Here is a 144,179-nt window from a genome sequence, read left to right as displayed (position 1 = left end):
CTCAGCGTCACAAATCTCACGCAAATCTTACTCAGCATCACAAATCTCACGCAAATCTTACTCAGCGTCACAAATCTCACACAAATCTTACTCAGCGTGACAAATCTCACACAAATCTTACTCAGCGTCACAAATCTCACACAAATCTTACTCACCGTCACAAATCTCACACAAATCTTACTCAACGTCACAAATCTCACACAAATCATAATCAGCATCACAAATCTCACACAAATCTTACTCAGCGTCACAAATCTACACAAATCTTACTCCGCGTCACAAATCTCACACAAATCTTTCTCAGCGTCACAAATCTCACACAAATCTTATTCAGCGTCACAAATCTCACACAAATCTTACTCAGCGTCACAAATCTCACACAAATCTTACTCAGCGTCACAAATCTCACACAAATCTTACTCAGTGTCACAAATCTCACACAAATCTTACTCAGCGTCACAAATCTCACACAAATCTTACTCAGCGTCACAAATCTCACACAAATCTTACTCAGCATCACAAATCTCACACAAATCTTACTCAGCGTCACAAATCTCACACAAATCTTACTCAGCGTCACAAATCTCACACAAATCTTACTCAGCGTCACAAATCTCACACAAATCTTACTCAGCGTCACAAATCTCACACAAATCTTACTCAGCGTCACAAATCTCACACACATCTTACTCAGCGTCACAAATCTCACACAAATCTTACTCAACGTCACAAATCTCACACAAATCTTACTCAGCGTCACAAATCTCACACAAATCATACTCAGCGTCACAAATCTACACAAATCTTACTCAGCGTCACAAATCTCACACAAATCTTACTCAGCGTCACAAATCTACACAAATCTTACTCAGCGTCACAAATCTCACACAAATCTTTCTCAGCGTCACAAATCTCACACAAATCTTACTCAGCGTCACAAATCTCACGCAAATCTTACTCAGCGTCACAAATCTCACGCAAATCTTACTCAGCGTCACAAATCTCACGCAAATCTTACTCAGCGTCACAAATCTCACACAAATCTTACTCAGCGTCACAAATCTCACACAAATCTTACTCAGTGTCACAAATCTCACACAAATCTTACTCAGCGTCACAAATCTCACACAAATCTTACTCAGCGTCACAAATCTCACACAAATCTTACTCAGCATCACAAATCTCACACAAATCTTACTCAGCGTCACAAATCTCACACAAATCTTACTCAGCGTCACAAATCTCACACAAATCTTACTCAGCGTCACAAATCTCACACAAATCTTACTCAGCGTCACAAATCTCACGCAAATCTTACTCAGCGTCACAAATCTCACACAAATCTTACTCAGCGTGACAAATCTCACACAAATCTTACTCAGCGTCACAAATCCCACGCAAATCTTACTCAGCGTCACAAATCTCACGCAAATCTTACTCAGCGTCACAAATCTCACGCAAATCTTACTCAGCGTCACAAATCTCACACAAATCTTACTCAGCATCACAAATCTCACACATATCTTACTCAGCGTCACAAATCTCACACAAATCTTACTCAACGTCACAAATCTCACACAAATCTTACTCAGCGTCACAAATCTCACACAAATCATACTCAGCGTCACAAATCTACACAAATCTTACTCAGCGTCACAAATCTCACACAAATCTTACTCAGCGTCACAAATCTACACAAATCTTACTCAGCGTCACAAATCTCACACAAATCTTTCTCAGCGTCACAAATCTCACACAAATCTTACTCAGCGTCACAAATCTCACGCAAATCTTACTCAGCGTCACAAATCTCACGCAAATCTTACTCAGCGTCACAAATCTCACGCAAATCTTACTCAGCGTCACAAATCTCACACAAATCTTACTCAGCGTCACAAATCTCACACAAATCATACTCAGAATCACCAATCTACACAAATCTTACTCAGCGTCACAAATCTCACACAAATCTTTCTCAGCGTCACAAATCTCACACAAATCTTACTCAGCGTCACAAATCTCACGCAAATCTTACTCAGCGTCACAAATCTCACGCAAATCTTACTCAGCGTCACAAATCTCACGCAAATCTTACTCAGCGTCACAAATCTCACACAAATCTTACTCAGCGTCACAAATCTCACACAAATCATACTCAGCGTCACAAATCTACACAAATCTTACTCAGCGTCACAAATCTCACACAAATCTTACTCAGCGTCACAAATCTCACACAAATCATACTCAGCGTCACAAATCTACACAAATCTTACTCAGCGTCACAAATCTCACACAAATCTTTCTCAGCGTCACAAATCTCACACAAATCTTACTCAGCGTCACAAATCTCACGCAAATCTTACTCAGCGTCACAAATCTCACGCAAATCTTACTCAGCATCACAAATCTCACACAAATCTTACGCAGCGTCACAAATCTCACGCAAATCTTACTCAGCGTCACAAATCTCACACAAATCTTACTCAGCATCACAAATAAACACAAATCTTACTCAGCGTCACAAATCTCACACAAATTTTTCTCAGCGTCACAAATCTCACACAAATCTTACTCAGCATCACAAATCTCACACAAATCTTACTCAGCATCACAAATCTCACACAAATCTTACTCAGCATCACAAATCTCACACAAATCTTACTCAGCATCACAAATCTCACACAAATCTTACTCAGCGTCACAAATCCCACGCAAATCTTACTCAGCGTCACAAATCTCACGCAAATCTTACTCAGCGTCACAAATCTCACGCAAATCTTACTCAGTGTCACAAATCTCACACAAATCTTACTCAGCGTGACAAATCTCACACAAATCTTACTCAGCATCACAAATCTCACACAAATCTTACTCAGCGTCACAAATCTCACACAAATCTTACTCAACGTCACAAATCTCACACAAATCATACTCAGCATCACAAATCTCACACAAATCTTACTCAGCGTCACAAATCTACACAAATCTTACTCCGCGTCACAAATCTCACACAAATCTTTCTCAGCGTCACAAATCTCACACAAATCTTATTCAGCGTCACAAATCTCACACAAATCTTACTCAGCGTCACAAATCTCACACAAATCTTACTCAGCGTCACAAATCTCACACAAATCTTACTCAGTGTCACAAATCTCACACAAATCTTACTCAGCGTCACAAATCTCACACAAATCTTACTCAGCATCACAAATCTCACACAAATCTTACTCAGCATCACAAATCTCACACAAATCTTACTCAGCGTCACAAATCTCACACAAATCTTACTCAGCGTCACAAATCTCACACAAATCTTACTCAGCGTCACAAATCTCACACACATCTTACTCAGCGTCACAAATCTCACACAAATCTTACTCAACGTCACAAATCTCACACAAATCTTACTCAGCGTCACAAATCTCACACAAATCATACTCAGCGTCACAAATCTACACAAATCTTACTCAGCGTCACAAATCTCACACAAATCTTACTCAGCGTCACAAATCTACACAAATCTTACTCAGCGTCACAAATCTCACACAAATCTTACTCAGCGTCACAAATCTCACACAAATCTTACTCAGCGTCACAAATCTCACGCAAATCTTACTCAGCGTCACAAATCTCACGCAAATCTTACTCAGCGTCACAAATCTCACGCAAATCTTACTCAGCGTCACAAATCTCACACAAATCTTACTCAGCGTCACAAATCTCACACAAATCTTACTCAGTGTCACAAATCTCACACAAATCTTACTCAGCGTCACAAATCTCACACAAATCTTACTCAGCGTCACAAATCTCACACAAATCTTACTCAGCATCACAAATCTCACACAAATCTTACTCAGCGTCACAAATCTCACACAAATCTTACTCAGCGTCACAAATCTCACACAAATCTTACTCAGCGTCACAAATCTCACACAAATCTTACTCAGCATCACAAATCTCACGCAAATCTTACTCAGCGTCACAAATCTCACACAAATCTTACTCAGCGTGACAAATCTCACACAAATCTTACTCAGCGTCACAAATCCCACGCAAATCTTACTCAGAGTCACAAATCTCACGCAAATCTTACTCAGCGTCACAAATCTCACGCAAATCTTACTCAGCGTCACAAATCTCACACAAATCTTACTCAGCGTCACAAATCTCACACATATCTTACTCAGCGTCACAAATCTCACACAAATCTTACTCAACGTCACAAATCTCACACAAATCATACTCAGCGTCACAAATCTACACAAATCTTACTCAGCGTCACAAATCTCACACAAATCTTACTCAGCGTCACAAATCTACACAAATCTTACTCAGCGTCACAAATCTCACACAAATCTTTCTCAGCGTCACAAATCTCACACAAATCTTACTCAGCGTCACAAATCTCACGCAAATCTTACTCAGCATCACAAATCTCACGCAAATCTTACTCAGCGTCACAAATCTCACGCAAATCTTACTCAGCGTCACAAATCTCACACAAATCTTACTCAGCGTCACAAATCTCACACAAATCATACTCAGCATCACCAATCTACACAAATCTTACTCAGCGTCACAATCTCACACAAATCTTTCTCAGCGTCACAAATCTCACACAAATCTTACTCAGCGTCACAAATCTCACGCAAATCTTACTCAGCGTCACCAATCTCACACAAATCTTACTCAGCGTCACAAATCTCACACAAATCATACTCAGAATCACCAATCTACACAAATCTTACTCAGCGTCACAAATCTCACACAAATCTTTCTCAGCGTCACAAATCTCACACAAATCTTACTCAGCGTCACAAATCTCACGCAAATCTTACTCAGCGTCACAAATCTCACGCAAATCTTACTCAGCGTCACAAATCTCACGCAAATCTTACTCAGCGTCACAAATCTCACACAAATCTTACTCAGCGTCACAAATCTCACACAAATCATACTCAGCGTCACAAATCTACACAAATCTTACTCAGCGTCACAAATCTCACACAAATCTTACTCAGCGTCACAAATCTCACACAAATCATACTCAGCGTCACAAATCTACACAAATCTTACTCAGCGTCACAAATCTCACACAAATCTTTCTCAGCGTCACAAATCTCACACAAATCTTACTCAGCGTCACAAATCTCACGCAAATCTTACTCAGCGTCACAAATCTCACGCAAATCTTACTCAGCGTCACAAATCTCACGCAAATCTTACTCAGCATCACAAATCTCACACAAATCTTACGCAGCGTCACAAATCTCACGCAAATCTTACTCAGCGTCACAAATCTCACACAAATCTTACTCAGCATCACAAATAAACACAAATCTTACTCAGCGTCACAAATCTCACACAAATTTTTCTCAGCGTCACAAATCTCACACAAATCTTACTCAGCATCACAAATCTCACACAAATCTTACTCAGCATCACAAATCTCACACAAATCTTACTCAGCATCACAAATCTCACACAAATCTTACTCAGCATCACAAATCTCACACAAATCTTACTCAGCGTCACAAATCCCACGCAAATCTTACTCAGCGTCACAAATCTCACGCAAATCTTACTCAGCGTCACAAATCTCACGCAAATCTTACTCAGCGTCACAAATCTCACACAAATCTTACTCAGCGTGACAAATCTCACACAAATCTTACTCAGCATCACAAATCTCACACAAATCTTACTCAGCGTCACAAATCTCACACAAATCTTACTCAACGTCACAAATCTCACACAAATCATACTCAGCATCACAAATCTCACACAAATCTTACTCAGCGTCACAAATCTACACAAATCTTACTCCGCGTCACAAATCTCACACAAATCTTTCTCAGCGTCACAAATCTCACACAAATCTTATTCAGCGTCACAAATCTCACACAAATCTTACTCAGCGTCACAAATCTCACACAAATCTTACTCAGCGTCACAAATCTCACACAAATCTTACTCAGTGCCACAAATCTCACACAAATCTTACTCAGCGTCACAAATCTCACACAAATCTTACTCAGCATCACAAATCTCACACAAATCTTACTCAGCATCACAAATCTCACACAAATCTTACTCAGCGTCACAAATCTCACACAAATCTTACTCAGCGTCACAAATCTCACACAAATCTTACTCAGCGTCACAAATCTCACACAAATCTTACTCAGCGTCACAAATCTCACACAAATCTTACTCAGCGTCACAAATCTCACACACATCTTACTCAGCGTCACAAATCTCACACAAATCTTACTCAACGTCACAAATCTCACACAAATCTTACTCAGCGTCACAAATCTCACACAAATCATACTCAGCGTCACAAATCTACACAAATCTTACTCAGCGTCACAAATCTCACACAAATCTTACTCAGCGTCACAAATCTACACAAATCTTACTCAGCGTCACAAATCTCACACAAATCTTACTCAGCGTCACAAATCTCACACAAATCTTACTCAGCGTCACAAATCTCACGCAAATCTTACTCAGCGTCACAAATCTCACGCAAATCTTACTCAGCGTCACAAATCTCACGCAAATCTTACTCAGCGTCACAAATCTCACACAAATCTTACTCAGCGTCACAAATCTCACACAAATCTTACTCAGTGTCACAAATCTCACACAAATCTTACTCAGCGTCACAAATCTCACACAAATCTTACTCAGCGTCACAAATCTCACACAAATCTTACTCAGCATCACAAATCTCACACAAATCTTACTCAGCGTCACAAATCTCACACAAATCTTACTCAGCGTCACAAATCTCACACAAATCTTACTCAGCGTCACAAATCTCACACAAATCTTACTCAGCATCACAAATCTCACGCAAATCTTACTCAGCGTCACAAATCTCACACAAATCTTACTCAGCGTGACAAATCTCACACAAATCTTACTCAGCGTCACAAATCCCACGCAAATCTTACTCAGCGTCACAAATCTCACGCAAATCTTACTCAGCGTCACAAATCTCACGCAAATCTTACTCAGCGTCACAAATCTCACACAAATCTTACTCAGCGTCACAAATCTCACACATATCTTACTCAGCGTCACAAATCTCACACAAATCTTACTCAACGTCACAAATCTCACACAAATCTTACTCAGCGTCACAAATCTCACACAAATCATACTCAGCGTCACAAATCTACACAAATCTTACTCAGCGTCACAAATCTCACACAAATCTTACTCAGCGTCACAAATCTACACAAATCTTACTCAGCGTCACAAATCTCACACAAATCTTTCTCAGCGTCACAAATCTCACACAAATCTTACTCAGCGTCACAAATCTCACGCAAATCTTACTCAGCATCACAAATCTCACGCAAATCTTACTCAGCGTCACAAATCTCACGCAAATCTTACTCAGCGTCACAAATCTCACACAAATCTTACTCAGCGTCACAAATCTCACACAAATCATACTCAGCATCACCAATCTACACAAATCTTACTCAGCGTCACAATCTCACACAAATCTTTCTCAGCGTCACAAATCTCACACAAATCTTACTCAGCGTCACAAATCTCACGCAAATCTTACTCAGCGTCACAAATCTCACGCAAATCTTACTCAGCGTCACAAATCTCACGCAAATCTTACTCAGCGTCACAAATCTCACACAAATCTTACTCAGCGTCACAAATCTCACACAAATCATACTCAGCGTCACAAATCTACACAAATCTTACTCAGCGTCACAAATCTCACACAAATCTTACTCAGCGTCACAAATCTACACAAATCTTACTCAGCGTCACAAATCTCACACAAATCTTTCTCAGCGTCACAAATCTCACACAAATCTTACTCAGAGTCACAAATCTCACGCAAATCTTACTCAGCGTCACAAATCTCACGCAAATCTTACTCAGCGTCACAAATCTCACGCAAATCTTACTCAGCATCACAAATCTCACACAAATCTTACGCAGCGTCACAAATCTCACGCAAATCTTACTCAGCGTCACAAATCTCACACAAATCTTACTCAGCGTGACAAATCTCACACAAATCTTACTCAGCGTCACAAATCTTACGCAAATCTTACTCAGCGTCACAAATCTCACGCAAATCTTACTCAGCGTCACAAATCTCACGCAAATCTTACTCAGCGTCACAAATCTCACACAAATCTTACTCAGCGTCACAAATCTCACACAAATCTTACTCAGCGTCACAAATCTCACACATATCTTACTCAGCGTCACAAATCTCACACAAATCTTACTCAACGTCACAAATCTCACACAAATCTTACTCAGCGTCACAAATCTCACACAAATCATACTCAGCGTCACAAATCTACACAAATCTTACTCAGCGTCACAAATCTCACACAAATCTTACTCAGCGTCACAAATCTACACAAATCTTACTCAGCGTCACAAATCTCACACAAATCTTTCTCAGCGTCACAAATCTCACACAAATCTTACTCAGCGTCACAAATCTCACGCAAATCTTACTCAGCATCACAAATCTCACGCAAATCTTACTCAGCGTCACAAATCTCACGCAAATCTTACTCAGCGTCACAAATCTCACACAAATCTTACTCAGCGTCACAAATCTCACACAAATCATACTCAGCATCACCAATCTACACAAATCTTACTCAGCGTCACAATCTCACACAAATCTTTCTCAGCGTCACAAATCTCACACAAATCTTACTCAGCGTCACAAATCTCACGCAAATCTTACTCAGCGTCACAAATCTCACACAAATCTTACTCAGCGTCACAAATCTCACACAAATCATACTCAGAATCACCAATCTACACAAATCTTACTCAGCGTCACAAATCTCACACAAATCTTTCTCAGCGTCACAAATCTCACACAAATCTTACTCAGCGTCACAAATCTCACGCAAATCTTACTCAGCGTCACAAATCTCACGCAAATCTTACTCAGCGTCACAAATCTCACGCAAATCTTACTCAGCGTCACAAATCTCACACAAATCTTACTCAGCGTCACAAATCTCACACAAATCATACTCAGCGTCACAAATCTACACAAATCTTACTCAGCGTCACAAATCTCACACAAATCTTACTCAGCGTCACAAATCTCACACAAATCATACTCAGCGTCACAAATCTACACAAATCTTACTCAGCGTCACAAATCTCACACAAATCTTTCTCAGCGTCACAAATCTCACACAAATCTTACTCAGCGTCACAAATCTCACGCAAATCTTACTCAGCGTCACAAATCTCACGCAAATCTTACTCAGCGTCACAAATCTCACGCAAATCTTACTCAGCATCACAAATCTCACACAAATCTTACGCAGCGTCACAAATCTCATGCAAATCTTACTCAGCGTCACAAATCTCACACAAATCTTACTCAGCATCACAAATCTCACACAAATCTTACTCAGCATCACAAATCTCACACAAATCTTACTCAGCATCACAAATCTCACACAAATCTTACTCAGCATCACAAATCTCACACAAATCTTACTCAGCATCACAAATCTCACACAAATCTTACTCAGCGTCACAAATCCCACGCAAATCTTACTCAGCGTCACAAATCTCACGCAAATCTTACTCAGCGTCACAAATCTCACGCAAATCTTACTCAGCGTCACAAATCTCACACAAATCTTACTCAGCGTGACAAATCTCACACAAATCTTACTCAGCATCACAAATCTCACACAAATCTTACTCAGCGTCACAAATCTCACACAAATCTTACTCAACGTCACAAATCTCACACAAATCATACTCAGCATCACAAATCTCACACAAATCTTACTCAGCGTCACAAATCTACACAAATCTTACTCCGCGTCACAAATCTCACACAAATCTTTCTCAGCGTCACAAATCTCACACAAATCTTATTCAGCGTCACAAATCTCACACAAATCTTACTCAGCGTCACAAATCTCACACAAATCTTACTCAGCGTCACAAATCTCACACAAATCTTACTCAGTGTCACAAATCTCACACAAATCTTACTCAGCGTCACAAATCTCACACAAATCTTACTCAGCATCACAAATCTCACACAAATCTTACTCAGCATCACAAATCTCACACAAATCTTACTCAGCGTCACAAATCTCACACAAATCTTACTCAGCGTCACAAATCTCACACAAATCTTACTCAGCGTCACAAATCTCACACAAATCTTACTCAGCGTCACAAATCTCACACAAATCTTACTCAGCGTCACAAATCTCACACACATCTTACTCAGCGTCACAAATCTCACACAAATCTTACTCAACGTCACAAATCTCACACAAATCTTACTCAGCGTCACAAATCTCACACAAATCATACTCAGCGTCACAAATCTACACAAATCTTACTCAGCGTCACAAATCTCACACAAATCTTACTCAGCGTCACAAATCTACACAAATCTTACTCAGCGTCACAAATCTCACACAAATCTTACTCAGCGTCACAAATCTCACACAAATCTTACTCAGCGTCACAAATCTCACGCAAATCTTACTCAGCGTCACAAATCTCACGCAAATCTTACTCAGCGTCACAAATCTCACGCAAATCTTACTCAGCGTCACAAATCTCACACAAATCTTACTCAGCGTCACAAATCTCACACAAATCTTACTCAGTGTCACAAATCTCACACAAATCTTACTCAGCGTCACAAATCTCACACAAATCTTACTCAGCGTCACAAATCTCACACAAATCTTACTCAGCATCACAAATCTCACACAAATCTTACTCAGCGTCACAAATCTCACACAAATCTTACTCAGCGTCACAAATCTCACACAAATCTTACTCAGCGTCACAAATCTCACACAAATCTTACTCAGCATCACAAATCTCACGCAAATCTTACTCAGCGTCACAAATCTCACACAAATCTTACTCAGCGTGACAAATCTCACACAAATCTTACTCAGCGTCACAAATCCCACGCAAATCTTACTCAGCGTCACAAATCTCACGCAAATCTTACTCAGCGTCACAAATCTCACGCAAATCTTACTCAGCGTCACAAATCTCACACAAATCTTACTCAGCGTCACAAATCTCACACATATCTTACTCAGCGTCACAAATCTCACACAAATCTTACTCAACGTCACAAATCTCACACAAATCTTACTCAGCGTCACAAATCTCACACAAATCATACTCAGCGTCACAAATCTACACAAATCTTACTCAGCGTCACAAATCTCACACAAATCTTACTCAGCGTCACAAATCTACACAAATCTTACTCAGCGTCACAAATCTCACACAAATCTTTCTCAGCGTCACAAATCTCACACAAATCTTACTCAGCGTCACAAATCTCACGCAAATCTTACTCAGCATCACAAATCTCACGCAAATCTTACTCAGCGTCACAAATCTCACGCAAATCTTACTCAGCGTCACAAATCTCACACAAATCTTACTCAGCGTCACAAATCTCACACAAATCATACTCAGCATCACCAATCTACACAAATCTTACTCAGCGTCACAATCTCACACAAATCTTTCTCAGCGTCACAAATCTCACACAAATCTTACTCAGCGTCACAAATCTCACGCAAATCTTACTCAGCGTCACAAATCTCACGCAAATCTTACTCAGCGTCACAAATCTCACGCAAATCTTACTCAGCGTCACAAATCTCACACAAATCTTACTCAGCGTCACAAATCTCACACAAATCATACTCAGCGTCACAAATCTACACAAATCTTACTCAGCGTCACAAATCTCACACAAATCTTACTCAGCGTCACAAATCTACACAAATCTTACTCAGCCTCACAAATCTCACACAAATCTTTCTCAGCGTCACAAATCTCACACAAATCTTACTCAGCGTCACAAATCTCACGCAAATCTTACTCAGCGTCACAAATCTCACGCAAATCTTACTCAGCGTCACAAATCTCACGCAAATCTTACTCAGCATCACAAATCTCACACAAATCTTACGCAGCGTCACAAATCTCACGCAAATCTTACTCAGCGTCACAAATCTCACACAAATCTTACTCAGCATCACAAATCTACACAAATCTTACTCAGCGTCACAAATCTCACACAAATTTTTCTCAGCGTCACAAATCTCACACAAATCTTACTCAGCATCACAAATCTCACACAAATCTTACTCAGCATCACAAATCTCACACAAATCTTACTCAGCATCACAAATCTCACACAAATCTTACTCAGCATCACAAATCTCACACAAATCTTACTCAGCGTCACAAATCTCACACAAATCTTACTCAGCGTCACAAATCTCACACAAATCTTACTCAGCGTCACAAATCTCACACAAATCTTACTCAACGTCACAAATCTCACACAAATCTTACTCAGCGTCACAAATCTCACACAAATCATACTCAGCGTCACAAATCTCACACAAATCTTACTCAGCGTCACAAATCTACACAAATCTTACTCAGCGTCACAAATCTCACACAAATCTTTCTCAGCATCACAAATCTCACACAAATCTTACTCAGCATCACAAATCTCACACAAATCTTACTCAGCGTCACAAATCTCACACAAATCTTACTCAGCGTCACAAATCTCACACAAATCTTACTCAGCGTCACAAATCTCACACAAATCTTACTCAGCGTCATAAATCTCACACAAATCTTACTCAGCGTCACAAATCTCACACAAATCTTACTCAGCATCACAAATCTCACACAAATCTTACTCAGCATCACAAATCTCACACAAATCTTACTCAGCGTCACAAATCTCACACAAATCTTACTCAGCGTCACAAATCTCACACAAATCTTACTCAGCGTCACAAATCTCACACAAATCTTACTCAACGTCACAAATCTCACACAAATCTTACTCAGCGTCACAAATCTCACACAAATCATACTCAGCGTCACAAATCTCACACAAATCTTACTCAGCGTCACAAATCTACACAAATCTTACTCAGCGTCACAAATCTCACACAAATCTTTCTCAGCATCACAAATCTCACACAAATCTTACTCAGCATCACAAATCTCACACAAATCTTACTCAGCGTCACAAATCTCACACAAATCTTACTCAGCGTCACAAATCTCACACAAATCTTACTCAGCGTCACAAATCTCACACAAATCTTACTCAGCGTCACAAATCTCACACAAATCTTACTCAGCGTCACAAATCTCACACAAATCTTACTCAGCGTCACAAATCTCACACACATCTTACTCAGCGTCACAAATCTCACACAAATCTTACTCAACGTCACAAATCTCACACAAATCTTACTCAGCGTCACAAATCTCACACAAATCATACTCAGCGTCACAAATCTACACAAATCTTACTCAGCGTCACAAATCTCACACAAATCTTACTCAGCGTCACAAATCTACACAAATCTTACTCAGCATCACAAATCTCACACAAATCTTACTCAGCGTCACAAATCTCACACAAATCTTACTCAGCGTCACAAATCTCACGCAAATCTTACTCAGCGTCACAAATCTCACGCAAATCTTACTCAGCGTCACAAATCTCACGCAAATCTTACTCAGCGTCACAAATCTCACACAAATCTTACTCAGCGTCACAAATCTCACACAAATCTTACTCAGTGTCACAAATCTCACACAAATCTTACTCAGCGTCACAAATCTCACACAAATCTTACTCAGCGTCACAAATCTCACACAAATCTTACTCAGCATCACAAATCTCACACAAATCTTACTCAGCGTCACAAATCTCACACAAATCTTACTCAGCGTCACAAATCTCACACAAATCTTACTCAGCGTCACAAATCTCACACAAATCTTACTCAGCGTCACAAATCTCACGCAAATCTTACTCAGCGTCACAAATCTCACACAAATCTTACTCAGCGTGACAAATCTCACACAAATCTTACTCAGCGTCACAAATCCCACGCAAATCTTACTCAGCGTCACAAATCTCACGCAAATCTTACTCAGCGTCACAAATCTCACGCAAATCTTACTCAGCGTCACAAATCTCACACAAATCTTACTCAGCGTCACAAATCTCACACATATCTTACTCAGCGTCACAAATCTCACACAAATCTTACTCAACGTCACAAATCTCACACAAATCTTACTCAGCGTCACAAATCTCACACAAATCATACTCAGCGTCACAAATCTACACAAATCTTACTCAGCGTCACAAATCTCACACAAATCTTACTCAGCGTCACAAATCTACACAAATCTTACTCAGCGTCACAAATCTCACACAAATCTTTCTCAGCGTCACAAATCTCACACAAATCTTACTCAGCGTCACAAATCTCACGCAAATCTTACTCAGCGTCACAAATCTCACACACATCTTACTCAGCGTCACAAATCTCACGCAAATCTTACTCAGCGTCACAAATCTCACGCAAATCTTACTCAGCGTCACAAATCTCACACAAATCTTACTCAGCGTCACAAATCTCACACAAATCATACTCAGCATCACCAATCTACACAAATCTTACTCAACGTCACAAATCTCACACAAATCTTTCTCAGCGTCACAAATCTCACACAAATCTTACTCAGCGTCACAAATCTCACGCAAATCTTACTCAGCGTCACAAATCTCATGCAAATCTTACTCAGCGTCACAAATCTCACGCAAATCTTACTCAGCGTCACAAATCTCACGCAAATCTTACTCAGCGTCACAAATCTCACACAAATCATACTCAGCGTCACAAATCTACACAAATCTTACTCAGCGTCACAAATCTCACACAAATCTTACTCAGCGTCACAAATCTACACAAATCTTACTCAGCGTCACAAATCTCACACAAATCTTTCTCAGCGTCACAAATCTCACACAAATCTTACTCAGCGTCACAAATCTCACGCAAATCTTACTCAGCGTCACAAATCTCACGCAAATCTTACTCAGCGTCACAAATCTCACGCAAATCTTACTCAGCATCACAAATCTCACACAAATCTTACGCAGCGTCACAAATCTCACGCAAATCTTACTCAGCGTCACAAATCTCACACAAATCTTACTCAGCATCACAAATCTCACGCAAATCTTACTCAGCGTCACAAATCTCACGCAAATCTTACTCAGCGTCACAAATCTCACACAAATCTTACTCAGCGTCACAAATCTCACACATATCTTACTCAGCGTCACAAATCTCACACAAATCTTACTCAACGTCACAAATCTCACACAAATCTTACTCAGCGTCACAAATCTCACACAAATCATACTCAGCGTCACAAATCTACACAAATCTTACTCAGCGTCACAAATCTCACACAAATCTTACTCAGCGTCACAAATCTACACAAATCTTACTCAGCGTCACAAATCTCACACAAATCTTTCTCAGCGTCACAAATCTCACACAAATCTTACTCAGCGTCACAAATCTCACGCAAATCTTACTCAGCGTCACAAATCTCACACACATCTTACTCAGCGTCACAAATCTCACGCAAATCTTACTCAGCGTCACAAATCTCACGCAAATCTTACTCAGCGTCACAAATCTCACACAAATCTTACTCAGCGTCACAAATCTCACACAAATCATACTCAGCATCACCAATCTACACAAATCTTACTCAACGTCACAAATCTCACACAAATCTTTCTCAGCGTCACAAATCTCACACAAATCTTACTCAGCGTCACAAATCTCACGCAAATCTTACTCAGCGTCACAAATCTCATGCAAATCTTACTCAGCGTCACAAATCTCACGCAAATCTTACTCAGCGTCACAAATCTCACGCAAATCTTACTCAGCGTCACAAATCTCACACAAATCATACTCAGCGTCACAAATCTACACAAATCTTACTCAGCGTCACAAATCTCACACAAATCTTACTCAGCGTCACAAATCTACACAAATCTTACTCAGCGTCACAAATCTCACACAAATCTTTCTCAGCGTCACAAATCTCACACAAATCTTACTCAGCGTCACAAATCTCACGCAAATCTTACTCAGCGTCACAAATCTCACGCAAATCTTACTCAGCATCACAAATCTCACGCAAATCTTACTCAGCATCACAAATCTCACACAAATCTTACGCAGCGTCACAAATCTCACGCAAATCTTACTCAGCGTCACAAATCTCACACAAATCTTACTCAGCATCACAAATCTACACAAATCTTACTCAGCGTCACAAATCTCACACAAATTTTTCTCAGCGTCACAAATCTCACACAAATCTTACTCAGCATCACAAATCTCACACAAATCTTACTCAGCATCACAAATCTCACACAAATCTTACTCAGCATCACAAATCTCACACAAATCTTACTCAGCATCACAAATCTCACACAAATCTTACTCAGCGTCACAAATCTCACACAAATCTTACTCAGCGTCACAAATCTCACACAAATCTTACTCAGCGTCACAAATCTCACACAAATCTTACTCAACGTCACAAATCTCACACAAATCTTACTCAGCGTCACAAATCTCACACAAATCATACTCAGCGTCACAAATCTCACACAAAGCTTACTCAGCGTCACAAATCTACACAAATCTTACTCAGCGTCACAAATCTCACACAAATCTTTCTCAGCATCACAAATCTCACACAAATCTTACTCAGCATCACAAATCTCACACAAATCTTACTCAGCGTCACAAATCTCACACAAATCTTACTCAGCGTCACAAATCTCACACAAATCTTACTCAGCGCCATAAATCTCACACAAATCTTACTCAGCGTCACAAATCTCACACAAATCTTACTCAGCATCACAAATCTCACACAAATCTTACTCAGCATCACAAATCTCACACAAATCTTACTCAGCATCACAAATCTCACACAAATCTTACTCAGCATCACAAATCTCACACAAATCTTACTCAGCGTCACAAATCTCACACAAATCTTACTCAGCGTCACAAATCTCACACAAATCTTACTCAGCGTCACAAATCTCACACAAATCTTACTCAACGTCACAAATATCACACAAATCTTACTCAGCGTCACAAATCTCACACAAATCATACTCAGCGTCACAAATCTCACACAAATCTTACTCAGCGTCACAAATCTACACAAATCTTACTCAGCGTCACAAATCTCACACAAATCTTTCTCAGCATCACAAATCTCACACAAATCTTACTCAGCATCACAAATCTCACACAAATCTTACTCAGCGTCACAAATCTCACACAAATCTTACTCAGCGTCACAAATCTCACACAAATCTTACTCAGCATCACAAATCTCACACAAATCTTACTCAGCATCACAAATCTCACGCAAATCTTACTCAGCGTCACAAATCTCACGCAAATCTTACTCAGCGTCACAAATCTCACACAAATCTTACTCAGCATCACAAATCTCACACAAATCTTACTCAGCGTCACAAATCTCACGCAAATCTTTCTCAGCGTCACAAATCTCACACAAATCTTACTCAGCGTCACAAATCTCACACAAATCTTACTCAGCGTCACAAATCTCACACAAATCTTACTCAGCGTCACAAATCTCACACAAATCTTACTCAGCGTCACAAATCTCACACAAATCTTACTCAGCGTCACAAATCTCACACACATCTTACTCAGCGTCACAAATCTCACACAAATCTTACTCAGCGTCACAAATCTCACACAAATCTTACTCAGCGTCACAAATCTCACACAAATCTTACTCAGCGTCACAAATCTCACACAAATCTTACTCAGCGTCACAAATCTCACACAAATCTTACTCAGCATCACAAATCTCACACAAATCTTACTCAGCGTCATAAATCTCACACAAATCTTACTCAGCGTCACAAATCTCACGCAAATCTTACTCAGCGTCACAAATCTCACACAAATCTTACTCAGCGTCACAAATCTCACACAAATCTTACTCAGCGTCACAAATTTCACACAAATCTTACTCAGCGTCACAAATTTCACACAAATCTTACTCAGCGTCACAAATCTCACACAAATCTTACTCAGCGTCATAAATCTCACACAAATCTTACTCAGCGTCACAAATCTCACACAAATCTTACCCCCCCCCCCCCCCGTCCCACGCGTCGCACTGCTATCGAAACTTCCCCGAAACTCAGCAACTCGAGTTTGTTAAAGGAAGTTAAATAACTTTGTTTGTTTATCGTTGTTGTTGTTGTTGTTTGTTGCACAGGGGACGGAGTTGTCGTGAACTTCGAAACGATGAATCCCATTAAGGTCTCGACAAGTGAGTACGGAGCAACAGAGCCGAGTGCACCTCACTGGATCACAAAGCCGCGTTGCTTCGACACGTTTTCAGCTGTGAAACTCGATTCGAGGCCTTCGTGACTGCAGGAACTGCTCTTTGGGTACTTTCGGTAAAGTGACGTCGAGCGAAATTAAATTAAATCATGATTGAGTACGACGTTTCGATCGCAACACGGGCAACCATCATCAGGTAGAAATGAATGAGGAAAGAAACGTAGCAAAAACTTGGAAATATAATGCGATACAACACAGAGAGTCGGCCAACACAACAGTCAACACCCCACCTGGTTGATTAACGTCCTTCCAAAGATTGCTAAATTTGAGAGACAAAACATAGACACGGAGACAGACAGACAGGCAGAGAGAGACACAGACAGAGGCACACAGAGAGACACACAACATAGACACACAGAGAGAGACACAAGCAGAGAGAGACTCACACAGAGACACACAGAGAGAGACACACAACATAGAAACACAGAGAGAGACACAACATAGACACACAGAGAGAGACACAAGCAGAGAGAGACTCGCACAGAGACACACAGAGAGAGACACAAGCAGAGAGAGACTCACACAGAGACGCACAGAGAGAGACACACAACATAGACACACAGAGAGACACACAACATAGACACGGAGACAGACACACAGACAAGCAGAGAGAGAGACTCACACGGAGACACACAGAGAGAGACACACAACATAGACACACAGAGAAACACACAAGCAGAGAGAGACTCACACAGAGACACACAGAAAGAGACACACAACATAGAAACACAGAGAGAGACACACAACATTGACACACAGGGAGACACACAAGCAGAGAGAGACAACACAGAGACACACAGAGAGAAACTCACACAGACACACAGAGAGAGAGAGACTCACACAGAGACACACAGAGAGAGACACACAACATAGACACACAGGGAGACACACAAGCAGAGAGAGACTCACACAGAGACACACAGAGAGAGACACACAACATAGAAACACAGAGAGAGACACACAACATAGACACACAGGGAGACACACAAGCAGAGAGAGACAACACAGAGACACACAGAGAGAGACTCACACAGAGACACACAAGCAGAGAGAGACTCACACAGAGACACACAGAGAGAGACACACAACATAGACACACAGGGAGACACACAAGCAGAGAAAGACTCACACAGAGACACACAGAGAGACACACAACATAGACACGGAGACAGACAGACAGACAAGCAGAGAGAGACTCACACGGAGACACACAGAGAGAGACACACAACATAGACACACAGGGAGACACACAAGCAGAGAGAGACAACACAGAGAGACACACACAAGCAGAGAGAGACTCACACAGAGACACACAGAGAGAGACACACAACATAGACACACAGAGAGACACACAAGCAGAGAGAGACTCACACAGAGGCACACAGAGAGAGACACACAACATAGAAACACAGAGAGAGACACAAGCAGAGAGAGACAACACAGAGACACACAGAGAGAGACACACAACATGGACACACAGGGAGACACACAAGCAGAGAGAGACGCACACAGAGACACACAGAGAGAGACACACAACAAGGACACACAGACACACAAGCAGAGAGATACAACATAGAGACACACAGAGAGAGACTCACACAGAGACACACAGAGAGAGAGACAAACATAGACACACAGACAGACACACAAGCAGAGAGAGACTCACACAGAGACACACAGAGAGAGACACAAAGAGAGAGAGACAGAGAGACTCACACAGAGACACAGAGAGAGAGACTCACACATAGACACACAGAGAGAGACTCACACAGAGACACACAGAGAGACACACACATAGACACGGAGACAGACAGACACACAAGCAGAGAGAGACAACACAGAGACACAGAGAGAGACTCAACAACCCCATCCACTCACCCACTCACATACCCACCCACCCACTCACAAACCCACTCACATACTCCACCCACCCACTCCACTCACTAACATACCCACCCACTCAGATACCCACCCACCCACTCATATACCCACCCACCCACCCACTCACATACCCACCCACCCACTCACATACCCACCCACTCACAAACCCACTCACATACTCCACCCACTCACAAACCCACTCACATACTCCACCCACCCACTCCACTCACTAACATACCCACCCACTCACATACCCACCTACCCACTCACAAACCCACTCACATACTCCACCCACCCACCCCACTCACTAACATACCCACCCACCCACTCACATACCCACCCACCCACTCATATACCCACCCACCCACTCACATACCCACCCACCCACTCACATACCCACCCACCCACTCACATACCCACCCACCCACTCACAAACCCACTCACATACTCCACCCACTCACAAACCCACTCACATACTCCACCCAACCACCCCATCCACTCACCCACCCACCCCATCCACTCACCCACCCCCCACCCACCCACCCACCCTACCCACCACGCCCACCCACCCACTCACAAACCCACTCACATACTCCACCCACCCACTCCACTCACTAACATACCCACCCACCCACTCACATACCCACCCACCCACTCATATACCCACCCACCCACCCACTCACATACCCACCCACCCACTCACATACCCACCCACCCACTCACATACCCACCCACCCACTCACAAACCCACTCACATACTCCACCCACTCACAAACCCACTCACATACTCCACCCAACCACCCCATTCCACTCACCCACCCACCCCATCCACTCACCCACCCCCCACCCACCCACCCACCCTACCCACCACGCCCACCCACCCACTCACCGCACCCCCTCCTGTCGATGCGATCTCCGCCACCCTCCCGCAAGGCTGCGGCATCGCCAACGCGTCCGTCCTGAGCGCCTGGCCCTGGCAGGTGACCATCACGAGGCTTGGGGACGACCTGCAGTGCCTCGGCTCCCTGCTGTCCAACTCCTGGGTGGTGACAGCGGCGAGCTGCCTGCTGGAGAGGTCAGCCCCGGGGCCTTCGTCAAGGCAGTCCCCAGAATTGTCACCTAGAGGCCACCTCGAGTTCGGGATTTCGCGAGTTTTCCCACCGTATTGTCGAGTTACTAAATACGTTCACATTAATCCCTCGCTAAGTGTCACACTTCTGAGTTATCGAGTTACTAAATGCGTTCATTAATCCCTGGCTAAGTGTCCCACTCCTGAGTTATCGAGTTACTAAATGTGTTCATTAATCCCTCGCTAAGCATCCCACTTCTGAGATATCGAGTTACTAAATACGTTCATTAATCCCTGGCTAAGTGTCACACTCCTGAGTTATCGAGTTACTAAATGTGTTCATTAATCCCTCGCTAAGTGTCTCACTTCTGAGATATCGAGTTACTAAATACGTTCATTAATCCCTGGCTAAGTGTCACACTCCTGAGTTATCGAGTTACTAAATGTGTTCATTAATCCCTCGCTAAGTGTCTCACTTCTGAGTTATCGAGTTACTAAATGTGTTCATTAATCCCTCGCTAAGTGTCACACTTCTGAGTTATCGAGTTACTAAATGTGTTCATTAATCCCTCGTTAAGTGTCACACTCCTGAGTTATCGAGTTACTAAATGTGTTCATTAATCCCTCGCTAAGTGTCACACTCCTGAGTTATCGAGTTACTAAATGTGTTCATTAATCCTTCGCTAATTGTCCCACTCCTGAGTTATCGAGTTACTAAATGTGTTCATTAATCCCTGGCTAATTGTCCCGCTCCTGAGTTATCGAGTTACTAAATGTGTTCATTAATCCCTCGCTAAGTGTCACACTCCTGAGTTATCGAGTTACTAAATGTGTTCATTAATCCCACGCTAAGTGTCACACTCCTGAGTTATCGAGTTACTAAATGTGTTCATTAATCCCTCGCTAAGTGTCACACTCCTGAGTTATCGAGTTACTAAATGTGTTCATTAATCTCTCGCTAAGTGTCACACTCCTGAGTTATCGAGTTACTAAATGTGTTCATTAATCCCTCGCTAATTGTCCCACTCCTGAGATATCGAGTTACTAAATGTGTTCATTAATCCCTCGCTAAGTGTCACACTCCTGAGTTATCGAGTTACTAAATGTGTTCATTGATCCCTCGCTACGTGTCACACTCTTGAGTTATAGAGTTACTAAATGTGTTCATTAATCCCTCGCTAAGTGTCACACTCCTGAGTTATCGAGTTACTAAATGTGTTCATTAATCCCTCGCTAAGTGTCACACTCCTGAGTTATCGAGTTACTAAATGTGCTCATTAATCCCTCGCTAAGTGTCTCACTTCTGAGTTATCGAGTTACTAAATGTGTTCATTAATCCCTCGCTAAGTGTCACACTCCTGAGTTATCGAGTTACTAAATGTGTTAATTAATCCCTAGCTAAGTGTCCCGCTCCTGAGTTATCGAGTTACTAAATGTGTTCATTAATCCCTCGCTACGTGTCCCCTTCTGAGTTGTGGAGTTACTAAATGTGTCCATTAATCCCTCGCTAAGTGTCACACTCCTGAGTTATCGAGTTACTAAATGTGTTCATTAATCCCTCGCTAAGTGTCACACTCTTGAGTTATCGAGTTACTAAATGTGTTCATTAATCCCTGGCTACGTGTCCCACTCCTGAGTTATCGAGTTACTAAATGTGTTCATTAATCCCTGGCTAAGTGTCCCACTTCTGAGATATCGAGTTACTAAATGTGTTCATTAATCCCTGGCTAAGTGTCACACTCCTGAGTTATCGAGTTACTAAATGTGTTCATTAATCCCTGGCTAAGTGTCACACTCCTGAGTTATCGAGTTACTAAATGTGTTCATTAATCCCTGGCTAAGTGTCCCACTTCTGAGATATCGAGTTACTAAATGTGTTCATTAATCCCTGGCTAAGTGTCACACTCCTGAGTTATCGAGTTACTAAATGTGTTCATTAATCTCTCGCTAAGTGTCACACTCCTGAGTTATCGAGTTACTAAATGTGTTCATTAATCCCTCGCTAATTGTCCCACTCCTGAGATATCGAGTTACTAAATGTTTTCATTAATCCCTCGCTAAGTGTCACACTCCTGAGTTATCGAGTTACTAAATGTGTTCATTGATCCCTGGCTGTGTCCGACTTCAGAATTCTCGAGTTACAAAATGTGTTCATTAATCCCTCATTATACAATAACTATATTTGCGAGTTTCCCATATTTGCGAGTTACTGAATTGGCACAATAATTCCCTACTCGCGAGCGTGCATGCCAGACCACCAACCAACTTTCACACTCGTGTACGTGTGTTTTTGCATGTGTGTAAGCGCGTGTATGTGTGTATGTACGTGTGTGTCTCCTCGCGGTGCCGGATGGGCAACTCTGTCGTGGACAATGCTGTGGGGGGAGGGCCAATTCCGATTGGCTCCTCCCCTCATGGCGTCTGTTTCCACCACAGTGGCTAAACGGGGGCTCTGGACGGGTGCGAGGGGCTGGTAACCCCTCCACTTTCAATTAATTACCACTAAACCACGAGTTAAACTGAAATATGTAACTAGTAAGCTTGTGCCGGAGGCTCCAGGTGGACAGGCGTCTATGACGTCTCCTGGCCAAACCCCAATTGGCGGAGCCAGGAGATTGAATCTCTAGCCTCGGGGCTCCTCCAGAAACAACAAAAAGCCACTACGGTTGGCCACGTGGAATGTTCGAACACTCACTGCGGAGGAGAGGCTGCCACTCCTCTGTCGGGAGCTGGACCAGTACCGCCTGGATCTCTGTGGCATTCAGGAGGTCCGGTGGGCCGGTTCTGGCTCCTGCCACCATGAGGGGTGGACAGTCCTCTACTCGGGGCAGCAGATTGCCAAACAACAGGGTGTGGCTCTTCTTTTGAACAAAAGAATGAAGGGGGCGTGGGAGCGTGGCGGTGAGGTGTGAGAAGCTGTAAGCCCCAGGCTACTTTAGGCTCGCCTTCCCATCAACCGGAGGCGAGGAGTGGTGGCCGTGGTTACTTATGCCCCCACCGAAGACGAACATCCGTGGAGGGATGCAAGCAAAGCTGATGAGTCAGATGCCTTCTATGACCTCCTGTCACAGGTGCTGGCTAAAGTGGCACCTCGAGATAGAGTCATCATGTTGGGTGACTTCAATGCCCGAGTTGGTCATGATGCTGGCACCTGGTCTGCAGTGATTGGAGGGCATGGGCCATATCAGCTCAATAACAACGGTAGGAGGCTGCTAGATTTTTGTGCAGCCCATGGGCTTGTAATTACCAACATGCTGTTCCGGCATCAGCGCATCCACACAACATCATGGATGCATGCCAGGTCCAAGCAAGAACATCTGCTGGACTACATAGTGACGGACCAGCGGATGCGAGCCCAAGTCCTTGACACCAGGACCTACCGTGGAGCTAATCTGCCCTCTGACCATCGACTAGTCATCTGTAAGATGCGCCTGCCATTCTTCCACTCCGGTGGTGAGTGTACACCCAGGACCCCATTCTAACCTAAAGTGGCCTGGTCTCAGTTATCTGATGAAAGTTGCAAGCGAGAATTTCATCATCGCTTGCGGCTGGGATTGGCATCATCCCCCACTCCTCCTGATGTCGAGGGTTAATGGGCGAGGTTTAGGACTGTGACTAATGCAGCTGAAATGGCTGCTTTGGGTATGCGGTCCAGACTTCCCCTGAGACCCTGGCTGACAGAGGTGTTCAGGATGGTTGAGAAAAAGTGACAGGCCCATTGTCATCGGCTACAGAATCCCACGTCAGAGAATGAGGAGGCTTACCGCTGCCTTCGCTCGGAGGTTCGGAGAGCCGTGAGGTGCTGCAAGGATGGGTGGTGGTCGCAGGTTGCTGAGGAGATGGAGTCTACCTCAGTGGCCCGCGATCACAAATCTCTATTTAACTCCATCATAAAAGTAACCTGCAGCGCCACACCTATTACCATCATTAGGGGAAAAAACGGTGATCCAATCTCCGACCCCCAGAAACAGGTTTGCAGATTTGCTGAGCATTTCTGTGAGGTCCTGGGGGAGGGAGAATCCCTTAGACAGGAAAACATCGTGGCACAAAGTGAGGATGACCCTGCTGAGGCTGTGGTGCCTCAAATATTGGAAGAAGTCACCCCCTGTGAGTGGCTGGCTGAAGTACCATCTGTTGAGGAAGTACTGAAGGCGATCTAGAGTCTGAGACCAGGAAAGGCAGCGGGCAGAGATGATCTCCCAAGCGAAATGCTGAGGGAGGGTGGCGTTTGTGCACAGACTGCACTATATGACATCATAACAACAGTCTGGACCACTGGACAGGTTCCGCAGGATTGGAAGGATGCCCTGGTGGTCCCCCTCTTTAAGAAGGGGGACCGCACAGACTGTAACAACAACAGGGGCATCTCACTCCTCAGTGTGCCGGGAAAGGTCCTGGCGAGGATTATTCAACATCGCCTTGCCAGCCACACTGAGGAGAGGCTTGCGGAGCCCCAATGCGGTTTCAGGAAAGGGCGGTCCTGCACAGATGCCATATTTTCTGTCTGTCTGCTACAGCAGAGATGTAGGGAATTCCAACAAGACCTACATCTCTGCTTTATTGACCTGGTCAAGGCCTATGATACCATCAGTAGGCCTGAGCTCTGGGTTGTTCTTCGTGCTTTTGGAGTCCCTGACCCTCTGCTCACGATCATTAAGGACCTTCATGATGGTGAGTGGGCCCGGGTAAAACTACGTGGCCGAGAGTCAGAGCCATTCCCTGTACACCTTGGGGTGCGACAGGGATGTCCTCTGGCTACCACATTATTTAACATCTAATTTGGCCACGTAGTTCGTGAAGCCTTCAATAGCTGTACCCGGGGAATCTACATTTGGTACAGATATAATGGGAGGCTGATCGATGCCCGGGTGCGGTCAAGGGATGGCTCCCTATTGCTCAACCACGTTATGTATGCCGATGATTTGGTAATAGCTGCTCATTCAGAGGAAGAGTTGGATACGCTGCTGCTGAGACTGAAGCGTGCCACTAAGAGATGGGGCCTACCATCAGCCCCACCAAAACTAAGCACCTGCCTGGGCATTTTGTACCATCGGACACTCCACCCCCACAACTCCCAATCGGTGATGGGGCAGTTGTGGAGAAAGTGGAGAGTTTCCCATACCTGGGCAGTGTGCTTATGACTGGCTCCAGTTTAACAGCAGAGGTCTCACTCCGAATCAGTCGAGCGGCAATATCTTTTCATCGGTTGCGTAACGCTGTGTGGAAGCTACCTGGTCTGTCGCTCCGCACTAAGCTTCGGGTCTTCTCGGCCACGGTCATTCCCTCCCTTCTCTACGCTTGCGAAACGTGGACCCCCCTAATGGAACATCTTCGCCGGTTAGAAACATTTAGGCTGGCCTGCCTACGATCCATCCTGGGTTTAACCAGACTGGATTGTGTGAGGAGCTCACAAATCCTTGGAAGATCTGGGCAGGGTCCCATCGGTGAGCTCCTCCGGCAGGGAAGGCTGCGATGGCTGGGTCATGTAGCCCGCATGCCCAGCCACCGCATGCCGAAACAGCTTTTGTTTGGCCGGATTGAGGAGGCTAAGCGGGCGCGGCACGGGCTAGAGAAGAGATGGAGTGATGTGGTACAAGAGGACGTGGAGCTGAGTGGACTTGCCGATGACTGGTACCAGCGGTGTCGAGATCGGCCTCTGTGGAGGAGGCTCGTGAAGGACGCTACTGGGCAGTTGGAGGCAGTCGCCCTCCAACAACAACGGAGGGCGGAGGAGCGACGCTCACAACAACGAGCGGAGCGCCGGGTGGCTAAAGCACAGGAGGTTGGCACAGTAGGGGGCACAGGTGGTGCATCAGCCAGTCATCTCAGTCAGTCGACCCGTGGCACCTGGGTCTGCCCAGTGACCTCCTGCCAGCGGGCGTTCGACACTTCACGTGGCCTCACGGTGCACATAGCCTGGCACAAGCGTCGTGGTGACGTCACCGCCACTTAGTGGCGAATGGCGGTTGTTGTTGTATGTGTGTGTGTATGTAGGCGCGTATGTGTGTATGTGTAAGTGTGTACGTGTGTGTATGTGTGTATGTGTGTATGTGTGTGTATGTATGTTTGTGTATGTGTGTGTGTACGTGTGTGTTTGTATGTGTGTGTGTGTATCTGTACGTGTGTATGTGTATATGTGTGTATGTATGTATATGTGTGTGTATGTGTGTGTATGTGTGTGTGTATATACGTGTGTGTGTATGTGTGCGTATGTGTGTATGTGTTTGTGTAAGTGTATGTGTGTTTGTGTGTATGTGTGAGTATGTGTGTGTGTGTATTCGTGTGTATGTGTGTGTATGTGTGCATGTGTGTGTGTGTATGTCTGTATGTGTGTATGTGTGTGTATGTGTGTGTGTGTCTGTACGTGTGTACGTGTGTGTATGTGTGTGTGTGTATGTGTGTACGTACGTGTGTATGTGTGTGTTTGTGTGTGTGTGTACGTGTGTATGTGTGTATGTGTGTGTATGTGTGTATATGTGTATATATGTGTGTATGTATGTATGTGTACGTGTGTGTGTGTGTGTGTACGTGTACGTGCGTGTGTGCGTGTACGCGCGTGCACGTCCGCTCAGCCCCAACAACTACACCTGGATCTGCGCCACGGTCTCGGGCGAGCGTCTGGCGGCGACGTCCGTGGCGGTCCACCCCAAGTTCTCCGCGGTGACCGGCGGCGGCCACGACGTCGCTATGCTGCGGCTGGGCCAGCCGGCCACGTTGGGGCCGGCGGCAGCCCAGGCGGTGTGCCTGCCCAGGCGACACGAGCAGAGCCCCACGCTGGGACGCAGCTGCCAGGCGCTGGGCTTGAGGCGCAGCGACGGTGGGTAGTGTATAGTGTATAGCTAGTAGGTTAGTGTACGTCATGTAGTGTATAGCTAGTACGTTAGTGTACGTCATGTAGTGTGTAGCTAGTAGGTTAGTGTACGTCATGTAGTGTGTAGTGTATAGCTAGTACGTTAGTGTACGTCATGTAGTGTATAGTGTGTAGCTAGTAGGTTAGTGTACGTCATGCGGTGTATAGTGTATAGCTCGTACGTTAGTGTACGTCATGTAGTGTATAGTGTACAGCTAGTAGGTTAGTGTACGTCATGTAGTGTGTAGTGTATAGCTAGTAGGTTAGTGTACGTCATGTAGTGTGTAGTGTATAGCTAGTAGGTTAGTGTACGTCATGTAGTGTGTAGTGTACAGCTAGTAGGTTAGTGTACGTCATGTAGTGTGTAGTGTATAGCTAGTACGTTAGTGTACGTCATGTAGTGTATAGCTAGTAGGTTAGTGTACGTCATGTAGTGTATAGTGTATAGCTAGTAGGTTAGTGTACGTCATGTAGTGTATAGTGTATAGCTCGTACGTTAGTGTACGTCATGTAGTGTATAGTGTACAGCTAGTAGGTTAGTGTACGTCATGTAGTGTGTAGTGTATAGCTAGTAGGTTAGTGTACGTCATGTAGTGTGTAGTGTATAGCTAGTAGGTTAGTGTACGTCATGTAGTGTGTAGTGTACAGCTAGTAGGTTAGTGTACGTCATGTAGTGTGTAGTGTATAGCTAGTACGTTAGTGTACGTCATGTAGTGTATAGCTAGTACGTTAGTGTACGTCATGTAGTGTATAGTGTATAGCTAGTAGGTTAGTGTACGTCATGTAGTGTATAGTGTATAGCTCGTACGTTAGTGTACGTCATGTAGTGTATAGTGTACAGCTAGTAGGTTAGTGTACGTCATGTAGTGTGTAGTGTATAGCTAGTAGGTTAGTGTACGTCATGTAGTGTGTAGTGTATAGCTAGTAGGTTAGTGTACGTCATGTAGTGTGCAGTGTACAGCTAGTAGGTTAGTGTACGTCATGTAGTGTGTAGTGTATAGCTAGTACGTTAGAGTACGTCATGTAGTGTATAGCTAGTACGTTAGTGTACGTCATGTAGTGTATAGTGTATAACTAGTAGGTTAGTGTACGTCATGTAGTGTATAGTGTATAGCTAGTACGTTAGTGTACGTCATGTAGTGTATAGCTAGTACGTTAGTGTACGTCATGTAGTGTATAGTGTATAGCTAGTAGGTTAGTGTACGTCATGTAGTGTGTAGTGTATAGCTAGTACGTTAGTGTACGTCATGTAGTGTACAGCTAGTACGTTAGTGTACGTCATGTAGTGTATAGTGTATAGCTAGTAGGTTAGTGTACGTCATGTAGTGTGTAGTGTATAGCTAGTACGTTAGTGTACGTCATGTAGTGTATAGTGTACAGCTAGTAGGTTAGTGTACGTCATGTAGTGTGTAGTGTATAGCTAGTAGGTTAGTGTACGTCATGTAGTGTGTAGTGTATAGCTAGTAGGTTAGTGTACGTCATGTAGTGTGTAGTGTATAGCTAGTACGTTAGTGTACGTCATGTAGTGTGTAGTGTACAGCTAGTAGGTTAGTGTACGTCATGTAGTGTGTAGTGTATAGCTAGTACGTTAGTGTACGTCATGTAGTGTATAGCTAGTACGTTAGTGTACGTCATGTAGTGTATAGTGTATAACTAGTAGGTTAGTGTACGTCATGTAGTGTATAGTGTATAGCTAGTACGTTAGTGTACGTCATGTAGTGTATAGCTAGTACGTTAGTGTACGTCATGTAGTGTATAGTGTATAGCTAGTAGGTTAGTGTACGTCATGTAGTGTGTAGTGTATAGCTAGTACGTTAGTGTACGTCATGTAGTGTACAGCTAGTACGTTAGTGTACGTCATGTAGTGTATAGTGTATAGCTAGTAGGTTAGTGTACGTCATGTAGTGTGTAGTGTATAGCTAGTACGTTAGTGTACGTCATGTAGTGTATAGTGTACAGCTAGTACGTTAGTGTACGTCATGTAGTGTGTAGTGTATAGCTAGTACGTTAGTGTACGTCACGTAGTGTACAGCTAGTACGTTAGTGTACGTCATGTAGTGTGTAGTGTATAGCTAGTAGGTTAGTGTACGTCATGTAGTGTATAGTGTACAGCTAGTACGTTAGTGTACGTCATGTAGTGTACAGCTAGTACGTTAGTGTACGTCATGCAGTGTGTAGTGTATAGCTAGTACGTTAGTGTACGTCATGTAGTGTGTAGTGTATAGCTAGTAGGTTAGTGTACGTCATGTAGTGTATAGTGTACAGCTAGTACGTTAGTGTACGTCATGTAGTGTATAGTGTATAGCTAGTACGTTAGTGTACGTCATGTAGTGTATAGTGTATACCTAGTACGTTAGTGTACGTCATGTAGTGTGTAGTGTATAGCTAGTACGTTAGTGTACGTCATGTAGTGTACAGCTAGTAGGTTAGTGTACGTTATGTAGTGTATAGTGTACAGCTAGTACGTTAGTGTACGTCATGTAGTGTACAGCTAGTACGTTAGTGTACGTCATGTAGTGTATAGTGTATAGCTAGTACGTTAGTGTACGTCATGTAGTGTGTAGTGTATAGCTAGTACGTTAGTGTACGTCATGTAGTGTGTAGTGTATAGCTCGTACGTTAGTGTACGTCATGTAATGTACAGCTAGTACGTTAATGTACGTCATGGAGTGTATAGCTAGTAGGTTAGTGTACGTCATGTAGTGTGTAGTGTATAGCTAGTACGTTAGTGTACGTCATGTAGTGTATAGTGTACAGCTAGTAGGTTAGTGTACGTCATGTAGTGTATAGTGTACAGTTAGTAGGTTAGTGTACGTCATGTAGTGTGTAGTGTATAGCTAGTACGTTAGTGTACATTATGTAGTGTATAGTGTATAGCTAGTACGTTAGTGTAGGTCATGTAGTGTATAGCTAGTACGTTAGTGTACGTCATGTAGTGTATAGTGTACAGCTAGTACGTTAGTGTACCTCATGTAGTGTATAGTGTATAGCTAGTACGTTAGTGTACGTCATGTAGTGTGTAGTGTATAGCTAGTACGTTAGTGTACGTCATGTAGTGTATAGCTAGTACGTTAGTGTACGTCATGTAGTGTATAGTGTACAGCTAGTACGTTAGTGTACGTCATGTAGTGTATAGTGTATAGCTAGTACGTTAGTGTACGTCATGTAGTGTGTAGTGTATAGCTCGTACGTTAGTGTACGTCATGTAGTGTATAGCGTATAGCTCGTACGTTAGTGTACGTCATGCAGTGTATAGTGTATAGCTAGTACGTTAGTGTACGTCATGTAGTGTATAGCTAGTACGTTAGTGTACGTCATGTAGTGTGTAGTGTATAGCTAGTAGGGTAGTGTACGTCATGTAGTGTATAGTGTATAGCTAGTAGGTTAGTGTACGTCATGTAGTGTATAGTGTATAGCTAGTACGTTAGTGTACGTCATGTAGTGTATAGTGTACAGCTAGTACGTTAGTGTACGTCATGTAGTGTGTAGTGTATAGTGTACGTTAGTGTACGTCATGTAGTTTATAGCTAGTACGTTAGTGTACGTCATGTAGTGTGTAGTGTATAGCTAGTACGTTAGTGTACGTCATGTAGTGTATAGTGTATAGCTAGTACGTTAGTGTACGTCATGTAGTGTATAGTGTATAGCTAGTACGTTAGTGTACGTCATGTAGTGTGTAGTGTATAGCTAGTACGTTAGTGTACGTCATGTAGTGTACAGCTAGTACGTTAGTGTACGTCATGTAGTGTATAGTGTATAGCTAGTAGGTTAGTGTACGTCATGTAGTGTGTAGTGTATAGCTAGTACGTTAGTGTACGTCATGTAGTGTATAGTGTACAGCTAGTACGTTAGTGTACGTCATGTAGTGTGTAGTGTATAGCTAGTACGTTAGTGTACGTCACGTAGTGTACAGCTAGTACGTTAGTGTACGTCATGTAGTGTGTAGTGTATAGCTAGTAGGTTAGTGTACGTCATGTAGTGTATAGTGTACAGCTAGTACGTTAGTGTACGTCATGTAGTGTACAGCTAGTACGTTAGTGTACGTCATGCAGTGTGTAGTGTATAGCTAGTACGTTAGTGTACGTCATGTAGTGTGTAGTGTATAGCTAGTAGGTTAGTGTACGTCATGTAGTGTATAGTGTACAGCTAGTACGTTAGTGTACGTCATGTAGTGTATAGTGTATAGCTAGTACGTTAGTGTACGTCATGTAGTGTATAGTGTATACCTAGTACGTTAGTGTACGTCATGTAGTGTGTAGTGTATAGCTAGTACGTTAGTGTACGTCATGTAGTGTACAGCTAGTAGGTTAGTGTACGTTATGTAGTGTATAGTGTACAGCTAGTACGTTAGTGTACGTCATGTAGTGTACAGCTAGTACGTTAGTGTACGTCATGTAGTGTATAGTGTATAGCTAGTACGTTAGTGTACGTCATGTAGTGTGTAGTGTATAGCTAGTACGTTAGTGTACGTCATGTAGTGTGTAGTGTATAGCTCGTACGTTAGTGTACGTCATGTAATGTACAGCTAGTACGTTAATGTACGTCATGGAGTGTATAGCTAGTAGGTTAGTGTACGTCATGTAGTGTGTAGTGTATAGCTAGTACGTTAGTGTACGTCATGTAGTGTATAGTGTACAGCTAGTAGGTTAGTGTACGTCATGTAGTGTATAGTGTACAGTTAGTAGGTTAGTGTACGTCATGTAGTGTGTAGTGTATAGCTAGTACGTTAGTGTACATTATGTAGTGTATAGTGTATAGCTAGTACGTTAGTGTAGGTCATGTAGTGTATAGCTAGTACGTTAGTGTACGTCATGTAGTGTATAGTGTACAGCTAGTACGTTAGTGTACCTCATGTAGTGTATAGTGTATAGCTAGTACGTTAGTGTACGTCATGTAGTGTGTAGTGTATAGCTAGTACGTTAGTGTACGTCATGTAGTGTATAGCTAGTACGTTAGTGTACGTCATGTAGTGTATAGTGTACAGCTAGTACGTTAGTGTACGTCATGTAGTGTATAGTGTATAGCTAGTACGTTAGTGTACGTCATGTAGTGTGTAGTGTATAGCTCGTACGTTAGTGTACGTCATGTAGTGTATAGCGTATAGCTCGTACGTTAGTGTACGTCATGCAGTGTATAGTGTATAGCTAGTACGTTAGTGTACGTCATGTAGTGTATAGCTAGTACGTTAGTGTACGTCATGTAGTGTGTAGTGTATAGCTAGTAGGGTAGTGTACGTCATGTAGTGTATAGTGTATAGCTAGTAGGTTAGTGTACGTCATGTAGTGTATAGTGTATAGCTAGTACGTTAGTGTACGTCATGTAGTGTATAGTGTACAGCTAGTACGTTAGTGTACGTCATGTAGTGTGTAGTGTATAGTGTACGTTAGTGTACGTCATGTAGTTTATAGCTAGTACGTTAGTGTACGTCATGTAGTGTGTAGTGTATAGCTAGTACGTTAGTGTACGTCATGTAGTGTATAGTGTATAGCTAGTACGTTAGTGTACGTCATGTAGTGTATAGTGTATAGCTAGTACGTTAGTGTACGTCATGTAGTGTGTAGTGTATAGCTAGTAGGTTAGTGTACGTCATGTAGTGTATAGCTAGTACGTTAGTGTACGTCATGTAGTGTGTAGTGTATAGCTAGTACGTTAGTGTACGTCATGTAGTGTACAGCTAGTACGTTAGTGTACGTCATGTAGTGTGTAGTGTATAGCTAGTACGTTAGTGTACGTCAGGTAGTGTGTAGTGTATAGCTAGTACGTTAGTGTACGTCATGTAGTGTACAGCTAGTAGGTTAGTGTACGTTATGTAGTGTATAGTGTATAGCTAGTACGTTAGTGTACGTCATGTAGTGTACAGCTAGTACGTTAGTGTACGTCATGTAGTGTACAGCTAGTACGTTAGTGTACGTCATGTAGTGTATAGCTAGTACGTTAGTGTACGTCATGTAGTGTGTAGTGTATAGCTAGTACGTTAGTGTACGTCATGTAGTGTACAGCTAGTACGTTAGTGTACGTCATGTAGTGTATAGCTAGTACGTTAGTGTACGTCATGTAGTGTATAGTGTATAGCTAGTACGTTAGTGTACGTCATGTAGTGTGTAGTGTATAGCTAGTACGTTAGTGTACATCATGTAGTGTATAGTGTATAGCTAGTACGTTAGTGTACGTCATGTAGTGTATAGTGTATAGCTAGTACGTTAGTGTACGTCATGTAGTGTATAGTGTATAGCTAGTACGTTAGTGTACGTCATGTAGTGTGTAGTGTATAGCTAGTACGTTAGGGTACGTCATGTAGTGTATAGTGTATAGCTAGTACGTTAGTGTACGTCATGTAGTGTATATTGTATAGCTAGTACGTTAGTGTACGTCATGTAGTGTATAGTGTACAGCTAGTACGTTAGTGTACGTCATGTAGTGTATAGTGTATATCTAATGTACTGGAATACGTCATTTAGTGTACGTGCGTGACATTATCGGCGATCACATTAGCAACGATGCCGATGATGTCACGGCCAGTGCGCCTGTGACATCATCATCTACACCTGTGACATCATCGTCGTGTCTCCCCCCCCCCCCCTAAACGCCTCAGGCTCTGTGTCGGCCCCCGCCGCTGAGGGCAACGTGCGCGTGGTGAACGAGTCGCTGTGCAGGCAGTCGTGGGGCAACTTCACCCGCGGGATGATGATGTGTGCAGCCAAGCGTCAGGGTTGGGCCAGTAGCTGTCAGGTGACCCCAACACTACACTATACACGACACTACTATACACGACACTATACACTACACTATACACTACACTATACACTACACTGTACACTACACCACACACTACAATATACACTATACTATACACTACATTATACACTACACGATACACTACACTATACACTACACTATACACTACACTATACATTTACTACACACTACCCTATACACTACACTACACACTACAATATACACTACACCACACACTACACTATACACTACACTATACACTACACTACACTATACACTACACTATACACTACACTATACACTACACTATACACTACACGATAAACTACACTATACACTACACGATACACTACACTACTATACACTACACGATACACTACACGATACACTACACTATACACTACACTATACACTACACTACACACTACACTACACACTACACTATACACTACACTATACACTACAATATACACTACATTATACACTACACTAAACACTACACTATACACGACACTACTATACACTACACTATACACTACACTACACTACACACTAGACACTACACTATACACTACACTATACACTACACTATACACTACACTATACACTACACTATACACTACACTATACACTACACACTACAAAATACACTACACTATACACTACACGATACACGACACTATACATACATACAACAACAACCGCCATTCGCCACTAAGTGGCGGTGACGTCACCACGATGCTTGTGCCAGGCTATGTGCACCCTGAGGCCACGTGAAGTGTCGAACGCCCGCTGGCAGGAGGTCACTGGGCAGACCCAGGTGCCACGGGTCGACTGACTGAGGTGACTGGCTGATGCACCACCTGTGCTCCCTACTGTGCCAACCTGCTGTGCTTTAGCCACGCGACACTCCGCTCGTTGTTGTGAGCGTCGCTCCTCCGCCCTCCGTTGTTGTTGGAGGGCGACTGCCTCCAACTGCCCAGTAGCAGCGTCCTTCACGAGCCTCCTCCACAGAGGCCGATCTTGACACCGCTGGTACCGGTCATCGGCAAGTCCACTCAGCTCCAAGTCCTCCTGTACCACATCACTCCATCTCTTCTCTAGCCCGTGCCGCGCCCATTTAGCCCCCTCGATCCGGCCGAACAAAAGCTGTTTCGGCATGCGGTGGCTGGGCATGTGGGCTACATGACCCAGCCAACGCAGCCGTGCCTGCCGGAGGAGCTCACCGATGGGACCTTGCCCAGATCTTTCAAAGATTTGTGAGCTCTTCACACAATCCAGCCTGGTTAAACCCAGGATGGATCGTAGGCAGGCCAGCCTAAATGTTTCTAACCGGCAAAGATGTTCCATTAGGGGGGTCCACGTTTCGCAAGCGTAGAGAAAGGAGGGAATGACCGTGGCTGAGAAGACCTGAAGCTTCGTGTGGAGCGACAGACCAGGCAGCTTCCACACAGCGTTACGCAACTGCAAAAATATATTGTCGCTCGACTGATTCGGAGTGAGACCTCCGCTGCCAATTCGGAGCCGGTCATGAGCACACTGCCCAGTTATGGTAAACTCTCCACTCGCTCCACAACTGCCCCATCACCGATTGGGAGTTGTGGGGGCGGAGTGTCCGATCGTACAAAATACTCAGGCGGGTGCTTAGTTTTGGTGGGGCTGATGGTAAGGCCCCACCTCTTAGTGGCACGCTCCAGTTTCAGCAGAAGTGTCTCCAACTCCTCCTCTGAATGAGCAGCAATTACCAAATCATCGGCATACATAACGTGGTTGAGCAATATGGAGCCATCCCTTGACCGCACCCGGGCATCAATCAGCCTTCCATTATATCTGTACCAAATGGAAATTCCCCCGGTACAGCTATTAAAGGCTTCACGAACTACGTGCTCAAAATAGATGTTAAATAATGTGGGAGCCAGAGGACATCCCTGTCGCACCCCAAGGTGTACAGGAAATGGCTCTGTCTCCCGGCCACGTAGTATTAACCAGGGCCGCTCACCATCATGAAGGTCCTTAATGATCGTGAGCAGAGGGTCAGGGACTGTGAAAGCACAAAGAACAACCCAGAGCCCAGGCCTACTGATGGTATCATAGGCCTTGCCCAGGTTAATAAAGCAGGGATGTAGGTCTTACTGGAATTCCCTACACCTCTGCTGTAGCAGACGGACAGAAAATATGGCATCTGTGCAAGACCGCCTTTACCTGAAACCGCATTGGGGCTCTGCAAGCCTCTCCTCAGCGTGCCTAGCAAGGCGATGTTGAATAATCCTCGCCAGTATCTTTCCTGGCACACTGAGGAGTGAGATGCCCCTTAGTTGTTACAGTCTGTAAAGTCCCCCTTCTTAAAGAAGTGGACCACTAGGGCATCTTTTCAATCCTGCGGAACCCGTCCAGTGGTCCAGACTGTTGTTATGATGTCATGCAGGGCAGTCTGTGCACAAACGCAACCCTCCCTCAGCATTTCCCTTGCGAGATCATCTCTGCCCAGTGCCTTTCCTAGTCTCAGACTCTGGATCGCCTTCAGTACTTCCTCAAGTGATGGCACCTCAACCAGCCACTCACAGGGGGTGACTTCTTCCAATATTTGAGGCACCGCAGCCTCAGCAGGGTCATCCCCACTTTGTGCAATGATGTTTTCCTGGCTGAGGGATTTCCCCTCTCCCAGGACCTCACAGAAATGCTCAGCAAATCTGCCAACCTGTTCCTGGAGGTCAGAGATTGGATCTCCTTTTTTCCCCTAATGATGGTAATAGGTGTGGCACTGCAGGTTACTTTTCTGATGGAGTTAAATAGGGATTTGTGATCACGGGCCACTGAGGCAGACTCCATCTCCTCAGCAACCCGCGACCACCATCCATCCTTGCAGCGCCTCAAGGCTCTCCGAACCTCCGAGTGAAGGCTGCGGTAAGACTCCTCATTCTCTGACGTGGGATGCTGTAGACGATGAGAGTGGGCCTGTCGGTTTTTCTCAGCCAGCCTGAACAGCTCCTCTGTCAGCCAGGGTCTTCGGAGAGATCTGGACCGCGTACCCAAAGCAGCCATTGCAGCTGCATGAGTCACAGTCCTAAACCTTGCCCATTTACCCTCGCCATCAGGAGGAGTGTGGGACGATGCCAACCCCTGCCACAAGCGATGATGAAATTCTCGCTTCCAACTTTCATCAGCTAACTGAGACCAGGCCACCTTAGGTTAGAATGGGGTCCTGGGTGTATACCCACCACTGGAGTGGAAGAATGGCAGGCGCATCTTACAGATCACAAGTCGATGGTCAGAGGGCAGATAAGCTCTACGGTAGGTCCTGGTGTCAAGGACATGGGCCTGCATCAGTTGATCTGTCACTATGTAGTCCAGCAGATGTTCTTGCTTGGACCCGGCATGCATCCATGATGTTGTGTGGATGCGCCGATGCCGGAACAGCATGTTGGTAATTACAAGCCCATGGGCTGTACACAAATCTAGCAGCCTCCTACCGTTGTTATTGAGCTGATCTGGCCCATGCCTTCCAATCACTCCAGACCAGGTTCCAGCAACATGACCACCTCAAGCATTGAAGTCACCCAACAAGATGACTCTATCCTGAGGGGCCACTTTAGCCAGCACCTGTGACAGGAGGTCATAGAAGGCATCTGACTCATCGGCCTTGCCTGCATCCCTCCACTGATGTTCGTCTTCGGTGGGGGCATAAGTAACCACGACCACCACTCCTCGCCTCTGATTTATCGGAAAGCGAGCCCAAAGTAGTCTGGGGCTTACAGGTTCTCACGCCTCACCGCCACGCCCCCAAGCCCCCTTCATTATTTTGTTCAGAAGAAGAGCCACACCCTGTTGTTTGGCAGTCTCCTGCCCCGTGTATAGGACTGTCCACACCTCACATGTACACACGCACATATACAGACACACACAAACATACAGACACACACACAAACGGACAATGGGTGTCTCAACCTGGATTCACGAAACATCATCAAAGTCAATCCACCGTCCGCCTTTCTGCCTTTCTCAGCTGGGCCAGGGCGGTGGCGTCTTTTGCCTGGGCACGGACAGGAGGTGGTACCTGACAGGCATCGACAGCCGCCGTGCCGACTGTGCAAACGCCACCCAGCCGGCCGCCTACGGGCGCGTGTGGAAATCCCTCGCCTGGATCGAGGGGAACCTCCCTTACTGACGACGGCGAAGCGCCTCTGGCTCTGCTCCCATCCAGATAGCCAGATAGCCGGATAGCCAGCCAGCCAGATATCCAGATAGCAAGTTAACCAGATAGCCAACTAGCCAGATAGCTAGCCAGCCAGATAGCCAGATAGCCAGCTCGACAGATAACCGGCTAGCCGGCCAGCCAGATATCCAGATAGCAAGTTAACCAGATAGCCAACTAGCCAGATAGCTAGCAAGCCAGATAGCCAGATAGCCATCCAGCCAGATATCCAGATATCAAGTTAACCAGATAGCCAACTAGCCAGATAGCTAGCCAGCCAGATAGCTAGAAAGCCAGCTAGCCAGATAATCAGCTAGCCAGCCAGCCAGATATGCAGATAGCAAGTTAACCAGATAGCTAACTATCCAAATAGCTAGCCAGCCAGATAGCCGGATAGCCAGCCAGCCAGATATCCATATAGCAAGTTGACCAGATAGCTAACTAGCCAGATAGCTAGCCAGCCAGATAGCCGGATAGCCAGCCAGCCAGATATCCAGATAGCAAGTTAACCAGATAGCCAACTAGCCAGACAGCTAGCCAGCCAGATAGCCACATAGCCAGATAGCCAGCTCGCCAGCCAGCCAGATAGCTAGCTAGCCAGAGAGCTAGCCAGCCAGATAGCCAGCTAGCCAGATAACCAGCTAGCCAGCCAGACAGCTATCCAGATAGCAAGTTAACCAGATAACCAACTAGCCAAATAGCTAGCCAGCCAGATAGCCAGATAGCCAGCCAGCAAGACAGCCACATAACCAGTTAGCCAGCCAGCCAGATAACCACATAGCCAGTTAGCCAGCCAGTCAGATAGCCACATAGCCAGCTAGCTAGCCAGCTAACCAGCTAGCCAGGCAGACAGATAGCTAGCTAGACAGATAGCCAGCTAGATAGACAGCTAGCTAGATACCAAGCCAGCTAGACACCCAGCCAGCTAGATAGCCAGCCAGCTAGATAGCCAGCCAGCTAGATATCCAGCCAGCTAGCTGGTCAGATAGCCAGCCAGCTAGCCAGCTAGATAGCCAGCTAGCCAGCTAGATAGCCAGCCAGCTAGATAGCCAGCTAGCCAGCGAGATAGCCAGCCAGCTAGATAGCCAGCTATCCAGCTAGATAGCCAGCCAGCTAGATAGCCAGCTAGCCAGCTAGATAGCCAGCCAGCTAGATAGCCAGCTAGCCAGCTAGATAGCCAGCCAGCTAGATAGCCAGCCAGCTAGATAACCAGCTAGCTAGATAGCCAGCCAGCTAGATATCTAGCTAGCCAGCTAGATAGCCAGCTAGCCAGCTAAATAGCCAGCCAGCTAGATAGCCAGCTAGCCAGCCAGCTAGTCAGATAGCCAGCTAGATAGCCAGCTAGATAGCCAGCTATCCAGCTAGATAGCCAGCCAGCTAGATGGCAAGCTAGCCAGCTAGATAGCCAGCCAGCTAGATAGCCAGCTAGCCAGCTAGATAGCCAGCCAGCTAGATAGCCAGCTAGCCAACTAGATAGCCAGCCAGCTAGATAGCCAGCCAGCTAGATAGCCAGCAAGCCAGCTAGATAGCCAGCCAGCTAGATAGCCAGCCAGCTAGATAGCCAGCCAGCTAGATAGCCAGCCAGCTAGATAGCCAGCCAGCTAGATAGCCAGCCAGCTAGACAGCCAGCTAGCCAGCTAAATAACCATCCAGCTAGATAGCCATCTAGCCAGCTAGATAGCCAGCCAGCTAGATAGCCAGCTAGCCAGCCAGCTAGTCAGATAGCCAGCTAGATAGCCAGCTAGCCAGCTAGATAGTGAGATCGCTACAGGCCTACAGCTACCGCTATCGCTGTCGCTCTTGGGAGGAGAGAATGAAGTTACCATTTTACTATATTTTTTAAATAATATATTTACATATATATCATGTCAATATATTTTATGAATCTTCTTCTTTGCCTTTTAAGGGAAACGTATTGTGGCTCGAGTTAAACCTCCAATTTCCTTTCGATTTTTATATGCTTAGTTCTTTCGGTAAAGTCACGTTGAAGGGAAACAATAAAATAATAAAATATATATAAAACAATAAAAAAATTCTCACGACGTTTCGACCATCTTGGCTTTTGTGGCACGGACGATCGGTGACACTCACTGACGTCACGCACGAGCGGTGACACTCACTGACGTCACAGACGAGCTGTGACACTCAACGACGTCACGCACGAGCGGTGACACCCACTGACGTCACGCACGAGCGATGACACTCACCGACGTCACGCGCGAGCGGTGACACTCACTGACGTCACGCACGAGCGGTGACACTCACTGACGTCACGCACGAGCGGTGACACTCACCGACGTCACGCACGAGCGGTGACACCCACGGACGTCACTCGCGAGCGGTGACACTGACGTCACGCGCGAGCGGTGACACCGACGTCACGGACGAGCTGTGACACTCACTGACGTCACGGACGAGCGGTGACACTCACGGACGTCACTCAGTGTGGGGTGTTTTTTTCGCAGTGTAAATTTTGTGGTGATGCATACACAGACAAAGCTCCCCCAGGTAGCCTCTAGCAGGGCTGTCGGGGCAAGTGCTGCTAGTGGCGAGTAGCACCACCTATGATGCACACACAGACAAAGCTCCCCTAGGTAGCCTCTAATAGGGCTGAAGGGACAAGTTCTTTAGTGAGTAGCAGCACCTATGAAGGTTGGCAACTATGGCTACACATGAGGGGGTGGGTGGCCAGCACCACGCCTGGCCGCCTTTGTCTCCCTAGTGGCGATGTTTTACACACCGCACCAGGTATTCGTTTGAGGCCGAGTCGACCTAGGGGAGACCCAGGACCGGTGCAGATAATCGTCTCCGGTTTTGGCCGGGAGAAAGAATCGAACCCGGGTCAATGGGTTCGTAGCCCAGCGTAGCGATAACCACTACACCCACCACTCCCTACACACACACACACGTGCAGTTATACACACGTACACAATACACAGGTACACACACACACGTACACAATACACAGGTACACACACAAACACACGTACACAATACACAGGTACACACACACACACGTACACAATACATAGGTACACACACACACACGTACAAAATACACAGGTACACACACACACGTACACAATACACAGGTACACACACGTACACAATACACAGGTACACACACACACGTACACAATACACAGGTACACACACACACGTACACAATACACAGGCACACACACACACGTACACAATACACAGGTACACACACACACGTACACAGTACACAGGCACACACACACACGTACACAATACACAGGTACACACACACACGTACACAATACACAGGTACACACACACACACGTACACAATACACAGGTACACACACACACGTACACAACACACAGGTACACACACACGTACACAATACACAAGTACACACACACAGTACACAATACACAGGTACACACACACACGTACACAATACACAGGTACACACACACGTACACAATACACAGGTACACACACAGTACACAATACACAGGTACATACTACACAGGTACACAATACACAGGCACACACCACACAGGTACACACACACATGTACACAATACACACACAGTACACAATACACAGGCACACACACACAGTACACAATACACAGGTATACACATACACAGTACACAATACACACACAGTACACAATACACAGGTCCACACACAGTACACAATACACAGGTACACACACACACGTACAAAATACACAGGTACACACACGTACACAATACACAGGCACACACACACGTACACAATACACAGGTACACACACACACACGTACACAATACACAGGCACACACACACGTACACAATACACAGATACACACACACGTACACAATACACAGGTACACACACACACGTACACAATACACAGGTACACACACACACGTACACAACACACAGGTACACACACACGTACACAATACACAGGTACACACACAGTACACAATACACAGGTACACACACACACGTACACAAAACACAGGTACACACACACGTACACAATACACAGGTACACACACAGTACACAATACACAGGTACATACTACACAGGTACACAATACACAGGTACACACTACACAGGTACACACACACACACATGTACACAATACACACACACAGTACACAATACACAGGCTCACACACACAGTACACAATACACAGGTATACAAATACACAGTACACAATACACACACACAGTACACAATACACAGGTCCACACACAGTACACAATACACAGGTACACACACACACGTACACAATACACAGGTACACACACACGTACACAATACACAGGTACACACACACAATACACAGGTACACACACACGTACACAGGTACACACACACACGTACACAATACACAGGTACACACACAGTACACAATACACAGGTACACACACCTATACAGGTACACACACACACGTACACAATACACAGGTACACACACAGTACACAATACACAGGTACACACACACATGTACACAATACACACACACAATACACAGGCACACACACACACACACACCTGGTAATGTAGTCTTTATTGCCTTAAAAGGTTTAGTGCGACTGCTATATAACGGCTTTATTGAAATCATCATGAATCAGGATATGTTACTTATTACACCCATTACACACACACACACACGTACACAATACATAGGTACACACACACGTACACAATACACAGGTACACACACACACGTACACAATACACAGGTACACACACACGAAGTGCCTTACCGCTAACCACTACACTACCACTCCTTACACAGACACACGCACAGTTATACACACGTACACAATACACAGGTACACACACACACACACGTACACAATACACAGGTACACAAACCAAAACCACACACGTGGTAATGGTGTCTTTATTGCCTTAAAAGGTTTAGTGCGACTGCTATATAACTTCTTTATCGAAATCATCATGAATCAGGATACGTTACTTATTACACCCATTACACACACACAATACACAGGTACACATACACACGCACACAATACACACGCACACGTACACAATACACAGGCACACACACACAGTACACTATACACAGGTACACACACGTACACAATACACAGGTACACACACACACGTACACAATACACAGGTACACACACACATGTACACAATACACAGGTACACACACACACATGTACACAATACACAGGTACACACACACACGTACACAATACACAGGTACACACACATACATGTACACAATACACAGGTACACACACACGTACACAATACACAGGTACACACACACACACGTACACAATACACAGGTACACACACACGTACACAATACATAGGTACACACTACACAGGTACACAATACACAGGTACACACTACACAGGTACACACACACACAGTACACAATACACAGGTACACACACACAGTACACAATACACAAGTACACACACAGTACACAATACACAAGTACACACACAGTACACAATACACAGGTACACACACACAGTACACAATACACAGGTACACACACAATACACAGGTACACACACCATTCACAGGTACACACACAATACACAGGTACACATACACAATACACAGGTACACACACACACGTACACAATACACAGGTAAACACACGTACCCAATACACAGGTACACACACACGTACACAATACACAGGCACACATACACACACGTACACAATACACAGGTACACACACACGTACACAATACACTGGTACACACACAGTACACAATACACAGGTACACACACAGTACACAATACACAGGTACACACTACACAGGTACACAATACACAGGTACACACTACACAGGTACACACACACACACGTACACAATACACACACACACAGTACACAATACACAGGCATACACACACAGTACACAATACACAGGTACACACACACGTACACAATACACAGGTACACACACACACGTACACAATACACACACACAGTACACAATACACAGGTACACACACACGTGGTAATGGTGTCTTTATTGCCTTAAAAGGTTTAGTGCGACTGCTATATAACGTTTTTATTGAAATCATCATGAATCAGGATACGTTACTTATTACACCCATTACACACACACACGTACACAATACACAGGTACACACACACGTACACAATACACAGGTACACACACACAGTACACAATACACAGGCACACACACACAGGTACACAATACACAGGCACACACACACTTACACAATACACAGGTACACACAAACACAAAACACAGGCACACACACAAACACGTACACAATACACAGGTACACACACACGTACTCAATACACAGGTACACACACACACGTACACAATACACAGGTACACACACGTACACAATACACAGGTACACACACACACGTACAAAATACACAGTTACACACGTACACAATACACAGGTACACACACACACGTACACAATGCACAGGTACACACACAGTACACAATACACAGGTACACACACACGTACACAATACACAGGTACACACACACGTACACAATACACAGGTACACACACACACGCACACAATACACACACACAGTACACAATACATAGGTACACACACACACGGTACACAATACACAGGTACACACACACAGTACACAATGCACAGGCACACACACACACAATACACAGGTACACACACACGTGGTAATTTAATCTTTATTGCCTTAAAAGGTTTAGTGCGACTGCTATATAACGTTTTTATTGAAATCATCATGAATCAGGATACGTTACTTATTACACCCATTACACACACACACGTACACAACACACAGGTACACACACACACGTACACAATACACGGGCACACACACGTACACAATACACAGGTACACACACACGAAGTGCCTTACCGCTAACCACTACACTACCACTCCTTACACAGACACACGCACAGTTATACACACGTACACAATACACAGGTACACACAAACACACGTACACAATACACAGGTACACAAACCATTACCACACACGTGGTAATGGTGTCTTTATTGCCTTAATAGGTTTAGTGCGACTGCTATATAACTTCTTTATCGAAATCATCATGAATCAGGATACGTTACTTATTACACCCATTACACACACAATACACAGGCACACATACACGCACACAATACACACGCACACGTACACAATACACAGGCACACACACACAGTACACTATACACAGGTACACACACAGTACACAATACACAGGTACACACACGTACACAATACACAGGTACACACACATGTACACAATACACAGGTACGCACACACATGTACACAATACACAGGTACACACACACGTACACAATACACAGGTACACACACACGTACACAATACACAGGCACACACACGTACACAATACACAGGTACACACACACGCACACAATACACACACGTACACACACAGTACACTATACACAGGTACACACACACAGTACACAATACACAGGTACACACACACGTGGTAATGGTGTCTTTATTGCCTTCAAAGGTTTAGTGCGACTGCTATATAACGTCTTTATTGAAATCATCATGAATCAGGATACGTTACTTATTACATCCATTACACACACACACACGTACACAAACAAAGATAACAAAGATCCCCCATATAGCCTTAACAGACTGTAGGGGCAAGTGCTGTTAGCGAGCACCTATGAAGGCCGGAACGGTACACGAGGGGGTGGGTGGCCAGCACCACGCCCGACCGCCTTTGTCTCCCTAGTGGCGATGTTTACACACCGCACCAGGTACTCATTTGAGGCTGAGTAGACCTAGGGGAGGCCCGGGACCGGTTCAGATAATCGTCACTGGTGTTGGCCGTGAGCGGGAATCGAACCCCGGTCGCCAGGTTCATAGCGCAGCGCGCTAACCGCTACACTACCGCTCCCCACAACGTACACAATACACAGGTACACACACACACAGTACACAATACACAGGTACACACACACGTACACAATACACAGGTACACACACACGTACACAATACACAGGTACACACACACGTACACAATACACAGGTACACACGCACACACGTACACAATACACAGGTACACACACACACATGTACACAATACACAGGCACACACACACACATGGTAATGTAGTCTTTATTGCCTTCAAAGGTTTAGTGCGACTGCTATATAACGTCTTTATTGAAATCATCATAAATCAGGATACGTTACTTATTGCACCCATTGCACACACACACGTACACTATACACAGGTACACACACACACGAAGTGCCTTGCCACAAATGAACCGCAATTCCCTTGCCCATCTCGGTCAAGGTGCATGAACCATCGTCACGCCAACTCCTCCGGTCATCCTTGCAGCAGCAGCAGCGGCAGCGGCTTTCGGATTGCCATCGGACAAAGACGGCGGTCACCGCTTCATCGCTACGGAACCTTCCAGACGCGCTCCCGCGCCCGTCTGGAACGCTCTCCCTCCCGATATCAGGAAGCCACCGGGAGATGCGCACGCTTCGAAATCATCATCATCATCATCACCAGTTTAACACGTAGGCTTTCGCGACCAATATTTTTCATAATAAAGGTTGTTTTTGGGTTAGATCGCGTTTATTTATAAATGTGTCGTAACCCTCCACCACCCGACGCGGCCAATCAGCAAATGTGCATTCACTCTTCAACACACCGGTGGGCTAAAGTAGTGAACTATTTTGTCTTTTGTCAACGTGACACTTTTTTGTTTTGCTGATTGGCCGTGTCGGGTGGTGGAGGGTTACGACACATTTATAAATAAACGCGATCTAACCCAACAAAAACCTTGATTATGAATCATCATCATCATCATCACCATCCGGATTTGACAAGCCCGTTGCTTCACGGACCTGCTCGCTGTCGCGTTCCGTTCCGTTGTATTCATCTCGCCCCACCGGCGTAACCTCCCGATTGGAGCGCGCCGTTGGCTACGTACGGCGCCGACGGCGTTCAACGAGAGCCGTACGTCCCGAACGCCTCTCCCTTCGCGCCTTTCAAAATCGTCGCCTGCACCGACGAACGGATCCCTTCGAACGGACACAGCGGGGTGGGGGGGGAGGAGCGGTTGCGGTCTGTCGTGCTTTCCAATCCACCGCCCCCCTCCCCGCCCCACTCCCTTGCACCTCCGATGAAGTCTACGTCAAGGTGCGAAAGAGGAAGAGTCAACTTCTTTGGTTTCTTTCGGTAAAGTCACCGCCACGTAGAATGAGAATGAAATAATAAATTGATTAAAATAAAATAACGCGATAAAATATTCTCGCGACGTTTCGGGCCACAACGACACGAGCGGCCTTCATCAGGTGAAGGGACGAGACTGTCTGGAGGACAGCGCTGGAGTGAAAAAGCCACGCTCAGATCGCGACCTTTAATCTGTGTGAGAAGAAACAAAGCGCCTTGACAAAGGAATTAGCATATAATTTAGCATTGAAATGGCTAAGTTAAAGCATACACATCTGCAGAGGCACCTAGTACAAATCAAACAGGAGAATTTAGCATTGAAATGGCTGAGTGATTAGCTTGTGACTGGTTATAGAAATGGCTATGTTAAAGTTAAACCATACACATCTGCAGAGGCACCCCTTGACAAAGGAATTAGCATAGAATTTAGCATTGAAATAGCTGAGTGATTAGCTTGTGACTGGTCACAGAAATGGCTATGTTAAAGTTAAAGCATACACATCCACAGAGGCACCCCTTGACAAAGGAATTAGCATAGAATTTAGCATTGAAATAGCTGAGTGATTAGCTTGTAAATGGTCACAGAAATAGCTTATTCATTCACAGAGGCACCTAGTACAAATCAAACAGGAGAATTTAGCATTGAAATAACTAGGCGAATTTAGCATTGAAATAACTGAGTGATTAGCTTGTGACTGGTCACAGAAATGGCTATGTTGAAGTCAAGGCCTACACATCTGAGCTATTCACAGTAACTGGGTATACACTACAATATATATTTGTGGTGATGCACACACAGACAAAGCTCCCCCAGGTGCCTCTAGCAGAGCTGTAGGGGCAAGTGCTGCTAGTGGCGAGTAGCACCACCTATGATGCACACACAGACAAAGCTCCCCTAGGTAGCCTCTAATAGTGCTGAAGGGACAAGTTATTTAGTGAGTAGCAGCACCTATGAAGGCTGGCAACTGTGGCTACACATGAGGGGGTGGGTGGCCAGCACCACGCCCGGCCGCCTTAGTCTCCCTAGTGGCGATGTTTTACACACCACACCAGGTATTCGTTTGAGGCCGAGTCGACTTAGGGGAGACCCAGGACCGGTGAAGATAATCGTCTCCGGTTTTGGCCCGGAGAAAGAATCGAACCCGGGTCAACGGGTTCGTAGCCCAGCGTAGCGATAACCACTACACCCACCACTCCCTACACAGACACACACACAGTTATACACACATACACAATACACAGGTACACACACAAACACACGTACACAATACACAAGTAGACACACAAACACACGTACACAATACACAGGTACACACACACACGTACACAATACACAGGTACATACACACACATGTACACAATACACAGGCACACACACACACACGTACACAATACACAGGTACACACACACACACGTACACAATACACAGGCACACACACACACGTACACAATACACAGGTACACACACAGTACACAATACACAGGTACACACACACACGTACACAATACACAGGTACACACACACACACGTACACAATACACAGGTACACACACAGTACACAATACACAGGTACATACTACACAGGTACACAATACACTGGTACACACTACACAGGTACACACACACACACATGTACACAATACACACACACAGTACACAATACACAGGCACACACACACAGTACACAATACACAGGCACACACACAGTACACAATACACACACAGTACACAATACACAGGTACACACACAGTACACAATACACAGGTACACACACACACACGTACACAATACACAATACACAGGTACACACACACACACACGTACACAGGTACACACACACGTACACAATACACAGGTACACACACAGTACACAATACACAGGTACACACACACAGTACACAATACACAGGCACACACACACACACGTACACAATACACAGGTACACACACACGTACACAATACACAGGTACACACAGTACACAATACACAGGTACATACTACACAGGTACACAATACACTGGTACACACTACACAGGTACACACACACACACATGTACACAATACACACACACCGTACACAATACACAGGCACACACACACAGTACACAGTACACAGGTACACACACAGTACACAATACACACACAGTACACAATACACAGGTACACACACACACGTACACAATACACAATACACTGGTACACACACACGTACACAGGTACACACACACACGGACACAATACACAGGTACACACACACAATACACAGGTACACACACACAGTACACAATACACAGGCACACACACACAGTACACAATACACAGGTACACACACAGTACACAATACACACACAGTACACAATACACAGGTACACACACAGTACACAATACACAGGTACACACACACACACGTACACAATACACAATACACAGGTACACACACACACACGTACACAGGTACACACACACGTACACAATACACAGGTACACACACAGTACACAATACACAGGTACACACACACAGTACACAATACACAGGCACACACACACACGTACACAATACACAGGTACACACACACGTACACAATACACAGGTACACACAGTACACAATACACAGGTACATACTACACAGGTACACAATACACTGGTACACACTACACAGGTACACACACACACACATGTACACAATACACACACACCGTACACAATACACAGGCACACACACACAGTACACAGTACACAGGTACACACACAGTACACAATACACACACAGTACACAATCCACAGGTACACACACACACGTACACAATACACAATACACTGGTACACACACACGTACACAGGTACACACACACACGGACACAATACACAGGTACACACACACAATACACAGGTACACACACACAGTACACAATACACAGGCACACACACACATGTACACAATACACAGGTACACACACACACATGTACACAATACACAGGTACACACTACACAGGTACACACACACGCACACAATACACAGGTACACACACACACGTACACAATACACAGGTACACACACACACGTACACAATACACAGGTACACACACACACGTACACAATGCACAGGTACACACACACGTACACAATACACAGGTACACACACACACACGCACGTACACAATACACAGGTACACACACACACGTACACAATATACAGGTACACACACGTACACAATACACAGGTACACACACACGTACACAATACACATGTACACACACGTACACAATACACAGGTACACACACACACATACACGTACACAATACACAGGTACACACACACGAAGTGCCTTGCCGCTAACCACTACACTACCGCTCCCTACACAGACACACACACGTACAGTTATGCACACGTACACAATACACAGGTACACACACACAGTACACAATACACAGGTACACACACACGTACACAATACACAGGTACACACACATGTACACAATACACAGGTACACACACACATGTACACAATACACAGGTACACACACACGTACACAATACACAGGTACACACACGTACACAATACACAAGTACACACACACGCACACAATACACACACGTACACAATACACAGGCACACACACAGTACAGTATACACAGGTACACACACACAGTACACAATACACAGGTACACACACAGTACACAATACACAGGTACACACACACAGTACACAATACACAGGCACACACACACACACGTACACAATACACAGGTACACACACGTACACAATACACAGGTACACACAGTACACAATACACAGGTACATACTACACAGGTACACAATACACTGGTACACACTACACAGGTACACACACACACATGTACACAATACACACACACCGTACACAATACACAGGCACACACACACAGTACACAGTACACAGGTACACACACAGTACACAATACACACACAGTACACAATACACAGGTACACACACACACGTACACAATACACAATACACTGGTACACACACACGTACACAGGTACACACACACACGGACACAATACACAGGTACACACACACAATACACAGGTACACACACACAGTACACAATACACAGGCACACACACACAGTACACAATACACAGGTACACACACAGTACACAATACACACACAGTACACAATACACAGGTACACACACAGTACACAATACACAGGTACACACACACACACGTACACAATACACAATACACAGGTACACACACACACACGTACACAGGTACACACACACGTACACAATACACAGGTACACACACAGTACACAATACACAGGTACACACACACAGTACACAATACACAGGCACACACACACACGTACACAATACACAGGTACACACACACGTACACAATACACAGGTACACACAGTACACAATACACAGGTACATACTACACAGGTACACAATACACTGGTACACACTACACAGGTACACACACACACACACATGTACACAATACACACACACCGTACACAATACACAGGCACACACACACAGTACACAGTACACAGGTACACACACAGTACACAATACACACACAGTACACAATCCACAGGTACACACACACACGTACACAATACACAATACACTGGTACACACACACGTACACAGGTACACACACACACGGACACAATACACAGGTACACACACACAATACACAGGTACACACACACAGTACACAATACACAGGCACACACACACATGTACACAATACACAGGTACACACACACACATGTACACAATACACAGGTACACACTACACAGGTACACACACACGCACACAATACACAGGTACACACACACACGTACACAATACACAGGTACACACACACGTACACAATACACAGGTACACACACACACGTACACAATGCACAGGTACACACACACGTACACAATACACAGGTACACACACACACACGCACGTACACAATACACAGGTACACACACACACGTACACAATATACAGGTACACACACGTACACAATACACAGGTACACACACACGTACACAATACACATGTACACACACGTACACAATACACAGGTACACACACACACATACACGTACACAATACACAGGTACACACACACGAAGTGCCTTGCCGCTAACCACTACACTACCGCTCCCTACACAGACACACACACGTACAGTTATGCACACGTACACAATACACAGGTACACACACACAGTACACAATACACAGGTACACACACACGTACACAATACACAGGTACACACACATGTACACAATACACAGGTACACACACACATGTACACAATACACAGGTACACACACACGTACACAATACACAGGTACACACACGTACACAATACACAAGTACACACACGCACACAATACACACACGTACACAATACACAGGCACACACACAGTACACTATACACAGGTACACACACACAGTACACAATACACAGGTACACACACACAGTACACAATACACAGGTACACACACACAGTACACAATACACAGGTACACACACACACACGTACACAATACACAGGTACACACACACGTACACAATACACAGGCGCACACACACACGTGGTAATGGTGTCTTTATTGCCTTCAAAGGTTTAGTGCGACTGCTATATAACGTCTTTATTGAAATCATCATGAATCAGGATACGTTACTTATTTCATCCATTACACACACACACACGTACACACGTACACAAACAAAGATAACAAAGATCCCCCATATAGCCTTAACAGACTGTAGGGGCAAGTGCTGTTAGCGAGCACCTATGAAGGCCGGAACGGTACACGAGGGGGTGGGTGGCCAGCACCACGCCCGACCGCCTTTGTCTCCCTAGTGGCGATGTTTACACACCGCACCAGGTACTCATTTGAGGCTGAGTAGACCTAGGGGAGGCCCGGGACCGGTTCAGATAATCGTCACTGGTGTTGGCCGTGAGCGGGAATCGAACCCGGGTCGCCAGGTTCATAGCGCAGCGCGCTAACCGCTACACTACCGCTCCCCACAACGTACACAATACACAGGTACACACACACACAGTACACAATACACAGGTACACACACACGTACACAATACACAGGTACACACACACGTACACAATACACAGGTACACACACACGTACACAATACACAGGTACACACGCACACACGTACACAATACACAGGTACACACACACACATGTACACAATACACAGGCACACACACACACATGGTAATGTAGTCTTTATTGCCTTCAAAGGTTTAGTGCGACTGCTATATAACGTCTTTATTGAAATCATCATAAATCAGGATACGTTACTTATTGCACCCATTACACACACACACACGTACACAATACACAGGTACACACACACACGAAGTGCCTTGCCACAAATGAACCGCAATTCCCTCGCCCATCTCGGTCAAGGAGCATGAACCATCGTCACGCCAACTCCTCCGGTCATCCTTGCAGCAGCAGCAGCGGCAGCGGCTTTCGGATTGCCATCGGACAAAGACGGCGGTCACCGCTTCATCGCTACGGAACCTTCCAGACGCGCTCCCGCGCCCGTCTGGAACGCTCTCCCTCCCGATATCAGGAAGCCACCGGGAGATGCGCACGCTTCGAAATCATCATCATCATCACCAGTTTAACACGTAGGCTTTCGCGACCAATATTATTCATAATAAAGGTTTTTGGGTTAGATCGCGTTTATTTATAAATGTTTCATAACCCTCCACCACTGGATTCACTCTTCAACACACCGGTGGGCTAAAGTAGTGAACTATTTTGTCTTTTGTCAACGTGACACTTTTTTGTTTTGCTGATTGGCCGTGTCGGGTGGTGGAGGGTTACGACACATTTACAAATCAACGCGAACTAACCCAACAAAAACCTTGATTATGAATCATCATCATCATCATCACCATCCGGATTTGACAAGCCCGTTGCTTCACGGACCTGCTCGCTGTCGCGTTCCGTTCCGTTGTATTCATCTCGCCCCACCGGCGTAACCTCCCGATTGGAGCGCGCCGTTGGCTACGTACGGCGCCGACGGCGTTCAACGTGAGCCGTACGTCCCGAACGCCTCTCCCTTCGCGCCTTTCAAAATCGTCGCCTGCACCGACGAACGGATCCCTTCGAACGGACACAGCGGGGGCGAGCGGTTGTGGTCTGTCGTGCTTTCCAACCCACCGCCCCCCTCCCCGCCCCACTCCCTTGCACCTCCGATGAAGTCTACGTCAAGGTGCGAAAGAAGAAGAATCAACTTCTTTGGTTTCTTTCGGTAAAGTCACCGCCACGTAGAATGAGAATGAAATAATAAATTGATAAAATAAAATAACGCGATAAAATATTCTCGCGACGTTTCGGGCCACAACGACACGAGCGGCCTTCATCAGGTGAAGGGACGAGACTGTCTGGAGGACAGCGCTGGAGTGAAAAAGCCAAGCTCAGATCGCGACCTTTAATCTGTGTGAGAAGAAACAAAGCGCCTTGACAAAGGAATTAGCATATAATTTAGCATTGAAATGGCTGAGTGATTAGCTTGTGACTGTTCACAGAAATGGCTATGTTAAAGTTAAAGCATACACATCCGCAGAGGCACCCCTTGACAAAGGAATTAGCATAGAATTTAGCATTGAAATAGCTAAGTTAAAGCATACACATCTGCAGAGGCACCTAGTACAAATCAAACAGGAGAATTTAGCATTGAAATAACTGAGTGATTAGCTTGTGACTGGTCACAGAAATAGCTATGTTAAAGTCAAAGCATACACATCCACAGAGGCACCCCTTGACAAAGGAATTAGCATAGAATTTAGCATTGAAATAGCTGAGTGATTGGCTTGTAACTGGTCACAGAAATAGCTTATTCATTCACAGAGGCACCTAGTACAAATCAAACAGGAGAATTTAGCATTGAAATAACTAGGCGAATTTAGCATTGAAATAACTGAGTGATTAGCTTGTGACTGGTCACAGAAATGGCTATGTTGAAGTCAAGGCCTACACATCTGAGCTATTCACAGTAACTGTGTATACACTACAATATAATGAATACTACATAGTGAACCAATAAAAAACTAAAATATAAATGACCTCAATGTTATCAATAAACTCTATATAAATTCTCCAATCAGCTAAGCTAAGGGACGAGACTGTGTGGAGGACAGCGCTGTCACCTGATGAAGGCCGCTTGTGTCGTTGTGGCCCGAAACGTCGTGAGAATTTTATTGGCGTCATTTTGTTTTATCAATTTATTATTTTGTTCTCATTCTACGTGGCGGTGACTTTACCGAAAGAACCAAAGAAGACGAATCCTCGCGGTCACGAAAGCTTTGAATCGAAGAAGATCAACGTACACACACACACACACACGCGCGTGCGTGCAGAGTACTACAACGCAGTGACGTGCGGTGAGGTCAGTGGCTGGCGAGTGTCAGAGCCAGATTCACACGCTGGCCTAACGGATGGGGGCGTGGCCACACGGATGGGGGGGGGCGTGGCCTCACGGATGGAGGGGGGCGTGGCCTAGCTGAAGGGCGGCGGGGAGGGGGGGGCGTGTTAGGCACGTCCCGCCTCAGGTGAGGCAGACGTGATGGCTGCCTCCCCCCGGTGCTTTTCCATCGCAGTTTCACGACGAGGCCAGCGAGCCTGAACATCTTCGTACGCATTCGTGTATCACGTAAGTCTCCTGGGGTGTGGAAGGCGAGGGCATGGGACCAAGGCGCCCACAAACGTTACATTGGTCCGGTTACTGGAGGGGTTGCGCAATCAGAGGTGAGGCTGTGCTCGCCGCTGCCTCACCTCTCGTCTCTTCCTGCATTTGCGGCGGGGCTCGGCGAATTTGGCGATTTTGACTCTGAAAAAAATGATTGGAATCGTACGGAAATCACATTCATAACGCAGATCAGTGGGGAAAAAATAAAAAAATCTCAATATTTATTTTATTGTTTATTATTATTATTATTTTTTTGTGTTACTTTCGTGACCGCTAATTTCACCGGAGCATGTGGCAGGTGAGGCCCTGCCTCTCCCCCTGCCTTCCCCTGACCGCACGTCCCTGCTACACCGTACGTTAATTAGGCACCCGTAAGTTAGCCCCTCCCCCCATGTTGAAATTTTCACCGTGAGCGGTTCGAATGCCCCTCCCCTCCCCCACCGGCTCCCCGAAGTCGGCCCGTCGCGCCGTTGTGTCGTCCGTGCCGGGTCACGTGACAACTTCCGGTCTCGCCCCATTGGCTCTGGTCACGGTGACGTCACGCACGCCCCACCCACCTCCCCCCTCTCCACGGAAGGGGTCTGCCACTCCCCCACTCCCCTCCACCCCAAAAGAAATGGTGGAGTGTCACCTGCGCGTGTGTCGTGATGTCTCACGCTCTAAACTATAAACTAAACTATTTGTTTTTGGTTATTTTGTCAAGGTGGTAAGGTCCCACTGAACAATGCTGTGCAGCTCTTCTTCAGAGGCGACCAGGCCATCAACAAATGCTTCGCGGCTCAACGAATCGGCCGATATCATCATCATGACGCGAAGATTTATAAAGCCCCGCTGAGCCATGCTGTGTAGCGCTCTTTTGGGGCATTCATAGCCTGATGAAGACCGCTATGTGTTGCGATCGAAACGTTGCGAGCGTGTGTTTCGCTTAATTTATTTTCAATTCGTTTTAAAATTTGCATTTTATTTTTACTATTTTATTTGAGTGTGTGTTTTTTTTTACATTTTATTATTTAAAATGTATTTATTATTTTAATTGAAATTTTGTATTTTTTTAGTTTATTATATCGACGTTACGTTACCGAAAGAACCAAGAATATAAAATTCCCGCAGTCGCGGAAGTTTCACGTCAAAGTTTGCATTCATAGCCGAAGCCAGGTTACTCTAAAGAGTCGCGTTTCTCAAATGTGGAAAAACCTCAGGGGTGGGGGGTGGACACGGGAGAGAGAATAAAAATCCACGCGACCAACCACGGGGAGAGAGAGAGAGAGGCAAACGCAGGGTGCTTAAAAACAATGTTTTTTTAACACTTCTGAGAATTTGCAACAAGTCGCGTAGGTGAAAAATAAAACAACCAAAAATCACGACGTTTCGGCCACAACACAAGCGGCCTTCATCAGGTGAAGGGATTAGGCTGTCTCGAGGACAGCGCTGACCTCCAGACAGCCTGATCCCTTCACCTGATGAAGGCCGCTTGTGTTGTGGCCGAAACGTCGTGATTTTTGGTTGTTTTATTTTTTCACCGACGCGACTTTACCGAATAGAACCAAAGAGTGTGGATCCTTGCAGTCACGAAAGCTTCAAATCTAGAATTTGCAACAACACCGCAAGGGTTCTGGAGACCACCTGGAGCAGACTCCGGGCGTTGGTTGACAACGATGACGAGCAATTGGGAGACTAAATTTTGATTTAAAGCTTTCGTGACTGCAGGGATTCATATTCTTGGTTCTTTCGGTAAAGTCACCACCGCGTTAGAAGGGAAACAATGAAGTTATAAAAATATAAAACAATAAAATGATCACCACGTTTCGACTGCAACACCAAGCAGTCATCATCAGGTGTGAAAACCACAGCAAGAACAATTTGGTTTTCACACCTGATGATGATTGCTTTGTGTTGCAGTCGAAACGTCGTGACAATTTTATCGTTTAATATTTTTATTATTTTATTGCTTCCCTTCTACGTGACTTTACCGAAAGAACCAAGAATAATTGGGAGATTCTTTGACCTTTTGAAGCTATTAACATTCCATTTGTGATCATGTTACGGTGTTATTGTTACCCGCTCTTTTTCAATTAAAAAACGATAGTCTCATATAAGTGTTAAAAACTTTTTATTTTAAGCACCCTGTATACAGCAGCAGTAGTAAGGATCAGGATCGAACCCACGACCTCCTGTATATGCGAGGCGTTTGCTATAGCCAGGTCGCTATCTGAAATATCACAGCTATTATAGCAGCTCAATAGTGGGCCTTACACGTGGTGGAATTAAAAAAAAAAATAGTTTACAGTTCATCCGATTGAGGGGGCAAACGCCGTACCGCACTTAAAATCGACTTCGTTCGTGCAAATTCGTGCAAAGTTCACCTGCAGATCACGCACGCCATCTCGCTCACAAAAACAGAGATCTCCCATGTAGCTTTGGCAGACTGTAGGGGCGAGTGCTGTTAGCGAGTAAGCACCACCTACGAAAGGCCGGCCACGGCACACGAGGGGGTGGGTGACCAGCACCACGCCCGGCCGCCTTTGTCTCCCTAGTGGCCATGTTTACTGCACTACACCAGGGACTCGTTTTTGAACCCGAGTCGACCTAGGGGAGGAGGCCCAGGACCGGTTCAGGTAATCGTCACCGGCGTTGGCCGTGAGCGGGAATCGAACTCGGGTCGCCGGCTTTGTAGCGGTAACCACGACACTATCACTCCCCACAGTGACCACCACGGTGGTGTTTAGTCAGCTAGGGTGACCTCTCAGTGGTCAGTAGAGTGACCACCACAGTGGTGTTTAGTCAGCTAGGGTGACTACTCAGTGGTCAGTAGAGTGACCTCCACGGTTGGTGTTTAGCCAGCTAGGGTGACCTCTCAGTGGTCAGTAGAGTGACCACCACGGTGGTGTTTAGCCAGCTAGGGTGACTACTCAGTGGTCAGTAGAGTGACCTCCATGGTGGTGTTTAGCCAGCTAGGGTGACTACTCAGTGGTCAGTAGAGTGACCACCAAGGTGGTGTTTAGTCAGCTAGGGTGACCTCTCAGTGGTCAGTAGAGTGACCACCACGGCCGTGTTTAGTCAGCTAGGGTGACTACTCAGTGGTCAGTAGAGTGACCATCACGGTGGTGTTTAGCCAGCTAGGGTGTCTTCTCAGTGGTCAGTAGAGTGACAACTACAGCCGTATTTAGCCAGCTAGGGTGACTTCTCAGTGGTCAGTAGAGTGACCACCACGGTGGTGTTTAACCAGCTAGGGTGACTTCTCAGTGGTCAGTAGAGTGACCACCACGGTTGGTGTTTAGCCAGCTAGGGTGACTTCTCAGTGGTCAGTAGAGTGACCACCACGGTGGTGTTTAGCCAGCTAGGGTGACTACTCAGTGGTCAATAGAGTGACCGTCACGGTGGTGTTTCGCCAGCTAGGGTGACTACTCAGTGGTCAGTAGAGTGACCGCCACGGTGGTGTTTAGCCAGCTAGGGTGTCTTCTCAGTGGTCAGTAGAGTGACCACCACGGTGGTGTTTAGTCAGCTAGGGTGACTTCTCAGTGGTCAGTAGAGTGACAACTACAGCCGTATTTAGCCAGCTAGGGTGTCTTCTCAGTGGTCAGTAGAGTGACCACCACGGTGGTGTTTAGCCAGCTAGGGTGACTACTCAGTGGTCAGTAGAGTGACCTCCACGGTTGGTGTTTAGCCAGCTAGGGGGACTTCTCAGTGGTCAGTAGAGTGACCACCACGGTGGTGTTTAGCCAGCTAGGGTGACTACTCAGTGGTCAGTAGAGTGACCACCACGGTGGTGTTTAGCCAGCTAGGGTGTCTTCTCAGTGGTCAGTGGAGTGACTACCACGGCCGTGTTTAGTCAGCTAGGGTGACCTCTCAGTGGTCAGTAGAGTGACCACCACGGTGGTGTTTAGCCAGCTAGGGTGACTACTCAGTGGTCAGTAGAGTGACCACCACGGTGGAGTTTAGTCAGCGAGGGTGACTACTCAGTGGTCAGTAGAGTGACCACCACGGTGGTGTTTAGCCAGCTAGGGTGACTACTCAGTGGTCAGTAGAGTGACCGTCACGGTGGTGTTTAGCCAGCTAGGGTGACTACTCAGTGGTCAGTAGAGTGACCGACACGGTGGTGTTTAGCCAGCTAGGGTGACTTCTCAGTGGTCAGTAGAGTGACCACCACGGTGGTGTTTAACCAGCTAGGGTGACTACTCCGTGGTCAGTAGAGTGACCGTCACGGTGGTGTTTAGCCAGCTAGGGTGACTTATCAGTGGTCAGTAGAGTGACCGTCACGGTGGTGTTTAGTCAGCTAGGGTGACTTTTCAGTGGTCAGTAGAGTGACAACTACAGCCGTGTTTAGCCAGCTAGGGTGACTTCTCAGTGGTCAGTAGAGTGACCACCACGGTGGTGTTTAGTCAGCTAGGGTGACTTCTCAGTGGTCAGTAGAGTGACAACTACAGCCGTGTTTAGCCAGCTAGGGTGACTACTCAGTGGTCAGTAGAGTGACCACCACGGTGGTGTTTAGTCAGCTAGGGTGACTTCTCAGTGGTCAGTAGAGTGACAACCACGGCCGTGTTTAGTCAGCTAGGGTGACTTCTCAGTGGTCAGTAGAGTGGTCAGTAGAGTGGTCAGTAGGGTGACTTCTCAGTGGTCAGTAGAGTGACCACCACGGTGGTGTTTAACCAGCTAGGGTGGCCTCTCAGTGGTCAGTAGAGTGACCGTCACGGTGGTGTTTAGCCAGCTAGGGTGACTACTCAGTGGTCAGTAGAGTGACCACCACAGTGGTGTTTAGTCAGCTAGGGTGACTTCTCAGTGGTCAGTAGAGTGACCACCACGGTGGTGTTTAGTCAGCTAGGGTGACTTCTCAGTGGTCAGTAGAGTGACCACCATGGTGGTGTTTAGCCAGCTAGGGTGACCTCTCAGTGGTCAGTAGAGTGACCACCACAGTGGTGTTTAGTCAGCTAGGGTGACCTCTCAGTGGTCAGTAGAGTGACCACCACGGTGGTGTTTAGCCAGCTAGGGTGACTTCTCAGTGGTCAGTAGAGTGACCACCACGGCCGTGTTTAGTCAGCTAGGGTGACCTCTCAGTGGTCAGTAGAGTGACCACCACGGTTGGTGTTTAGCCAGCTAGGGTGACTTCTCAGTGGTCAGTAGAGTGACCACCACGGTTGGTGTTTAGCCAGCTAGGGTGACTTCTCAGTGGTCGGTAGAGTGACCACCACGGTGGTGTTTAGTCAGCTAGCGGTGACTTCTCAGTGGTCAGTAGAATGACCTCCATGGTGGTGTTTAGCCAGCTAGGGGGACTTCTCAGTGGTCAGTAGAGTGACCTCATGGTGGTGTTTAGTCAGCTAGGGTGACTACTCAGTGGTCAGTAGAGTGACCTCCATGGTGGTGTTTAGTCAGCTAGGGTGACCTCTCAGTGGTCAGTAGAGTGACCACCACGGTGGTGTTTAGTCAGCTAGGGTGACTTCTCAGTGGTCAGTAGAGTGATTACCACGGTTGGTGTTTAGCCAGCTAGGGTGACTTCTCAGTGGTCAGTAGAGTGACCACCACGGTGGAGTTTAGTCAGCTAGGGTGACTTCTCAGTGGTCAGTAGAGTGACCGTCACGGTGGTGTTTAGCCAGCTAGGGTGACTTCTCAGTGGTCAGTAGAGTGACCACCACGGTGGTGTTTAGTCAGCTAGGGTGTCTTCTCAGTGGTCAGTAGAGTGACCGTCACGGCCGTGTTTAGTCAGCTAGGGTGACTACTCAGTGGTCAGTAGAGTGACCACCACGGTTGGTGTTTAGTCAGCTAGGGTGTCTTCTCAGTGGTCAGTAGAGTGACCTCCATGGTGGTGTTTAGCCAGCTAGGGGGACTTCTCAGTGGTCAGTAGAGTGACCACCACGGTGGTGTTTAGTCAGCTAGGGTGACTACTCAGTGGTCAGTAGAGTGACCACCACGGTGGTGTTTAGCCAGCTAGGGGGACTTCTCAGTGGTCAGTAGAGTGACCACCACGGCCGTGTTTAGTCAGCTAGGGTGACTACTCAGTGGTCAGTAGAGTGACCACCACGGCCGTGTTTAGCCAGCTAGGGGGACTTCTCAGTGGTCAGTAGAGTGGTCAGTAGAGTGGTGTTTAGTCAGCTAGGGTGACTACTCAGTGGTCAGTAGAGTGACCACCACGGTGGTGTTTAGCCAGCTAGGGTGACTACTCAGTGGTCAGTAGAGTGACCGTCACGGTGGTGTTTAGCCAGCTAGGGTGACTTCTCAGTGGTCAGTAGAGTGACCACCACGGTGGTGTTTAGCCAGCTAGGGTGACTTCTCAGTGGTCAGTAGAGTGACCACCACAGTGGTGTTTAGCCAGCTAGGGTGACCTCTCAGTGGTCAGTAGAGTGACCACCACGGTGGTGTTTAGCCAGCTAGGGTGACTTCTCAGTGGTCAGTAGAGTGACCACCACAGTGGTGTTTAGCCAGCTAGGGGGACTTCTCAGTGGTCAGTAGAGTGACCGTCACGGTGGTGTTTAGTCAGCTAGGGTGGCCTCTCAGTGGTCAGTAGAGTGACCACCACGGTGGTGTTTAGTCAGCTAGGGTGACTTCTCAGTGGTCAGTAGAGTGACAACTACAGCCGTGTTTAGCCAGCTAGGGTGACTTCTCAGTGGTCAGTAGAGTGACCACTACCACTGGTCAAGTATTCACCACATTGCATTTATAAAGGGGCACGGGGTGACCAGTGAGTTCTGAATTGGTCTGTTATAAGGCAGGGCAGCACTGCTAAGGGGTTGAGAGGCATGTGAACGCGAATCAGATGCGTGTCTAATCATTTCCTGAACAGGTTTAATTACGAAGAGACGGAACATTTAAAAACGCACACATTTTTAAAAAGTGTCAAAGGTTAGAGGGTGGTGGTGGTGGGTTGGGTCAGTCTGACGTCAGAATTCGGGGGGGAGTCTTAGCGAACGACCTCAGGGATTGGACGGATTCACGCAGCCATGCGATTGGCCGCCTACGTATCAATAATCTCTCACATCCGATTGGTCGATTGACTGCCCCCTCCACTGGCTGTGTTTGAGGTCAAGGTCACGTTGAGGTTTTAAATTTTTGTTGGTTAAAAAGAAAATCGTTGATGGACATTCCACATTCCTATGGCAACGGCTCAGGACGGATGCCAAAAAAGATCATTTGCACAAACAGGAGGTGGTGCCAATTCGTTTGTTTGTTGTTGTCGTCATCGACCGCTGGTAGGAGGACGAGGATGACGAGGATGACGAGGATGATGGGCCAAGTCAACTCTCTACGGCAGGAGTTGGAACCGCTTGTAGATAAAACCTCCACCCCCCCCCCCCCCCCCCCCCCCACGTACAGGTGAGTCTTTCACGTACAGGTGAGTCAACCTGTGCGAGGAAACGTCTCCTACCAGGAGAGAGTCCTCCATCACCCACCTCACCTATCACCCCCCCCCCCTACCCACCCACCACCCCCCACCCCCCACCTCTACAGGTGAGCGCCGGCTGCCCAGGTGAGCAGCGATGCGAGGATGAGCAGGGAGGTGGTGAGGCCGGGCAACGGAGGGTGTTGGCCGGGCGCTGCAGCTGTGGGCGATGCTGTGGCCGGCGAGAGGGTGGTGGCGTTGGTGGTGGCGTTGGTGGAGGCGGTGGTGGAGGCGGTGGTGGTGGCGTTGGTGGAGGCGGTGGTGGTGGCGTTGGCGGTCCCCGTGTAGTAGACGGCACGGCTGCCCAGGTTCTGGACGGGGCGGAAGTTGTTGACCAGCGGCTCCTTCCCCTCGGCGTCGTAGTACAAGAGGGTGCGGAACAGATCCAGCTGTGGGGCGGTGCGGGCAGGTGAGAAGTTCGGGCAGCGGTTTACCACACAACAACAACAACCGCCATTCGCCACTAAGTGGCGGTGACGTCACCACAACGCTTGTGCCAGGCTAGGTGCACCTTCAGGCCACGTCAAGTGTCGAACACCCGCTGGCAGGAAGTCAAGGGTCAAGGGGCAGACCCAAGTGCCACGGGTCGACTGACTGAGATGACCGAGATGGCTGGCTGATGCACCACCTGTGCCCCCTACTGTGCCGACCTGCTGTGCTTTAGCCACCCGGCGCTCCGCTCGTTGTTGTGAGCGTCGCTCCTCCGCCCTCCGTTGTTGTTGGAGGGCGACTGCCTCCAACTGCCCAGTAGCGTCCTTCACGAGCCTCCTCCACAGAGGCCGATCTTGACACCGCTGGTACCGGTCATTGGCAAGTCCACTCAGCTCCACGTCCTCCTGTACCACATCACTCCATCTCTTCTCTAGCCTGTGCCGCGCGAGTTTAGCCCCCTCAATCCGGCCGAACAAAAGCTGTTTGGGCATGCGGTGGCTGGGCATGCGGGCTACATGACCCAGCCATCGCAGCCTTGTCCGCCGGAGGAGCTCACCGATGGGACCTTGCCCAGATCTTTCAAGGGATTTGTGAGCTCCTCACACAATCCAGTCTGGTTAAACCTAGGATGGATCGTAGGCAGGCCAGCCTAAATGTTTCTAACCGGCGACGATGTTCCATTAGGGGGGGGTCCACGTTTCGCAAGCGTAGAGAAGGGAGGGAACGACCGTGGCCGAGAAGACCCGAAGCTTAGTGTGGAGCGACAGACCAGGTAGCTTCCACACAGCGTTACGCAACCGATGAAAAGATATTGGCGCTCGACTGATTCGGAGTGGGACCTCTGCTGTTAAACTGGAGCCGGTCCAGGACCACATACACACACACTAACACACACACTAACACACACACTAACACACACACTAACACACACTAACACACACACTAACACACACTAACACACAAACACTAACACACACACACTAACACACACACACTAACACACACACACACACTAACACACACACACACTAACACACACACTAACACACACACTAACACACACACTAACACACACACTAACACACACTCCACACCTGTGCCTGCCCCAGAAAGAGTGGCGCCTGGAAGACGCTCCAGATCACCGACTCGTCGCAAGTGGGCGTCGTGAGGGAGCCGCTGTATCGGTAGAAGGGCCCGGCAATCGACGATTCGAGCGCTCCGGGGACAAACGACTGCAGGCTCGGGGCCATCACGCTGCTGTTCGTGCCTAGGTCGGGGGGGGGGGGGTGGAGCAATCAGATCGGGGCAAAATTCGTGTGAATGAATAATAGCGAGTGATCAATAATCATTTTTCGTGATGATTAATAATACGCGTGTTGTTGATCAATAATGATGAATGACTATTAATAATTACTGAATAATGATTTATATTGTTGATGAATAATACGTATTGTGAGTACATATTCATAAACAATTACTATGAATACTTAATAAATAATCAATATTAACTGAAATTGTTGATAACTAATAATTATTAATAAATACACACACAGTACACACACACAGTACGCACACACAGTACACACGCACACAGTACACACACACAGTACACACACACACACAGTACACACTACACACACACAGTACACACACACACAGTACACACACACAGTACACACACAGGTAGACACACACAACAACAACAACAACCGCCATTCGCCACTAAGTGGCGGTGACGTCACCACGACGCTTGTGCCAGGCCATGTGCACCCTGAGGCCACGTGAAGTGTCGAACGCCCGCTGGCAGGAGGTCACGGGGCAGACCCAGGTGCCACGGGTCGACTGACTGAGATGACTGGCCGATGCACCACCTGTGCCCCCTACTATGCCAACTGGCTGCATTTTATCTGCCTGCGCTCCGCTCGTTGTTGTGAGCTTCGCTCCTCAGCCCTCCGCTGTTGTTGTTGGAGGGGGACTGTCCCCCAACTGCCCAGTAGCCGCAGGGTGCACCTAGCCTGGCACTGCCCAGTAGCCTCAGGCTGCACCTAGCCTGGCACTTCCCAGTAACAGCGTCCTTCACGAACCTCCTCCTCCACAGAGGCCGACTCAGCTCCACGTCCTCTTGTACCACATCACTCCGTCTCTTCTCTAGCCCGTGCCACTCAATCACTCACCCACTCACCCACTCACTCACCCACTCACCCATCAGCTCCATCTCCTCTCTCGCCAATGCCGCGCCCGTTTAGCTCCCCACTGTCCGACCGGACAAAAGCTTTTTAGGCATGAGGTGGGTCGGCATGCGGGCTACGTGACCCAGCCAACTTGCCAAACGATGTCTACTGTTACCAGATGAAGCCCCACTGATTTGCTGCGTAGCTCGTTGTTCAGTAAGCGTGACCTGGACATCAACAAATGACAGCCACAGAGACCCGTAGACCCACAGGGACCCATACTCAGAGACACATACTCAGAGAACTATACTCAGAGACACATACTCATAGAGAACCATACACAGAGACCCATACTCAGAGACACATACTCAGAGACCCATACTCAGAGACACATACTCATAGAGAACCATACACAGAGTCATATACTCAGAGACCCATACTCATAGACCCATACTCATAGACTCATACTCAGAGACCCATACTCAGAGACGCATACTCATAGACACCCATACTCAGAGACACATACTCATAGAGACCCATACTCATAGACCCATACTCAGAGACACATACTCAGAGACCCCTACTCAGAGAACCATACACAGAGACACATACTCATAGAGACCCATACTCATAGACCCATACTCAGAGACACATACTCATAGACCCATAGTCAGAGACACATACTCATAGACCCATACTCAGAGACCCATACTCAGAGACACATACTCAGATACACATACTCAGAGACCCCTACTCAGAGAACCATACACAGAGACACATACTCATAGAGACCCATACTCATAGACCCATACTCAGAGACACATACTCAGAGACCCCTACTCAGAGAACCATACACAGAGACACATACTCATAGAGACCCATACTCATAGATCCATACTCAGAGACACATACTCATAGACCCATAGTCAGAGACACATACTCATAGACCCATACTCAGAGACCCATACTCAGAGACACATACTCATAGACCCATACTCAGAGACCCATACTCAGAGACACATACTCATAGAGAACCATACACAGAGACATACTCATAGAGAACCATACTCAGAGACACATACTCATAGACCCCTACTCAGAGACACATATTCAGAGACACATACTCATAGAGACCCATACTCATAGACCCATACTCAGAGACACATACTCAGAGACCCCTACTCAGAGAACCATACACAGAGACACATACTCATAGAGACCCATACTCATAGACCCATAGTCAGAGACACATACTCATAGACCCATACTCAGAGACCCATACTCAGAGACACATACTCATAGACCCATACTCATAGACACATACTCAGAGACACATACTCATAGAGAACCATACACAGAGACATACTCATAGAGACCCATACTCATAGACCCATACTTAGAGACACATACTCAGAGACACATACTCATAGACCCATATTCAGAGACACATACTCATAGAGAACCATACACAGAGACATACTCATAGACCCATACTCAGAGACACATACTCAGAGACACATACTCATAGAGACACATACTCATAGACCCATACTCATAGACCCATACTCAGAGACCCATACTCAGAGACCTACATAGACCCACAGAGACTCATACTCATAGAGACCCATACATACCCATAGAGACTCACAGATACCATAGAGACCCACAGAGTGTCTGTGTGTGTGTCTGTGTGTCTGTGTGTGTGTCTGTGTGTCTGTGTGTCTGTGTTTTGTGTATGTGGGGAGCGGTAGTGTAATGGTTAGCGCTGTGCTGCGCTACGAACCTGGCCAACACCGGTGATGATTATCTGAACCGGTCCCGGGCATCCCCTAGGTCGACTCAGCCTCAAATTAGTAGCTGGTGTAGCGGTGTGCAGTGAACATCGCTAGCACTGGGGAGACAAAGGCGTGGTGCTGGCCACCCACCCCCTCTTGTGCCGTGCCGGCCTTCAAAGGTTCTGCTCGCTAACAGCACTTCCCCCTACAGTCTTTCACAGACTACACGGGGGACCTGTGCCTTTGTCTTTGTGTGTCAGTATATCAACGGACGAACGTCAGGATCCCTCGCGTGAACAACCCCGCACCGTCAGCTCCTGCGGCTGAGACGGAGGTCTCGAGGAGTGAAATTCTTCCTGCGCTGCTCTCGTAGCAAGGAGGAAGGAGGAAGTGGAAAGACCACAACACAAGAGCTTTAAACCGCACACACACAAAACACAATTAGATAATACAACACACACACATATATACATACATACAATAATTGGTTTTGTTTCAGAAGAAGATCGATGACAATTCGAATTTAGAGGGGAAGGAACAATGCCTCTGCCAGCGGTGGTGGTGGTGGTGGTGGCGGTGTTGGCGCTGCAAATTGGTGAGTTTAAGGGTCCGACCTCTTGGAACGATCGGATGAGTCTCTGTGTGGGTCTGTGTGGGTCTCTGTGGGTCTGTGTGGGTCTGTGTGGGTTTCTGTGGGTCTCTGTGGGTTTCTGTAGGTTTCTGTGGGTCTCTGTGTGGGTCTCTGTGGGTTTTTGTGGGTCTGTGTGGGTATCTGTGGCTGTCTGTGGGTCTGTGTGGGTCTCTGTGGGTCTGTGTGGGTCTCTGTGGGTCTCTGTGGGTCTGTGTGGGTCTCTGTGGGTTTTATGTGGGTCTGTGTGGTTGTCTGTGTGTCTCTGTGGGTCTCTGTGGTTATATGAGTCACTATGGGTCTCTGTGGTTCAATTATTCTCTGTTGGTCTCTGTGGGTCTCTGTGGTGATATGAGTCTCTATGGGTCTCTGTGGTTCAATTATTCACTATGGGTCTCTGTGAGACTCTCTTGGTCTGAGTCTCTGTGGGTTCTTTGGGTCTATGAGTCGCTGTGGTTCTCTGTGGTTAAATGATTCTCTGTGGGTCTCTGTGGTTCTATGAGGCTCTAAGGGTTGCTGTGGTTCAATTATTCTCTGTGGGTCTCTGTGGGTCTTTGTGGGTCTATGAGTCTCTGTTGGTTCTGTGGGTATATGAGTCTCTGTGAGTCTCTATGGTTCAATGTTTCTCTATGGGTCTCTGTGGGTCTATGATCTGTGTCTCTATGGGAATCTATTGGTCTATGAGTCTGTGTCTCTATGGGAATCTGTGTGTGTATAGTGTATAGCGTAGTTTGTGTAGTGTATAGTGTAGTGTATAGCAGAGTAGTGTAGCGGTTTGTGCTACGCTGCGCTATGAACCTGGCGACCCGGGTTCGATTCCCGCTCACGACCAACGCCAGTGACAATTATCTGAACCGGTCCAGGGCCTCCCCTAGGTCGACTCAGCCTCAAATCAGTACCTTGTGCGGTGTGCACTAAACATCGCCACTGCAGAGACAAAGTCGACCGGGCGTGGTGCTGGTCACCCACCCCCTCGTGTGCTGTGCCGGCCTTCATAGGTGCTCACTAACAGCACTTGCCCCTACAGTGTGTTACAGGCTACACGGGGGAGCTTTGCAGTGTATAGTGGAGTGTGTAGTGGAGTGTAGTGTGTAGTGGAGTGTGTAGTGGAGTGTGTAGTGGAGTGTGTAGTGGAGTGTGTAGTGGAGTGTGTAGTGGAGTGTAGTGTAGTGTGTAGTGGACTGTAGTGTGTAGTGGAGTGTAGTGTATAGTGGAGTGGAGTGTATAGTGGAGTGTGTAGTGGAGTGTAGTGTGTAGTGGAGTGTGTAGTGGAGTGTAGTGTGTAGTGGAGTGTGTAGTGGAGTGTGTAGTGGAGTGTAGTATGTAGTGGAGTGTAGTGTAGTGTGTAGTGGAGTGTAGTGTGTAGTGGAGTGTAGTGTGTAGTGGAGTGTAGTGTATAGTGGAGTGTGTAGTGGAGTATATAGTGGAGTCGTGACCACCACGTCGTGACCACCACGTGACCACCACGTGACCACCACGTGGTGGTCACGGCGTGGTCACGTGGTGGTCACACCTTGGTGGTAACGGCGTGGTCACGTGGTGGTCACGTGGTGGTTGCGACGTGGTAGTCACCACGTGGTGGTCACGACGTGGTGGTCACGTGGTGGTCACGATGTGACCACCACGTGCGCCCGTGGAATGCGCTCTTTCAGCATTGGACGCGATTTTGTCACGGGGTTGCTCTGCCTTGCTGCTGCTGTAGCCGGCGCAGGCTTGACCTGTGGGACGAGTCTGTTCACTTGGTTTGTGTTTGTTTAAAGGCGGTGAGATGTTAACTACCTCCCCTGGTGTGCAAGGACGTTGTGGGTTCGATCCCGACCTTGACGATGCCTGCCGCTGTAAATTTGGAGTCTGCGTGTCTCTCTCTGTCCCTTGCAGTGATATGTTAACTACCTCGACTGGTATACAGGAGGTCGTGGGTTCGATTACCCTGAGATATGTTAACTACCTCGCCTGGTCTACAGGAGGTCGTGGGTTTGATTAGCCTGAGAGATGTTAACTACCTCGCCTGATATACAGCAGGCTTCAGGGGTCCGATCCCGACCCTGAAGATGCCTACCGCTGTATGTTTGGAGTCTGTTTCTCATTCTTTCATCATCATCACGGTGGCTAGGAGATGTTTACTACCTCGTCTGGTCTACAGGAGGTCGTGGGTTTGATTAGATTGAGAGATGTTAACTACCTCGCCTGGCATACAGGAGGTCGTGGGTTTGATTAGCCTGAGAGATGTTAACTACCTCGCCTGGTCTAAAGGAGGTCGTGGGTTCGATCCCGACCCTCTCGATGCCTGCCGCTGTATGTTTGGAGCCTGCGTCTGTCTTTCTCTCTCTCCCTGTGGTGAGGCCACTCCGAGTTGAGTCTGGCACGGGGGCACGGGTGGCTGTGGCTTGTTGCTGTAGCCGGAGCAGGCTTCCCCGTGTTAAGATATTCAAATTCCCGATAGGTGTGATACCTTTTGCAAAGAGTGAAGTCTGCATTAACCACGCACACTTTAAGCGCTCATTTGCGCTCAAAGTGTTTTTTCACTTTAAGCGTGTTTTATTTTTCTAATCACCGCTTGTTTCCGTGTAAAGCGAGGAATTATTTTCTGTTTTTATCGGTCGCCCTCTTGGCGTTATTCTCAACCGCAAATGATAGCGGCCTCAGCGAAGCGGCCACCGTGGTGATGCTTTCGCTTTATGCGACAAACGCTCACAACGCCTGCGTCGAGAAATAAAAACCGGGCCAAAAGCGAACGACGCTTTAAGTTTGTCGCTTCAAGAGGTTTTTTTCTTCCCCTCCTCCTTAACGACCACCACGAAGGGTGATTTTTATTGTCGATCACATGGCCTTATTCTCAAAAGTTGACCTCTCGTATGCACTGATGTTGTCATCACCGCTTGCAGGGAACGGAGCCGGGAGCAGTGTGGGACGTCAGCACTTCGGCGCATTTATGCCGAACTACAGGCGGATGGTCGACGCGCTTGTGGTGGACTTCGTCAGCTACAACAGCAGCGCTCAGGTCACCGTCTCGGTCCCCGCGGTGAACTTCTCGCAGACCGTCCTCCTGCCTCCCTTCTCCGTCGGCAATGTATCCATCCCGGTAACGGCAGAGATCAAAGAGAACGGCATCGTCACCAACAAGGTCGTGTCCGTTCGTTCTGACAGTGACATCTCAGTGTGGGGCATGTCCAAACGACTTGCAACAACCGATGGATTCATGATGATCCCTGGGCAGGAACTGGGAATAGAATATTACATAGTCGCTCCTGTGTCTGGTGTCATAACCCGGAACGAATTTGCAATAATCAGTCCCTACAACAACGTGACGGTGCAGATTATTTTGAGCGGAAATGTTACATTCAACGGTGTGACGTACTCCAACGATCTGAACATAACTCTACAAGAGAACGAGGTCGTGCAGTTCCAAGGATCCTCTCTGACTGGGACCAGGGTACTTTCGAGTCAACCTGTGGCCGTGTTCAGTGGAGATCGGTGCATCGCAGTCCACACAGCCTGCAATTTTGTGACAGAGCAGCTCTTGCCAGTATCGCAGTGGGGCTCCTCTTACCTGGTCTTCCCTGTGTCCATCAAGTCAACAGACGACAGCGTCATCATCACCTCGCCTACGAGCGCGAGCGTCAGTGTCAATGTCAGTGTCGGTGGGAATTTCACAACCTACACGTTGACCAATTATGGACACATCAGCGTATCTGTATATGCAAACCAGACTTTGTCTATAAACTCATCTGTGAACGTAGGGGTCATGTACATTTGCCAGGGTGGGTCTACAACTCTAGGGTATTCCATGGACCCATTCCAGATGAGCATCATACCGACCAGCAAGTTCTCTAACAAGTACCTATTTGCGACTCAATCAGATTTTATAAACATTTTAATCGTGATCGCCAAGGATGCGGACAAATGTGGGATCGTCATCAACAACGGGACACTGTGCGATAAGATCCAGTGGGTCCGGACAAACGACCTCCAGTTCGTGGCCGGGGAGCTGAAACTGGGACTTGGGAATCAGCAGTTCCTGGTGGAACATGCGACTCAGACGTTCGGGCTCTACCTCTATGGGGTGGTATCCTACGACTCATTTGGCTACGTCCTCAGCTACGGCAACCTAAGAGGTAACTAAACGCTGAGAAATTTGTAACGAGATCAGCCAGACTCGTAGCATCGCAAATCTAACTTCTACTACTACTACGATTATTATTATTCCACTAACATAGACGTCGCCGTTACAACCCCCACCACCACCCTCGCGAATGCCCCTCCTCAATTGTGACCTCGCCCACATTTGATTGGCTTCCTGTTACCGTGGTGCGATGAAGTCAAAACGTTCTTGCCATTACAGCCCCTCCCCCCCCCCTGGTGGATGGGCTCATTTTGTGCACAACTGAAGTTCTCCCTAATATAAGTTCTTTTCTTCTTTGGTTCTTTCGGTAAAGTCACGTAGAATGAGAATAAATTAATAAATTGATAAAATAAAATAACACAATATTCTCACGACGTTTCGGCCACAACACAAGCGGCCTTCATCAGGTGAAGGGACGAGACTGTCTGGTAGGACAGCGCTGGAGTGAAAGAGCCACGTTCAGATCACGACCTTTAAACTGTGTGAGAGGAAACAAAGCGCCTTGACAAAGGAATTAGCATATAATTTAGCATCTCATTCTACGTGACTTTACCGAAAGAACCAAAGAAGATGAATCATTGCAGTCACGAAAGCTTTAAATCGATAAGTTATTTTGGTTAGAACGCGTAAATATATAAACGTGTCATTAAAACCCACCACTACCCGATACAGCCAACTGGTAGGGGCTGTCACGGAAACAGAACGTGGCCAATTCGTCACCAGTACAGCACACCGGTGTGTTGGTGAGCCAAGCCACAACATTTACAATACGCCATCTAACAAAAAAACAACTCTATTATGGATGATTTTGGTCGCGAAAACCCACGTGTTAAAGCGACTGATGTTGTGTGAGGGGCAGAGGAGGCGCCTGCTGTGACTCGTCCACTTGGCTTGAGTATTTAATTGAGAAACTGGAATGCGCTGATGGCGGCTTCTCACATTTTGGCCTCGCACGGAGACCCAAAGATGTACAGATACCCACAGACTCCCACAGAGACTCCCACAGAGACTCACAAGGAGACCCCAGAGACGTGCAGATACTCACGGACTCCCAACCATACCCCCAAAGACCCAGAGACCGATACAAACATATAGACCGATGATGAAACTAAACTGAAATTGCATTTTTTGCTAAACGCGTTTTCGGTTGCATCGCGTAACTAGAAATGTGCCTTCTAACGCGTCACCACGCGACAGCTGTCGCCTGATGAAGCTGGTTGTAATTATTGGCGAAACATCGAACTCCGATTGTAAACATTGTGGATTTGCTCTCCGACATAGCGGTTAGTGGTGTACTCATATACTACATGCTACACTACACTATACACTACACACTACACTATACACTACACTATACACTACACTATACACTACACTACACACTACACTATACACTGCACTATACACTGCACTATACACTGCACTATACACGACACTATATACTGCACTATACACTACACTATACAGTACACTATACACTACACTATACAGTACACTATACAGTACACTATACACTAGTGCTGTATTAGTAACGAATTGGCACGTTCTGTTTATGTGACACTAAAAAACTTTACTGATTGGCTGTGTCGGACGGTGGCGGGTTTAACAACACACTTATGGATTTACTCTCCAACACACCGGTGTGCTGTACCATTTTACTTCACTATACACTACACTAGACACTGCACTATACACTGCACTATACACCATACTACATACCACACTAGTGCTGTATTAGTAACGAATTAGCCACTTTCTGTTTAGTGACACTAATCTCGGTACTAAAAAAACAACACCCTGGATGATATTCTTAGTTTTTTCGGTAAAGTCACGTTGAAGAGAAACAACAAAATAACAAAATATATATAAAACAATAAAAAATTCTCACGACGTTTCGACCATAACTCAAACGGTCATCATCAGGTGTGTCGGTTTGCATAAATTTATTTTGAAAACGGCATATTTATTTATTTATATATATTTAAAAAAACGTTTGCGTCACGCGCAACGATTGGCAGTTTGCCCAGGACTAGTCCATCTGTTTTTTGAAAAGAGGAGGGGGGAGACGAAATTTGTTTTTATGTATGTTGTCTGAAAGCCACTGTAAGCGTGAACAATCAATCAAGAACTGAAAGCGTTACCGACGCGTCAAACCTAACGCGGTTTATTCCCCCCCCACCCCCCACCCCCGTCCGCTCCTGCCTCCCCTTCTTCCTCCGAACCCGCATCGAGCACGAGGCATCTCAACTCCCCACCCCACCCCCGCGCTATCTTCAATGGATCGGTCTCAACACTCCCGCATCCTCTCCCCTCCCCCCAAGCGGCGTCGTCCCTCTCACCACCCCACTTCCACACCGCCCGCTCAACGCGCACCGTCTCACCACCCCGCCCCCCCCGCCGCCCTCGCTTCCTCGTTCCCCGCACGCTCGAACCTTCCGAGGGGTCTCACACTTTTCGCGCTTCAACTTCCGCCGCCCCGGGTGGGGTGGAGAGGATTTCTGTACGCGAGCCCGGCCCCCCCCTTTAGCGGGGGCCGGGCTCGCGACGCCAACGCCCGACCGCGTGGCGCCGGTGAAGTTCCGCCGCCGCTTGCCGCTCTCTGTCCGCGTCGGACGCGCGATTTGGTCGCTGGTGAAACTGGCACCGGGGTGGCTCTGCCTCGCTGATTCTGCTGCCGTAGCCGGTGCAGGCTTGACCCGTGGATAGGGCGTTTGTGTAACACCAAGTCCTCTACCGATGGGACCTTTTCGTTTGTGCCGGTATCAAAGCGACACAAAGATAAGTTTGGGTTTTCATAATTTTTTTTCTGGCATTAGCAAAACACGAGGTGCGCTAAGATTTTTTTAACGCCAAATAGGTGATACATTTTGCAAGGAGTGAAGTCTGCATTAACTACGCACGTACTCTTTGGTTCTATTCGGTAAAGTCACCACGTAGGTAAAAATAAAATAACAAAAAATCACGACGTTTCGGCCACAATACAAGTGGCCTTCATCAGGTGAAGGGACTGGACTGTCCAGAGGACAGCGTTGGAGTGAAGACAGCCATGCCCAGGTCGCGTCCTTTAAGCTGTGTGGGAGGAAAAAAAAACGCCTTGACAAAGGAATTTGCATAACAATGATGTACTGGACCGGCACGGTGGGGGGGGGGGAGGTTACATAATGTTGGTGTGAAAGGAAAATAAGCTGCTGTGAAAGTTTGGAATACACACTACTTGAGAAATAAAACCCCGCTAAAAGCGGACGACGCTTAAAGTTTGTCGCTTCAAGAGGATGTTTTTTTCCCCTCCTGCTTAACGACCACCATGAAGGTGATTTTTTTAAATGTCGATCTCGTGGCCTTGTTCTCAAAAGTTGAACTCTCTCGCTTTGCCCTGATGTTGTCGTCACCGCTCGCAGGGAACGGAGCCGGGAGCAGTGTGGGACGTCAGTTCTTCGGCGCATTTATGCAGAACTACGTGGAGGTAGTCGACGCGCTTGTGGTGGACTTCGCCAGCTACGACAGCAGCACTCAGGTCACCATCTCGGTCCCTGCGGTGAACTTCTCGCAGGCCGTCCTCCTGCCTCCCTTCTCCGTCGGCAATGTATCCATCCCGGTAACGGCAGAGATCGCAGAGAACGGCATCGTCACCAACAAGGTCGTGTCCGTTCGTTCCGACAGTGACATCTCAGTGTGGGGCATGTCCAAACGATCTGCAACAACCGATGGGTTCATGATGATCCCTGAGCAAGAGCTGGGAACAGAATATTACGTAGTCGCTCCTGTGTCTGGTTCATCAACGAACGAATTCGCGATAGTCAGTCCCTACAACAACGTGACGGTGCAGATTATTTTGAGCGGAAATGTTATTTTCAACGGTGTGACGTACTCCAACAATCTGAACATCACTCTACAAGAGGACCAAGTCGTGCAGTTCCAAGGATCCGCTCTAACTGGGACCAGGGTACTTTCGAGTCAACCTGTGGCCGTGTTCAGTGGAGATCGGTGCATCGCAGTCCACACAGCCTGCAATTTTGTGACAGAGCAGCTCTTGCCAGTACGACAGTGGGGCTCCTCTTACCTGGTCTTCCCTGTGTCCATCAAGTCAACAAATGACAGCGTCATCATCACCTCGCCTTCAAGCGCGAGCATCAGAGTCAATGTCAGTGTCGATGGGAATTTCACAACCTACACGTTGACCAATTATGGTCGCATCAGCGTTCCTATATATGCAAACCAGACTTTGTCTATAAACTCATCTGTGAACGTAGGGGTCATGTACATTTGCCAGGGTGGGTCTACAACTCTAGGGTATTCCATGGATCCGTTCCAGATGAACATCATACCGACCAGCAAGTTCTCTAACATGTACCTGTTTGCGACTCAACCAGATTTTATAAACATTTTAATCGTGATCGTCAAGGATGCGGACAAATGTGGGATCGTCATCAACAACAAGACACTGTGCGATAAGATCCAGTGGGTCCGGACAAGCGACCTCCAGTTCGTGGCCGGGGAGCTGAACCTGGGACTTGGGAATCAGCAGTTCCGTGTGGAACACGCGACTCAGACGTTTGGGCTCTACCTCTACGGGGTGGCATCCTATGACTCATTTGGCTACGTCCTTGGCTACGGCAACCTAAGAGGTAACTAAATGCTGAGCATTTGAAACACGATCAGCCAGACTTGTAGCAAATCTAACTTCTACGATTATTATTCCACTAACAAACACGACGCCGTTACAACCCCCACCACCACCCTCGCGAACGCCGCTCCCCAATTGTGACCTCGCCCACATTTGATTGGCTTCCTGTTACCGTGGTGTGAAGACGTCACGATGCCTGTGCCATTACAGCTCCTCCCCCCCTGGTGGATGGGCTGAGTCTGTGCACAACTCAAGTTGTGGGCTGGGCAGAGGCGGCGTCCGCTGTGACTCATCCACTTGGATTGAGTATTTAATTGACAGCGGCTTCTCCCGTTATGGCCTCGCATGGAGACCCAGAGATGTACAGATACCCATGGACGTCCACAGTGACCCATAGACTCCCACAGATACCCACAGACTCCTACAGAGACCCATAGACTTACAAAGAGACCAAGAGATGTACAGATACCCATGGACGTGAACAGTGACCCTCAGACTCCCACAGATACCCACAGACTCCTACGGAGATCCATAGACTTACAAAGAGACCAAGAGATGTACAGATACCCATGGACGTCCACAGTGACCCACAGACTCCCACAGATACCCACAGACTCCTACAGAGACCAATAGACTTACAAAGAGACCAAGAGATGTACAGATACCCATGGACTTCCACTGAGACGCACAAACTCGTACAGATACCCACATACTAATACAGGGACCCATGGACCTACAAAGAGACCCAGAGATATACAGATACCCATGGACTTCCACAGAGATGCACAGACTCCCACAGATACCCACAGACTCCTACAGAGACCCATAGACTTACAAAGAGACCAAGAGATGTACAGATACCCATGGACGTCCACAGTGACCCACAGACTCCCACAGATACCCACAGACTCTCACAGAGACCCATGGACCTACCAAGAGACCCAGAGATATACAGATACCAATGGACTTCCACTGAGACCCACAGACTCGTACAGATACCCACAGACTAATACAGGGACCCATGGACCTACCAAGAGACCCAGAGATATACAGATACCCATGGACTTCCACAGAGACCCACAGACTCCCACAGATACCCAACAGACTCCTACAGAGACCCATAGACTTCCAAAGAGACCAAGAGATGTACAGACACCCATGGACGTCCACTGAGATGCACAGACTCGTACAGATACCCACAGACTAATACAGAGGCCCATGGACCTACAAAGAGCCCCAGAGATATACAGATACCCATGGACTTCCACTTAGACCCACACACTCGTACAGATACCCACAGACTAATACAGGGACCCATGGACCTACCAAGAGACCCAGAGATATACAGATACCCATGGACGTCCACAGTGACCCACAGACTTCCACAGAGACCCACAGACTTCTCTTCTTCCTCCACGCGTTTGTCCCACTCCACGTGGGGGCGTTCCTCCGCTCTCCTTGCCGACCTCCACGCCGCCCTGTTCCTGCGCTATCTCTTTCCGCTCCTTGGTTCACCACCACCACCACCACATCACACCCACCACATCACACCCACCACATCACACCCACCACATCACACCACCACATCACACCACCACATCACACCACCACATCACACCACCACATCACACCACTACATCACACCCACCACATCGCACCCACCACATCACACCACTACATCACACCCACCACATCACACCCACCACATCACATCCACCACATCACACCACTACATCCCACCACATCACACCACCACTACATCACACCACCACTACATCACACCACCACTACATCACACCACCACATCACACCACCACATTGCACTCACCACATCACACCACCACATCACACCACTACATCACACCACCACATCACACCCACCACATCACACCACCACATCACACCCACCACATCACAACCACCACATCACACCACCACATCACACCCACCACATCACACCCACCACAACACACCCACCACATCGCACCCACCACCGCATCGCACTCACATCACACCACTACATCACACCACCGCATCGCACTCACCACATCGCACTCACCACATCACACCATACCACATCACACCACTACATCACACCACCACATCACACCACCACCACATCGCACTCACCACATCACACCACCACATCACAGCCACCACATCACACCCACCACATCACACCACCACATCACACCACCACCACATCGCACTCACCACATCACACCACTACATCACACCATACCACATCACACCACTACATCACACCACCACATCACACCCACCACATCACACCACCACATCACACCACCACATCGCACTCACCACATCGCACTCACCACATCACACCATACCACATCACACCACCACCACATCACACTGTAGACGCAGCTTTCCTGAACCAAAAAAATAAGCTACGCCTTAACTTGTGGGAGCAAAAAAGCCTGACGCGTGTTTGAGGTGTCTTAAGTCAAACTGTTTCCTTATTGCTTAGTTGCACAAAAACGAGCGTTTTCTAAAGTTAAATCATCGCCTGTTCACGTACTGTGCAACCTCGTCGCACGGACAAAAGACTGCATCCACTCGCTCACCACGGCCCTTCTTGTAGCTCCCCGTTTATACTGTACAAACCGGAAGTGACGTCATGGGTTCAACCAACGGAGCGTCTAACCGCAGGGGGGTTTCTACACAGATGGGATATTCCAAATGAAATATAACCAGTCCGTCAACAAATGTGTGACGGATGTACATCAAATGTATACACAGAAATAATACGCTCACTTTCTGTCTTTTGACTCTTACACGCACCACCAAATCGCATCCACCACATCACACCACTACATCACACCCACCACATCACACCACTACATCACACCACCACGTCACACCACTACATCACACCACTACATCACACCACCACATCACACCACATCACACCACCACATCACACCATCACACCACCACATCACACCCACCACATCACACCACTACATCACACCACTACATCACACCACCACATCACACCCACTACATCACACCACTACATCACACCACTACATCACACCACTACATCACACCCACCACATCGCACCCACCACATCACACCCACCACATCACACCACTACATCACACCCACCACATCACACCACTACATCGCCCCCCCCCCCTCCCGCACCTCTTCTTCTGCCTTTCTTCCTCGCGATCCCCTTTCCATCAACTCGCATCGCTCGCCAGCCTCCAACCCACGCCATGTCCCTGTCGCCTCTCCCGCACGACCGAACCACACACAGAGCCCGTCGCTCTCTCCCTCTGTAGTGTAGTTTATAGTGTAGTGTAAAGTGTAGGGTGGTGTATAGTAGTGTAGTGTAAAGTGTAGGGTGGTGTATAGTAGTGTGGTGTATAGTAGAGTGGTGTAGTGTATAGTAGTGGGATGTATAGTGTAGTGTAAAGTGTAGGGTGGTGTATAGTAGTGTAGTGCATAGTGTAGTGTATAGTGTAGTGTATAGTGTAGTGTATAGTAGTGTGATGTATAGTGTAGTGTATAGTAGTGTAGTGTATAGTGTAGTGTATAGTAGTGTGGTGTATAGTAGTGTAGTGTATAGTGTAGTGTATAGTGTAGTGTATAGTAGTGTAGTGTATAGTAGTGTAGTGTATAGTGTAGTGTATAGTGTAGTGTATAGTGTAGTGTATAGTAGTGTAGTGTATAGTGTAGTGTATAGTGTATAGTGTAGTGTATAGTAGTGTGGTGTATAGTGTAGTGTATAGTGTAGTGTATAGTAGTGTAGTGTATAGTAGTGTAGTGTATAGTAGTGTAGTGTATAGTAGTGTATAGTGTAGTGTATAGTGTAGTGTATAGTAGTGTAGTGTATAGTAGTCCATTGTATAGTGTAGTGTATAGTAGTGTAGTGTATAGTAGTGTAGTGTATAGTGTAGTGTATAGTGTAGTGTATAGTAGTGTAGTGTATAGTGTAGTGTATAGTAGTCTAGCAAACAGTAGTGTAGTGTATAGTAGTGTAGCATATAGTAGTGTGGTGTATAGTAGTGTAGTGTATAGTAGTGTAGTGTATTGTAGTGTAGTGTATAGTGTAGTGTATAGTAGTGTCATGTATAGTGTAGTGTAGTGTATAGTAGTGTAGTGTATAGTAGTGTAGCGTATAGTAGTGTGGTGTATAGTAGTGTAGTGTATAGTGTAGTGTATAGTAGTGTAGTGTATAGTAGTGTAGTGTATAGTGTAGTGTATAGTAGTGTAGCGTATAGTAGTGTGGTGTATAGTAGTGTAGTGTATAGTGTAGTGTATAGTAGTGTAGTGTATAGTAGTGTGGTGTATAGAAGTGTAGTGTATAGTGTAGTGTATAGTAGTGTAGTGTATAGTAGTGTGTTGTATAGTAGTGTAGTATATAGTGTAGTGTATAGTAGTGTAGTGTATAGTAGTGTATAGTAGTGTAGTGTATAGTAGTGTGGTGTATAGTAGTCTAGCAAATAGTAGTGTAGTGTATAGTAGTGTAGCAAATAGTAGTGTAGTATATAGTAGTGTCGTGTATAGTGTAGTGTATAGTGTAGTGTATAGTGTAGTGGAAAGTAGTGAAGTGTATAGTGTAGTGTATAGTAGTGTATTGTATAGTAGTGATGTGTATAGTGTAGTGTATAGTGTTGTGTATAGTGTAGTGTATAGCAGTGATGTGTATAGTGTAGTGTATAATAGTGTGGTGTATAGTAGTCTAGCAAATAGTAGTGTAGTGCACAGTAGTCTAGCAAATAGTAGTATAGTGTATAGTAGTGTCGTGTATAGTGTAGTGTATAGTGTAGTGTATAGTGTAGTGTATAGTGTAGTGGAAAGTAGTGAAGTGTATAGTGTAGTATATAGCAGTGATGTGTATAGTGTAGTGTATAGTAGTGTCGTGTATAGTGTAGTGTATAGTGTAGTGTATAGCAGTGATGTGTATAGTGTAGTGTATAGTCGTCTAGTGTATTGTCGTGTAGTGTATAGTGCAGCGTATATTAGTGACATGTATATTGTAGCGCGGTGTATAGTAGTGTATACTATAGTAGTAATGTGTATAGTGTAGTGTATAGTAGTGTATAGTAGTGTAGTGTATAGTGTATAGTGTAGTGTACAGTGTAGTGTATAGTGTAGCGTATATTACTGACGTGTACATTGTAGCGCGGTGTATAGCAGTGTATAGTGTGTAGCATCAACACATCTCTTGGTGACTCCGTGGTCCTCCGCCCCGCTTCCCCCCCTTTGACGATTCGTCCGGTGAAAGTAACTAAAGAGTGGCCCGCGATGCCCTAGGCGGAGTCTGTCGCATCAACCCATCCGGCGCGAGCGGCACCGTCCGATTCGCCGATTTGCTCGCGAGGCCCAACGTCGGTGACTGCCTCTGGACCATAACCGGCGGGCCGGGTACGGCCGTGATCCTTCGCTTCCAGACGTTCAGGTAAGCGGCGGTTGTGGGGGGAAGGGAGGGAAGGGAAGGGAGGGGATGTATAGGTGCACTCACTCTGGCCCACAGGTTCGCAACCACGCGTCACGAAACGCTTCGGGCTGTTAAGAGTCCGCTCCGCCGATGAGCACGGATGTCCCTCGTACACGACGGCGGTGGAGGTTCAACACAACGTGCACGTGTGCTCATGCTAGAGGGGGCGTAAGTACGAACGTCGGGTTCACCACCTAGTAGGCTTTCCTCGCCAATGTCATCGATTTTCTTGGTTCTTTCGGTAAAGTCACCACCACGTTAGATAGGGAAACAATAAAATATTGAAAATATAAAACAATAGAATTGTTATTCTTGGTTCTTTCGGTAAAGTCACCACGTATAGAAGGGAAACAATAAAATAATAAACATATTAAACAATAAAATTATTATTATTGGTTCTTTCGGTAAAGTCACCACATATAGAAGGGAAACAATAAAATAATACAAATATTAAACACAAAAATTATTATTGTTGGTTCTTTCGGTAAAGTGGAGGTAAAATAATAAAAATATTAAACAATAAAATTATTTTGATTTAAAGCTTTCGTGACTGCAGTAATTCATATTCTTAGTTTTTTCGGTAAAGTCACGTTGAAGAGAAACAACAAAATAATAAAATATATATAAAACAATAAAAAATTCTCACGACGTTTCGACCATAACTCAAACGGTTATGTTGTTTCTCTTCAACGTGACTTTACAGAAAAAACTAAGAATATAAATAAATTTATTATTATTGGTTCTTTCGGTAAAGTCACCACACGTAGAAGGGAAACAATAAAATAATAAAAATATGAAACAATACAATTATTATTCTTGGTTCTTTGGGTAAAGTCACCACCACGTTAGATAGGGAAACAATAAAATAACAAAAATATGAAACAATAAAATTAATATTCTTGGTTCTTTCGGTAAAGTCACCACCACGTTAGATAGGGAAACAATAAAATAATGAAAATATAAAACAATAAAATTATTATTCTTGGTTCTTTCGGTAAAGTCACCACCACGTTAGATAGGGAAACAATAAAATAATAAAAATATAAAACAATAAAATTATTATTCTTGGTTCTTTCGGTAAAGTCACCACGTAGAAGGGAAACAATAAAATAATAATATAAAACAATAAAATTATTATTCTTGGTTCTTTCGGTAAAGTCACCACGTTAGATAGGGAAACAATAAAATAATAAAAATATTAAACAATACAATTATTATTCTTGGTTCTTTCGGTAAAGTCACCACGTATAGAAAGGAAACAATAAAATAATAAAAATATAAAACAATAAAATTATTATTCTTGGTTCTTTCGGTAAAGTCACCACATATAGAAGGGAAACAATAAAATAATAAAAATCTGAAACAATAAAATTATTATTCTTGGTTCTTTGGGTAAAGTCACCACGTTAGATAGGAAAACAATAAAATAATAAAAATATAAAACAATAAAATTATTATACTTGTTTCTTTCGGTAAAGTCACCACGTTAGATAGGGAAACAATAAAATAAAAAAATATAAAACAATAAAATTATTATTCTTGGTTCTTTCGGTAAAGTCACCACGTTAGATAGGAAAACAATAAAATAATAAAAATATAAAACAATAAAATTATTATTCTTAGTTCTTTCGGTAAAGTCACCACGTATAGAAGGGAAACAATAAAATAATACAAATATGAAACAATAAAATTATTATACTTGGTTCTTTCGGTAAAGTCACCACGTAGAAGGGAAACAATAAAATATTAAAAATATAAACAATAAAATTATTATTCTTGGTTCTGTCGGTAAAGTCAACACGTATAGAAGGGAAACAATAAAATAATAAAAATATGAAACAATAAAATTATTATACTTGGTTCTTTCGGTAAAGTCACCACGTAGAAGGGAAACAATAAAATATAAAAAATATAAAACAATAAAATTATTATTCTTGGTTCTTTCGGTAAAGTCACCACATATAGAAGGGAAACAATAAAATAATACAAATATTAAACAATAAAATTATTATTCTTGGTTCTTTCGGTAAAGTGGAGGTAAAATAATAAAAATATTAAACAATAAAATTATTATTATTGGTTCTTTCGGTAAAGTCACCACATATAGAAGGGAAACAATAAAATAATAAAAATATGAAACAATAAAATTATTATTCTTGGTTCTTTGGGTAAAGTCACCACGTTAGATAGGAACACAATAAAATAATAAAAATATAAAACAATAAAATTATTATACTTGTTTCTTTCGGTAAAGTCACCACGTTAGATAGGGAAACAATAAAATAAAAAAAATATAAAACAATAAAATTATTATTCTTGGTTCTTTCGGTAAAGTCACCACGTTAGATAGGAAAACAATAAAATAATAAAAATATAAAACAATAAAATTATTATTCTTAGTTCTTTCGGTAAAGTCACCACGTATAGAAGGGAAACAATAAAATAATAAAAATATGAAACAATAAAATTATTATACTTGGTTCTTTCGGTAAAGTCACCACGTAGAAGGGAAACAATAAAATATAAAAAATATAAAACAATAAAATTATTTTTTTATTTAAAGCTTTCGTGACTGCAGTAATTCATATTCTTAGTTTTTTCGGTAAAGTCACGTTGAAGAGAAACAACAAAATAACAAAATATATATAAAACAATAAAAAATTCTCACGACGTTTCGACCATAACTCAAACGGTCATCATCAGGTGTGTCGGTTTGCATAAATTTATTTTGAAAACGGCATATTTATTTATATATATAAAAATAACGTTTGCGTCACGCGCAACGATGGCAGTTTGCCAGGACTAGTCCATCTATTTTTTTTTTTGAAAAGAGGAGGGGGGAGACGAAATTTGTTTTTATGTATGCTGTCTGAAAGGCACTGTAAGCGTGAACAATCAATCAAGAACTGAAATGATTTATCAAATCTTTCCAATGATTGCTAAGATAGAATCCATCTTCTCGGTTGAAATTGTCTCTGTGTTTGTATATGTGGATAGCCTCATGAACGAATCTCTCATGGAAGCCAGATGGCTTACAAAGAACCTCCGTCTTGGAAAAGTCAATGGCATGTGAGCCTACTGAATTAGAACAATGATCTGCTACGGCCGAGGTGTTGGTCCTACCGTGTTTAAGGTCTGCTTTATGTTCACGAATGCGGTCCGAGATATGGCGTTTGGTTTCTCCAATGTAACTACTACCACAGAGGCAACTTAGTTTGTAGACACCAGGGTATTGTATTCTGGGTATAGGGTATTCTGGTTCCGTCTGTAAAAGATGTGATTCCAGGACAATGCCACCGTCGGGGGCGTGTCACAGCAGCAGCTGTCCGCTGTCCGCTGTCCGCTGTCCGCTGTCCACTCTCCGCTGTCCGCTGTCCACTCTCCGCTGTCCACTCTCCGCTGTCCGCTGTCCGCTGTCCGCTGTCCGCGCGAAGTCTGCAGGCGGGTGCCGAGGTCGTCTATGTCTACGACGGGCCATCCGTGGACTCGCCGCTCCTGGGGAAGTACGCCGGCGACGGAGTCCCAGCTCCCATCATCTCGTCCTCCAACGCCTTGTCCGTGAGGGCCACGTACGACACGCGGGGAATCGCCGGCAACTTCAGCGCGTTTTACAGGGGTGAGTTTAATCTGTCTGTCTGTCTGTTTGTCTGTCTGTTTGTTCGTCTGTCTGTCTGTCTGTTTGTTTGTCTGTCTGTCTGTCTGTTTGTTTGTTTGTCTGTTTGTCTGTTTGTTTGTCTGTCTGTTTGTTTGTCTGTCTGTCTGTCTGTTTGTTTGTTTGTCTGTCTGTCTGTCTGTTTGTTTGTCTGTCTGTCTGTTTGTTTGTTTGTCTGTTTGTCTGTTTGTTTGTCTGTCTGTTTGTTTGTCTGTCTGTCTGTTTGTTTGTTTGTCTGTCTGTCTGTCTGTGTGTCTGTCTGTCTGTGTGTCTGTCTGTCTGTCTGTCTGTTTGTTTGTCTGTCTGTGTGTCTGCCTGTCTGTCTGTGTGTCTGTTTGTCTGTCTGTCTGTCTGTGTGTCTGTGTGTCTGTCTGTCTGTCTGTTTGTCTGTATGTCTGTCTGTCTGTCTGTGTGTCTGTCTGTCTGTCTGTCTTGCTGCGATGACGCTGCGAGGCCCCTCGCTTGACTCGTTGAGCGCTCCCACGTGGCGGCGAGACTCCGGCGGGACTCACGAGAGGGCCGAGGCTTCCGTTCCGCGTCGCTGCGCCAGGGGGTGGGGTGGGGGGAGAGGCTCGGCCACCTTCCGATGTTAGTTGATGTTTTGGGCTCTCTGATTTTACATTAACCGGTTTCATTTCTCGCCCTAACACGGCCGCTGAGCTCACCGAGCTCGAGGTTTTGTTTTTTTTTGCTTTGAGGTCCTCCATTAACGTGCCGATCTCTCACAGGAACACACCAATATGTCACATTAACATGCCAATATGTCACATTAACATGCCAATCGTTCACATTAACATGCCAATCTCTCACATTAACACGCCAATATCTGACATTAACGTGCCAATATCTCACATTAACATTCCAATCTCTCACATTAACATGCCAATATCTTACATTAACATGCCAATATCTCACATTAACACACCAATATCTCACATTAACGTGTCAATATCTCACATTAACGTGCCATTATCTCACATTAACATGCCAATATCTCACATTAACACGCCAATATCTCACATTAACACACCAATATCTCACATTAACGTGCCAATATCTCACATTAACATGCCAATATCTCACATTAACGTGCCAATATCTCACATTAACGTGCCAATATCTCACATTAACGTGCCAATATCTCACATTAACATGCCAATATCTCACATTAACGTGCCAATCTCTCACAGGAACACGGCCACCTCAGGGCGCCCGCCTTGGACCCAGCTCAACGATCTCACGTCAACTTGCTGACTCTTACCGGGCAGCCCTTTCAGTTTCAGTTTATTTTGGCATAGCCCTGTGAGCCATTCGGCTCTTGAATCGGAGTGCAACCCCACAACAAACAACAAAGAAAAACAAAAACACGAACATTAAAAACATCTTAAAGTGACTTTGGGTTGACTGTGCAAAACAGAAAATCCATGGGGGGGAAAAAAAAACAGCAAAAATATTCCTGAAAAAAGCACCGTGTACACCACCAATGCCGTGTGAAAAAAATCCCAGTGGGAATGCAAGTCAAACAACAACAACAACAACTTTCGATTTGAAGATTTCGTGACTGCAAGGATTCATCTTCTTTGGTTCCTTCGGTAAAGTCACCACGTAGAATGAGAATAAAATAATAAATTGATAAAATAAAATAACACAGTAAAATGCTCACGACGATTCGGGCCACAACACAAGCGGCCTTCATCAGGTGAAGGGACGAGGGACGAGACTGTCTAGAGGACGCTCCAGCGCTGTCCTCCAGACAGTCTCATCCCTTCACCTGATTAAGGCCGCTTGTGTTGTGGCCGAAACGTCGTGAGAATTTAATTGCGTCATTTTATTTTATCAATTTATTATTTTATTCTCATTCTACGTGGTGGTGACTTTACCGAAAGAACCAAAGAAGATGAATCCTTGCAGTCACGAATGCCTGAAATCGAAATCATCATCAGGTTATTGTTTCCCTTCTACGTGACTTTACCGAAAGAACAAAAGAAGATGAATCCTATAGTGACGAAAGCTTGAAATCGAAATCATCATCAGGTTATTGTTTCCCTTCTACGTGACTTTACCGAAAGAACCAAAGAAGATGAATCCTTGCAGTCACGAATGCCTGAAATCGAAATCATCATCAGGTTATTGTTTCCCTTCTACGTGACTTTACCGAAAGAACCAAAGAAGATGAATCCTATAGTGACAAAAGCTTGAAATCGAAATCATCATCAGGTTATTGTTTCCCTTCTACGTGACTTTACCGAAAGAACCAAAGAAGATGAATCCTTGCAGTCACGAAAGCTTTAAATCGAACGTTTGCGTTGCGATCGAGACGTCATCGTTTTTTATTTTTTTATTTTTTGTTATCTTTTCCATTCGCACCTTTCTCCATGGTTCTTTCGGTAAAAGCCACGTGGGGTATAAAACAAAATAATCAAATCGCGATTTTTCCCACCTGATGACGGACTTCTTGTGCTTGCGCCCGAAACGCCGTGATCTATTTTATTTTTTTTCTATACCTGCGCGATGACTTTGCCGAAAGACCCAAAGAAAACGGCATCTATACATTCACGCGATCTAAGCCCACCCCACCCCAACCCCCCCCCCACCCCCACTCCCCACAAATGAAACCAGCTATGGCTGTGGGACCGGGCCTGTTTTCATTAATTATTTCGGTTAAACAAAAAAAACATACATCTATTTATATCGGCAAAACATTGTTATTGATATTAAAGATGGGGAAAAGGGGCCATATACAACACCCCCCCCCCCACCCCCCACAAATAACACCTGCATCACGGAAGTATGAATGCGACGTAACCCTCCACCACCTCCACCACCGCCAGTGGGGTCACCGTGCAGGGAGACGCTCGTCGGCGGCCAGGGGTCGCTGTCGTCGTCCAACTTCTCCGCGGCTGGCGAGAGGAGCGCCCTGTGCCGGTGGACCGTCCAGGTGGACCCCAGATACGAGGTCAAGCTGAGGTTCCAGCAATTCAAGTGAGCTCTCGATTGGGGAGGGGCGGTGTGGACCCCACAGATACCAGGTCAAGCTGAGGTTCCAGCAATTCAAGTGAGCTCTCGATTTGGGAGGGGCGCGGTGGACCCCATAGATACCAGGTCAAGCTGAGGTTCCAGCAATTCAAGTGAGCTCTCGATTGGGTAGGGGCGCGGTGGACCCCACAGATACCAGGTCAAGCTGAGGTTCCAGCAATTCAAGTGAGCTCTCGATTGGGGAGGGGCCGTGTGGACCCCACAGATACCAGGTCAAGCTGAGGTTCCAGCAATTCAAGTGAGCTCTCGACTGGGGAGGGGCGCGGTGGACCCCACAGATACCAGGTCAAGCTGAGGTTCCAGCAATTCAAGTGAGCTCTCGATTTGGGAGGGGCGCGGTGGACCCCATAGATACCAGGTCAAGCTGAGGTTCCAGCAATTCAAGTGAGCTCTCGATTGGGTAGGGGCGCGGTGGACCCCACAGATACCAGGTCAAGCTGAGGTTCCAGCAATTCAAGTGAGCTCTCGATTGGGGAGGGGCCGGGTGGACCCCACAGATACCAGGTCAAGCTGAGGTTCCAGCAATTCAAGTGAGCTCTCGATTGGGGAGGGGCCGTGTGGACCCCACAGATACCAGGTCAAGCTGAGGTTCCAGCAATTCAAGTGAGCTCTCGATTGGGGAGGGGCCGGGTGGACCCCACAGATACCAGGTCAAGCTGAGGTTCCAGCAATTCAAGTGAGCTCTCGATTGGGTAGGGGCACGGTGGACCCCACAGATACCAGGTCAAGCTGAGGTTCCAGCAATTCAAGTGAGCTCTCGATTTGGGAGGGGCGCAGTGGACCCCATAGATACCAGGTCAAGCTGAGGTTCCAGCAATTCAAGTGAGCTCTCGATTGGGGAGGGGCGGGGTGGACCCCACAGATACCAGGTCAAGCTGAGGTTCCTGCAATTCAAGTGAGCTCTCTATTGGGGAGGGGCCGTGTGGACCCCCCAGATACCAGGTCAAGCTGAGGTTCCAGCAATTCAAGTGAGCTCTCGATTGGGTAGGGGCACGGTGGACCCCACAGATACCAGGTCAAGCTGAGGTTCCAGCAATTCAAGTGAGCTCTCGATTGGGGAGGGGCGGGGTGGACCCCACAGATACCAGGTCAAGCTGAGGTTCCAGCAATTCAAGTGAGCTCTCGATTGGGGAGGGGCGGTGTGGACCCCACAGATACCAGGTCAAGCTGAGGTTCCAGCAATTCAAGTGAGCTCTCGATTGGGGAGGGGCGCGGTGGACCCCACAGACACCAGGTCAAGCTGAGGTTCCAGCAATTCAAGTGAGCTCTCGATTGGGGAGGGGCGCGGTGGACCCCACAGACACCAGGTCAAGCTGAGGTTCCAGCAATTCAAGTGAGCTCTCGATTGGAGAGGGGCCGTGTGGACCCCACAGATACCAGGTCAAGCTGAGGTTCCAGCACTTCAAGTGAGCTCTCGATTGGGGAGGGGCGCGGTGGACCCCACAGATACCAGGTCAAGCTGAGGTTCCAGCAATTCAAGTGAGCTCTCGATTGGGTAGGGGCACGGTGGACCCCACAGATACCAGGTCAAGCTGAGGTTCCAGCAATTCAAGTGAGCTCTCTATTGGGGAAGGGCGGTGTGGACCCCACAGATACCAGGTCAAGGCTGAGGTTCCAGCAATTCAAGTGAGCTCTCGATTGGGGAGGGAAGGTGTGGACCCCCCAGAAACCAGGTCAAGCTGAGGTTCCAGCACTTCAAGTGAGCTCTCGATTGGGGAGGGGCGGTGTGGACCCCACAGATACCAGGTCAAGCTGAGGTTCCCGCAATTCAAGTGAGCTCTCGATTTGGTGAACGGCACATGTGGGTCGCGGTTAGAAGTTCGGCACGCCCTGCGCAGCTGTACGCGACTACGCTGCACTATAGGGCTGCACGCGGCTATACGCGACAGTACGTGCGTGTGTACGTGTGTGTGTGTGTACCTGTGTGCGTGTGTACGTGTGTGTGTGTGTGTACCTGTGTGCGTGTGTATGTGTGTGTGTATATACCTGTGTGCGTGTGTATGTGTGTGTGTGTATACCTGTGTGCGTGTGTACGTGTGTGTGTACACGTGTGTGCGTGTGTACGTGTGTGTGTGTACACCTCTGTGCGTGTGTACCTGTGTGCGTGTGTACGTGTGTGTGTGTGCTATATACTATACTATACACGGCATTGCTATACACTACACTACACACGACTATGCACTTCTATACGTGCAACACTACACACCACACATACTCGTGCATGCTACACTACACACTACACGTACTCGTACATGCTACACCACACATACTCGTACATGCTACACTACACACTACACATACTCGTACATGCTACACTACACATACTCGTACATGCTACACTACACACTACACATACTCGTACATGCTACACTACACACTACACATACTCGTACATGCTACACTACACACTACACATACTCGTACATGCTACACTACACATACTCGTACATGCTACACTACACACCACACATACTCGTACATGCTACACTACACACTACCCATGCTCATACATGCTACACCACACATACTCGTACATGCTACACCACACATACTCGTACATGCTACACTACACATACTCGTACATGCGACACTACACATACTCGTACATGCTACACTACACACTACACATACTCGTACATGCTACACCACACACACTCGTACATGCTACACTACACACCACACGTGCTCGTACATGCTACACTACACACTACACGTGCTCGTACATGCTACACTACACATACTCGTACATGTTACACTACACACTACACACACTCGTACATGCTACACTACACACTACACGTGCCCGTACATGCTACACCACACATACTCGTACATGCTACACTACACACCACACATATTCGTACATGCTACACTACACACACTCGTACATGCTACACCACGCACCACACGTGCTCTTACATGCTACGCCACACAACCCTCGCTCTCCCACCGCCGCAGCTTGTCTTCCGACCCCGACTGCGTGGACGAGTCGCTGACCGTCTACGACGACAACGGCGACTCGCTGGGCGTGTTCTGCGGCGGCGGCGTCGTGAGACCGCCCGGCCTGCGCTCGTCCGCCAACAGACTCCACCTCGTGCTCGACTCTCTGTGGGGGCTTCAAGGTGAGGCCACGGGGGGAGGGGAGGGGAGGGGGAAGGGGGGTGGGTGGTGTCCGCCATGTTCCCCTTCTCCTCTGCGAGGGAGCGGGAGTTGAGGGGTGGGACGGACAGATTCAACTAAATTGACGACAATAACAACAACAACGATCACAACAACAACACTAATGACGTTAGGGAGGTTGTGTCGTCTGTCCTCAGGAGGAGTGAGGCGACCTCCACAACAGCCAAGCACCAGGGCTGTGCGAAAGTTTATTCGCGTCCTTCGGGAGGGCAGTGGCACGTCTGTGATAACGATCAGACACGCGTCACCCTCATCACCCTCCATGTCTTAGGCAGCGTCACAAATCTCACACAAATCTTACTCAGCGTCACAAATCTCACGCAAATCTTACTCAGCGTCACAAATCTCACACAAATCTTACTCAGCATCACAATTATCACGCAAATCTTAATCAGCGTCACAAATCTCACACAAATCTTACTCAGCGTCACAAACCTCACACATATCTTACTCAGCGTCACAAATCTCACACAAATCTTACTCAGCGTCACAAATCTCACGCAAATCTTACTCAGCGTCACAAATCTCACACAAATCTTACTCAGCGTCACAAATCTCACACAAATCTTACTCAGCGTCACAAGTCTCACACAAATCTTACTCAGCGTCACAAATCTCACACAAATCTTACTCAGCGTCACAAATCTCACACAAATCTTACTCAGCATCCCAAATCTCACACAAATCTTACTCAGCATCACAATTATCACGCAAATCTTAATCAGCGTCACAAATCTCACACAAATCTTACTCAGTGTCACAAATCTCACACAAATCTTTCTCAGCGTGACAAATCTCACACAAATCTTTCTCAGCATCACAAATCTCACACAAATCTTACTCAGCGTCACAAATCTCAAACAAATCTTACTCAGCGTCACAAATCTCACACAAATCTTACTCAGCGTCACAAATCTCACACAAATCTTATTCAGCGTCATAAATCTCACGCAAATCTTACTCAGCGTCACAAATCTCACGCAAATCTTACTCAGCGTCACAAATCTCACGCAAATCTTACTCAGCGTCACAAATCTCACACAAATCTTACTCAGCATCACAAATCTCACACAAATCTTACTCAGCATCATAAATCTCACACAAATCTTACTCAGCGTCACAAATCTCACACAAATCTTATTCAGCGTGACAAATCTGACACAAATCTTACTCAGCATGACAAATCTCACACAAATCTTTCTCAGCGTCACAAATCTCACACAAATCTTACTCAGCGTCACAAATCTCACACAAATCTTACTCAGCGTCACAAATCTCACACAAATCTTATTCAGCGTCACAAATCTCACACAAATCTTACTCAGCGTCACAAATCTCACACAAATCTTACTCAGCATCACAAATCTCACACAAATCTTACTCAGCGTCACAAATCTCACACAAATCTTACTCAGCGTCACAAATCTCACACAAATCTTACTCAGCGTCACAAATCTCACACAAATCTTACTCAGCGTCACAAATCTACACAAATCTTACTGAGCGTCACAAATCTCACACAAATCTTTCTCAGCGTCACAAATCTCACACAAATCTTACTCAGCATCACAAATCTCACACAAATCTTACTCAGCATCACAAATCTCACACACATCTTACTCAGCATCACAAATCTCACACAAATCTTACTCAGCGTCACAAATCTCACACAAATCTTACTCAGCGTCACAAATCTCACACAAATCTTACTCAGCGTCACAAATCTCACACAAATCTTACTGAGCATCACAAATCTCACACAAATCTTACTCAGCGTCACAAATCTCACACAAATCTTACTCAGCGTCACAAATCTCACACAAATCTTACTGAGCATCACAAATCTCACACAAATCTTACTCAGCGTCACAAATCTCACACAAATCTTACTCAGCGTCACAAATCTCACACAAATCTTACTCAGTGTCATAAATCTCACACAAATCTTACTCAGCGTCACAAATCTCACACAAATCTTACTCAGCGTCACAAATCTCACACAAATCTTACTCAGCGTCACAAATCTCACACAAATCTTACTCAGCGTCACAAATCTCACGCAAATCTTACTCAGCCTCACAAATCTCACACAAATCTTACTCAGCGTCACAAATCTCACGCAAATCTTACTCAGCGTCACAAATCTCACACAAATCTTACTCAGCATCACAAATCTCACACAAATCTTACTCAGCGTCACAAATCTCACACAAATCTTACTCAGCGTCACTAATCTCACACAAATCTTACTCAGCGTCACAAATCTCACACAAATCTTACTCAGCGTCACAAATCTCACACACATCTTACTCAGTGTCACAAATCTCACGCAAATCTTACTCAGCGTCACAAATCTTACTCAGCGTCACAAATCTCACACAAATCTTACTCAGCGTCACAAATCTCACACAAATCTTACTCAGCGTCATAAATCTCACACAAATCTTACTCAGCATCACAAATCTCACACAAATCTTACTCAGCATCACAAATCTCACACAAATCTTACTCAGCATCACAAATCTCACAAAAATCTTACTCAGCGTCACAAATCTCACACAAATCTTACTCAGCATCACAAATCTCACACAAATCTTACTCAGCGTCACAAATGTCACGCAAATCTTACTCAGCGTCACAAATCTCACACAAATCTTACTCAGCGTCACAAATCTCACACAAATCTTACTCAGCGTCACAAATCTCACACAAATCTTACTCAGCGTCACAAATCTACACAAATCTTACTCAGCGTCACAAATCTCACACAAATCTTACTCAGCATCACAAATCTCACACAAATCTTACTCAGCATCACAAATCTCACACAAATCTTACTCAGCATCACAAATCTCACACAAATCTTACTCAGCGTCACAAATCTCACGCAAATCTTACTCAGCATCACAAATCTCACACAAATCTTACTCAGCGTCACAAATCTCACGCAAATCTTACTCAGCGTCACAAATCTCACACAAATCTTACTCAGCGTCACAAATCTCACACAAATCTTACTCAGCGTCACAAATCTCACACAAATCTTACTCAGCGTCACAAATCTCACACACATCTTACTCAGCGTCACAAATCTCACACAAATCTTACTCAGCATCACAAATCTCACACAAATCTTACTCAGCGTCACAAATCTCACGCAAATCTTACTCAGCGTCACAAATGTCACGCAAATCTTACTCAGCGTCACAAATCTCACGCAAATCTTACTCAGCGTCACAAATCTCACACAAATCTTACTCAGCGTCACAAATCTCACACAAATCTTACTCAGCGTCACAAATCTCACACAAATCTTACTCAGCGTCACAAATCTCACACAAATCTTACTCAGCGTCACAAATCTCACACAAATCTTACTCAGCGTCACAAATCTACACAAATCTTACTCAGCGTCACAAATCTCACACAAATCTTACTCAGCATCACAAATCTCACACAAATCTTACTCAGCATCACAAATCTCACACAAATCTTACTCAGCGTCACAAATCTCACGCAAATCTTACTCAGCATCACAAATCTCACACAAATCTTACTCAGCGTCACAAATCTCACGCAAATCTTACTCAGCGTCACAAATCTCACACAAATCTTACTCAGCGTCACAAATCTCACACAAATCTTACTCAGCGTCACAAATCTCACACAAATCTTACTCAGCGTCACAAATCTCACACACATCTTACTCAGCGTCACAAATCTCACACAAATCTTACTCAGCGTCACAAATCTTACTCAGCGTCACAAATCTCACACAAATCTTACTCAGCGTCACAAATCTCACACAAATCTTACTCAGCGTCATAAATCTCACACAAATCTTACTCAGCGTCACAAATCTCACACAAATCTTACTCAGCGTCACAAATCTCACACAAATCTTACTCAGCATCACAAATCTCACACAAATCTTACTCAGCGTCACAAATCTCACACAAATCTTACTCAGCGTCACAAATCTCACACAAATCTTACTCAGCGTCACAAATCTCAGGCAAATCTTACTCAGCGTCACAAATATCACGCAAATCTTACTCAGCGTCACAAATCTCACGCAAATCTTACTCAGCGTCACAAATCTCACACAAATCTTACTCAGCGTCACAAATCTCACAAAAATCTTACTCAGCGTCACAAATATCACGCAAATCTTACTCAGCGTCACAAATCTCACACAAATCTTACTCAGCGTCACAAATCTCACACAAATCTTACTCAGCATCACAAATCTCACACAAATCTTACTCAGCGTCACAAATCTCACGCAAATCTTACTCAGCGTCACAAATCTCACACAAATCTTACTCAGCGTCACAAATCTCACACAAATCTTACTCAGCATCACAAATATCACACAAATCTTACTCAGCGTCACAAATCTCACACAAATCTTACTCAGCGTCACAAATCTCACACAAATCTTACTCAGCATCACAAATCTCACACAAATCTTACTCAGCGTCACAAATATCACGCAAATCTTACTCAGCGTCACAAATCTCACACAAATCTTACTCAGCGTCACAAATCTCACACAAATCTTACTCAGCATCACAAATATCACGCAAATCTTACTCAGCGTCACAAATCTCACACAAATCTTACTCAGCGTCACAAATCTCACACAAATCTTACTCAGCATCACAAATCTCACACAAATCTTACTCAGCGTCACAAATCTCACACAAATCTTACTCAGCGTCACAAATCTCACGCAAATCTTACTCAGCGTCACAAATCTCACACAAATCTTACTCAGCGTCACAAATCTCACACAAATCTTACTCAGCGTCACAAATCTCAGGCAAATCTTACTCAGCGTCACAAATATCACGCAAATCTTACTCAGCGTCACAAATCTCACGCAAATCTTACTCAGCGTCACAAATCTCACACAAATCTTACTCAGCGTCACAAATCTCACACAAATCTTACTCAGCGTCACAAATATCACGCAAATCTTACTCAGCGTCACAAATCTCACACAAATCTTACTCAGCGTCACAAATCTCACACAAATCTTACTCAGCATCACAAATCTCACACAAATCTTACTCAGCATCACAAATATCACACAAATCTTACTCAGCGTCACAAATCTCACGCAAATCTTACTCAGCATCACAAATCTCACACAAATCTTACTCAGCGTCACAAATCTCACACAAATCTTACTCAGCGTCACAAATCTCACACAAATCTTACTCAGCCCCCCCCGTCCCACGCGTCGCACTGCTATCGAAACTTCCCCGAAACTCCGCAACTCGAGTTTGTTAAAGGAAGTTAAATAACTTTGTTTGCTTATCGTTGTTGTTGTTGTTGTTTGTTGCACAGGGGACGGAGTTGTCGTGAACTTCGAAACGATGAATCCCATTAAGGTCTCGACAAGTGAGTACGGAGCAACAGAGCCGAGTGCACCTCACTGGACCACAAAGCCGCGTTGCTTCGACATGTTTTCAGCTGTGAAACTCGATTCGAGGCCTTCGTGACTGCAGGAACTGCTCTTTGGGTACTTTCGGTAAAGTGACGTCGAGCGAAATTAAATTAAATAATGATTGAGTACGACGTTTCGATCGCAACACGGGCAACCATCATCAGGTAGAAATGAATGAGGAAAGAAACGTAGCAAAAAACTTGGAAATATAATGCGATACAACACAGAGAGTCGGCCAACACAACAGTCAACACCCCACCCGGTTGATTAACGTCCTTCCAAAGATTGCTAAATTTGAGGGACAAAACACAGACACACAGAGAGACACACAAGCAGAGAGAGACTCACACAGAGACACACAGAGAGAGACACACAACATAGACATACAGAGAGACACACAAGCATAGAGAGACTCACACAGAGACACACAGAGACGCACAACATAGACACGGAGACAGACAGACAGACAAGCAGAGATAGACTCACACAGAGACACAGAGAGAGAGAGACTCACACAGAGACACACAGAGAGAGACACGCAACATTGACACACAGGGAGACACACAAGCAGAGAGAGACAACACAGAAACACACAGAGAGAGACTCACACAGAGACACACAGAGAGAGACTCACACAGAGACACACAGAGAGAGACACACACAGAGACAGAGAGACTCACACAGAGACGCACAGAGAGAGACACACAACATAGACACGGAAACAGACAGACACACAAGCAGAGAGAGACAACACAGAGACACACAAAGAGAGAATCAACAACCCCACCCACTCACATACCCACCCACTCACAAACCCACTCACATACTCCACCCACCCACTCCACTCACTAACATACCCACCCACCCACTCACATACCCACCCACCCACTCATATACCCACCCACCCACCCACTCACATACCCACCCACCCACTCACATACCCACCCACCCACTCACATACCCACCCACCCACTCACAAACCCACTCACATACTCCACCCACTCACAAACCCACTCACATACTCCACCCACCCACCCCATCCACTCACCCACCCCCCACCCACCCACCCACCCTACCCAACACGCCCACCCACCCACTCACCGCACCCCCTCCTGTCGATGCGATCTCCGCCACCCTCCCGCAAGGCTGCGGCATCGCCAACGCGTCCGTCCTGAGCGCCTGGCCCTGGCAGGTGACCATCACGAGGCTTGGGGACGACCTGCAGTGCCTCGGCTCCCTGCTGTCCAACTCCTGGGTGGTGACAGCGGCGAGCTGCCTGCTGGAGAGGTCAGCCCCGGGGCCTTCGTCACGGCAGTCCCCAGAATTGTCACCTAGCGGCCACCTCGAGTTCGGGATTTCGCGAGTTTTCCCACCGTATTGTCGAGTTACTAAATGTGCTCATTAATCCCTCGCTAAGTGTCTCACTTCTGAGTTATCGAGTTACTAAATGTGTTCATTAATCCCTCGCTAAGTGTCACACTCCTGAGTTATCGAGTTACTAAATGTGTTAATTAATCCCTCGCTAAGTGTCCCACTCCTGAGTTATCGAGTTACTAAATGTGTTCATTAATCCCTCGCTACGTGTCCCCTTCTGAGTTATCGAGTTACTAAATGTGTTCATTAATCCCTCGCTAAGTGTCCCACTCCTGAGTTATCGAGTTACTAAATGTGTTCATTAATGCCTGGCTAAGTGTCACACTTCTAAGTTATCGAGTTACTAAATTTGTTCATTAATGCCTGTCTAAGTGTCGCACTTCTGAGTTATCGAGTTACTAAATGTGTTCATTAATCCCTCGCTAAGTGTCACACTCCTGAGTTATCGAGTTACTAAATGTGTTCATTAATCCCTTGCCAAGTGTACCACTCCTGAGTTATCGAGTTACTAAATGTGTTCATTAATCCCTCGCTAAGTGTCTCACTCCTGAGTTATCGAGTTACTAAATGTGTTCATTAATCCCTCGCTAAGTGTCTCACTCCTGAGTTATCGAGTTACTAAATGTGTTCATTAATCCCTGGCTGTGTCCGCCTTCAGAATTCTCGAGTTACTCAATGTGTTCATTAATCCCTCATTATACAATTCCTATATTTGCGAGTTTCCCATATTTGCGAGTTACTGAATATGCACAATAATTCCCTACTCGCGAGCGTACATGCCAGAACCAACTTTCGCACTCGTGTACATGTGTTTTTGCATGTGTGTAAGCGCGTGTATGTGTGTATGTACGTGTGTGTCTCCTCGCGGTGCCGGATGGGCAACTCTGTCGTGGACAATGCTGTGGGGGGAGGGCCAATTCCGATTGGCTCCTCCCCTCATGGCGTCTGTGACCACCACAGTGGCTAAACGGGGGCTCTGGACGGGTGCGAGGGGCTGGTAACCCCTCCACATTCAATTAATTACCACTAAACCACGAGGCCCCAGGGGGACAGGCGTCTATGACATCTAATGGCCAAACCTCAATTGGCGGAGCCAGGAGATTGAATCTCTATCCTCGGGGCTCATCCAGAAACAACGAAAAGCCACTACGGATGGCCACGTGGAATGTTCGAACACTCACTGCGGAGGAGAGGCTACCACTCCTCTGTCGGGAGCTGGACCAGTACCGTCTGGATCTCTGTGGCATTCAGGAGGTAAGGTGGGCCGGTTCTGGCCCTGCCACCATGAGGAGTGGACAGTCCTCTACTTGGGGCAGCAGACTGCCAAACAACAGGGTGTGGCTCTTCTTTTGAACAAAAGAAAGAAGGGGGCGTGGGAGCGTGGCGGTGAGGTGTGGGAAGCTGTAAGCCCCAGGCTACTTTGGGCTCGCCTTCCCATCAACCGGAGGCGAGGAGTGGTGGTCGTGGTTACTTATGTCCCCCACCGAAGACGAACATCCGTGGAGGGATGCAGGCAAAGCCGATGAGTCAGATGCCTTCTATGACCTCCTGTCACAGCTGCTGGCTAAAGTGGCACCTCGGGATAGAGTCATCATGTTGGGTGACTTCAATGCCCGAGTTGGTCATGATGCTGGCACCTGGCCTGGAGTGATTGGAGGGCATGGACCAGATCAGCTCAATAACAACGGTAGGAGGCTGCTAGATTTTTCTGCAGCCCATGTGCTTGTAATTACCAACAGGCTGTTCCGGCATCAGCGCATCCACACAACATCATGGATGCATGCCGGTTCCAAGCAAGAACATTTGCTGGACTACATAGTGACGGACCAGCGGATGCGAGCCCATGGCCTTGACACCAGGACCTACCATGGAGCTAATCTGCCCTCTGACCATCGACTAGTCATCTGTAAGATGCACCTGCCATTCTTCCACTCCGGTGGTGGGTGTACACCCAGGACCCCATTCCAACCTAAAGTGGCCTGGTCTCAGTTATCTGATGAAAGTTGCAAGCGAGAATTTCATCATCGCTTGCGGCTGGGATTGGCATCATCCCCCACTCCTCCTGATGTCGAGGGTAAATGTGCAAGGTTTAGGACTGTGACTCATGCAGCTGCAATGGCTGCTTTGGGAATGCGGTCCAGACCTCCCCTGAGACCCTGGCTGACAGAGGTGTTCAGGATGGTTGAGAAAAAGCGACAGGCCCACTGTCATCGGCTACAGAATCCCACGTCAGAGAATGAGGAGGCTTACCGCTGCCTTCACTCGGAGGTTCGGAGAGCCGTGAGGTGCTGCAAGGATGGGTGGTGGTCGCGGGTTGCTGAGGAGATGGAGTCTACCTCAGTGGCCCGCGATCACAAATCTCTATTTAACTCCATCAAAAAAGTAACCTGCAGCGCGTCATTAGGGGAAAAAACGGTGATCCAATCTCCGACCCCCAGGAACAGGTTTGCAGATTTGCTGAGCATTTCTGTGAGGTCCTGGGGGGGGGAGAATCCCTCAGCCAGGAAAACATCGTGGCACAAAGTGAGGATGACCCTGCTGAGGCTGCGGTGCCTCAAATATTGGAAGAAGTCACCCCCTGTGAGTGGCTGGCTGAAGTACCATCTGTTGAGGAAGTACTGAAGGCGATCCGGAGTCTGAGACCAGGAAAGGCAGCGGGCAGAGATGATCTCCCAAGCGAAATGCTGAGGGAGGGTGGCGTTTGTGCACAGACTGCACTACATGACATCATAACAACAGTCTGGACCACTGGACGGGTTCCGCAGGATTGGAAGGATGCCCTGGTGGTCCCCTCTTTAAGAAGGGGGACCGCACAGACTGTAACAAAAACAGGGGCATCTCACTCCTCAGTGTGCCGGGAAAGGTTCTGGCAAGGATTATTCAACATCGCCTTGCCAGGCACGCTGAGGAGAGGCTTGCGGAGCCCCAATGCGGTTTCAGGAAAGGGCGGTCCTGCACAGATGCCATATTTTCTGTCTGCTACAGCAGAGGTGTAGGGAATTCCAACAAGACCTACATCTCTGCTTTATTGACCTGGTCAAGGCCTATGTTACCATCAGTAGGCCTGGGCTCTGGGTTGTTCTTTGTGCTTTTGGAGTCCCTGACCCTCTGCTCACGATCATTAAGGACCTTCATGATGGTGAGCGGGCCCGGGTAAAACTACGTGGCCGGGAGTCAGAGCCATTCCCTGTACACCTTGGGGTGCGACAGGGATGTCCTCTGGCTCCCACATTATTTAACATCTATTTTGCCCACGTAGTTCGTGAAACCTTCAATAGCTGTACCGGGGGAATCTCCATTTGGTACAGATATAATGGGAGGCTGATCGATGCCCGGGTGCAGTCAAGGGATGGCTCCCTATTGCTCAACCACGTTATGTATGCTGATGATTTGGTGATAGCTGCTCATTCAGAGGAGGAGTTGGAGACGGTGCTGCTGAGACTGGAGCGTGCCGCTAAGAGGTGGGGCCTTACCATCATCCCCACCAAAACTAAGCACCTGCCTGGGTATTTTGTACCATCGGACACTCCACCCCCTCAACTCCCAATCGGTGATGGGGCAGTTGTGGAGAGAGTGGAGAGTTTCCCATACCTGGGCAGTGTGCTTATGTCTGGCTCCAGTTTAACAGCAGAGGTCTCACTCCGAATCAGTCGAGCGGCAATAGCTTTTCATCGGTTGCGTAACGCTGTGTGGAAGCTACCTGGTCTGTCGCTCCGCACTAAGCTTCAGGTCTTCTCGGCCACGGTCATTCCCTTCCTTCTCTACGCTTGCGAAACGTGGACCCACCTAATGGAACATCTTCGCCGGTTAGAAACATTTAGGCTGGCCTGCCTACGATCCACCCTGGGTTTAACCAGACTGGATTGTGTGAGGAGCTCAAAAATCCTTGAAAGATCTAGGCAAGCTCCCATCGGTGAGCTCCTCCGGCGGGCAAGGCTGCGATGGCTGGGTCATGTAGCCCGCATGCCCAGCTTTTGTTTGACCAGATCGAGGGGGCTAAGCGGGCGCGGTCCGGGCGAGAGAAGAGATGGAGTGATGTGGTACAGGAGGACGTGGAGCTGAGTGGACTTGCCGATGACCGGTACCAGCGGTGTCAAGTTCGGCCTCTGAGGAGGAGGCTCGTGAAGGACGCTACTGGGCAGTTGGAGGTAGTCGCCCTCCAACAACAACGGAGGGCGGAATAGCGACGCTCAGAACAACGAGCGGAGCGCCGGGTGGCTAAAGCATAGCAGGTTGGCACAGTAGGGGGCACAGGTGGTGCATCAGCCAGTCATCTCAGTCAGTCGACCCGTGGCAACTGGGTCTGCCCCGTGACCTCCTGCCAGCGGGCGTTCGACACTTCACGTGATGGCCTCAAGGTGCACATGGCCTGGCACAAGCGTCGTGGTGACGTCACCGCCACTTAGTGGAGAATGGCGGTTGTTGTTGTTGTTGTACGTGTGTATGTATGTGTACCTGTATGTGTATGTGTGTGTATGTGTGTGTATGTATGTGTGTGTGTGCGTGTATGTATGTGTGTGTATGTGTGTGTGTGTGTATATGTGTATATACATACACATATATGGGGAGCGATAGTGTAGCGGTTAGCGCTACGCTGCGCTATGAACCTGGCGACCCGGGTTCGATTCCCGCTCATGGCCAACACCAGTGACGATTATCTGAACCGGTCCCGGGCCTCCCCTAGGTCGACTCAGCCTCAAATGAGTACCTGGTGCGGTGTGTAAACATTGCCACTAGGGAGACAAAAGCGGTCGGGCGTGGTGCTGGCCACCCACCCCCTCGTGTACCGTTCCGGCCTTCATAGGTGCTCGCTAACAGCACTTGCCCCTACAGTCTGTTAAGGCTATATGGGGGATCTTTGTCTTTGTCTTTGTATATGTGTATATATGTGTGTATGTATGTGTACATGTGTGTGCGTGTGTGCGTGTACGCGCGTGCACGTCCGCTCAGCCCCAACAACTACACCTGGATCTGCGCCACGGTCTCGGGCGAGCGTCTGGCGGCGACGTCCGTGGCGGTCCACCCCAAGTTCTCCGCGGCGAGCGGCGGCGCCCACGACGTCGCTATGCTGCGGCTGGGCCAGCCGGCCACGTTGGGGCCGGCAGCAGCCCAGGCGGTGTGCCTGCCCAGGCGACACGAGCAGAGCCCCACGCTGGGACGCAGCTGCCAGGCGCTGGGCTTGAGGCGCAGCGACGGTGGGTAGTGTATAGTGTATAGCTAGTAGGTTAGTGTATGTCATGTAATGTGTAGTGTATAGCTAGTAGGTTAGTGTACGTCATGTAGTGTGTAGTGTATAGCTAGTAGGTTAGTGTACGTCATGTAGTGTATAGCTAGTAGGTTAGTGTACGTCATGTAGTGTATAGTGTATAGCTAGTAGGTTAGTGTATGTCATGTAGTGTGTAGTGTATAGCTAGTAGGTTAGTGTACGTCATGTAGTGTATAGTGTATAGCTAGTAGGTTAGTGTACGTCATGTAGTGTATAGTGTATAGCTAGTAGGTTAGTGTACGTCATGTAGTGTATAGTGTATAGCTAGTAGGTTAGTGTACGTCATGTAGTGTATAGTGTATAGCTAGTAGGTTAGTGTACGTCATGTAGTGTATAGTGTATAGCTAGTAGGTTAGTGTACGTCATGTAGTGTATAGTGTATAGCTAGTAGGTTAGTGTACGTCATGTAGTGTATAGTGTATAGCTAGTAGGTTAGTGTACGTCATGTAGTGTATAGTGTATAGCTAGTAGGTTAGTGTACGTCATGTAGTCTATAGTGTATAGCTAGTAGGTTAGTGTACTTCATGTAGTGTGTAGTGTATAGCTAGTAGGTTAGTGTACGTCATGTAGTGTATAGTGTATAGCTAGTAGGTTAGTGTACGTTGTGTAGTGTATAGCTAGTAGGTTAGTGTACGTCATGTAGTGTATAGTGTATAGCTAGTAGGTTAGTGTACGTCATGTAGTGTATAGTGTACAGCTAGTATGTTAGTGTACGTCATGTAGTGTATAGTGTATAGCTAGTAGGTTAGTGTACGTCATGTAGTGTATAGTGTATAGCTAGTAGGTTAGTGTACGTCATGTAGTGTATAGTGTATAGCTAGTAGGTAAGTGTACGTCATGTAGTGTATAGTGTATAGCTAGTAGGTAAGTGTACGTCATGTAGTGTATAGTGTATAGCTAGTAGGTAAGTGTACGTCATGTAGTGTGTAGTGTATAGCTAGTACGTTAGTGTACGTCATGTAGTGTATAGTGTATAGCTGGTACGTTAGTGTACGTCATGTAGTGTATAGTGTATAGCTAGTAGGTTAGTGTACGTCATGTAGTGTATAGTGTACAGCTAGTACGTTAGTGTACGTCATGTAGTGTATAGTGTATAGCTAGTAGGTTAGTGTACGTCATGCAGTGTGTAGTGTATAGCTAGTAGGTTAGTGTACGTCATGTAGTGTATAGTGTATAGCTAGTACGTTAGTGTACGTCATGTAGTGTGTAGTGTATAGCTAGTACGTTAGTGTACGTCATGTAGTGTGTAGTGTATAGCTAGTAGGTTAGTATACGTCATGTAGTGTATAGTGTACAGCTAGTACGTTAGTGTACGTCATGTAGTGTATAGTGTATAGCTCGTACGTTAGTGTACGTCATGTAGTGTATAGTGTATAGCTAGTACGTTAGTGTACGTCATGTAGTGTGTAGTGTATAGCTAGTAGGTTAGTGTACGTCATGCAGTGTGTAGTGTATAGCTAGTAGGTTAGTGTACGTCATGTAGTGTGTAGTGTATAGCTAGTACATTAGTGTACGTCATGTAGTGTATAGTGTATAGCTAGTACGTTAGTGTACGTCATGTAGTGTATAGTGTATAGCTCGTACGTTAGTGTACGTCATGTAGTGTGTAGTGTATAGCTAGTACGTTAGTGTACGTCATGTAGTGTGTAGTGTATAGCTAGTAGGTTAGTGTACGTCATGTAGTGTATAGTGTATAGCTAGTACATTAGTGTACGTCATGTAGTGTGTAGTGTATAGCTAGTACGTTAGTGTACGTCATGTAGTGTGTAGTGTATAGCTAGTACGTTAGGGTACGTCATGTAGTGTATAGTGTATAGCTAGTACGTTAGTGTACGTCATGTAGTGTATAGTGTACAGCTAGTACGTTAGTGTACGTCATGTAGTGTATAGTGTATAGCTAGTAGGTTAGTGTACGTCATGTAGTGTATAGTGTATAGCTAGTAGGTTAGTGTACGTCATGTAGTGTGTAGTGTATAGCTAGTAGGTTAGTGTACGTCATGTAGTGTGTAGTGTATAGCTAGTAGGTTAGTGTACGTCATGTAGTGTGTAGTGTATAGCTAGTACGTTAGTGTACGTCATGTAGTGTATAGCTAGTACGTTAGTGTACGTCATGTAGTGTACAGCTAGTACGTTAGTGTACGTCATGTAGTGTGTAGTGTATAGCTAGTACGTTAGTGTACGTCATGTAGTGTATAGTGTATAGCTAGTAGGTTAGTGTACGTCATGTAGTGTGTAGTGTATAGCTAGTAGGTTAGTGTACGTCATGTAGTGTGTAGTGTATAGCTAGTAGGTTAGTGTACGTCATGTAGTGTGTAGTGTATAGCTAGTAGGTAAGTGTACGTCATGTAGTGTGTAGTGTATAGCTAGTAGGTTAGTGTACGTCATGTAGTGTATAGTGTATAGCTAGTAGGTTAGTGTACGTCATGTAGTGTATAGTCTACAGCTAGTACGTTAGTGTACGTCATGTAGTGTATAGTGTATAGCTAGTACTTTAGTGTACGTCATGTAGTGTATAGTGTACAGCTAGTACGTTAGTGTACGTCATGTAGTGTATAGCTAGTACGTTAGTGTACGTCATGTAGTGTGTAGTGTATAGCTAGTACGTTAGTGTACGTCTTGTAGTGTGTAGTGTATAGCTAGTACGTTAGTGTACGTCATGTAGTGTATAGCTAGTACATTAGTGTACGTCATGTAGTGTATAGTGTATAGCTAGTAGGTTAGTGTACGTCATGTAGTGTGTAGTGTATAGCTCGTATGTTAGTGTACGTCATGTAGTGTATAGCTAGTACATTAGTGTACGTCATGTAGTGTATAGTGTATAGCTAGTACGTTAGTGTACGTCATGTAGTGTGTAGTGTACAGCTAGTAGGTTAGTGTACGTCATGTAGTGTATAGCTAGTACGTTAGTGTACGTCATGTAGTGTATAGCTAGTACGTTAGTGTACGTCATGTAGTTTATAGCTAGTACGTTAGTGTACGTCATGTAGTGTATAGTGTATAGCTAGTAGGTTAGTGTACGTCATGTAGTGTGTAGTGTATAGCTAGTAGGTTAGTGTACGTCATGTAGTGTGTAGTGTATAGCTAGTAGGTTAGTGTACGTCATGTAGTGTGTAGTGTATAGCTAGTAGGTAAGTGTACGTCATGTAGTGTGTAGTGTATAGCTAGTAGGTTAGTGTACGTCATGTAGTGTATAGTGTATAGCTAGTAGGTTAGTGTACGTCATGTAGTGTATAGTCTACAGCTAGTACGTTAGTGTACGTCATGTAGTGTATAGTGTATAGCTAGTACTTTAGTGTACGTCATGTAGTGTATAGTGTACAGCTAGTACGTTAGTGTACGTCATGTAGTGTATAGCTAGTACGTTAGTGTACGTCATGTAGTGTGTAGTGTATAGCTAGTACGTTAGTGTACGTCTTGTAGTGTGTAGTGTATAGCTAGTACGTTAGTGTACGTCATGTAGTGTATAGCTAGTACATTAGTGTACGTCATGTAGTGTATAGTGTATAGCTAGTAGGTTAGTGTACGTCATGTAGTGTGTAGTGTATAGCTCGTATGTTAGTGTACGTCATGTAGTGTATAGCTAGTACATTAGTGTACGTCATGTAGTGTATAGTGTATAGCTAGTACGTTAGTGTACGTCATGTAGTGTGTAGTGTACAGCTAGTAGGTTAGTGTACGTCATGTAGTGTATAGCTAGTACGTTAGTGTACGTCATGTAGTGTATAGCTAGTACGTTAGTGTACGTCATGTAGTTTATAGCTAGTACGTTAGTGTACGTCATGTAGTGTGTAGCTAGTAGGTTAGTGTACGTCATGTAGTGTATAGTGTATAGCTAGTAGGTAAGTGTACGTCATGTAGTGTATAGTGTATAGCTAGTAGGTAAGTGTACGTCATGTAGTGTATAGTGTATAGCTAGTAGGTAAGTGTACGTCATGTAGTGTGTAGTGTATAGCTAGTACGTTAGTGTACGTCATGTAGTGTATAGTGTATAGCTGGTACGTTAGTGTACGTCATGTAGTGTATAGTGTATAGCTAGTAGGTTAGTGTACGTCATGTAGTGTATAGTGTACAGCTAGTACGTTAGTGTACGTCATGTAGTGTATAGTGTATAGCTAGTAGGTTAGTGTACGTCATGCAGTGTGTAGTGTATAGCTAGTAGGTTAGTGTACGTCATGTAGTGTATAGTGTATAGCTAGTACGTTAGTGTACGTCATGTAGTGTGTAGTGTATAGCTAGTACGTTAGTGTACGTCATGTAGTGTGTAGTGTATAGCTAGTAGGTTAGTATACGTCATGTAGTGTATAGTGTACAGCTAGTACGTTAGTGTACGTCATGTAGTGTATAGTGTATAGCTCGTACGTTAGTGTACGTCATGTAGTGTATAGTGTATAGCTAGTACGTTAGTGTACGTCATGTAGTGTGTAGTGTATAGCTAGTAGGTTAGTGTACGTCATGCAGTGTGTAGTGTATAGCTAGTAGGTTAGTGTACGTCATGTAGTGTGTAGTGTATAGCTAGTACATTAGTGTACGTCATGTAGTGTATAGTGTATAGCTAGTACGTTAGTGTACGTCATGTAGTGTATAGTGTATAGCTCGTACGTTAGTGTACGTCATGTAGTGTGTAGTGTATAGGTACACTACACACTAGTGTATAGGTAGTGGGGAGCGATAGTGTAGCGGTTAGCGCGCTGCACTATGAACCTGGCGACCCAGGTTCGATTCCCGCTCACGGTCAACACCAGTGACTATTATCTAAACCGGTCCCGGGCCTCCCCTAGGTCGACTCAGCCTCAAATGAGTACCTGGGTGCGGTGTGTAAACATCGCCACTAGGGAGACAAAGGCGGTCGGGCGTGGTGCTGGCCACCCACCCCCTCGTGTACCGTTCCGGCCTTCATAGGTGCTCGCTAACAGCACTTGCCCCTACAGTCTGTTAAGGCTATATGGAGGATCTTTGAGTGTATAGGTAGTACGTTAGTGTACGTCATGTAGTGTGTAGTGTATAGCTAGTAGGTTAGTGTACGTCATGTAGTGTATAGTGTATAGCTAGTACATTAGTGTACGTCATGTAGTGTGTAGTGTATAGCTAGTACGTTAGTGTACGTCATGTAGTGTGTAGTGTATAGCTAGTACGTTAGGGTACGTCATGTAGTGTATAGTGTATAGCTAGTACGTTAGTGTACGTCATGTAGTGTATAGTGTACAGCTAGTACGTTAGTGTACGTCATGTAGTGTATAGTGTATAGCTAGTAGGTTAGTGTACGTCATGTAGTGTATAGTGTATAGCTAGTAGGTTAGTGTACGTCATGTAGTGTGTAGTGTATAGCTAGTAGGTTAGTGTACGTCATGTAGTGTGTAGTGTATAGCTAGTAGGTTAGTGTACGTCATGTAGTGTGTAGTGTATAGCTAGTACGTTAGTGTACGTCATGTAGTGTATAGCTAGTACGTTAGTGTACGTCATGTAGTGTACAGCTAGTACGTTAGTGTACGTCATGTAGTGTGTAGTGTATAGCTAGTACGTTAGTGTACGTCATGTAGTGTATAGTGTATAGCTAGTAGGTTAGTGTACGTCATGTAGTGTGTAGTGTATAGCTAGTAGGTTAGTGTACGTCATGTAGTGTGTAGTGTATAGCTAGTAGGTTAGTGTACGTCATGTAGTGTGTAGTGTATAGCTAGTAGGTAAGTGTACGTCATGTAGTGTGTAGTGTATAGCTAGTAGGTTAGTGTACGTCATGTAGTGTATAGTGTATAGCTAGTAGGTTAGTGTACGTCATGTAGTGTATAGTGTACAGCTAGTACGTTAGTGTACGTCATGTAGTGTATAGTGTATAGCTAGTACTTTAGTGTACGTCATGTAGTGTATAGTGTACAGCTAGTACGTTAGTGTACGTCATGTAGTGTATAGCTAGTACGTTAGTGTACGTCATGTAGTGTGTAGTGTATAGCTAGTACGTTAGTGTACGTCTTGTAGTGTGTAGTGTATAGCTAGTACGTTAGTGTACGTCATGTAGTGTATAGCTAGTACATTAGTGTACGTCATGTAGTGTATAGTGTATAGCTAGTAGGTTAGTGTACGTCATGTAGTGTGTAGTGTATAGCTCGTATGTTAGTGTACGTCATGTAGTGTATAGCTAGTACATTAGTGTACGTCATGTAGTGTATAGTGTATAGCTAGTACGTTAGTGTACGTCATGTAGTGTGTAGTGTACAGCTAGTAGGTTAGTGTACGTCATGTAGTGTATAGCTAGTACGTTAGTGTACGTCATGTAGTGTATAGCTAGTACGTTAGTGTACGTCATGTAGTTTATAGCTAGTATGTTAGTGTACGTCATGTAGTGTGTAGCTAGTAGGTTAGTGTACGTCATGTAGTGTGTAGTGTATAGCTAGTACGTTAGTGTACATCATGTAGTGTATAGTGTATAGCTAGTAGGTTAGTGTACGTCATGTAGTGTATAGTGTACAGCTAGTACGTTAGTGTACGTCATGTAGTGTATAGCTAGTACGTTAGTGTACGTCATGTAGTGTGTAGTGTATAGCTAGTACGTTAGTGTACGTCATGTAGTGTATAGTGTATAGCTCGTACGTTAGTGTACGTCATGTAGTGTATAGTGTATAGCTCGTACGTTAGTGTACGTCATGTAGTGTGTAGTGTATAGCTCGTACGTTAGTGTACGTCATGTAGTGTATAGTGTATAGCTCGTACGTTAGTGTACGTCATGTAGTGTATAGTGTATAGCTCGTACGTTAGTGTACGTCATGCAGTGTATAGTTAGTACGTTAGTGTACGTCATGTAGTGTATAGTGTATAGCTAGTACGTTAGTGTACGTCATGTAGTCTGTAGTGTATAGCTAGTACGTTAGGGTACGTCATGTAGTGTATAGTGTATAGCTAGTACGTTAGTGTACGTCATGTAGTGTATAGTGTATAGCTAGTCCGTTAGGGTACGTCATGTAGTGTATAGCTAGTACGTTAGTGTACGTCATGTATTGTATAGTGTATAGCTCGTGCGTTAGTGTACGTCATGTAGTGTATAGTGTACAGCTAGTACGTTAGTGTACGTCATGTAGTGTATATCTAATGTACTGGAATACGTCATTTAGTGTACGTGCGTGACATTATCGGCGATAACATTAGCAACGATGCCGATGATGTCACGGCCAGTGCGCCTGTGACATCATCATCATCATCTACACCTGTGACATCATCGTCGTGTCTCCCCCCCCCCCCCCCCCCCCCGCTAAACGCCCCACCCCCCAGGCTCTGTGTCGGCCCCCGCCGCTGAGGGCAACGTGCGCGTGGTGAACGAGTCGCTGTGCAGGCAGGCATGGGGCAACTTCACCCGCGCGATGATGATGTGTGCAGCCAAGCGTCAGGGTTGGGCCAGTAGCTGTCAGGTGACCCCAACACTACACCGTACACTACACTATACACTACACGATACACTACACTATACACTACACGTTACACTGCACGATACACGACACTACTATACACTACACTATACACTACACGTTACACTGCACGATACACGACACGATACACTACACTATACACTACACCATACACTACACTGTACACTACACCACACACTACAATATACACTATACTATACACTACATTATACACTACACTATACACTACACTATACACTACACTATACACTACACGATACACTACACTATACACTACACTATACACTACACGTTACACTGCACGATACACGACACGATACACTACACTATACACTACACGATACACTACATTATACACTACACGATACACTACACGTTACACTGCACGATACACTACACGATACACTACACTATACACTACACTATACACTACACGATACACTACACTATACACTATACATTTACTACACACTACCCTATACACTACACTACACACTACAATATACACTACACCACACACTACACTATACACTACACGTTACACTGCACGATACACGACACTACTATACACTACACTATACACTACACTATACACTACACTATACACTACACTATACACTACACTGAACACTACACCACACACTACAATATACACTATACTATACACTACATTATACACTACACGATACACTACACTATACACTACACTATACACTACACTATACATTTACTACACACTACACTATACACTACACTACACACTACAATATACACTACACCACACACTACACTATACACTACACTATACACTACACTATACACTACACTATACACTACACCACACACTACACTATACACTACACTATACACTACACTATACACTACACTATACACTACACTATACACTACACGATAAACTACACTATACACTACACTATACACTACACTACTATACACTACACGATACACTACACTATACACTACACTATACACTACACTACACACTACACTATACACTACACTATACACTACACTATACACTACAATATACACTACATTATACACTACACTAAACACTACACTATACACGACACTACTATACACTACACTATACACTACACACTAGACACTACACTATACACTACACTATACACTACACTATACACTACACGATAAACTACACTATACACTACACTATACACTACACTACTATACACTACACGATACACTACACGATACACTACACTATACACTACACTATACACTACACTACACACTACACTATACACTACACTATACACTACACTATACACTACAATATACACTACATTATACACTACACTAAACACTACACTATACACGACACTACTATACACTACACTATACACTACACACTAGACACTACACTATACACTACACTACACTATACACTACACTATACACTATACACTACACTATACACTACACACTACAAAATACACTACACTATACACTACACGATACACGACACTATACATACATACAACAACAACCGCCATTCGCCACTAAGTGGCGGTGACGTCACTACGATGCTTGTGCCAGGCTATGTGCACCCTGAGGCCACGTGAAGTGTCGAACGCCCGCTGGCAGGAGGTCACTGCGCAGACCCAGGTGCCACGGGTCGACTGACTGAGATGACTGGCTGATGCACCACCTGTGCCCCCTACTGTAACAACCTGCTGTGCTTTAGCCACGCGACACTCCGCTCGTTGTTGTGAGCGTCGCTCCTCCGCCCTCCGTTGTTGTTGGAGGGCGACTGCCTCCAACTGCCCAGTAGCAGCGTCCTTCACGAGCCTCCTCCACAGAGGCCGATCTTGACACCGCTGGTACCGGTCATCGGCAAGTCCACTCAGCTCCAAGTCCTCCTGTACCACGTCACTCCATCTCTTCTCTAGCCCGTGCCGCGCCCATTTAGCCCCCTCGATCCGGCCGAACAAAAGCTGTTTTGGCATGCGGTGGCTGGGCATGCGGGCTACATGACCCAGCCAACGCAGCCGTGCCTGCCGGAGGAGCTCACCGATGGGACCTTGCCCAGATCTTTCAAGGATTTGTGAGCTCCTCACACAATCCAGCCTGGTTAAACCCAGGATGGATCGTAGGCAGGCCAGCCTAAATGTTTCTAACCGGCAAAGATGTTCCATTAGGGGGGTCCACGTTTCGCAAGCGTAGAGAAGGGAGGGAATGACCGTGGCTGAGAAGACCTGAAGCTTCGTGCGGAGCGACAGACCAGGCAGCTTCCACACAGCGTTACGCAACTGAAAAAAATATATTGTCGCTCGACTGATTCGGAGTGAGACCTCCGCTGCCAAACCGGAGCCGGTCATGAGCACACTGCCCAGTTATGGGAAACTCTCCACTCGCTCCACAACTGCCCCATCACCGACTGGGAGTTGTGGGGGCGGAGTGTCCGATCGTACAAAATACTCAGGCGGGTGCTTAGTTTTGGTGGGGCTGATGGTAAGGCCCCACCTCTTAGTGGCACGCTCCAGTTTCAGCAGAAGTGTCTCCAACTCCTCCTCTGAATGAGCAGCAATTACCAAATCATCGGCATACATAACGTGGTTGAGCAATATGGAGCCATCCCTTGACCGCACCTGGGTATCGATCAGCCTTCCATTATATCTGTACCAAATGGAAATTCCCCCGGTACAGCTATTAAAGGCTTCACGAACTACGTGCTCAAAATAGATGTTAAATAATGTGGGAGCCAGAGGACATCCCTGTCGCACCCCAATGTGTATAGGAAATGGCTCTGTCTCCCGGCCACGTAGTATTAACCAGGGCCGCTCACCATCATGAAGGTCCTTAATGATCGTGAGCAGAGGGTCAGGGACTGTGAAAGCACAAAGAACAACCCAGAGCCCAGGCCTACTGATGGTATCATAGGCCTTGCCCAGGTTAATAAAGCAGAGATGTAGGTCTTACTGGAATTCCCTACACCTCTGCTGTAGCAGACGGACAGAAAATATGGCATCTGTGCAAGACCGCCTTTACCTGAAACCGCATTGGGGCTCTGCAAGCCTCTCCTCAGCGTGCCTAGCAAGGCGATGTTGAATAATCCTTGCCAGTATCTTTCCTGGCACACTGAGGAGTGAGATGCCCCTTAGTTGTTACAGTCTGTAAAGTCCCCCTTCTTAAACAAGTGGACCACTAGGGCATCTTTTCAATCCTGCGGAACCCGTCCAGTGGTCCAGACTGTTGTTATGATGTCATGCAGGGCAGTCTGTGCACAAACGCAACCCTCCCTCAGCATTTCCCTTGCGAGATCATCTCTGCCCAGTGCCTTTCCTAGTCTCAGACTCTGGATCGCCTTCAGTACTTCCTCAAGTGATGGCACCTCAACCAGCCACTCACAGGGGGTGACTTCTTCCAATATTTGAGGCACCACAGCCTCAGCAGGGTCATCCCCACTTTGTGCAACAATGTTTTCCTGGCTGAGGGATTTCCCCTCTCCCACGACCTCACAGAAATGCTCAGCAAATCTGCCAACCTGTTCCTGGAGGTCAGAGATTGGATCTCCTTTTTTCCCCTAATGATGGTAATAGGTGTGGCACTGCAGGTTACTTTTCTGATGGAGTTAAATAGGGATTTGTGATCACGGGCCACTGAGGCAGACTCCATCTCCTCAGCAACCCGCGACCACCATCCATCCTTGCAGCGCCTCAAGGCTCTCCGAACCTCCGAGTGAAGGCTGCGGTAAGACTCCTCATTCTCTGACGTGGGATGCTGTAGACGATGAGAGTGGGCCTGTCGGTTTTTCTCAGCCAGCCTGAACAGCTCCTCTGTCAGCCAGCGTCTCCGGAGAGATCTGGACCGCGTACCCAAAGCAGCCATTGCAGCTGCATGAGTCACAGTCCTAAACCTTGCCCATTTACCCTCGCCATCAGGAGGAGTGTGGGACGATGCCAACCCCTGCCACAAGCGATGATGAAATTCTCGCTTCCAACTTTCATCAGCTGAGACCAGGCCACCTTAGGTTAGAATGGGGTCCTGGGTGTATACCCACCACTGGAGTGGAAGAATGGCAGGCGCATCTTACAGATCCCAAGTCGATGGTCAGAGGGCAGATCAGCTCTACGGTAGGTCCTGGTGTCAAGGACATGGGCCTGCATCCGTTGATCCGTCACTATGTAGTCCAGCAGATGTTCTTGCTTGGACCCGGCATGCATCCATGATGTTGTGTGGATGCGCCGATGCCGGAACAGCGTGTTGTTAATTACAAGTCCATGGGCTGTACACGATTCTAGCAGCCTCCTACCGTTGTTATTGAGCTGATCTGGCCCATGCCTTCCAATCACTCCAGACCAGGTTCCAGCAACATGACCACCTCAAGCATTGAAGTCACCCAACAAGATGACTCTATCCTGAGGGGATACTTTAGCCAGCACCTGTGACAGGAGGTCATAGAAGGCATCTGACTCATCGGCCTTGCCTGCATCCCTCCACTGATGTTCGTCTTCGGTGGGGGCATAAGTAACCACGACCACCACTCCTCGCCTCTGATTTATCGGAAGGCGAGCCCAAAGTAGCCTGGGGCTTACAGGTTCTCACGCCTCACCGCCACGCTCCCATGCCCCCTTCATTATTTTGTTCAGAAGAAGAGCCACACCCTGTTGTTTGGCAGTCTCCTGCCCCGTGTATAGGACTGTCCTCCACCTCACATGTACACACGCACATATACAGACACACACAAACATACAGACACACACACAAACGGACAATGGGTGTCCCAACCTGGATTCACGAAACATCATCAAAGTCAATCCACCGTCCGCCTTTCTGCCTTTCTCAGCTGGGCCAGGGCGGTGGCGTCTTCTGCCTGGGCACGGACAGGAGGTGGTACCTGACAGGCATCGACAGCCGCCGTGCCGACTGTGCAAACGCCACCCAGCCGGCCGCCTACGGGCGCGTGTGGAAATCCCTCGCCTGGATCGAGGGGAACCTCCCTTACTGACGACGGTGAAGCGCCTCTGGCTCTGCTCTCAGCCGGATAGCCGGATAGCTAGCCAGCCAGATATCCAGATAGCAAGTTAACCCAATAGCCAACTAGCCAGATAGCTAGCCAGCCAGATAGCCAGATAGCCAGCTCGCCAGATAACCGGCTAGCCAGCCAGCCAGATATCCAGATAGCAAGTTAACCAGATAGCCAACTAGCCAGATAGCTAGAAATCCAGATAGCCAGATAGCCAGCCAGCCAGATATCCAGATAGCAAGTTAACCAGATAGCCAACTAGCCAGATAGCTAGCCAGCCAGATAGCTAGAAAGCCAGCTAGCCAGATAACCATCTAGCCAGCCAGCTAGATATGCAGATAGCAAGTTAACCAGATAGCTAACTATCCAGATAGCTAGCCAGCCAGATAGCCAGATAGCCAGCCAGCCAGATATCCAGATAGCAAGTGAACCAGATAGCCAACTAGCCAGACAGCTAGCCAGCCAGATAGCCACATAGCCAGATAGCCAGCTCGCCAGCCAGCCAGATAGCTAGCTAGCCAGAGAGCTAGCCAGCCAGATAGCCAGCTAGCCAGAGAGCCAGATGACCAGCTAGCCAGCCAGACAGCTATCCAGATAGCAAGTTAACCAGATAACCAACTAGGCAAATAGCTAGCCAGCCAGATAGCCAGATAGCCAGCCAGCAAGACAGCCACATAACCAGTTAGCCAGCCAGCCAGATAACCACATAGCCAGTTAGCCAGCCAGTCAGATAGCCACATAGCCAGCTAGCCAGCCAGCCAGATAGCTAGCTAGCCAGCTAACCAGCTAGCCAGGCAGACAGATAGCTAGTTAGACAGATAGCCAGCTAGATAGACAGCTAGCTAGATACCCAGCCAGCTAGACACCCAGCCAGCTAGATAGCCAGCCAGCTAGATAGCCAGCCAGCTAGATATCCAGCTAGCTAGCTAGATATCCAGCCAGCTAGTTGGTCAGATAGCCAGCCAGCTAGCCAGCTAGATAGCCAGCTAGCCAGCTAGATAGCCAGCCAGCTAGATAGCCAGCGAGCCAGCTAGATAGCCAGCCAGCTAGATAGCCAGCTAGCCAGCTAGATAGCCAGCCAGCTAGATAGCCAGCTAGCCAGCTAGATAGCCAGCCAGCTAGATAGCCAGCCAGCTAGATAGCCAGCTAGCCAGCTAGATAGCCAGCCAGCTAGATAGCCAGCTAGCCAGCCAGCTAGTCAGATAGCCAGCTAGATAGCCAGCTAGCCAGCTAGATAGTGAGATCGCTACAGGCCTACAGCTACCGCTATCGCTGTCGCTCTTGGGAGGAGAGAATGAAGTTACCATTTTACTATATTTTTTAAATAATATATTTACATATATATCATGTCAATATATTTTATGAATCTTCTTCTTTGCCTTTTAAGGGAAACGTATTGTGGCTCGAGTTAAACCTCCAATTTCCTTTCGATTTTTATATGCTTAGTTCTTTCGGTAAAGTCACGTTGAAGGGAAACAATAAAATAATAAAATATATATAAAACAATGAAAAAAATTCTCACGACGTTTCGACCATCTTGGCTCTTGTGGCACGGACGATCGGTGACACTCACTGACGTCACGCACGAGCGGTGACACTCACTGACGTCACAGACGAGCTGTGACACTCAACGACGTCACGCACGAGCGGTGACACCCACTGACGTCACGCACGAGCGGTGACACTCACCGACGTCACGCACGAGCGGTGACACTCACCGACGTCACGCACGAGCGGTGACACTCACGGACGTCACTCGCGAGCGGTGACACTGACGTCACGCGCGAGCGGTGACACTCACGGACGTCACTCAGTGTGGGGTGTTTTTTTCGCAGTGTAAATTTTGTGGTGATGCACACACAGACAAAGCTCCCCCCAGGTAGCCTCTAGCAGGGCTGTCGGGGCAAGTGCTGCTAGTAGCGAGTAGCACCACCTATGATGTACACACACAGACAAAGCTCCCCCAGGTAGCCTCCAGCAGGGCTGTCGGGGCAAGTGCTGCTAGTAGCGAGTAGCACCACCTATGATGCACACACAGACAAAGCTCCCCTAGGTAGCCTCTAATAGGGCTGAAGGGACAAGTTATTTAGTGAGTAGCAGCACCTATGAAGGCTGGCAACTGTGGCTACACATGAGGGGGTGGGTGGCCAGCACCACGCCCGGACGCCTTTGTCTCCCTAGTGGCGATGTTTTACACACCGCACCAGGTATTCGTTTGAGGCCGAGTCGACCTAGGGGAGACCCAGGACCGGTGAAGATAATCGTCTCCGGTTTTGGCCCGGAGAAAGAATCGAACCCGGGTCAAGGGGTTCGTAGCCCAGCGTAGCAATAACCACTACACCCACCACTCCCTACACAGACACACACACACAGTTATACACACGTACACAATACACAGGTACACACACAAACACACGTACACAATACACAAGTAGACACACAAACACACGTACACAATACACAGGTACACACACACACACGTACACAATACACAGGTACACACACACGTACACAATACACAGGTACACACACACACACAAGTACACAATACACAAGTACACACACACACACACGTACACAATACACAGGTCCACACACACACGTACACAATACACAGGTACACACGTACACAATACACAGGTACACACACAATACACAGGTACACACACACACAGTACACAATACACAGGTACACACACAGTACACAATACACAGGTACACACACACACGTACACAATACAAAATACACAGGTACACACACACACACACGTACACAGGTACACACACACGTACACAATGCACAGGTACACACATACAGTACACAATACACAGGTACACACACACAGTACACAATACACAGGCACACACACACACACGTACACAATACACAGGTACACACACACGTACACAATACACAGGTACACACAGTACACAATACACAGGTACATACTACACAGGTACACAATACACTGGTACACGCTACACAGGTACACACACACACATGTACACAATACACACACACACAGTACACAATACATAGGCACACACACACAGTACACAGGTACACACACAGTACACAATACACACAGAGTACACAATACACAGGTACACACACACGTACACAATACACAATACACTGGTACACACACACGTACACAGGTACACACACACACACACGGACACAATACACAGGTACACACACACAGTACACAATACACAGGTACACACACAGTACACCATACACAGGCACACACACACGTACACAATACACAGGTACACACAGTACACAATAAACAGGTACATACTACACAGGTACACAATACACAGGTACACACTACACAGGTACACACACACACATGAACACAATACACACACAGTACACAATACACAGGCACACACACGCAGTACACAATACACAGGTACACACACAGTACACAATACACACACACAGTACACAATACACAGGTACACACACACATGTACACAATACACAGGTACACACACACACGTACACAATACACAGGTACACACACACGTACACAATACACAGGTACACACACACACGTACACAATACACAGGTACACACACGTACACAGGTACACACACACACGTACACAATACACAGGTACACACACAGTACACAATACACAGGTACACACACAGGTGGTAATGGTGTCTTTATTGCCTTAAAACGTTTAGTGCGACTGCTACATAACGTCTTTATTGAAAGCGTCATGAATCAGAATACGTTACTTATTACACCAATTACTCACACATACGTACACAATACACAGGTACACACACACAATACACAGGTACACACACACACACACGTACACAATACACAGGTACACACACACAATACACAGGTACACACACACACACACGTACACAATACACAGGTACACACACACAATACACAGGTACACACACACGCACACAATACACAGGTACACACACAATACACAGGTACACAATACACACACACATGTACACAATACACAGGTACACACACGTACACAATACACAGGTACACACACACACACACGTACACAATACACAGGTACACACACACACACATACACGTACACAATACACAGGTACACACACACGTACACAATACACAGGTACGCACACGCGTACACAATACACAGGTACACACACACACGTACACAATACACAGGTACACACACACACGAACACAATACACATTCTGGCGAATTTCCCGATGATGCCGGAAGTAATTACCAACGAAACGTCGTACTTAAACTGTAAATATTGTTGATTCTCTCTTCAACACACCGGTGGGCTAAAGTAGTGAATTATTTGTCTATTGTCACCGTGACACTTTTTTTTGCTGATTGGCCGTGTTGGGTGGTGGAGGGCTACGACACATTTATAAATAACGCGATCTAACCCAAAAAAACCTTTATTATGAACGTTACTTATTACACCCATTACACACACACGTACACAATACACAGGTACACACACACGTACACAATACACAGGTACACACACACATACACAGGTACACACACACACAATACACAGGTACACACACATGTACACAATACACAGGTACACACACACGTACACAATACACAGGCACACACACACACAAGTACACAATACACAAGTACACACACAAACACACGTACACAATACACAGGTACACACACGTACACAATACACAGGTACACACACACGTACACAATACACAGGTACACATATGTACACAATACACAGGTACACACACGTACACAATACACAGGCACACACACACACACGTACACAATACACAGGTACACACTACACAGATACAGGTACACACACACACGTACACAATACACAGGTACACACACATGTACACAAAACACAGGTACGCACACGCGTACACAATACACAGGTACACACACACACATGTACACAATACACAGGTACACACACACGTACACAATACACAGGTACACACACACAATACACAGGTACACACACACGTACACAATACACAGGTACACACACACATACACAGGTACACACACACACGTACACAATACACAGGTACACACACATGTACACAATACACAGGGACACACACACACGTACACAATACACAGGTACACACACACACGTACACAATACACAGGTACACACAGTACACAATACACAGGTACATACTACACAGGTACACAATACACAGGTACACACTACACAGGTACACACACACACATGTACACAATACACAGACAGTACACAATACACAGGCACACACACGCAGTACACAATACACAGGTACACACACAGTACACAATACACACACACACGTACACAATACACAGGTACACACACACGTACACAATACACAGGTACACACACACACGTACACAATACACAGGTACACACACGTACACAGGTACACACACACACGTACACAATACACAGGTACACACACAGTACACAATACACAGGTACACACACAGATGGTAATGGTGTCTTTATTGCATTAAAACGTTTAGTGCGACTGCTACATAACGTCTTTATTGAAAGCGTCATGAATCAGAATACGTTACTTATTACACCAATTACTCACACATACGTACACAATACACAGGTACACACACACAATACACAGGTACACACACACACACGTACACAATACACAGGTACACACACACAATACACAGGTACACACACACACGTACACAATACACAGGTACACACACACGCACACAATACACAGGTACACACACAATACACAGGTACACAATACACACACACATGTACACAATACACAGGTACACACACGTACACAATACACAGATACACACACACACACGTACACAATACACAGGTACACACACACACGTACACAATACACAACCACACACACGTACACAATACACAGGTCCACACACGCATGTACACAATACACAGGTACACACGCACACAATACACAGGTACACACACAATACACAGGTACACAATACACACACACACACGTACACAATACACAGGTACACACAGGACACAATATACAGGTACACACACAGTACACAATACACAGGTACACACACACGTACACAATACACAGGTACATACACACATGTACACAATACACAGGTACACACACGTACACAATACACAAGTACACACACACGTACACAATACACAGGTACACACACACACATGTACACAATACACAGGTACACACACACGTACACAATACACAGGTACACACACACGTACACAATACACAGGTACACACACACGTACACAATACACAGGTACACACTACACAGATACACACACACGCACACAATACACTGGTATACACACACACGTACACAATACACAGGTACACACACACGATGTGCCTTGCCGCTAACCACTACACTACCATTCCCTACACAGACACACGCACAGTTATACAAACGTACACAATACACAGGTACACACACACACGTACACAATACACAGGTACACACACATACAGGTACACAATACACAGGTACACACACACGTACACAATACACAGGTACACACACACACACGTACACAATACACAGGTACACACACGTACACAATACACAGGTACACACACACAGTACACAATACACAGGTACACACACACATACACAGGTACACACACACACACACGTACACAATACACAGGTACACACACATGTACACAAAACACAGGTACGCACACGCGTACACAATACACAGGTACACACACACAGTACACAATACACAGGTACACACACAGATGGTAATGGTGTCTTTATTGCCTTAAAACGTTTAGTGCGACTGCTATATAACGTCTTTATTGAAAGCGTCATGAATCAGAATAAGTTACTTATTACACCCATTACACACACAGTACACAATACACAGGTACACACACACAATACACAGCTACACACACACACACGTACACAATACACAGGTACACACACACACGCACACAATACACAGGTACACACACACACGTACACAATACACAGGTACACACACATACAGGTACACAATACACAGGTACACACACACACGTACACAATACACAGGTACACACACACACACGTACACAATACACAGGTACACACACACGTACACAATACACAGGTACACACACACAGTACACAATACACAGGTACACACACACATACACAGGTACACACACACACACGTACACAATACACAGGTACACACACATGTACACAAAACACAGGTACGCACACGCGTACACAATACACAGGTACACACACACAGTACACAATACACAGGTACACACACAGATGGTAATGGTGTCTTTATTGCCTTAAAACGTTTAGTGCGACTGCTATATAACGTCTTTATTGAAAGCGTCATGAATCAGAATAAGTTACTTATTACACCCATTACACACACAGTACACAATACACAGGTACACACACACAATACACAGCTACACACACACACACGTACACAATACACAGGTACACACACACACGCACACAATACACAGGTACACACACAATACACAGGTACACAATACACACTCACACGTACACAATACACAGGTACACACACACACGTACACAATACACAGGCACACACACACACGTACACAATACACAGGTCCACACACACACGTACACAATACACAGGTACACACGTACACAATACACAGGTACACACACAATACACAGGTACACACACACACAGTACACAATACACAGGTACACACACAGTACACAATACACAGGTACACACACACACGTACACAATACAAAATACACAGGTACACACACACACACACGTACACAGGTACACACACACGTACACAATGCACAGGTACACACATACAGTACACAATACACAGGTACACACACACAGTACACAATACACAGGCACACACACACACACGTACACAATACACAGGTACACACACACACGTACACAATACACAGGTACACACAGTACACAATACACAGGTACATACTACACAGGTACACAATACACTGGTACACGCTACACAGGTACACACACACACATGTACACAATACACACACACACAGTACACAATACATAGGCACACACACACAGTACACAGGTACACACACAGTACACAATACACACAGAGTACACAATACACAGGTACACACACACGTACACAGGTACACACACACACATGTACACAATACACACACACACACAGTACACAATACATAGGCACACACACACAGTACACAGGTACACACACAGTACACAATACACACAGAGTACACAATACACAGGTACACACACACGTACACAGGTACACACACACACACACGGACACAATACACAGGTACACACACACAGTACACAATACACAGGTACACACACAGTACACCATACACAGGCACACACACACACGTACACAATACACAGGTACACACAGTACACAATACACAGGTACATACTACACAGGTACACAATACACAGGTACACACTACACAGGTACACACACACACATGTACACAATACACACACAGTACACAATACACAGGCACACACACGCAGTACACAATACACAGGTACACACACACAGTACACAATACACACACACAGTACACAATACACAGGTACACACACACATGTACACAATACACAGGTACACACACACACACGTACACAATACACAGGTACACACACACGTACACAATACACAGGTACACACACACACGTACACAATACACAGGTACACACACGTACACAGGTACACACACACACGTACACAATACACAGGTACACACACAGTACACAATACACAGGTACACACACAGGTGGTAATGGTGTCTTTATTGCCTTAAAACGTTTAGTGCGACTGCTACATAACGTCTTTATTGAAAGCGTCATGAATCAGAATACGTTACTTATTACACCAATTACTCACACATACGTACACAATACACAGGTACACACACACAATACACAGGTACACACACACACACACGTACACAATACACAGGTACACACACACAATACACAGGTACACACACACGCACACAATACACAGGTACACACACAATACACAGGTACACAATACACACACACATGTACACAATACACAGGTACACACACGTACACAATACACAGGTACACACACACACACATACACGTACACAATACACAGGTACACACACACAAGTACACAATACACAGGTACACACACACGTACACAATACACAGGTACGCACACACACGAACACAATACACATTCTGGCGAATTTCCCGATGATGCCGGAAGTAATTACCAGCGAAACGTCGTACTTAAACTGTAAATATTGTTGATTCACTCTTCAACACACCGGTGGGCTAAAGTAGTGAATTATTTGTCTATTGTCACCGTGACACTTTTTTTTGCTGATTGGCCGTGTTGGGTGGTGGAGGGCTACGACACATTTATAAATAACGCGATCTAACCCAAAAAAACCTTTATTATGAACGTTACTTATTACACCCATTACACACACACGTACACAATACACAGGTACACACACACGTACACAATACACAGGTACACACACACATACACAGGTACACACACACACAATACACAGGTACACACACATGTACACAATACACAGGTACACACACACGTACACAATACACAGGTACACACACACACACACACAAGTACACAATACACAAGTACACACACAAACACACGTACACAATACACAGGTACACACACGTACACAATACACAGGTACACACACACGTACACAATACACAGGTACACATATGTACACAATACACAGGTACACACACGTACACAATACACAGGCACACACACACACACACGTACACAATACACAGGTACACACACACATACACAGGTACACACACACACACGTACACAATACACAGGTACACACACATGTACACAAAACACAGGTACGCACACGCGTACACAATACACAGGTACACACACACACATGTACACAATAGACAGGTACACACACACACAATACACAGGTACACACACACGTACACAATACACAGGTACACACACACATACACAGGTACACACACACACGTACACAATACACAGGTACACACACATGTACACAATACACAGGGACACACACACACGTACACAATACACAGGTACACACACACACGTACACAATACACAGGTACACACAGTACACAATACACAGGTACATACTACACAGGTACACAATACACAGGTACACACTACACAGGTACACACACACACACATGTACACAATACACAGACAGTACACAATACACAGGCACACACACGCAGTACACAATACACATGTACACACACAGTACACAATACACACACACACGTACACAATACACAGGTACACACACACGTACACAATACACAGGTACACACACGTACACAATACACAGGTACACACACGTACACAGGTACACACACACACGTACACAATACACAGGTACACACACAGTACACAATACACAGGTACACACACAGGTGGTAATGGTGTCTTTATTGCCTTAAAACGTTTAGTGCGACTGCTACATAACGTCTTTATTGAAAGCGTCATGAATCAGAATACGTTACTTATTACACCAATTACTCACACATACGTACACAATGCACAGGTACACACACACAATACACAGGTACACACACACACACACGTACACAATACACAGGTACACACACACAATACACAGGTACACACACACACGTACACAATACACAGGTACACACACACGCACACAATACACAGGTACACACACAATACACAGGTACACAATACACACACACATGTACACAATACACAGGTACACACACGTACACAATACACAGATACACACACACACACGTACACAATACACAGGTACACACACACACGTACACAATACACAACCACACACACGTACACAATACACAGGTCCACACACGCATGTACACAATACACAGGTACACACGCACACAATACACAGGTACACACACAATACACAGGTACACAATACACACACACACGTACACAATACACAGGTACACACAGGACACAATATACAGGTACACACACAGTACACAATACACAGGTACACACACACACGTACACAATACACAGGTACATACACACATGTACACAATACACAGGTACACACACGTACACAATACACAAGTACACACACACGTACACAATACACAGGTACACACACACATGTACACAATACACAGGTACACACACACGTACACAATACACAGGTACACACACACGTACACAATACACAGGTACACACACACACGTACACAATACACAGGTACACACTACACAGATACACACACACGCACACAATACACTGGTATACACACACACGTACACAATACACAGGTACACACACACGATGTGCCTTGCCGCTAACCACTACACTACCATTCCCTACACAGACACACGCACAGTTATACACACGTACACAATACACAGGTACACACACACACGTACACAATACACAGGTACACACACATACAGGTACACAATACACAGGTACACACACACACGTACACAATACACAGGTACACACACACACACGTACACAATACACAGGTACACACACACGTACACAATACACAGGTACACACACACAGTACACAATACACAGGTACACACACACATACACAGGTACACACACACACACGTACACAATACACAGGTACACACACATGTACACAAAACACAGGTACGCACACGCGTACACAATACACAGGTACACACACACAGTACACAATACACAGGTACACACACAGATGGTAATGGTGTCTTTATTGCCATAAAACGTTTAGTGCGACTGCTATATAACGTCTTTATTGAAAGCGTCATGAATCAGAATAAGTTACTTATTACACCCATTACACACACAGTACACAATACACAGGTACACACACACAATACACAGCTACACACACACACACGTACACAATACACAGGTACACACACACACGCACACAATACACAGGTACACACACACACGTACACAATACACAGGTACACACACATACAGGTACACAATACACAGGTACACACACACACGTACACAATACACAGGTACACACACACACACGTACACAATACACAGGTACACACACACGTACACAATACACAGGTACACACACACAGTACACAATACACAGGTACACACACACATACACAGGTACACACACACACACGTACACAATACACAGGTACACACACATGTACACAAAACACAGGTACGCACACGCGTACACAATACACAGGTACACACACACAGTACACAATACACAGGTACACACACAGATGGTAATGGTGTCTTTATTGCCTTAAAACGTTTAGTGCGACTGCTATATAACGTCTTTATTGAAAGCGTCATGAATCAGAATAAGTTACTTATTACACCCATTACACACACAGTACACAATACACAGGTACACACACACAATACACAGCTACACACACACACACGTACACAATACACAGGTACACACACACACGCACACAATACACAGGTACACACACAATACACAGGTACACAATACACACTCACACGTACACAATACACAGGTACACACACACACGTACACAATACACAGGCACACACACACACGTACACAATACACAGGTCCACACACACACGTACACAATACACAGGTACACACGTACACAATACACAGGTACACACACAATACACAGGTACACACACACACAGTACACAATACACAGGTACACACACAGTACACAATACACAGGTACACACACACACGTACACAATACAAAATACACAGGTACACACACACACACACGTACACAGGTACACACACACGTACACAATGCACAGGTACACACATACAGTTCACAATACACAGGTACACACACACAGTACACAATACACAGGCACACACACACACACGTACACAATACACAGGTACACACACACACGTACACAATACACAGGTACACACAGTACACAATACACAGGTACATACTACACAGGTACACAATACACTGGTACACGCTACACAGGTACACACACACACATGTACACAATACACACACACAGTACACAATACATAGGCACACACACACAGTACACAGGTACACACACAGTACACAATACACACAGAGTACACAATACACAGGTACACACACACGTACACAATACACAATACACTGGTACACACACACGTACACAGGTACACACACACACACACGGACACAATACACAGGTACACACACACAGTACACAATACACAGGTACACACACAGTACACCATACACAGGCACACACACACACGTACACAATACACAGGTACACACAGTACACAATACACAGGTACATACTACACAGGTACACAATACACAGGTACACACTACACAGGTACACACACACACATGTACACAATACACACACAGTACACAATACACAGGCACACACACGCAGTACACAATACACAGGTACACACACACAGTACACAATACACACACACAGTACACAATACACAGGTACACACACACATGTACACAATACACAGGTACACACACACACACGTACACAATACACAGGTACACACACACGTACACAATACACAGGTACACACACACACGTACACAATACACAGGTACACACACGTACACAGGTACACACACACACGTACACAATACACAGGTACACACACAGTACACAATACACAGGTACACACACAGGTGGTAATGGTGTCTTTATTGCCTTAAAACGTTTAGTGCGACTGCTACATAACGTCTTTATTGAAAGCGTCATGAATCAGAATACGTTACTTATTACACCAATTACTCACACATACGTACACAATACACAGGTACACACACACAATACACAGGTACACACACACACACGTACACAATACACAGGTACACACACACAATACACAGGTACACACACACGCACACAATACACAGGTACACACACAATACACAGGTACACAATACACACACACATGTACACAATACACAGGTACACACACGTACACAATACACAGGTACACACACACACACATACACGTACACAATACACAGGTACACACACACAAGTACACAATACACAGGTACACACACACGTACACAATACACAGGTACGCACACGCGTACACAATACACAGGTACACACACACACGTACACAATACACAGGTACACACACACACGAACACAATACACATTCTGGCGAATTTCCCGATGATGCCGGAAGTAATTACCAGCGAAACGTCGTACTTAAACTGTAAATATTGTTGATTCACTCTTCAACACACCGGTGGGCTAAAGTAGTGAATTATTTGTCTATTGTCACCGTGACACTTTTTTTTGCTGATTGGCCGTGTTGGGTGGTGGAGGGCTACGACACATTTATAAATAACGCGATCTAACCCAAAAAAACCTTTATTATGAACGTTACTTATTACACCCATTACACACACACGTACACAATACACAGGTACACACACACGTACACAATACACAGGTACACACACACATACACAGGTACACACACACACAATACACAGGTACACACACATGTACACAATACACAGGTACACGCACACGTACACAATACACAGGTACACACACACACACACAAGTACACAATACACAAGTACACACACAAACACACGTACACAATACACAGGTACACACACGTACACAATACACAGGTACACACACACGTACACAATACACAGGTACACATATGTACACAATACACAGGTACACACACGTACACAATACACAGGCACACACACACACACGTACACAATACACAGGTACACACACACATACACAGGTACACACACACACGTACACAATACACAGGTACACACACATGTACACAAAACACAGGTACGCACACGCGTACACAATACACAGGTACACACACACATGTACACAATACACAGGTACACACACACGTACACAATACACAGGTACACACACACACAATACACAGGTACACACACACGTACACAATACACAGGTACACACACACATACACAGGTACACACACACACGTACACAATACACAGGTACACACACATGTACACAATACACAGGGACACACACACACGTACACAATACACAGGTACACACACACACGTACACAATACACAGGTACACACAGTACACAATACACAGGTACATACTACACAGGTACACAATACACAGGTACACACTACACAGGTACACACACACACATGTACACAATACACAGACAGTACACAATACACAGGCACACACACGCAGTACACAATACACAGGTACACACACAGTACACAATACACACACACACGTACACAATACACAGGTACACACACACGTACACAATACACAGGTACACACACACACGTACACAATACACAGGTACACACACATGTACACAATACACAGGTACACGCACACGTACACAATACACAGGTACACACACACACACAAGTACACAATACACAAGTACACACACAAACACACGTACACAATACACAGGTACACACACGTACACAATACACAGGTACACACACACGTACACAAAACACAGGTACACATATGTACACAATACACAGGTACACACACGTACACAATACACAGGCACACACACACACACGTACACAATACACAGGTACACACACACATACACAGGTACACACACACACGTACACAATACACAGGTACACACACATGTACACAAAACACAGGTACGCACACGCGTACACAATACACAGGTACACACACACACATGTACACAATACACAGGTACACACACACGTACACAATACACAGGTACACACACACACAATACACAGGTACACACACACGTACACAATACACAGGTACACACACACATACACAGGTACACACACACACGTACACAATACACAGGTACACACACATGTACACAATACACAGGGACACACACACACGTACACAATACACAGGTACACACACACACACGTACACAATACACAGGTACACACAGTACACAATACACAGGTACATACTACACAGGTACACAATACACAGGTACACACTACACAGGTACACACACACACATGTACACAATACACAGACAGTACACAATACACAGGCACACACACGCAGTACACAATACACAGGTACACACACAGTACACAATACACACACACACGTACACAATACACAGGTACACACACACGTACACAATACACAGGTACACACACACACGTACACAATACACATCTACACACACGTACACAGGTACACACACACACGTACACAATACACAGGTACACACACAGTACACAATACACAGGTACACACACAGGTGGTAATGGTGTCTTTATTGCCTTAAAACGTTTAGTGCGACTGCTACATAACGTCTTTATTGAAAGCGTCATGAATCAGAATACGTTACTTATTACACCAATTACTCACACATACGTACACAATACACAGGTACACACACACAATACACAGGTACACACACACACACACGTACACAATACACAGGTACACACACACAATACACAGGTACACACACACGCACACAATACACAGGTACACACACAATACACAGGTACACAATACACACACACATGTACACAATACACAGGTACACACACGTACACAATACACAGGTACACACACACACACATACACGTACACAATACACAGGTACACACACACAAGTACACAATACACAGGTACACACACACGTACACAATACACAGGTACGCACACGCGTACACAATACACAGGTACACACACACACGTACACAATACACAGGTACACACACACACGAACACAATACACATTCTGGCGAATTTCCCGATGATGCCGGAAGTAATTACCAGCGAAACGTCGTACTTAAACTGTAAATATTGTTGATTCACTCTTCAACACACCGGTGGGCTAAAGTAGTGAATTATTTGTCTATTGTCACCGTGACACTTTTTTTTTGCTGATTGGCCGTGTTGGGTGGTGGAGGGCTACGACACATTTATAAATAACGCGATCTAACCCAAAAAAACCTTTATTATGAACGTTACTTATTACACCCATTACACACACACGTACACAATACACAGGTACACACACACGTACACAATACACAGGTACACACACACATACACAGGTACACACACACACAATACACAGGTACACACACATGTACACAATACACAGGTACACGCACACGTACACAATACACAGGTACACACACACACACACAAGTACACAATACACAAGTACACACACAAACACACGTACACAATACACAGGTACACACACGTACACAATACACAGGTACACACACACGTACACAATACACAGGTACACATATGTACACAATACACAGGTACACACACGTACACAATACACAGGCACACACACACACACGTACACAATACACAGGTACACACACACATACACAGGTACACACACACACGTACACAATACACAGGTACACACACATGTACACAAAACACAGGTACGCACACGCGTACACAATACACAGGTACACACACACACATGTACACAATACACAGGTACACACACACGTACACAATACACAGGTACACACACACACAATACACAGGTACACACACACGTACACAATACACAGGTACACACACACATACACAGGTACACACACACACGTACACAATACACAGGTACACACACATGTACACAATACACAGGGACACACACACACGTACACAATACACAGGTACACACACACACGTACACAATACACAGGTAAACACAGTACACAATACACAGGTACATACTACACAGGTACACAATACACAGGTACACACTACACAGGTACACACACACACATGTACACAATACACAGACAGTACACAATACACAGGCACACACACGCAGTACACAATACACAGGTACACACACAGTACACAATACACACACACACGTACACAATACACAGGTACACACACACGTACACAATACACAGGTACACACACACACGTACACAATACACAGGTACACACACGTACACAGGTACACACACACACGTACACAATACACAGGTACACACACAGTACACAATACACAGGTACACACACAGGTGGTAATGGTGTCTTTATTGCCTTAAAACGTTTAGTGCGACTGCTACATAACGTCTTTATTGAAAGCGTCATGAATCAGAATACGTTACTTATTACACCAATTACTCACACATACGTACACAATACACAGGTACACACACACAATACACAGGTACACACACACACACACGTACACAATACACAGGTACACACACACAATACACAGGTACACACACACGCACACAATACACAGGTACACACACAATACACAGGTACACAATACACACACACATGTACACAATACACAGGTACACACACGTACACAATACACAGGTACACACACACACACATACACGTACACAATACACAGGTACACACACACAAGTACACAATACACAGGTACACACACACGTACACAATACTCAGGTACGCACACGCGTACACAATACACAGGTACACACACACACGTACACAATACACAGGTACACACACACACGAACACAATACACATTCTGGCGAATTTCCCGATGATGCCGGAAGTAATTACCAGCGAAACGTCGTACTTAAACTGTAAATATTGTTGATTCACTCTTCAACACACCGGTGGGCTAAAGTAGTGAATTATTTGTCTATTGTCACCGTGACACTTTTTTTTGCTGATTGGCCGTGTTGGGTGGTGGAGGGCTACGACACATTTATAAATAACGCGATCTAACCCAAAAAAACCTTTATTATGAACGTTACTTATTACACCCATTACACACACACGTACACAATACACAGGTACACACACACGTACACAATACACAGGTACACACACACATACACAGGTACACACACACACAATACACAGGTACACACACATGTACACAATACACAGGTACACACACACGTACACAATACACAGGTACACACACACACACAAGTACACAATACACAAGTACACACACAAACACACGTACACAATACACAGGTACACACACGTACACAATACACAGGTACACACACACGTACACAATACACAGGTACACATATGTACACAATACACAGGTACACACACGTACACAATACACAGGCACACACACACACGTACACAATACACAGGCACACACACACACACGTACACAATACACATTCTGGCGAATTGCCCGATGATGCCGGATGTAATTACCAGCGAAACGTCGTACTCAAACTGTAAATATTGTTGATTCACTCTTCAACACCCCGGTGGGCTAAAGTAGTGAATTATTTGTCTATTGTCACCGTGACACTTTTTTTTTGCTGATTGGCCGTGTCGGGTGGTGGAGGGTTACGACACATTTATAAATAACGCGATCTAACCCAAAAAAACCTTTATTATGAACGTTACTTATTACACCCATTACACACACACACACGTACACAATACACAGGTACACACACACGTACACAATACACAGGTACACATATGTACACAATACACAGGTACACACACGTACACAATACACAGGCACACACACACACACGTACACAATACACAGGTACACACACACATACACAGGTACACACACACACGTACACAATACACAGGTACACACACATGTACACAAAACACAGGTACGCACACGCGTACACAATACACAGGTACACACACACATGTACACAATACACAGGTACACACACACGTACACAATACACAGGTACACACACACACAATACACAGGTACACACACACAATACACAGGTACACACACACACACACGTACACAATACACAGGTATACACACACACAATACACAGGTACACACACGTACACAATACACAGGTACACACACACGCACACAATACACAGGTACACACACAATGCACAGGTACACAATACACACACACACGTACACAATACACAGGTACACACACACGTACACAATACACAGGTACGCACACGCGTACACAATACACAGGTACACACACACGTACACAATACACAGGTACACACACACACGTACACAATACACAGGTACACACACACGTACACAGTACACAGGCACACACACGTACACAATACACATTCTGGCGAATTGCCCGATGATGCCGGATGTAATTACCAGCGAAACGTCGTACTCAAACTGTAAATATTGTTGATTCACTCTTCAACACCCCGGTGGGCTAAAGTAGTGAATTATTTGTCTATTGTCACCGTGACACTTTTTTTTGCTGATTGGCCGTGTCGGGTGGTGGAGGGCTACAACACATTTATAAATAACGCGATCTAACCCAAAAAAACCTTTATTTTGAACGTTACTTATTACACCCATTACACACACACACACGTACACAATACACAGGTACACACACAGTACACAATACACAGGTACACACACACGTACACAATACACAGGTACACACAATACACAGGTACACACACACAATACACAGGTACACACACACACGCACACAATACACAGGTACACACACAATACACAGGTACACAATACACACACACACACACACGTACACAATACACAGGTACACACAGGACACAATATACAGGTACACACACGTACACAATACACACACAGTACACAATACACAGGTACACACACACGTACACAATACACAATACACTGGTACACACACACGTACACAGGTACACACACACACGGACACAATACACAGGTACACACACACAGTACACAATACACAGGTACACACACACAGTACACAATACACAGGCACACACACACACACACGTACACAATACACAGGTACACACAGTACACAATACACAGGTACATACTACACAGGTACACAATACACAGGTACACACTACACAGGTACACACACACATGTACACAATACACAGACAGTACACAATACACAGGCACACACACGCAGTACACAATACACAGGTACACACACACAGTACACAATACACACACACAGTACACAATATACAGGTACACACACAGGTGGTAATGGTGTCTTTATTGCCTTAAAACGTTTAGTGCGACTGCTACATAACGTCTTTATTGAAAGCGTCATGATTCAGAATACGTTACTTATTACACCCATTACACACACAGTACACAATACACAGGTACACACACACAATACACAGGTACACACACACACACGTACACAATACACAGGTACACACACACAATACACAGGTACACACACACACGTACACAATACACAGGTACACACACACGCACACAATACACAGGTACACACACAATACACAGGTACACAATACACACACATGTACACAATACACAGGTACACACACGTACACAATACACAGGTACACACACACACATACACGTACACAATACACAGGTACACACACACAAGTACACAATACACAGGTACACACACACGTACACAATACACAGGTACGCACACGCGTACACAATACACAGGTACACACACACACGTACACAATACACAGGTACACACACACACGAACACAATACACATTCTGGCGAATTTCCCGATGATGCCGGAAGTAATTACCAGCGAAACGTCGTACTTAAACTGTAAATATTGTTGATTCACTCTTCAACACACCGGTGGGCTAAAGTAGTGAATTATTTGTCTATTGTCACCGTGACACTTTTTTTTGCTGATTGGCCGTGTTGGGTGGTGGAGGGCTACGACACATTTATAAATAACGCGATCTAACCCAAAAAAACCTTTATTATGAACGTTACTTATTACACCCATTACACACACGTACACAATACACAGGTACACACACGTAAACAATACACAAGTACACACACAGTACACAATACACAGGTACACACACGTACACAATACACAGGTACACACACACGTACACAATACACAGGTACACACACGTACACACACGTACACAATACACAGGTACACACATACGTACACAATACACAGGTACACACACACGTACACAATACACAGGTACACACTACACAGATACACACACGCACACAATACACAGGTACACACACACACGTACACAATACACAGGTACACACACACGTACACAATACACAGGTACACACATACGTACACAATACACAGGTACACACACACGTACACAATACACAGGTACACACTACACAGATACACACACACGCACACAATACACTGGTACACACACACACGTACACAATACACAGGTACACACACACGATGTGCCTTGCCGCTAACCACTACACTACCATTCCCTACACAGACACACGCACAGTTATACACACGTACACAATACACAGGTACACACACACACACACGTACACAATACACAGGTACACATACAGTACACAATACACAGGGACACACAGACACACGTGGTAATGGTGTCTTTATTGCCTTTAAAGGTTTAGTGCGACTGCTATATAACGTCTTTATTGACATCATCATGAATCAGGATACGTTACTTATTACACCCATTACACACACACGTACACAATACACAGGTACACACACACAGTACACAATACACAGGTACACACACACGTACACAATACACAGGTACACACACACGTACACAATACACAGGTACACACACACACGTACACAATACACAGGTACACACACACATACACAGGTACACACACACACACACACGTACACAATACACAGGTACACACACATGTACACAAAACACAGGTACGCACACGCGTACACAATACACAGGTACACACACACGCGTACACAATACACAGGTACACACACGTACACAATACACAGGTACACACATACAGTACACAATACACACACGTACACAATACACAGGTACACACACAGGTGGTAATGGTGTCTTTATTGCCTTAAAACGTTTAGTGCGACTGCTACATAACGTCTTTATTGAAAGCGTCATGAATCAGAATACGTTACTTATTACACCCATTACACACACAGTACACAATACACAGGTACACACACACAATACACAGGTACACACACACACGTACACAATACACAGGTACACACACACAATACACAGCTACACACACACACGTACACAATACACAGGTACACACACAGGACACAATATACAGGTACACACACACTATACAATGCACATGTACACACACAGAGTACACAATACACACAAACACACGTACACAATACACAGGTACACACACACGTACACAACACACAGGTACGCACACGCGTACACAATACACAGGTACACACACACACACGTACACAATACACAGGTACACACACACACACGTACACAATACACAGTTACACACACACACGAACACAATACACATTCTGGCGAATTTCCCGATGATGCCGGAAGTAATTACCAGAGAAACGTCGTACTCAAACTGTAAATATTGTTGATTCACTCTTCAACACCCCGGTGGGCTAAAGTAGTGAATTATTTGTCTATTGTCACCGTGACACTTTTTTTTATGATTGGCCGTGTCGCGTGGTGGAGGGCTACGACACATTTATAAATAACGCGATCTAACCCAAAAAAAACCGTTTATCATGAACGTTAATTATTACACCCATTACACACACACACACGTACACAATACACAGGTACACACACGTACACAATACACAGGTACACACACACACGTACACAATACACAGGTACACACACAGGTGGTAATGGTGTCTTTATTGCCTTAAAACGTCTAGTGCGACTGCTACATAACGTCTTTATTGAAAGCGTCATGAATCAGAATACGTTACTTATTACACCAATTACTCACACACACGTACACAATACACAGGTACACACACACACAATACACAGGTACACACACACAATACACAGGTACACACACACACACGTACACAATACACAGGTACACACACACAATACACAGGTACACACACACGTACACAATACACAGGTACACACACACGTACACAATACACAGGTACACACACGTACACAATACACAGGTACACACACACAGTACACAATACACAGGTACACACACATGTACACAATACACAGGTACACACACATGTACACAATACACAGGTACACACACACACAATACACAGGTACACACACAATACACAATACACAGGTACACACACACAGTACACAATACACAGGTACACACACACACGCACGTACACAATACACAGGTACACACACAGTACACAATACACAGGTACACACACAGGTGGTAATGGTGTCTTTATTGCCTTAAAACGTTTAGTGCGACTGCTACATAACGTCTTTATTGAAAGCGTCATGAATCAGAATACGTTACTTATTACACCCATTACACACACATACGTACACAATACACAGGTACACACACAATACACAGGTACACACACACACGTACACAATACACAGGTACACACACAATACACAGGTACACACACACACGTACACAATACACAGTTACACACACACACGCACACAATACACAGGTACACACACAATACACAGGTACACAATACACACACACACACGTACACAATACACAGGTACACACACAGTACACAATACACAGGTACACACACAGTACACAATACACAGTACACACACCGAGTACACAATACACCGGTACACACACACAATACACAGGTACACACACACACGGACACAATACACAGGTACACACACACATGTACACAATACACAGGTACACACACACACATGTACACAATACACAGGTACACACTACACAGGTACACACAAACGCACACAATACACAGGTACACACACACACACGTACACAATACACAGGTACACACACACACGTACACAATACACAGGTACACACACACACGTACACAATGCACAGGTACACACACACGTACACAATACACAGGTACACACACACACACGCACGTACACAATACACAGGTACACACACACACGTACACAATATACAGGTACACACACACACGTACACAATACACAGGTACACACACACGTACACAATACACATGTACACACACACACGTACACAATACACAGGTACACACACACACATACACGTACACAATACACAGGTACACACACACGAAGTGCCTTGCCGCTAACCTCTAATCTACCGCTCCCTACACAGACACACACACGTACAGTTTTGCACACGTACACAATACACAGGTACACACACACACGTACACAATACACAGGTACACACACACGTACACAATACACAGGTACACACACACACACGTACACAATACACAGGTACATACACACACGTACACAATACACAGGTACACACACACGTACACAATACACAGGTACACACACAGTACACAATACACAGGTACACACACACACGTACACAATACACAGGTACACATACACACGTACACAATACACAGGTACACACACACGTACACAATACACATGTACACACACACTTACAAAATACACAGGTACACACACACACATACACGTACACAATACACAGGTACACACACACGAAGTTCCTTGGCGCTAACCACTACACTACCGCTCCCTACACAGACACACACACGTACAGTTATGCACACGTACACAATACACAGGTACACACACACACGTACACAATACACAGGTACACACACACACGTACACAATACACAGGTACACACACACGTACACAATACACAGTTACACACACACACGTACACAATACACAGGTACACACACACACGTACACAATACACAGGTACACACACACACGTACACAATACACAGGTACACACACACAAGTACACAATACACAGGTACACACACATGTACACAATACACAGGTACACACACACGAAGTGCCTTGCCGCTAACCACTACACTACCATTCCCTACACAGACACACGCACAGTGATACACACGTACACAATAGAGAGGTACACACACACACGTACACAATACACAGGTACACACCCACACGTACACAATACACAGGTACACACCCACACGTACACAATACACAGGTACACACACACGTACACAATACACAGGTACACACACACGTACACAATACATAGGTACACACTACACAGGTACACAATACACAGATACACACTACACAGGTACACACACACAGTACACAATACACAGGTACACACACACACAGCACACAATACACAGGTACACACACAC

The 144,179-nt window shown here is 45.7% G+C and overlaps 2 protein-coding genes and 2 long non-coding RNA genes across 4 annotated transcripts; 2 read left to right on the top strand and 2 right to left on the bottom strand.

Moving 5' to 3' along the window:
- Nucleotides 1-18,247: 18,247 nt before the first annotated feature.
- On the top strand, nucleotides 18,248-35,549 carry LOC142907300 (uncharacterized). Its single transcript, XR_012930922.1, has 4 exons — nucleotides 18,248-18,303; nucleotides 21,192-21,333; nucleotides 27,900-28,144; nucleotides 34,770-35,549. It is a non-coding gene; the product is annotated as an uncharacterized LOC142907300 (long non-coding RNA).
- An 11,676-nt stretch (nucleotides 35,550-47,225) lies between these two features.
- On the bottom strand, nucleotides 47,226-49,076 carry LOC142907303 (uncharacterized). Its single transcript, XR_012930925.1, has 2 exons — nucleotides 48,712-49,076; nucleotides 47,226-48,599 (listed from the first exon to the last, which is right to left on the bottom strand). It is a non-coding gene; the product is annotated as an uncharacterized LOC142907303 (long non-coding RNA).
- A 15,403-nt stretch (nucleotides 49,077-64,479) lies between these two features.
- Nucleotides 64,480-66,119, bottom strand: LOC142907297 (carbonic anhydrase 4-like). The gene is made up of 2 exons (XM_076056625.1): nucleotides 65,955-66,119; nucleotides 64,480-64,817 (listed from the first exon to the last, which is right to left on the bottom strand). Exons 1-2 carry the CDS (start codon nucleotides 66,108-66,110, stop codon nucleotides 64,491-64,493), a joined length of 483 nt encoding a protein of 160 aa, XP_075912740.1. The 5' UTR covers nucleotides 66,111-66,119; the 3' UTR covers nucleotides 64,480-64,490.
- A 3,031-nt stretch (nucleotides 66,120-69,150) lies between these two features.
- LOC116958389 (uncharacterized) lies at nucleotides 69,151-119,142 on the top strand. The gene is made up of 11 exons (XM_076056739.1): nucleotides 69,151-69,401; nucleotides 76,956-78,182; nucleotides 83,472-83,616; nucleotides 87,090-87,271; nucleotides 90,139-90,289; nucleotides 93,302-93,465; nucleotides 98,879-98,932; nucleotides 100,124-100,265; nucleotides 105,303-105,547; nucleotides 112,876-113,012; nucleotides 117,862-119,142. The coding sequence occupies exons 1-11, from the start codon at nucleotides 69,347-69,349 to the stop codon at nucleotides 118,021-118,023; spliced, it is 2,664 nt and encodes an 887-aa protein (XP_075912854.1). The 5' UTR covers nucleotides 69,151-69,346; the 3' UTR covers nucleotides 118,024-119,142.
- Nucleotides 119,143-144,179: the final 25,037 nt, after the last annotated feature.

The sequence above is a fragment of the Petromyzon marinus genome, chromosome 77, assembly GCF_048934315.1.
Source record: "Petromyzon marinus isolate PM22_M1 ecotype Great Lakes invasive population chromosome 77, UKy_Petmar_22M1.pri1.0, whole genome shotgun sequence".
Taxonomy (NCBI): domain Eukaryota; kingdom Metazoa; phylum Chordata; class Hyperoartia; order Petromyzontiformes; family Petromyzontidae; genus Petromyzon; species Petromyzon marinus.
The sequence above is the reverse complement of the archived record's forward strand: the minus strand, read 5'-3'. Positions and strand labels throughout refer to the sequence as shown.

Bases quoted from the DNA above. Each gene is read 5' to 3' on its own strand.
- LOC116958389 (XM_076056739.1), top strand. From the start codon at position 69,347: ATGCCTCTGCCAGCGGTGGTGGTGGTGGTGGTGGCGGTGTTGGCGCTG. The intron at 87,272-90,138 runs GTGAGTTTAATC...CACCACCGCCAG, and splicing joins CTTCAGCGCGTTTTACAGGG to TGGGGTCACCGTGCAGGGAG. The intron at 100,266-105,302 runs GTCAGCCCCGGG...ACGTCCGCTCAG, and splicing joins GCGAGCTGCCTGCTGGAGAG to CCCCAACAACTACACCTGGA.
- LOC142907297 (XM_076056625.1), bottom strand. From the start codon at position 66,110: ATGGCCCCGAGCCTGCAGTCGTTTGTCCCCGGAGCGCTCGAATCGTCG. The intron at 64,818-65,954 runs GTGTGGAGTGTG...ACCGCCCCACAG, and splicing joins TCTTTCTGGGGCAGGCACAG to CTGGATCTGTTCCGCACCCT.